Below are 144,179 nucleotides of genomic sequence, written 5' to 3' on the forward strand. Positions count from 1 at the left end.
CTGTAATAGCTATTGAATATTAGTCATCCATCTTAAGATCCACAAAATTTAAAATAAACAAAATGACTAGTCTCTCTTAAAACATACAAACATACAAAACAGAATTTATAATGTGCACATTCTCTCAAAATGCCATGATAACTGCTTAACAATGATGTGTCTGTATGCATTGATTTTAAGTGACTTATTTCTCCAATTTTAATTATGTTTAAGAATTAATTTCAGCTTGAATAAAGTTTAATTCATTTCTATCAATTTCAAGAGCGGAAAAATGCTGTAAATATAAAATAGATCATACATATTCAAAGTGATTCTATGCATTTTCAGAAACAGCACTTTGGCAATGTCTTTTAAAACAATGCTGATTGCTTCAGGGAAAAAAAAAAGGTCACTACTTGGTTTCAGTAATGGCTTATTATTCTGTTTTTTCCTTTTCTTTTAGGCTGTCATTGTGCCATAGTGAGCTTGTTGCAATAGTACAAAGGGACACTGACATTAAAAGCATCCATTAAAGCGCTGTTTAGCTTTTTCCCGAAATTCCTTCGGAAATAGTGTTCTGATTTTTTGTTGATCTTTATGACCCTGAACAGTACCCTGTTGAACACTTAATGCTTATGTATGTTTTCTATATATCTTTGTATGTGTTTTCCTAATGGAAAACAAAGGCAACACAACTGAAGTTCCCTTAAATTATAATAAATAAAGTTATCTGACGTGATTGCTTTTCAGTTATAGGTTTTATCTTTTTTGCTGTTATTGCAATGTTGCTCCTTGTGTCAGAGGTAATTTATTTTTGTAATTTTCTTTCATGGGTCTTTATTTTCACTGTCTTTATTTTTCTTAATAGATCTGCTATGTAGTTCTTCATATAAAAATATACCACCATGTTAGAAACCTGTATGTCAGAGCAAGAGAGCTATAATCAGTAAATTATCTTTATTTCATATTTTACTCCCCTTCTGTCTTCTGCTGTATGCTACCAAAAAGCAAACAGGGATGCATAATTTATAAATTAATCCAGAAATGAATGTCCACAGGACTTCAAAGAAATTGTTTCATTTCACATCATTAAAAAATATATATTACACAAGGGTCCCCTTACCAGGAGATGCAAATTGCAAAAATATCTCCATAATAGAATGTTGAGATATTATGTTAACAAAAAGTATTTTCCATTATTGAGTGTTTAATATTGAAAAGAGTTTAACATTGCTCGAACTAATAGAGTTGGAGTTGCTACTGATCCCTTGGGCACAGTTGCAGTAATCATGAAGTGAAGAAGGTGAAACAGCAATCATTCTCCTGAGGTGCAGGATGTTAGAATTTATGAGTAATTAGAGGCTGTACTTAAGGTACAATACACTTATAAATATCCCCCAGATTCATTTAGTTCTTAATCAACTCTTGTTTTTAGGTATTTAAAATAAAAATTAAACAGAACTAGATACATAAACTTTATTATTGTAACATTCCTACATAGACAATTCAGCCTTTGTCAAGGGATCATTCGGATATTGTTTAATAATGATGGCTTTGTAATTTACAGTAACAACTTTGATATGTGGATCTACACTCAGTTGTCAGATGGCAGTACTGATATAGTTGCCACATTTCATATTTAAAAAAACATGTTCAGTGGAGAAACAGTGTTGACATAATAAAAATGTCAACAAAATGTCAGCATTGAACAGGCTCCACTTGACTCAGCTAACACAAAGAAAGGGGTGAAGAAAAACTATTAAACTCTTCATATTTGCATTAAATTAACACTGGGGGTAACATTCCTATTTCATTATTCCCTACCTAATTTTCAAAATTACAAAACCACTGTAACATGCAGATGAAAAGCCTAACCTTTTTGATGTTAATGTATTATTTATCCACATTTTCTATGTGCTATTGTGTTTTAAGCTTACTAGCCATTTAGCACTCTACAATTAATCCATCAAAAACCAGATGCCCCAAAAGCACCACTTTTCTGAATTAACTCAGGTCGATTATCCTGATAAACCTTCCTTTACCATAATGAAGGAGAAAAAAAACCTTAGAAATTGTCTTGCTAGATTTTCCTCCATCCTGACAGGTCCAAATAATGTTTTCTGCTGTCTGCAACAAAAACAGGATAGGAGAAAAAGCATGCTCCAGCTGCATAGTCCATTGACTTAAAGTCTTAATGCACTCATTCTGGACAGAACTCCAGGATTTGAATAAGGTTTGGGAAAGTCCGGGTGACCACTGGGGTAGCTCAGGCATTAAGAACGAAAAGGCTACTTGTGGACCATGTCTGTATGCAGACTGTCAGATTTCATGATGTTTCATCTTTCTTTCCTGTCTGTTTTGTTTCCCATTCTGTCTCTCTGTTTCTGGTCCTGAGCTTTCTCCACCAGCTCAGCATCGCATTACTTGTCACCTCTGACTGTATAGTAATTGACAGGTTTCTAGTCAAAGAGTGTCACTTAATTAGACAAACACCACTATTTGCTCCATTGTTTGCACTAAGGTGGCAGGACGATCTTAAAATGAAAGGGGAAGTGGACAGAAAACACAAAAAAAGAAAAAAAAACATTGATCAAAATACTCTGATCAACAGTGAAGAAAGGAAATCTAAATGCGCTGGCATTATTAGAGATAGAAAACAGCTCTACAATATCCTTGGATTTTTATGGAAGTTATTGAAGAGAATGGCAGGAAAACAGAAATGTGCTTTAATGGTAATTGCAAATAACATTATATGTGTCACTCAAGTAGATTCCAAGCCTCTGCCCTGCTGCTGTCACGTCATGACAGTAGCTACAAAAAAAACTACACTATTGTCTTGGCTATAATAGTGTATTTGCACAATTTGCTTACTTTGGGTTTTTACTAAGCAATGTGAAAACATTAGTAACTCACTGATGGAATTTTTTGAGAAACATTACTTTCCGATAGACATTTGTGACTGCCTCATGACTGAACAACAATGGCTTATGAAGAATTAGGAGAAAAATGGACTTGGTATACATCTGAATATTTGTGAGGTTTGCATAACTGCAGATCATTTAAAACAGCACTTCAGTGTTCCTAAATGTACAGTCATTAGCAAATTACTGTGTACAAGCTAACCCTGAGGGACACATGTTGTCACTTGCTTTTAAATGTACACAACATCTCTAGCTGTATCACTCTCTAACTCTGGAGACCTGTTGTTTTCTTTGCTGAAATGTATGAAAAATGACTCTGATAAACAGGGAAAGATCTGAATGTGCATTATTAGAGATCAAAACAGCTTTACAATATGCTTGGATTCTGATTGAAGTTATTGAAGGGTTTACCAGGAAAATATAAATGTGCTTTAAAAGTGAGTGCAAATAACATTTCTAATTATTTGGCAGTTATTCTATAATTTACTATGTGTATCAGATTCATGTCCTCATTAATGCCTCCATAAATTCAGTTTTGCTTACATTTACAGACACCATTGCTGAGCCCTGGTTTGACAGTTTCAACTCCAAACAAGACAATTGTGATATTGCTGCATTAATATTCCATGTGTACTTAAAATTGAAATGTGATGAGAATTAAGCAGTCTGTAAATGTGGCATAATTATCTGTGGAATCATAACAAACTGGTTTTCTCCAGTTTTGGCATGCTTTATAATATGTCCGTTGTGTACTTTGTTGCAATGTGCTTGTTTCCCTAGACCCTGGGTAAGGTTCACCCAACCTGACTGTGATACACTCGAGTCACAGTGTATACAGTGTAGAGTGATACACTTTAATTGAGAGTTGAATAAAGCAAAAACTTACCTCAATCTTGAGAGCTGATTAGGCTCTGAGGATATGAGCCTGTTGAACGTAAAGCCTGGTGACAGTAAAGAAAAAATAAAAATTTGTTTGAAGGGAGCAATATGCCCTCTTATCAAGAGAATAACACTCAAGGTATGTAGGAGGCTGGACTTAGTCAGTCTGTCTTTTGCCACATGAAATGTTCACAGCCAGCAATTTCTAACCTGGCAAGACATTACTTACAGACACCATGCTTCAAAATCAGGCCATAGTCCAGGAGACTATGAGTCACAACACCTCACCATGATTGACACATTATCATGCTCAGGTTTTGTGATCGTTTTCACACTGCAAGTTCAACTGCATCAGAAATGACAGGCAGCAACAAGTGATAGATAACAACCTGACTGCATAGCGTTATAATGATCAAGACCTGGGACCTCACTTGCTGCTCTTCCTGAGGGCTCATCTCGATGTGACAGCATTCCAGCAAGACAACTCACATCCTCATGTTACTTGTGTTATATCAGCTTGTTTGCAAGATGACAATTTGATGATTAAGTTGTTGATGCCCGACTAACCAGACTCGAGGCCCATTAAAAATTTGTGAAATGAGCTGGGATAATGTGTGGAAACAAGTCCTCAGATACCAGTGAATAGGCATTTTCTTGTCCTGGAAAAATGTGACAAAATCCTACAAGACATAATTTGCAACATGATGCAAAGCATGTGTTGAAGATGTATAGTGTACAGTATCTTATTTCCAGCAGTGGCAAGACACATTACGAGCATATCATTTTCACAGTAAATCTCCTGTTGATTAACCCCATTGATGACAAATATTAATTAGCTTAATGCATTTAACTATATTATGTTTGTTCAAAAAAGTCAGTGGACCTGCTATAAAATGAATTTTGTCATTCTCTCTGTTGCATTTTTTACAGTTACAAATGGGGCACATACAGTAGTACTGTATATATCATACCAACCATTTTCAATCCATTCTTGGTCTGCCTGTCCTGGTGAAAGCTGTACAGTATATAATATATGGATGTATAGAATTTACAGCATACAGTATATGAATTTTGCAAATATTAATATAGATTAGTTTTAGCATTTAATTGAATTTGAAAACGAATAATGCTTCTAAATCTGCTTCACATACATTAAGTTATATATACAGTAAGATTAAAATTTAGATTATTGTTCTGTCCTTATTAGGATTTATGAATGGGAACAGATAAAAAAGTATCTAAACTGACTTCTACAATAATTCTACTGCCTCTATACAAAGTCACCGTTAACAAAGTGAGCACACTGTATATGCAATGCCTTCTCAGAGTTTTTCAGACTTTTCCTATACCATTTTACCAATTTGTAAAACTACAAAAAGATGCAGTTTTAAATTTTTAAATGTTTTTCATAACCTGAATGCTCAAACTGTTAAGGGTGAAATAAGTGACAGTAAATATCAGTAAAAACAAAAGAGATAAAACAATTAAATATATTGATTGTTTAATTATTCAGACCATTAAGCTCAGAATTTGATGGAAGCACCTTTTGCAGCAGTAGCAAGTCTTTTTGGGTAAGACTAACATTTCAGCAATTTTGTATGTTGCTTTAATGCAATCTTTAAATATTCTTCTTGGCAGTATTGCTCAAGCTCACTCAAGTTGTTTGGGGATTGCTTATAGACAGTGGTTTTAAGTCTCTCCAAAGATCCTCAATACGATTCAAGTCTGGACTCTGACTGGGCCACTCAAGCACAGTTAATTTTTTGTCTGATTTGGGTCTAAACCAGGTTTTCATGTAAGATTTTCCAGTGCTTTGCTTCATTTGTGTTCTCGACAATCATAACAAGCTACCCAGTCCCTGGCGGAATCAGAGTTATAAAATAATGCTGCCACCACTAGGCTTGACAGTAATGATGGTGTTGTCTGAGTGATGCAGTGTGTTGGGTTTGCATCAGATGAAAAACTTTGAATTTAGACCAAGAAGTTCCAATTTTGTCTTTCAATATTTTGGTGCGTGTTTGCAGTATCAGCTTGACTAAGTGTTGACCAGCTTTTCAGCAACAACATAGGAAGTAGAATATTTCTGAGGTGGAAGAATGATGTTTTTCAATATGTTGCTCATGTGCTCAAACTTCAAGCCTGAATATCACCAACAGGTTTTTCAGTTTAGATTGAAATTCACGTACAGTGCCATCCACAGACAGGGTTACTGCATTGGCTTTACTTAGTTGGTGGGGCATGCCAAGAAGCATTGCCACAGTATAAATGTAGGAAATTTTGAGTCATCCATTTTTGTGTCAGAGATGCCCATTAGACAGAGTAGAGATACCCACTGCATTGTCAGGTTTAGTATGATCACAGATTTTAATATCGTCAGCATAGAAATGATCATTTAGACCATGAGATCTTAATAGCTGACCAGTTGGAAATATGTAAATGCTGAATAGTAGGGGGCCCAGTATCAAGCCCTGAGGAACACTAGATTTAACGAGCCCAATGTCAGAACTGAAACCACCAAGAGAGATGGTGATCAATAAGATAAGACTTGAACCAGTTAAGATCAAGGCCAGAAACACCAAACACAGTGTCAAGACAAGAAAGTAAGATATCATGGTTAACCGTGTCAAAAGCGGCACTGAGGTCAAGGAGAATAGATAGAAGGAGAACCAGAATCAGAAGCCATAACAAGATTATAAGTCACTTCAGTGCCATGTAGTTGTCTGAAACCAGATTGGAGGGGCTCAAAGAGGTTGTTCGCAATGAGGTCGTTTTTTAACTAAAATGTAACAGCAATTTCCAAAATGTTTGTAACAAAGGGTAGGTTGGATATAGGGCAAACATTGTTTAGATTGTCCAGAGCTGTATTTGGGGTTTTTTGGCACAGGGATAACTGCAGCTGTTTTAAAAGCCATTGCTGTTTGGTGTAATTTAGGTTTAGAACAGCAAAGGATTTAAATACAGTACTTCTGCAATCATGACTTCCATTTGACTTCTTTCTTTTTTGCTTTAAATGTAGGTGGTGTATAACAAAATACTAATTGCTACTTCAAAGTGTCAGGAATACAAGCTTTAAAGCACCAAAATGGGAAAACTGTGCAAGGGACTGAATACTTTTGCAAGGCAGTTTATACACACACACATCTCTACAGATATCTCCTGAACCAAGCCAAGAGCTTCATGAATCATTAATCAGGCATTCATTTATGTATTATTGCAAGCCCAGTCATTCCATTTTTTACTCAAGTGCCAAGCAATGACAGGTCAGTGAGCTTGCTGCAGTGCAGATTACAAAAGAATAATGCAAGGAGGAGCAATGAAGGATCTCTCCTGTGACAGATCACAAGGCCATCTGTCATTGGGCCATACAAAAGTCTGCATCCAAACTTCTTTTAGGCCCTTTTATTTTGTAAATGGAAAAAAAGATCAGATAATCTGGTTATTTTGCTGACAAGATTTATTATTCCTAGAGGTAAAATAGGTTCCTGTTTGCATATCTGATATAAACTTCCATTATATACCTAAAATAATAATAATGATTTTAAAACTGATTATTATTATAGTTATTAGTTTTAAATGATATGTTATTTTTTATATATTACATGTACTATTGTTTGAAGGAGTTAGGAGAAATAAGCTTCGACATTTTGTGAATATCATTTTCAAACAACAGAACACATTACACCTTGAATATGATATGTACATGTAAGAGTACTGTGAAATAGTAAAAATCTTATTAGATTTAACATCTTTCTACATTTCACAGCATTTGAAATTTACACAAATTGAAAAAACTGTTACTATATCTTTTTAGCAAATTCACTGAAGATAGTTTCCATCGTTTGAAGATTGCTATTGTTTTCACAAAAATGTTGCCAGTGTAAAGTGCTTTTCTTGGGATTAAAAGAAAAGAAAAGCAGAATACTTACTATAAGTAGAGAGACATTTTCATTATGTACTGTATGTGATATCAAAAAAGGGAAGTCAGGCCCCTCTGAAATGACATTTAATTGCAATTAAAATATTTGTTGTTATTACCAGATGTGTTTATTGGTTTGCTGTTATTACATTATTGTAACTGTACTGCTATTATGCACAAGTAGTGCAGTTTCACTACTTCACAGTACAGTTTCAATGTAATCATACAAGTTCAAAAACTGTATTAGTATTATACTGTAGTTTTAGAAGTACTGTTTCTTATAAAAGATCTAGATTAAGTCCCTTTTGATGGTGTGTTAGAATTACAGTAGATAATACTCAAATTATGTACAAATAATACCAATATTTCTAAATTTTATGAAAAAATATTTTTATCTATGTGCCATTTCATTACATTACATATTTACATTAAGGGTCCATGTTCGTTTATGGGACTTGTGTTAGTTTTTGTTATTAATGGAAAATGCTTGTAGTTAAAGCTATTCTCTGAGGGTTGTGGCACTTGGGGTTCACCTGTAGAGTATGGTTTGTGTTGTCTGAGCTTATTCAGCTCTCTTCATGTTATGGAGAGAGGACAGCCCAACTGTCATGTGAAATTCTTATTTAGGCTGACTAGAAAGTCTGTGTGCATTCTCTGTTTGTGTCCTTACATTCAGTATTTAAATATATGTTCATGCTACATGTCTCCTTGTCCTAAAAGCTACATTTACAGTATACCTGGTTTATAAAATGCACACTGACATGTTGGAGTCTTAGAGCAGTGTGGGTAAAGGTATGCTGGTGTCTTTTTCTCCTGATCTCTCTGGAGCCTCCGTAATAAAGTTATTTCAAAACTGCACTTTGACTTCTTGCATCCCGATACACCTCTCCAGGCAGCAAAATAAAAAACAAAGTTATCTCCATCCATCAATCATTCCATTTTTAACCACTTATTCCAATTCACAGATGTGGGGAAACCGGAGCCATTCCATTCCAGTGCCCAAACAGACACAAAAACACTCACACTGGGTCCAGTTTTCCCATTTTTCCCAGTAAAGTCATTTAACCTGCCAGTGTTTCTTTGGACTGTGGAAGAAAACCGACGCACCCAGAGAAAACCCACACGAACATGGAGAGAACATTAAAATGTCATACAGATAGCAGTCCAGGGCCAGATTTGAACCCAAGGGCCACAGCACTGCAAGGCAGCACTGATAACCACCATGCAACTGTGTCACCCACAAACCTACCTCCTGTCACATAATTCAAGTCTTGGGTTATAAGTGACAAATGAGAAACACTAATAAGCTCCCCTTGTTGGCAACATGAGCCCTAAGACTCTTTCTTAATGTAATTTGCTTTGTGAGACTGAATGAAGTAATTAAATAGGTTTTTCAAAGGTTGTGAAATGCCATGGTGGTTCGTTGATTCCTGATGTGTTATTAATTAAGGAAAAAGAAACTTGTCTGTGTCTTGACTTACAATATGTTATATCTGATAGCATATAAAAGGTTCTGTAAATACGTCATTTTTTCACTCACCCCCTGCCTTCTAATTTATATTGTTCTCAAGGGAGATACTAGAAAAACTAATTTCCTTGCTTTGCTTCAGCATAAAAAATGTACTTAGCACTGGGAATTATTTTTGTTGTTTCATATTCCTCTCCTGAACTATGTATTCCTGTGTTATAGGGTTCCTTTGTGTTCCTCTGCTTTCTTGTATATCCTCTTATACTGTAAACACAGTATAAAGTTAGCATTATAACACTATGTTTTGTATTGCTGTGCTATTAAAAGATATGTAATAGTAATATACCTGTACTGTATATTGTAAGAATGTACAGTACGATGCAATATACAATACTGTAATCCATTGAAGTACATCTAAAATAAGTTTTCCTCAGGCTTCTCCATTTTTAATGTCAAATGTTATCTTCATAAAATGGATATTATGGCTCACATTAATGAGAAGTCTTTTCTTATTAATTTCTGGTACCATAAACCTGTTTTACAATTTGAATATGCATTGTGCTAATAGTGGTGATTGTAGGTAAAAACATGACTGACCACATCCTTGTAATGCTCCAGTGCTTCAGCGCATACTGTAGCAGGCAATCCAATAACATGCTTGTAGAACCCAGAGCTTGACCGCCATCATATTTTGTCAACGGTTCAAGGTCTCATGCTGAAACCATTGGAGTGAAAGTGATGTATTGCAGGTTATCGCTTCTCTTCTGCGGTGTAATTCATTAGCCTGTCAGCTGAAGGTTTAATGTTTTATGCCACAATCATTTTGCTAAATGCACCAATTATTTTAATTTCTAATGCCCGCAAATTCAATTCAATACAGATATATGATTTGAATACAATGATTATTCATCATCATCTCCGTCATAAGTCAGAATTGTTCATGTTTTTCATGGAAAGAACAGGGGTCAGCAATAATATTTTAAATCCTATTGAAGTAATTATCTCGCAGTGTCACTTTATTTAATTTAAAAAAATAAAAATCAATTAATGGCTAGAACAAAATCATTGTTGTAAGTAGCTGTGGCTTTGGTTTGTGAAGAAAATAAAAAAGTATGCCTCATGAATTTAGAATTAATATTCAGCAAATGTACCACCAGTATTCAAAGTTGTACGTATACTGTAATGCAAGTTAGGGCATTAGCATTTTAATGTTTACATAAGACATATGTTTTGCTGAACCATTGAATGTGAAATATTTATTTTTCTTCCAGGGATTTTGTAAATTGTTTGGGGATTTTAGGATCTTGGGAAACGGCAATAAGCTATTCCTTTCCAATTAATCTTTTTTTCAATGGCCGCCTAGAGTTACCATGCTGATAGCATTCCATGTCTATTCAACCATTATTTAAACAATGGAAAGATGTTACAATGGTTATGGCGGATTAGTGTACAACAGTTCTTTTCTCAATAGTCTTAGTACATATACAGTAGAATTCAAATTAGACTTTCTGTCTAGGGTGAGAGGAGTCATATGTTCTCAGTCCAACCTTGAGTCCTTTACTTTTGAGAAAGGCTGGGTGTTTCCACAACCTTCACCAGAACAAGTAATTTTCTGCTAATGGATGAATAATTTACATTATAAGCCTTAAAAGCTTTCTTTGACTGTTTCCATTTAACATTCGTCTACATCATAAGTTATTTTAAAATGACAAACTGTACTGTACTATACATGTACAGTAATACAAATATAAGTGATGTCAATAAATGTATTATGGATGTTAAGTGTGTAAAATCATACAAACAGAATAGTACATGAATACAGTGCATTTACTGTACTAACTGTTAGTCAAGTAGAATAAAGTTGAAGTGTTTTCCATGAATGTTTCAAGGACAGTGCAGTTATTCACTTTGCATGCCACTGAACTAATAAGATTCTATCCCACATTCTCAGGAGAGGGCTGCTTGGCTTTATAGTGATATACTTGTCCTATTGCATTTTAACTCAAACATTTTTAAATGTTTCTATACACACAGGAGTACTATAGCCTAGATATTTTTGATATCCATCCACCTTAAAGCACTCAATTTTCCTTCAACTCCTGAAAATCTATGAAAGTGTGGTTTGCTTCACCAACAGGCTGTTTGCATGGATCCTGTTAAGACAACAACTTAATGAAGAGGTTTCGTTCAAAACACATTTTGTTAAAAATAAATTTCAGTTCAGGGTAATTTTCAGAGTTACACCCCACAATACTGGCCAGTGAGATGCGTGACTCAACAGCTATGGAGTCAGACAGAACTCTGCCAAAAGCAAGAAACCAGCCAGAAAGGAGCTTCTTCTCTAGAGATATACAGTACCTAGTTACTGTAAATGCTTACATCCTGTCTGAATAAATTGGATGATAGAACCCACCAGCCTAATCTTTATATTGTCACCCTGCCAGAGCATGCCAAGTGCCATGATCCTATTACCCTTGTACCAATGGGTATCCTTGCTGGCCACCACCAGGCTCACTAAAGTCACAAAGGTGCTTAGGATTTATGATGGTGCCTGAGCCAAGGGACATATTCTCATATTCAGACCTCTTCACTATATTGATTGACTGTATATTGCCGTTCTTCCCAGATTTTCACAGTGCGTGAAGAAATATTTTCACCATATTGGAGTGTATGTGCCTTCTGTAGTCTGTTCAACATAGAACATGAAGCAGGCAGAATAATTCAAACACACATTGTTTTATTGCTAGGCATTGGTTGTAGCTTTATTTTCTGTAACTATTCTTTCCTTTCTGGGTAGTCCTGCTGTCGCCACATGTGTTGGGAATTCTTTGCAAAACTAGATGATTCAGTGGAAACAGCAAATACATGAGTTGTTAAGGTATTCTGGTGGTTGTGGAAGCTATTATGTTTTATTTTACTGTAATTCATGAGGTACTGTTTTATGCTATAAATCATAACACACCAGTGCTATGGGACTGCCCTGCTCAAGTGCGTTATTTTCGGCTAGTGGGAGTGTGTTTTCCACCTTGGTTCATAACCATGGAAACTACTGTTTTTTTATTGCTATCAGTCTGTTTCCATTATAGGCTCCACCACTTCTTATCGGTTTGCTGTTTATCTATGGAATATGTCTGCATCCTTTTAGCCTGCCTCTCATTGAGGTGTTTTGTGTTACTAATTTGAAGTCCCAAGGGGAGATGTGTGTTTTGGATGAATTCAAATGACAACCTGTATTGTTATCTCTTGAAACATGTACTTCTTGAATTCAATCTGTGACATGCCCTACTCTCAGCCAAAGTGGTCAAAGGGATCTGTACACATAAAAACACACAAGACCAATGAAGTGAAGTCCAGAAACATTGTAGACTTTTTAATTTTTTTTCAAAATCCCCAAATATTGTAAATATTTGTCTTTTGTCTTTGTCTCCTAATGTCAAAGTAAGTAGTCAAAATATATGATAAAGCCTGGGGAGGGGGTTCTGCAGGACAGCATGATTGAAAGGCAGATTAGTAAGTCTGTGTGAAACGCTGCGTAAAAACTTCTAAAATTCAGGAAAAAAATTGTCTTTGTCAAAATATTATTTCTTCTGTTGTTGATGTTTTGCTTATTACATGATAGTTCTCTTCTTATATTACATTTATAAATAAGTCAGTGAAGCTGTTAATTAACACTATAACAAGTCCAGAATGATCGTCTCTAGAAAATGTGAAATTACATACCGAAACCGCAAGGTGAAAATGCATAATTAAGAAAACATATATATGATTTCACATCTACATCTAGTGTGATTCTTAGTTTTCTCAGGATCTGATGCTGGTAGTCTGAATTCTATCTCTTTTTCCTCTTTGCAACTGCTAGTTGAGACAATGGCAAATCTGTACATGTCTACAGGAATCAAATGAACCATGATAATAATATACAGTATCTGAAACACTACTGAGTGTTATTTAGCAGTGGGTTAAGTTTATTTTTTTGTTTTAATTGGGCTTATTTAATTCTTTTAAGTTCTTAACCAATGTACTGTTACAGTTAACCCCATTGTAGTATTATACAAAAAGACAACCTTTTCCCAAATTGTTTATATTTTATATTGTAATTTCAGTTTATAATCAATTTATAATTTTATTATCATTTGGCAGGGTAATACATAAAAGAACATTGGCTCTTTTTTCTGAATTCTCTGAAAAAAGCCAATTTGGAAGCTAATGTGAAAATTACTGTTGTAAACCTTTTATTTATTTTAACAACACAAAAAGAGAAACATTTAGGAAGATTTGTTGTGTTTTTAGAACAAATTCAGCTACAAGTTTGAGAACATACAGCTAATGTATTCATCAACAGATTAACAACGGTGTCTCAGGTCAATGTCGCTTTAAAGCTAGAAAATATTGCTGCCTATTTGAGAATTATAAGAAACTTCTTGTGACAGTTGAAATATGACAGTTGAAATATAAAGGAATTTTAAGTAAAATGACTCACAAATATGTCTGTTCAGAAAAATGTAATAACAGGATAATAGTTAAATCTGGCAACTGTGATTCCCAATTGGTTCAATTAGGTCTGACAGTGAAACCATCAGTTGTAATTTCTTTTGTTATAGTCAGCTTTTGGGCCTTTCAGTGTCCTCACAGTGAAATGGGAATAATCAAAGTCAATAATTTGTTGGCTTAAAGAGCGGTGCCACGGCATGTTTCAATTGGCTTACTATTGCAATAACATTTTCAGGATGTTTTATATACCCTCTACGAAAATCCTGTCCCTACCTTCCTTTGGCATTAACCCTATGCTTTGGAGATTTTTTTTTCATTTGTAACATATCTTCAAGCAACTGCTAGTTGATATCCAAATAAAAGATGAGAGGAACTATGGTGGTGTGTTCACAGTGGACCCAATTGTTTTCTTTTTCTCTGCCATTGTCCTTTGGATTTTGGAATGAGGGAAAATGGAAATTTGGCTCTTTTTCAAGGCTGCTCAGCTCTCAGAAAGTCTCACAACAGATTTGGCAGCCTGTAGAGAAGCCAACAGATGTGATGGGCAAGCCCAGAGCAGCACTGAAATCCACTAGAGTGCTTTAGAGAGGGGAGAGCGTACCTCTGCCTGAGTTACGAGTCTCAATCCCTGCTCTGGCTTGTCAGCCTGGGATAGAGTCGTAGGCTAGAGATGAGGTGGTGTTCTGGATCTTAATAAGTCACTAATCAGTAGAAGGGCTAAGGGAATGGAGGAGGTGGGAACATTCTGTTCCTGGGGAAATTGCTGAGAAGAGCAGGATAAATGATGAAAATGTTTGTATTTACATTAACATCAGTCAGAATGGTTTGGCAGCATAAGTTAATTCAGCTGACCCCCGGATGTAACTGATCCTCAAAATATGTGCATGGTGAAGGAAGAAAATTAAAAATATTAAAGTAGACACACAGAATAGAATTCAGACTTCAGAATATGGTACTGTATACAGTACACACCTACCTCTTTAGGTTACAGTAATGTAGAAATGTGTTTTTTATACTGTACAGTATACAGTATACAGAATATATATATTTGTATACAAACTAAATGTATTTTTATTTGTCTGATGCTCTTATTTGCATACAGCTTGGTATTTTACTGGAACACTTAAGCAGAATTAAGGAGAATTACAGTACCCTTACTAATGCTCCCCAAATAAATAAAAATATTTTGACAAAGAACCAAGGCTTTCTTTTATCATTTAAAAATGAGTGGACTGCCCTAACCTCAAAGGGGCTTCCTTAGACTTAAACAGTAAGATATATAAAACCACACCCTCTAACCCAAGACCACACAACAGTAGGGTTCCAGGTGTCTGAGTAGCACTGACACTGCACTATCCTGTGCTCTATGGAATAGATTTACTGGAATCCTTCCTGACTTGGTTGGATGAGATCCTGGGACTTTTATTAGGTTTTAGGTTCCTGTGGTCAGGATTCTGAACTGTCATAAAGGGTTCTGGGTTTAAACACCAGGTACAGTATACAGTATAACATATAAGCAAATAGAGGAATAAGTCCAGAAATTAATATCATTATCACATGCCCCTCATAAAATACAGAAGGAAAGTGCAAAAGTAAAAAGTGAAGAATATTATTTGATTACAAATGCAGGATATTGCTGCATATCTGAAATAACAGTGTTTTGGAGTTATATGAAGAGAGTAGTTAATCATCATTGTCAATAGGATAGGCATGAGGTACTTGCTCATTAGTCAAGTACAGTAAGTAACTCCTTTCCATCTTTGAGGATTTAGTAAAGGCTATATTTTAGATATGTTCCTGTCAGTCAGGAAATGTCTCTCTAAAGGTTATTCAAATGTTCCTGTTCCAGACAAGTGCTTTGCAGGTTTTTAATAAAAAGAAGCCTGGCATTATTTGTGAGAGCCAGAAATACGGTAACACACTTTTCTTAAATGAGATACAGTAATCTGAAATTCCCTTGTCCAAAACAGTTTCCAAAAAGCACTTAAATATATTTTTTTGAATGAAAATTTTTGCAAATTTGGTTCCTTAAAATTTAGCGCTTGTACAATTAAGAAAACACAATTCTTTAAATGTAAAGTATCATTTATTGATAAAGGGTGATTAAAATTTAGAATCTTTTTATTTAGATCTGCCTGTATAAAAAATATATCAAAGTCTTGTTAAAATTAAAAATATATCTGTGCTTTGTAATAATTTTGTACTGCAATACTTTATTTGACATTAAGCAAAGTCATATACAGTACTTGTATAATCTTCATAAAAACATTTAACATTGATGTGTGTAAATAAAAAATACTAATAATCAACAGGATATATGTTGATTATTATTATGATGTACAAAACCATTGCATGTTTAGGAATTATGAGGTTTATGAGCATTATGGTATGCTTTCATTGTTTTGCTTCTAACACAATGTTTGATGAATAATTAAAAAATCTTTTTTTTTGTTTCCACTGTCAAATACCGAATTGTTTTGAAGAAAAAGGCATTCTGTAAAGGGATATTGTATTACATTTTAATCATTGTTGCTTTGCCTAATCAATTGAATAATAAAACTCATAATTTATTTACATCTTAATCATTATATTAACTGTTCTTAACCATTTCCTTTACAAACTTATACCTCTGCTTGTACTTTAATATTGGATTCCTTAATGTATGTCATGTGCTTTGGGGCTGCTATACTGTACAGTTCTGAATAATTCCTTTAAAATGGAAAAACTAACCAATTTGAACAGCACAGTAAGATATCATATATTTGTAAAGCTTTAAAGTGGAAGTTTATTGTTAAATTTTCAAAACTGCAAAAGCCTAAACAATTGCTTTCGGGAATATCAATTCCCCTTTAAAGGTTTTCAGACCCTTCATACAGTGCCTCATTTTAAGAAATTACAAAAGGACTCATATACATTTTTTTATATTTCATTCAAAACCTGAAAGCTTAAAATGAAGACTTCGAAGGGCACGATAAGTTACAATAAATGTCAGCAAAAACAAATGAGAAAAAAATAAAATATACTGTATTTATTTTATAATAATTCAGTGAACTCAATAGTTGTTGGAAGCACCTTTGGCAGAAATTATCCCGGCAAGTCATTTTGTTTACGTCTCTACTGCCTTTGCACACTGACTTGGTACAGATTTTGCCCAATCTTCAGATTTTCTCAACTTCTCTCAAGCTGCCTGAGGATCGGTTATGGACAGCAGTTTCCAAAACTTTCCTCAGATCCTCAAATTGATTCAAGATGGGACTTTGACTAAGCCACTCAACAACATTCACCTTCATATTGATAAACCTTTGCAGTGTAGCTTATGTCCATTGTTATGTCCATGGTGAAATTTGTCCTAGTTTTACTAGGTCGGACATATATTTGCCAGTACTTTCTGATAAGAAGCAGAATTCTAACAAAATCCAGCCACTGCCATGCATGACAGTAGGGATGTTGTGCACTGATTGGTGCAAAATGTTAGGTTTGTTTGAGATGTAATATTTTAGACCAAAAACAAATTTGTCTTGTCTGACCACACAGCCTTTTTGCACGTTTGCAGCATCACTTAAGTGTTTTATTGCAGATTCCATGCAGGATTTGAGATGAGTTTTCAATCTGCCATACAGGCCAGCTGTGTGGAGTGACTGGAATATTGTTAATGTGATGCACATTTTCTCCCATCCCAGCCGCTGACCTCTGTAACTCTTATTTACCATTCACGTCATAGTTACATCCTTAACCATTTTCCTCCTTGACTGGCTGATCAGTCTGGATGTGCAGCCTGATCTAGGCAGTGTCTGGGTGCCTTTCACTTCTTAATGATCAATGTGTTCAGGCTCAAAGAGATATTAAGGGTCCTCCTCATTACACCTTTCCCTGACCTGTGCCTTTATACAACTTTATCCCTGAGTTGTTTTGAAAGCTCCTTGGTTTTCATGTTTGCAACTTTGAAACCATGTCAGTCAGTATTATTGCACATACCAGTAGATAGAAGCCACTCAACTGCTGTAATTGTGTGACTCATTAAGGTAACTTTGTGCACCTAAATTAATTTAGGTTTGCCACAGGAAAAGGTTTGAATATTTATGCAATCATGACTTTTTCATTTTTCTTTCGTATTGAATTCTACCTTTTTTGTTGGTTTTTTTTTTGCTGTGAATGTGTGGAGTAGGTTGTGTATATAACAAATATTAATTGCTATTTCCGGCTGTTAAGACTGCAAGTGTTAAAGTAACAAATTTTGAAAACTGCGTAAAGATCAGAATACGTTTGGCAAAACACTGTATATATTTAAACATCATTAATAGTCTTTTTTACATTTCAATCTTGTTATGTTACACCATTCGTTCTAAAGTAAGAAATGTTGTTTGCTTAAAAAGACGTTTTAAGGGCTCAGTGTGCTTGTTTCAACCTTTTAAGTTATTGTTGGGGGACTGTATGGCTGTCATGTTATCTGTTTATTTCATTGTAACTCTGTTTCTGCAGTCAACAAAGTGCCCTGTAAACAAGATGCAGCATCCCAGTGGGCCTCCCTGTTTAACATGTTCAAAGCAAGAGAAGTACAAAACAGAATTTCATTTGACAGAGTGCTCTATTGCATTCAGCTGAAATCTATGGTATGTGATGTTATAGTAGGATAATGATGCAGGCTGATTTGGATGAAGAGCTTTCTCGCTAGAAAAAACCCATGAGTGTACACATTTTCAGATTTATGGAACGGGTGCTTATAACGTTGGCTGGCCTATTCAAAGCACTGAATAATGAGAAATGTTCACTGTGGAGAGATGGAAAGTGGTATACGTACAACTGGGACTTAGGAGAATGTGTCTCCATGGATAACAAGTGGTACCAAGTCTAGGCGTGCTGGTGATTCATTTCCAGTGGGATGCACTGCACACTCTGATGCACTTAAATGATATACCATCCGGTGTGTACAGTCATTGTCCATGGGATTGCTTTCTCTGTGGTCCCATTAATGTGGGTGCGAAATTTCTATGGTTCATAGTTTTATTATAGAATTTTGTGAGTATGCCAATTACTGTAACTGCACAATACATGGATGTACAGTATACTACATCTCAATGTTAATTATCTGCATAGATAATCAAGCTGCATGTCCTGTGTAACTAGAAGATAGAATCCTTCATTCAACCTTCAAACATTATTACCAAACACTTTTGAAATTGATGTAGTTATTTCTGATAGAATGTTTTTTTCTAATCTGCATTATTTATGTCCAGAGTGTGGTATACTCCATTGCAGTCATAGTGAATAACTAATAAAAATGCTAATTTACAATCGAGCAGTAATTGTTAATTTGTTGTTGTGTCTACTGTTTTTTCAGTCTGGAGTTCACTGGAGACATACTGTATACAGTAGATTAGTACAGAAAGAATTATTAATTTACTGTTTATTTTGTTTGCGTTAGCTTCCTCTCAGAGTTTTTACAAACATGCCATTTTTGTGAAGTACTGTAGGTCCTTGAAAAATACATTAGGATTTTTCTCTAGGCCTGAGGAATAAGAAAGAGCATATAAAGAGCAAAACTGAAAAATGTGTCATTGCCCCGAAAGCTTGAATATACACTTATTCACTAAGTGTAGCTTTTAGCTTACCTAATTGATAACAAAAAAGATGCTGTAGGATGTCTTAAAGTCTCAGTAGCAAAACATCAGTTAGACTTGACTCCAGTTGCTGGGATGTGTGACTCATGCTTCTAGGAACAGCTGAAAGAAAGGAGGATAAATCTCTTTCACAGCCTATAATAAGAGATGACTTGCAGAATGTGAGCATTTAAGATATATAGATGTACATTTCTTTCTAAGGTTGAGCTCCAAGAAGGCTTAAATTAATACTGAGTGAAAAAAAAAAATCAGATTTGTAAGATGATGAAATGTTATGGAATATCAAAGCTCATATGATAATGCATGTTGCAATTCTCTGGGTTTTTCGACACACATTCCATGAGAAAAATCAAGAGCTGATGTTTAATCATTTTGGATGCCCATAACACCCACAGGCTTATGGTCCTACTCATGCATCATCTAAAGCATGGAAAGATATATGAAGCAAAGGGGTACAGTCTGAGGTATGTCATTAACAATCAATCCTTTGCACTTCCTTGCTCATCATTTGAATCTAAGTACAGGAATATTTCTGTTGTCAGGTTTTCAATATTAACTTTATTTTGTGGCTTTTTTGAGAGATGTGTTTATGCTGATAATATAAATGTTGATAGTGAAAAGAAACAGAAATTCAATAAACAGAGAAAATAATATAGTATGTTGTATTAATATATAAGAATTTCTGCTTTGCTTATGTTTCATTCAATGCTTTATTTTCAGTTTTGAATTAAATAGAGAGTCAATTTTGTACTGGTTTCCAAAGTGAAAAATCTTAGTGTATTTTCTGCTTGGACAAGATTCAAGGAAAATTAAGTACTTTCATTTTAAACTGACACCAAAGGTCAGTACCCTGTTTCTACTCTTAGAGGTCTCACTACATCTTTAGCATGAATAAACAACCTTACTCGACCTTGCTTTATACATAATCTTCAAAAAGGACGCTTCTCTTTGGTGCTTGCCACAACACAATCAAGCTGTAACCTTTTGTCATCGGGCACATTGTCCTTTCTGAATGCTGGAATGCACATGTTTGGCAAGTGTAAATGATAATTATGTAGTGGAATCACAGCAACTGCATGAAAAAATGTAAATACCAACTCCTGAGGGAAGATGGTCTTTTGAGTCATTGATTCATGTAGGTGACTTCTGCACATTAAAATGCACCACTATGTGCTCAGTGTGCTTTTTATTTTTTGTAAGAAAGACTGCATTTTACATTACCTCATCCTGTTTTTAGGAATGCTTATCAACTCACAATGTCTAATTAAACAGCTTAGTTTGATTTCAGGCCTTGGTTATTGGTGTTTGCATCTTTTGGGGAAACACATTGACTTGGAGCATTGCCTTTCTAACTTTAACATCTTTGGGTTTTTTATTAATCATGATATCCATTATCATTAGTAGTCTGTCAGTCTGAATCTTATGGATTAATGTTGAGATTTCCTCACTGTGAATCACCCTCATAGCTTGTTTGATTGGTAAAAAGGGCAAAATTAATACGATTTGTTTAAAAAGTTAAAAGTTTTCTACAGATTTAATTACCATGTATTTCCTGCTAAATAATACCACATGTCAAAGGGAATTGTGTATCTGTCAGTTAAAAACAGAACATAGAGTTTGCGTTAACTTTAGTCTTTCACTGTGATAAATGGCTTCATTCTAATTAACAGATAAGTTTTTTCCTCTCACAGATCTACATTAGCAGCCTGACAGGTGCCAGTGAGCTATTGACAGGGTTTATTGTGTGTGTCAATGTCCACAGCCTGGATAGTTGTGGTGTATTTAACCCATGTCTAAATTACCGAGGTCATTATTGGCTCAGACTACTGTGCAGTAAATAGAATTAATGTCAAAGATGCCACCACAAAAGAAGAAAGTAGATTAATAAAAAGAAGAAAAATAAAGAATACTGTAGATGAATGAAGAAACACAGCTGCTTCCTGGAATGGGTGGGAGGGAAGGTCTTGGTACTAAATCAATACAGCCCACATTTAGCTATTTAGGGGCCAATAAGGAATGCCAACATCTGTCTGAAATGTGACACAAATAAGTCAATATCTTTTGCTTTTTAGTAGCCTGGTTGCAGATTGATTGCACCTGACTAGGATTCTATATGTGCTGTTTATAAGCACAAAGGATTGAGAATGTTCACCCACTCATTAGAAAATAATTCTTACCCACACATCTGGGACCATGAAATTTGGAAATAAATCATTTTATATGATGGAAATAAGCATATTGAAAAAACTCGTCTTAGTTTTATTTTTATTCAAGTGTTTAGAAACATCAATAGTATGATATTTGTGTGTTGAATTGAATCCTAGCAACAGTGTCTAATTACACTTTATTGGGTATTTAAGAAAAGGGGCATATGTTAAAGGATTAATTACTTTGTTTTTCATATAGAATGACTTGAGAAGATTTCTGTGGCCTAGTTATCAGCTGTGCAGCTGGTGACATTCAGGAACTCTTGCATTTGATCTTTTCAGAGAGAAAGTGGAATTCTAATGCTTAATATATACATTTGTTCAACTCATTATATTTGAATCATAAAGCTGCAAATAAATAACACGCAACAACCAGAATGATAGTGGTTTATTTATATGGTATAAAAAGGGCAGCAATTTCTCTAGAAGGTGGTTATATAGCTACAGTATTTAATTATATTTTATTACTTATCTCAAAAAAGAAATAAGGTTTGAGGATGTCATTGAAAAGGAAAACACTTTAATTTGCAATTGATTTTTAAAGTATTTCAATGAAGTATTAAGCTTATCTAGAAACCCTTGAAACCCTTTTCGTTTATTCAAAGGGACTGTAAATAACTACAAATTATGAAACAATATTAGTTTTCTGTATTCAGATATTATCATGATACCTGATTATGAGAGTTGGAGGCCAAGATTAGCAATAACATTTAGAAAAAGGCTTTAATGATATAACAACAATGTAATCCCAAAAGAACTACACATAAGTCAAACTGCATTTAAACCGCATATTAGAAAGAGGTAAAAAGAAATATGAAAGATCATTCTAGCTAATAGGTTCTTTTACTAAGACGAATGCAAATTACGTATAGTACTTATTCCAATGACTTACTTTGAATCATGGGAATTAAAATTTTTTAGACAGTCTGTTTCACAAAGTGAGGAAGAACTATCTAAACCAGAGGTGCACAGATCCAGTCCTTCAGGTCTATAAACTAGCAAGTTTTCTAGGGTTCTTCAAATCATCAGCAGCCAATTGTACAACTGGTCAAGTTAAACTAATGATTAGCCCAGTTAGATCATACCGAAAACCCATAGACACTGCAGCCCTCCTGGACTGCACTATGTACCACAGCTCAAAATAAACATCCTTATAATCATGCTTAAAGTCAAAGTTAGTAGTTTATTATCTTTAGAAATTTAATAACAAAATGAGTGTGCATTCCCATAAATCACAACAAGTGTTCTTACTACACTACACTATAATGCTTAAAGTTTGTCCTTGTAGAATACATATATGTAGTGAAAGTTACTGTAGCTACAGTATGTTGCTCTGATGAGCTTCAGTTTTGACACACTCAAAATTATAAAAAATATTCAGCTTCATTGTCCAGAGCTAATTAATATTTTTCCCATAATTGATGGATTGATGCATTTTGCAAACTAGCAAATTCAAAATATTACACACCTTAGTCTAGCAGCATTTTGACATTTCATATCATTCTTGTGAAAATAAAAAACATCTCCATTTCAAGCTTTCCTTTCAAAAGATTTCTGGCTTTGATAGTCTCAATACACTGTTAAGATGGTCAAATAACTTCAAATAAAACCCTCATTATTGCATAATAGAAGCAATGCTACAAAGGCAATATACTGCCATCTTGTGTGACAATACATGTATCTACTCAGTCCACTGAATTACAATACTGTCTAGAGAGCTGTTATCCTGTTTCTTATGTTGAATATTGGGGAAAGAACAACAATTTGAATAAAAACATTTATTCTGCCAAAAAGGAATCAATTTCACATGCCATTATAAAGTGTTTTAAAGTGATTGTTAAACTAAATGAAAATTCTGATTATTAAAGCATAGAAACTTCAGAATACAAATTTGTAAGATGTAGGAAAAAAACATATAAAATGTTTCATTGTAAGTGTGAAAAACAAATTACAGAAAATAGAACACATAATAATATATGGTTCTTCTACTACATGGTCAAACAGAAATACAGCACTAGGAATCCTAATGTCTCTTGTGCAGTTATCCTGATTAAGTAGTAGTGACAGTGATGTTCTCAATCAAAATCTTAACAGCTAGCATACATTTTAGGAAGATTGCAATTACAGTAATGCATTTTTCCTTCGGTAGAATATTTACATGAATTGCATCACAGAGATAGAGAAATATGATTTTATGATGCACTATATTCCTGCACCATTTGTATTTGTAAGTCAATATATTGTATGAGCTAATTTCTCAGTATTTCATTGGATAATTTTAATAAACTGTGAATTAATCCCCCATGAGCAACTACGGAATCAGGTTTAGTATGCAGGTTAAGGGTGTTGATATTTTTCTCTGGTGTTCTTTAACTCATTAAAAGAGACCCTAATGACTTTAATGAGTTTAGAAGTATATCTCATTAACTGAACTTGGTGATTATTAGTTATGCAAACATTGTGGCAGCTACAGACAGAGCTGTTGAAGGTGTGACATGATGGTGGAGAAGCTGTTTGAAAACAATGATCACTGTAAAAGAAAAAAAAAAGCTGTTTGTAAACAGTAAAGGAGACTATTATAAAAAAAGACTTCAGAATTTATTTCATAAAAATTGTTCCTACAGAGCCATCCCTGGAGCAATGAACCTGTTGCAATGGTGAAGGCAGTCATTTATATTTAATCAATCAGTTTGATGTATTGTTAGAGTCCAGAGAGATCCGATCGATGAGTCCTGACTTCCCACAATGCTATACTCCTTGACAATTGCGGCTAAAACAGTTGGTGGCAACAGGAGGGGCTCCATCAAAAGGTCACAATCTGAGAATAGCAGCAGGACACCTTTAAAGTTTCTCTGAAATAGGTTATAGAAAATAAAGGATCTGTATTTATAAACCATACAGACAGCATATGAATGCTTTTGTCCGTGTGATGGAAAACATATTATATTTTTTTCAAATTGACTAAATAAAGAATAGTGCCAACGTGGAAAGAATTATGTAAACTTAAAAAGTATTAATAATATTCATGAAGTCATATATAATCCAGAGCTCTTTCAGGCCCATTAGATTTACTTTTTGGGGGTTCATGAACATGCTAAACATTTCATTGGCAAGTGTTATTGAGACTATTAGTAATGCTTGCATGTAATAATTGATTTAGTTAAATAACTCAAAAATATTAGGTTATTTCCATCAATGTTACTCAATCAAAGAAACTGTATAACTCAGTATATGACATGCTATGGCACCTCTGCAGTATTTTGGAAAAAAATATATGTAGTGTACTGCAATTGGCAGCAATGGGCTTATACTGTTGTTAAATATCAAAAGCATTCTGCCAAAAATATTCCAGAAGGTTTTTCTGTTTTCTAGAGATGCCCTTTTCACTCTTTTCAGGTTTTAAGCTGATTCCTCATATTGCTCTGCATCCTTTGTAGTTCCAGGACAATGTAAGATAAGATCGTGGTGTGATACTTCATCACATGATTTAATGCCATCTTAAGAACATAAGAGAGGTTACAGATGAAAGGAAGCCATGCTGCCCATCTAGCTTATTTGGATGCTCATAGCTAATTAATCTGAGTATTTTATCCAGCTGTTTCTTGAAAGAGGCAAAGATATCATCTTCAACACCATGGCTCTGTCTGGACCCATGACTCTTTGTATAAAAAGTACTGTATAATAATAATAATAAACTTGATTTTATATAGCACCTTTAAAGGTGGCTTCTCAAAGTGCTATACAGAATGACAACAGCAACAACAACAATTAAAAATAAACAAAAAATACACAAGATATACACAATGAGAATACGCAGAGGAGACATTAGATGGTGGTACTAAATACAGTAGGAGCAGAGGGGTAAAGAACTGAACCAGTTAAGTAAAGGCTCTTCTAAAGAAGAAGGTTTTGAGTCTGGATTTGAAGGAGTTTAGAAAAGGTGACTCTCTGATATCCTTGGGGAGAGAGTTCCAGAGCTTAGGGTTCCAGAGCTTAGAGCTTAGAAAGTAAGATGTCATGGTTAACAGTGTCGAAAGCAGCACTGAAATCAAGAAGAATGAAGAAAAAAGTCCCTCCTGGTTCTCAATTTTCAGTGCAGATCTCTGTATTTCTACTTGTGTACTCTGGTTTGTGTTGTGACTGTCATTGTTGATTTTGAAGTGGTCAGTGATAACTTTGTCAGTGTCCTTAAGGATTGTGAATATCTGCATCACAGTCTTCTTTGTCCAAGAATATAAAGTTTAATTTTTTTAACCTATCTGTGTAGGCACTCATTAAAGACTGGGAATGTATATGATCCATTGTATTGCATACAGTTTTATCTGTGTATGTAGAGATATCTGTCACTTTCCAGTCTCACAAAAGGATGAGTAATTAATGCAAATCTGTATGTATTTATGATGGTTTTGAGAGAGTTGCATTGTTTGTGTTTGGCCTAGTAACACAATAAATTTAGCTTTGAAGAGCTGGGGCGAGGTGCACCCTGTAAACTCAAGGGCTGTTGGTTACTGTGAAGAAACACTAAAATTCTGTGAAGCTCTTTGCCCAGCAGCCTAGAAACTATCCCCGGGGATCTTGATTTCCGCATGATCAGCTGTCCCCTGGAGGGGATGTTCTGACACAACTTCTTGCCCACCATTTCTGCAAACCATTTCCCCAATCAGCCTTGCTGTGTGCAATCTCTGCAGTATTCTACACTGCCTTTGGATGTTTAAGAATCTCCTATCCCACTGGGGTCTTTGCAAGAACCTGCTGTAGGAACAAAGTGAACTAAATAGCTATAGGCAATGTTCCCTTGATGGACAAAGTACTGACAGCTCTGTCACATTTCGGAAGCATGTCTTGGTTTAACTCTGCCAGGAAACTGCACTCTGTCAGTCTAGCAGCATAACTAAGCAGCAAAGTGTAAATTAACCTTCTGCATTGCGTGGACATCACCATTAACATTTCACTAATTGTTTTAGCTGCACTTTGATTAATAACCTCAACACCTGGTTATGCTGATAATCCTAAGGCACATCTTGCATACCAATCTATGTTTTTTTAATTCTTTTGGGGAACAAAAAAAGATGCCATGAAAAGCAGTCTGGTACTGCTTGCAGAAACAGTCAATAAAGGTCAGGAAAGCTAAACTCTTCACTGGTGCTGTAAACCACTCACTGTAGTCTGTGCCGTTTAACTTACTGTAGATTGTGAGGCTCGTATCTGTTTTGATGATTTCAGCGTTCCTGCTGTCATCTTTTCAGAGTGCCTTTTAATATTTACAAAAAGTATACAGGGGGGAAAAGTGTTTTCTTACAGTCACTGCATGTCTTACTGATAGTTGGTCTTTAAGGAAAAAAAGATTTTCAAATTGCCTCATTGCTGAGAATTTAGTTTCATCTGCCTGGTGAGACTTGTTTGTTGCAAAGAATGGTTGTCCAATTAAATATCCCTCCATGGGCTATTGGTGGGATCCCCAAGCCCGTATGGGAATGAATGCTTCAACTTTAATCAGCCAGAAAGAATTCTTTTAGATTTTTTTACAGTAGAGTATACCAATGCTGTAGGAGATCATAGAATACCATGGTGATATAGTGTCATATAACAGTGAAAAAATAAAAAGCTTCTTATTCTAAGCAAGCTGTGCAAGATAATGAATAGTCCTTCAAATTTAAGAAACTAAGAAAAGTGGTTTGGAAACAAATATACGAGTGTAACCTGTTTTTGTGCCTGTTTATACCAGTGAGTATATTCCAAATTCAATTATCAGAAGGGCTTTCTAGACATGATGTTGCAATTTAATTGATATTTTAACATATATCAAGCACCTTTTCAATGTGATAACCAATAGGATATTTCTTGTCAAAAAGAAAGCAAGGCTCAAAATGCAGATTTCTATATATATATTAATGGAAGTAAACGTAATTTGGAAGTAAATATACTGTATAGGTCAATACATGATAGGACTGATAGAAAGACTGATAAAATCTTGATCAGTGGAAATGAGAATAACATCTCCCTTGTAGTACTGTATAATAAAGATTATGCTGTAATTCATTTTGGTACGTTTTGTTAATTCAGATTATTTCAGCATTAGGCATTTATCGCCATATAAAAGCTTATATTCTTCAGAACGCAACAGAAAAATCCTTCGAGCTAACATCAAGTGGAAGCGGTGAAAAGAAATATCAAAGAATTACAGCTACTGCTGCAACATTTCTTTCTCAAGGACTTTCTTCCCATGTGTGCATAGGGAAATCTAGACCATTTTCATATTCTGAACAAACACACACCAGATAATCATGTTCCTAAATGAGCCCAGTTGTGTGCCTCCTGCTCACCTTATTATTATAAGAAGGTTTCTCTTCTGTGAATAAGCCTCTCTGACAACTGTAACAGCTTGTATCAAGGTGTTGACCTCAGTCACACATTCTCCTGCTTGCTTTCATTCTTCTCTTTGTCTCACAAGCCAAGCTATCATGAGCTGATCCAAAGCACCTGATAACAATGTCTTTTATCAGGGGGTTACGAGCACAAAGGGGCCTTCACATTGATCAAGTGCAGGAACAGCGTTGATGATTCTACCGCAGCCCGCTGGTGTTATCATGAAATTGCCACAGGTTAAACCTGCTGTGAGTGAAAAATAGGGATGTTCAATATTGCATTATTTTAATGTATGGTGTTCTAAAATAGAATAATGTTTTATGGTTCAGAAACAGTGTCTTTCAAGCTCACATTTAATTAGTTGCTTGCGGATATGATGAATAAATAATTGGTAGACAGACATACCTGTCTTGTTCTTTAAACTGATAAGAATTTATAATGTTCTAACACCATTGTAATTACCAGTAAATTAATCCTGTGGACTGCTACTGTATACATTGACCACAACATTCACACATCCAAAACCTTAAAAGAAACAATAAAGCAAAAATGGGATTAGTGAATAAATCAATAAATGTAAGGAAAACTTATATAAATGTATAGTTACCACATTTTTCATTTTCTTCCATTACCACATTTATAATGTTTTCCTTGCTTTGCTTAATACTGCCATCTAGTAACAACTTCTGTCTTTGTTTGCACGCTTCATTGCAGCAGTCTGTTATGTGTGCTTGAGGTGAAAAGAATAGCAAAGGAGAAAATGCAGCTTAATTCTTTGCATGCACTTTACTGATACTCTCAAATTCCATTCACACACTGGTTTTTCCATAAAGCTCCTCTCCCTTGCAAGGATCAGCTTTCTGCATCTTTAGCTGACAGCAGCATGAGCCCACTGTCATTACCCAGCTCTCAGCAATGATGTTCAGCGTAGCAATACAACAAATCCTGTCTCATTTGATCCAAAACAGATGATGCCGAACTCTCTCTCTCTCTCTCTCTCTCTCTCTGTGCTTTATCTGCATGAAATTGAGGTTTACATTTAGGGTGTCGAGGAGAAAGTACACTTCTATGCAAAATGGATGGAAAGCATTCGGATTAGACAATGAAGATAGTAGTCCTCCAGAAAACAGATTAGTGATGAGTCTAAAACAGATCCTTCTGTTTTTAATTAATAGAGCAGGTTAAACTCCTGACATAACAAAATACAAAGCTTTCACATTAAAAGAGAGAAAGCCAAAAGCTTAATAGTGCAGATAACCTTTCTCTTCAGTGGTGGCTGACCCTGCTGTAGAAGAGAAATTTGCCGTGCCGTCAACACTGCTGATGAGGTGCCTTTGACATAAATTAAAGCTAAGCAATAAATTGGAATCCCAGAGTAACAGAGGGATTGACAATGAATGAAAACTGTCTTGTACACTGGGATTCAGACAAACATCAAATCAAGATTCCCCATAATCTCTTTTCTTGATGATGTCACTGGTCTTACACATTGACCTTAACTGGATAGGTTTAAAAAACATTTTATATGGGTGCATTGGCTGTTTTGGCCTTTGTGTATTAAGGGAATGAAAACACTTCAAGTGAAACGCATTCGTTTATGTGTTTTTGAAACATTCATTTGGACATTCAAGTGAACATTATCTTTTTATATGCACTAACGGTCTAACTAACATTTTTATTTTGAATGTTGAACTGTTACAGATTATGTTTATCTCACAACATCATAAAAATGATAAATTACTATAGTTTTTATCAAATATTTTTCTACTTATTATTTATAGCAATACTCAATACTGTAGTATGTGCAGTCTTTAGACATAGGTGAAGAAATGTGTATTATAGATAGATATTATTTATCTTTTTTGCATCCATGAAGTCACCAGAGGTTTTATTCAAATGGATGGCACATCATTACAATGCTCAGATGTATAAAATGAACATAACGGAGAGGGAATTGTTGCATTCCTAGGAGTACACAGGAGGCTAAATTGAGGATAAATTGAGGATATTTTGAGGATATTTTGTGAATGTTGTTTTATCCCTTAGGGTACTTTTATTTGATTTTACTATACCTTCTAGGATACAATTCTATATCTTTGATAATTATTCTTCTCAGGAGAAGTGTCCAGTTTGTTCTGAATCATGTCTTAGAAATAATATAGCGTTACAATAGATATCAAAAACAAAACGCCTTTCAGATTTGTAATGTGTGTTGAGAGCATGTAGTCTCAATGAATTATGGGAACAAATTAATTTTGTCCTCTTGCTGTTTCACAGCACTGGAAGAGGGCGGAATCATCTATAGACATTTCTAATTCCACCTGTTATGTATATAAAGTCAAAGTCAGCAGCCAAGGACACTTGTTTCACCCTTATTAGTACTCGTCAGTGTGACATAGCTTACTTTGACCACAAAAACAGCCTAATGCATTGTATCTTGCAAGGAACATCTTTCAAATTTATAGCGATTGTTAAGAGAACACACTTAACACAGACAATAAATCTGAAAGGTTTTTATTGTAAGATAAATATACACATATAAACTGGGTGATTCTACTGTCAGTGCAGCTGCAACTAATAAACATAATCTGTAAACAGAATGTTATTAAAGATATCTATTTGTTTTTAGTTCACTCCACAGCATAGCTTGTGATAGCACATCAACTCTTGCATCTCAATTTGGTGACAGTTGTTGCATGTAATAATAGCAGGTAGTGTTGTTATTGCCGCCTCTGTGCTTTGATATTCTGTTTACTGAAGGCTCTGTATAAAATTGAGTGTGAAGCATGCTGTCAGTGTCATAAATGACTGTTGTTCCAATAGCTGTCTCTGTCTCGATTATGAAGGTTCAGAAACTGAAAACTCCACAAGCACAATGAACCAGCTGTTGTTCCCATGTCACAGGGCCTTTTTGTTTTACCTGCACAGTTCTACATAGCTGTCACATTGAGTAATTGAAGTTACTCTGCATAAAAAACAGCTTTTCATTTGAGTGTCATTAAAGTGTTTTCTGACATTTCAGGTACTAAATCTATAAAGGTTGTTTAGATTAAGACCTTTAGTTCTGTTAAAAGTCTTTACTGAACTGGTAGAGTCCCCAATTACATTTTGATATTAACTCAAGTAGTACAGCATTTGACTGTTTTTAAAAAAAGTATTCATATTCTCAACATGCATAAAGCTATCAGGTTTTAGTTTCCTACAATATATTAATGTCAAACTCTAGTATACCGAAGGTAATGAATAGTTAGAAATGGTTCTGTATTATGATTTAACATAATACGGTCACACTGACTTTAACATTTTTATTCAATTTATTTGTTCTTTCTTTAGCCTCAAATAAAATTTTCAAAATTATTGCTGAAAAAAATAAAAACAAGCTTCTGTGCCCATCTTCTTCAGCTTCTGATGTTGTTATCCACAGGTAATTCATTGAAATATCTGTTTTAAGTTTTTTTAGCGTTTAATGTACTGTAATTTATTTATCCTTGGTGACACCTTCTACAAAGATAGGAATGTAATGGGATCTGCTCCTCCTCAGTTAAAGTCTGCTTGTGTTTGCATCCATCCACCTATCCATTCAACCATCCATCCATTTTCAATCTTCTTGTCCCAGTAGAGGTCGTGGCCTGCTTGTGTGTAACTGTGTAAATTAAAAGGCCTGACAAGAAACAATTTTTCTTAGAGAAGATTAACAAGACAATCTTTAAAGCTTTTTGCTCAAGAGCAACATTTGCTCTACTTTTTTTTTCAAATTCTGAAACTATATTGAAGAGGAAAAAAGCATTTTACTAGTCTTTTCTATACCTGTTATCTTTCACAGTACTTATACTGTACCTACAGTATAACTTTTCACATTTACTTTGAGAAAATTGGGAACACATTTTACTCTAGAGCTGAAAGCCTTGAAAATCACCCTGTAAGCACTTCACAACTGCAGCATAAACCTAGACAATCATTTGATAAGTGGACTGAAATTAGTTTCCTAATGTACTCTGGAAGAATTATGCCTTTTTTCACTTGAATATAAAAATACTGTTTTATTTTCTTTTCATGGATTTTAATAAATTGTGTTGTACAAAGTATTTTGATTAAAATTTTCAAGTGTCAATCACCTTAAAAAGTATATTTTAAACTCAAATATGATTCTTGCAGTTTGTTTTCAAACATAGTGCGCCCTCTGGTGGAAATAATAGTAATGTCTAATATATAGAATAATAGACATTTCTTGCATTTGTGCGGTATGTTTAAAATGTTTTTTTTTTCAATTTAGTTGTCTGTAGTCTCACAAATTGTACTATATGTATAAAGTAAACAGTCAATTGACCAGATTAGTACAGGTATAGTATCAAACATAAACATGGCATATTCATATTTCCTTCTGTAAATTATTGGTGACCCTTAATTGTCTCGTTCTTCCAGTTCAATGTGAAACATCTTGAACCTTTACAAACCAATAAATCTCTGAGAAGTCAAGGTTTCTCAGAAATCAAGTGCAAGCTTTGTAATGCACTGAAAGACCTGGACATGCTTTTGGCATTAAATTGATTAATTTAAAGATGTCGAAAGGGGAAGTATTTAGATTGCCTCAGGCTTTTAAAGCAATACATTACGACAATTCCAGAATCATGAAATTCTGCAGAGTAACCTTGGAATAAAGGGCTAGTACAGATTAAAAGTCATGCACAAGGAAAACTACATAATCCTTTACTATTATTCTACTAGTTGTAACAGTCCAAGGTCATGTTGTGTAGCAAGTGAGTCTATTGGGACAAGGATTGTAATCAATTCTTACACTTAAAAGCAGACTGGCCCGAATTGCCTGCTCATGGGAAGATAGATGAATGTATATTGTTACAAACATGAAGATCTATAATATCTGTAGTCAAGGAAAAATGTTTGTATTAATGGGTTTTAACAGGATTATTGAAATAGAGTGATACCTTTGAGTATTACATTTTATAGCAGTAGCGGTGGTATGCAAGAGCTGACACCACCAAGGAAGGTATTTCTTTCTCTTTTTAGTGTTCTAACACTAAACACTTAATCATAAAGGCAATTCCAGATACAGAGAAAGAACAAGGACTGCATACAGTAAAGCTTTTATTGATAAAATTAATTAAAATTAATGTTGATACTTTGAGGACAACTTGGAAAACTTGAAACTTTGAAAATCTTTAAGAGGTTCATTTATACTGTAAATAACCTCTGAGGAGGAGCTGCTCTGATGCCTTGACTATGAAAATAATCTTAGGCAGTTTAGGCTCCCATAAGGTTCCTGTAACTGTGAAAGCTATAGAATTAATCTTCCAAGGTTAGTGTAAGAAAGTATCTGTTCAAATACAGGTTTTAAGCACTGATGAACACAATATTCATTTTGTGTTTCATGTCTTGAGTATTAAGCATCCTTAACTAAAAAAACAGATTTATTGTCATGGTTAAATACCTCTGCATTGTAGCTGTACAGCTACTGCTTCACCTCCAGTGTATCACAATGTGTTTACATACAGTACCACATATACAGTACAGCAGTACATATGTAAGCATATCTGATGATCTCATCAAAAACTGGTTCTCTCAGTCATATTTTAAAGTTGACAAGGGCAAAAAATGTTTAGATTATGTATGTAGAGTATATGTGTTTGTATGTGTTGGATTAGAATAAATTATTATAAAATAAAATCAGTCAGATTATCCTGTAAAATAGTAGATGAAACTACAGTAGAATGCCAAAGAAATAGGGTCTGTTTCATATAATTTAAAGTGGGACATCAGGCAGTTTCTATATTCTGTTTTGAACAGATTAGTTATAATCTAAGGTGAAGCTACAATATTTTATATACTATATATCATCCTTATGTATTAATCTGAAGTCTAAGTAAAATCTGATGGTTACTTTTTTAGAAAGCTTTCCTTCAAATGTCATCTTTCCCAAAAGCTGCTTGGTTTTACCTATAAGAAACATCATTAAAGTATCATTGGTATGTACTGTACTTTATAGTGGCATTCTGTTTACAATGTCTTGCAAAATTTTTCAGATCCCACCTGGTATCTCATTTTACAAAATTACAAAATGATGCACATTTTTTGATTGTATAAGTATTCTGACCCAAATTTACATTATGGTAGAATGACATTTGGCAGAAATTACAGCTGCACCTCTTTTTGAGTAATTCTGCACATCGGTTTGGTACAATTCTTGTATATGCTTTTACTAAAACTATCAAGTTGTTTCGGGAAGGACAGCAGTTTTTAAGCAGTTTTTAAGCCTTTCCACAGAATCACTTATATACAGTACATTGAATTTAAATTTAAGCAGAAAAAATAGAGACATCTATTGCTAGCTAGATCAATTCAGTTGACTTACCCTCCCTGAGAAAAGATGATGATTTGTTGTGTATGTCACTTCATATGATCCATTACTGCAGTCTTTTGGCAATCATGCGTACTGTATTTAGCAGACCTTATTATAATCTTAAGCTCTTTTGAGCTATGCAGTTCACCAAAGAATAGAGCAAACTATCAGTCAAGTACCTAAGTTCTATAAAACCTACTTCAAAATATGTCCTATTTATTCACTCTGTACAAAGTGTTTCACAATATTAAACTCCCACTTTATTTCCTGGAGACATTTCATTAACTTGAATGGAATGGTATAGGTAATTGTAGAATTCTGAATCTATCATCTCAAATAAATTTACCAAACTGCAAAAAAATAAGGAATACTATTTGTAGTATTGGAATATACAATTCCAGTAAAATGACATGTGAAATAAGGTCAGGTGGGGTAGGAACATTTAACTTCAACAGTTTCTCTTTTAGACTTTAGTTGAGTCTGAAATCATTAACTACAGTATGTACAGTATATGGATGGCTACCTACTATAAAGTCTTGGCATAATTTTCCAGCATTAGTCACTTGATGTTTAGAATTAAACTTAGGGGATATTATTTCTTACATGATGGTGCTAACTATAAATTCTAGTTCCTTGTTGTTGTTTTTTATTTTCTTGTCTTCTTTTATTTTTATAGAACACACTTGTCATCTGTCAAATACAGAATATATTTAAATCTATTGAACTCCTTAACATTCAAAAATACCCCAGAGACTATTAAAGTGCATTTAGTGTAACACAAATCATCATGAAGATTGAGGTAGAGACAAGAGGTTAACGCTACCAATCAGGTTTACAAAGTTTGAAGGTTTTTGGAGCCAGTGTTTCTAGAGAATCTGTGGCACACTAAAAACCCAATTCTGTCAAACAAATTTTCCACAGACTTGTAAATCACCCTCTAATCATAACATAAAGGCAGACAGAGCAGCTGTCTCTTGCTTTGATATGATAATCTAAAGATCTACCCTAGTGAAAACTACTATCAAAAGTGCTACAGTTGAGGTATATTTACAATAGAAGACAGGGGAAATTGTACTTGGCAGTTACTTTTCTCCAGTCATGTAGCATGTATGTCATTATTGATCCTCTTCTAAAAAGTACCTCAGCTGAAACTGCTGCTGTAGAGCATTCAAGGTCTGTGCACTGAACAAACTAGTGAAAACCCTGAACTGAGTTCAGAACATTGTTCTCTTTTTAATACATATACAGTTTTAAGATACTGTTAAGATTCCCACAAATGGCTACAGCTTTGTAAAAAACACTGACTGGACTGTGATACAAAAGAGTATGTAGAGCTCTGAGAGCTCTTGAAAAAGGTAATTTGTGGCAGATTCACATGTTCACATTCATATGTAATGAGCACTCCAAAGACTATTGTCTTGTTGCTCATATGTAAATGGATAGAAATGTTATTTCTGGAGAGGGTGACCTCCAATTTGTCAGAGTTGCAGAATCAACTGCATGCCATTGTAACCATTTTATGAAAATTACACAAAATAGCTCAATCGGTAAACATACAATATGATGGTGGGATTGAGCTCAGATCATGTCAGTAGCAGACTGTGAAGGAAGGGATTCCCCAAGCAGCAAAGCATGACTGGTTGAGGAGTAGGGTGGGATTAGCTAGCCAGGGCTCTCTCGACTTTCAGCGACACAGTGATCCCTGCAGCCTCTCAGGTGCTTGCAGGCATGCTTGTGTTGCCATTAGTGAGATCCATGTCTCTTCACCAATCAGTACTAAACCTCCAGCTATGTTGTCTGGGACAAATGAAAAGATAAGATGCTCAGAGGTTGTTGGGTTAGAGGAAAGTGTCTACATTCCTCAATCGTCCTTGTGAGCAGCCACAGGGTTCATAGCTGGGAGCTGACGAGTAAAAAACATTGTTTTGAGTGTGGGTCTCAAAATTTAGGCATGTTTAATTTTTTTTCCCTTTAGTCTTTGCTGACGTTTACTGTAACATTTACCCTTAAAAGTCTTAATTGAAGCACTCAGGTTTTGAATAAAATATTAAGTTAAAAGAGGCACTGTATATGCATCATTTTGCAGTTTCGCAGAATGGGACATGATAAGAAGGGTCTGAATATGTTTGCAATGCTTTGTTATTTATATTTTGTAACTGAAGAATTTTGCAATTGATGACTGTATGGATTTCTGGTTTGTGTAAGTTGTTTTCTGATAACAGAAAAAGACTAAAGTGGCAAATTAAAAAAAAACAAAGGTAGGTTTTACATGTAAATGCATTGAAATGTCTAAGAACATATGAATAATTCAAGGCTATAAGATTTTAGTATGTTTTAGACATTTTATAATTTGTTAAATTATATGAGCTGCAGCACATGAACATAAAAAAACAAAAATGATTTGAAAAAGTTACACACCTCAATATCAATAGGGAGAGTCAAGTGTGTATATAGATAATGTACAGGGGACACAGAGGCAATAAAAATAGAGCTACTCGACATTCAGTGATCATAGTATGAAAGCTGATCCTCCTAGTTAATGCAAAGCAATTATAAATGGCACTGCATGCATGACATGAGATATAAATTGCACAAAACATTAAGAACAAAATCACAGGAACATCACAGGACACAATTACTTTACTTCTCCAGCCCCCACTATAAACCCGAGAAAATCTTTGGAAATACATTTCTATTTATAATTGAGTATGTCAGTAATGCTTCTCTAGGGGTAAATTTAAGCTTTTATTAAGTATAAAGAGAGCTTCTATATCAGGCAGTGCACATATTGGATAAAGCAAGAAAAACAGATTACAACACATTATCAGTCACCTCAAGCAAGGCACAGGAAATAGAGCAAGACTGAATGATGTGAGAAATGTTGAAATATTATTTTATTATAAAACTTTTAAAAATATTTAAATATTACACTTATATTGTGCTATTTTACATCATTAGGACACTATTACCCATGAAATATAGTACTGCATGTACCCCCCCACAGGCAATTAATCCTCGAAGAGCCTTTGAACACATTAATAAATTATTGTTTTTTTCTCTCTTTACAATCACAAGGGGATAAAAAACAATATACAACACACAATTATCTCACAATGACAAAGTCTACAAAACAAGGGGAAAAAAATCCAAGAACGCCTGCTTTCAATTATTGTTCCCCCTTGGAAAAAATGAAGATTAATTTGGCTGAAGAAAGAGATACTACTGTTTTTAACTACTTGCTCTAAGACTGTAGTGCTGTGCTGGCTCATATTCTTTTACATTGTGATCTTTATAGCAGCCCAAGCCCAGCTCACCAGTAAATGAAGCTGTGGTATTGGGTGGAATAGAAGGTACAGTATATGGCCATTAAGGAGACTCCCCAGAAAATTACAGTTGGATACAGTTGCTGGTTTGGAATGTCCTTGGAGTCTGCTTTTTCCTATCTCACTCCCTCTCCAAATTTGTGTGGGTTGAAAAAAATCGAATATTCAAAACTAGGCAAAGCTTGAGCCCTGATCTCTTTCTTAGTGAAATTAGAAATTCCTCCTGAGTTGGTTTATACTGTAACTTTTGCGCAGATGTGGTAAGGTTGTAACTCAAGTAGCATCTGTCCTTTTTCTAGGGAATCTAGGGTTGTGCACAACAAACAGATGGTATTCCAAATGCTGAACACAAACGATAAATCGAGGGTGTTCTAGGTCCCAGGCTATGATGGATGGTTGTGTTGCTTTATGTACCTGAACTCAATGTTTATCATAATAATCCAGTCAGCCAGAACATGTATCAGCACTAAAAAATGTATCGGTGAATTATTGCAGGAAAAAAGACAAAGTGGAACTGCACTACACAAATACCACTTCTCTTTTATTCTATCATATTGTGTATTTGTATTTAAATGCATATTTTTTTCTTCAAAATGTTTTGTAATACCCCTTGCTATTAACAAATTAAGCACCAGCAATGAATTAAGTGGAAGTAAATCCACTTCTGCTTTGTAAACAATCAATTTTGAAAAATTGAATTAAGGTAACAATTTGTTGAAAAACGTCTATGTAAAAAACACGCAAGTTAAAAACACACAAGTATTCCAAGAGATACTATTTGGTATCTAATGTGAAATGATACACCAAGTATTTACATGCAAAATGTAATAAAGAAAAATGGTTGACTGGATTATAAACATGTACAGTATTATTCTCTTTAAAGTTCTCAGAATGGCTTTAAACCAATATTTCCCCTGTTAAGTTGTAATTCACACCACAGTGTATTTACATTATACGAGGGATATACTCTACCATACATCATTTCCAGTTTTAAAAATCAGGTGACCAACGATGTTTAATCTAAAATTAAGGAAGAAAATTGTTTGGCATTTTACATTTAAGACTACATCCCATTGGGAAATTTTTATGTGGTTCCTACTTTGCAGTCATCAAGTACTTCAGGACAAACTACTGTATGTGCTTCAGTTTATTCTGCACTGTGTTCCCAAATCTAATTTGGACCTTCAAATGTCCTCCACAACTCTCCTTCTTGGTGCAGGTGCTTTCTTTTTTCCCATAATTCCACAGTAAATCAAAATTGGACTTGAAAACAGTATTGTTTGTAACAGTAAATCACAAACACAAAGCTACCGCTGTTTTCTGGAACATGACTTGCAGCACTGCTGTCCATAGAACTTGTGATTGCAGACTCCATGCTGGGGTACCAAATGACACCAGCTGAAGAAGTCCACACAAGTCAAATCATCTGAGAAAACAAAAAAAAGGTTTTAGATGTTTCTTAAAATCTTTTTATGTAATTTAAAGCGGTTATGTTTTTATTTAAACTAAATTCGAATAACTGTGTCAGCAGTTACCCACAGTTCTCACAGTAACTTTCATCTGTTTTAGACAAAAACATTTTTAGGCTTTCCTTTAGAAAACCGCATCCCATTTTGAAGCTGTTAGCTAAAGTTGTTATATCTCATTTAAAATCAGCAGAAATGTAAAAGGAAATCGATTCCTGTATACATAAGAACCCTATTTTCAATAAAGCCCCTACCTTTGTGGGCAGGTGCAGGGCAGAAATGAGTGTTGCAAGCCCTGGAGGTGATGGGTCTTTGATGGGGCAGACAACCCGCTGCTGGTCTTCCTTGTCGGAGACACTGGATACTACGTGTCTGCACCCCCCCTCCACAGGAGACTGAACACTGTGTATGAGCACAGATGGTTTAGACTTAATACTACCACAACATACGCCAGCAGCATGCGATTCACTTCTCACAGACATACTGAGGTCTTTTGGCACGGACATTTACAAGAGGCAAGCTTAAAAATATGAAAAAAGTCTCAGTGGACTCCAGACAGCAGCTTAATGTCATACCTGTTGCCAAGGGGAAGAATACCATCCTGACACCACAGCACCAGCAATTCCCCCAGTAGGAGGTCTTGGCTCTGGGCAGGTGCCTTTGTTACAGGCTTGCTGCAGCTCCACAATGGGTTTCTTTAAATTCCGACATCTTCTTTGAGGGAATACAGTGTATGTACCTTGAAGGTCTTTTTCACTGCACCTCAGTTCTCTGTTCTGTATACCTAATCCACATGACGCAGAGCACTGATATAAATGAAAGCAGGACATCAAAGTGTTATTTATGATACTTGTAACATAAAACCCTATTTTCACTGAAGCAAAAACCACTGTAGCTCACATTAGGATTGCTTGGGTAAAAAAAAAATCCTAACTTGTTCTCCGAAATAGCAATTTCAACACTAGGCTAGTTCTTCAGCATAAATTAACATTTGCTTTAAGTCTTTAACTTAAAATTCGTTGGAATACAATTTCAGATTTGATCTCTATCATTTAAAAGTTCCACAGCTAGGTTTTATTTTTTCTGTTATTTTTCAGTATTTAACTTGATGATTTGGGGGTGTCTATCATTTTTGTGGCAGTACCTCACTCCATGGTGATGTCACCCACTGTAGCCTGTCATTCTTGGGGCACCTCCTCAGAACACAAGTCTCCTGGGACTTTGGCTTTTCATGTAGCTTACACATGGTGTCTGGCAGGATGATAGGTTTGGCTGATGGATCTGTGCTCCTGCAGTAAACGTTGCGCTTCTTAAGTCCTCTCCCGCAGGTCTTGGAACACTATAAAAACACAGACCCAGTTCCCCTCAACTCTTTTTGAACTAAGAGTGCCTTGTAAATTAAAAACACAAGAGAAAAACATATAGCTGGGCAATCTTTTTGTCAGTATTGACTGACATTTACTTTAGAAACCACTTTTTTACAACAAGCAGGACTTTTTTGGCAAAATGGAATACTTTTTTATCCTCAATTGCTACACCTGGTATAGATCTGGATTTCTTAGAAACTTCGATGCGACACATTTTTTAATGAACTCCTGGAAATGGAATGTGTCAGAATTACAGATTTACCCATTTTTCCACTATTTTTTTCTTTTTATTTCTGGCCTTCTCTCATATAAGGGAGGACAGGGCACAGTTCCTTTTCCAGCTGTTCCTTTCAGCAATTAATAGTATGAGACAATTTTGTTTTCTGTTTTAGCATTGTATTTGCTTTCTACGGAATTTGCAGTTGCTGAGGATGTGTGTGAAGATGTGCCTGTAAATTGGGAAAAATGCACAATGAAAAAAGATCTGAAAAACAAGTATAGGAAGGAAGGCAGACACTATAGGTAGGCAGGCATGCACAGTAGGGTTTTAGACATAAGTTTTACACAGAAAGGTAAAAGCTCAGATTTCCCACTACATTAGTAAATATTTACTGCAAAGATATTTGTTTTCAGTTTCATGAACTGGTGCTGGTGATGTTTAAAACGACTAATTAAAAACATGTTGCTTAGAAAGAATTTCAGCCACACACTGTATAGTACAGTACTGTATGTCATGCTCTTTCATATCACTTTTTTTTCTCAAACTAATACAGCTGCCATTGGCTGGACATTCAAGTATTTAAAGCCAACTGTTAAGTCATGTTTTTTTGAGAGCATATGTCTTTGGCTGCTGACAGATGAACCTTATAAACTATCCAAATGGAGATCCCTGTCACCAGTGATGAAGATTAATAGCTCTGTCACACTGTGGAGGGCCTCACAAGACTCATATTGGGGAGTTATGGTATAAATCTAGAAAACAAAGAAGACATTTTCTAAAAATATACCATTGCTGAAACTCATACAGTACTATAAAATGAACACAATGGTAGTGTTTCCTGGAATGTAGTGTCTTCATTAGTCACTCAGCATCTGAGATCCATTACATTCCCAGAAGCTCAAGTTATAAAGTACAAGTTTTTATTTCACGCATTCATAAATTAAAGCCATTTGAAAAAAATGTTTGATTCTGAATCACAACAATGTTATGGTATTTTCTACATTCAAAATAACAGATTCTAAAATGCATATTTTCTGGGCTATAAATGCATGTGCTGTTTATGAACCGAAGTTTGATTAGTTGTTTCTCTATTTCATTTAAATACAAGTAAAAATGGAGCATGGCTGATCTTGACATTCTGCATGCATCCTCCAGATGGCAGTCCAACTGTTCTTAGGTTATGTCATCCCAGCAGTATTCAGCATGCTTGTTTTAAAAGCAATACACAGTACTGTACTTCTACCGAATCAATATTTCTAAACTGTCCTACACCTAAACAATTTCTGATAACGTGCATGAACCCAGTAACATTGAATGCAAAAGGCCAATGACAAAATCAGAAATGCATAAAAGGGAAAGAATACATAGCACATTGTCTACCTGTGTCCAGGCCCCTGTATTCCACTCGGGTTGGCAGGCCTGAGTGTTACAAGCCTGTATTTGCGCTGGGGTCTTAACAGGACATAGTGAGTGCACCACCACCTCCTCTCGTTGGAAAGTAACTTTGCGGAGACACTGGACGGGTCGAAACTGCTCTCCACCTCCACAGGTCCTGCTGCACTCACCCCAGTCCCCTGTGGACCAGCTGCATGGGACATGCAATATTTCATTATGTCTCACATGACAAAGTAAAACCACAGTGACTCACATTGGGGGCGATTGTTAATAATAGGAGATGCTAATAAATACCATACAATATGAAGGTCGTATGAATAAAATACCCTTTATAATGTATTAATAGAGTAAAAAATGGGATAATAGCCATCATGTTCTGTAGATTAATTGGTGGTTCGTAACAAAATCCTTTGGGCTACACAAACATAATTTTTGTAACTGTGTATAACATCATTACTAGCATGTCACTGGTGGAGTGGAGACAAACACTAAAGTGTCATCCATTTACTCTTGATTTTCAGTTCTGTATCTGAATATCTTAAAATATAATTATCCATTTAATATTATTATCATTTGTTGCTACTGCCTGAATTCAAATCTTTCACAAGTTCACAAGTTATATTAAAGGTTTAAGAAAGTGTGGCATAAACAGTTACTGGGTGAATGAAAATATGCAGTAGGCATAAATTAGGCTTGCAATCTTTAATTCCATTCATAAAGCACTCTAAAAGGAAGATATAGAATCAGTGGTCAGCTTTCCTCTGATATGTCCATTATTTTAGCTCTGAACATTATTTTCAGAAGTGTTTTTTGAAATGCAGAATACAAGATTGCACAGTCCACCATCTTTTTTCTTTCACAAGTAACATTTCTGTGAAGGCTTAAAGGTTTAGCACCCCCAATAAATACATAACCTGCCTCATTTTTGCTGAATTGAACCTAAGAAAACAGACAAAACTTGTCATTTTAATAACTGTAAATATTTACCTTCTACCTCTCTATGTCATGTGCTACTTCATACAATATACTAAAAGGAAATTGGTACTGTACATTACATTTATTAAACTTCTTAGCCTTCATATTTTAAATTGACTTTTCAAAGGGCTAGCAAAGTGTGGTACACAAGCAATGCACACATTTAAAGGACCCAGATGTCATAGGAAGATTGCACCACTTATAAATTTCAATTTTGCAGACGGCCCCTTAGCATTAAAGATAGCTGTGGCATTTAGTATCTGGGAGATACATAACCTGAGATAAAAGTGGAACTAAATAGAGTTTGTTTAGGCAGGACAATTATTTAAATCAGCATTCAGACAATAGCGTGGCTATATGTGTAGACATCAGAAACTGCAAAATTAGGTTGTAACTGTGTCCCGTGGCACATTTATAAATGGATTACTACCTTAGTCTCTTGCTGTCCTTTTCAGGACTGAAATATAATTGGGTATTTGGATTTCATTTTGTTCAAATCAGTTAACAAATTCGAGGGAAATGCAAAACTGTAATTTGGGGAAAACAGGATTATGTGAGCCTTACTGTATACACCAGGATCAAATAAACCAGTACAGCTGATGTAAGCAATGCAAAGTTTATTTTTTTCTTCGTGACATAAATAAAAAGATGAAATTGGAAAGGCTTCACTGCAAACCAATTTTGGTTATGCCATAATTTGTATTTCTACAATCTCTCAATAACTGGAATGAAATTTTCAAGCCACAAAAGTGAAAAGAAGAATTTAAAACATAATGGAAACTCACGCACTTTTTTCTTTTCTCATGTTTTGCAAAGCAACGAAAAACATCTCTCTTTAACCCCATTAAATTTCAAGCCGTGTCATTTCATGTTCAGATAACTTCAGGATGATTATCGAAAGGTTTGCAACAATTACATGTCAACTTGAACTCTTAGAATGGTAATTTTTCCAATTTATATTTTATACACAACATTTCTTGTGTACTTTCATAAGGTAAGTGACTACTATACAGATACAATGCGATTAGGTAGATTTCAAATGTAGTGGAGAACCACAGGCACAGGCAATGGTAAACCATTTAAACATTTGCATTTATCTTTGATGACATTTTCAAATTGCAGATACATCTAGCTTTTTCCCTGTGGTGTTTGATCTCCAATGGTCCACGATACACAGAAGCCTACTGCTCTTAAAAGCAAAAGATCACAGTGTCTGGCCAGAGCAGACCTCCAGATTCCTGGCTGGCTAGACTGATCTGGCCTCAAGGGGATTTTGATTATTTCACTATAATAAAACATGGATAGACCTGTCAGCATTATAGATATTTGCTGGAAAGATAAGCTTTTTTTGAGTATGTGCCACTGCTTTCTTGTGTCCTTCTACAGATTTCTTGTTTCCCCCAAACTCAATTTTTATCACTCATAATTTCAAAGAGAAACACTTCGATAATTTTAAACTGTGGTTCAAAAGAAACAGACATTTTTAGTTAAATACCTGATTTACACCATTTTTTCTCTTGAGACTACACTAAAGTATTGTTTAGTAATGATGATTACTCTTTATTCCTACGTTATAATATAGGATGGAGCACAATTCTTAATCTTTAAGGGGTACACTGATATATTGGCTGAATTAGTTGGAAGATACTGTATGCATCATGCATTTTTAACAAATGTCTCAGAAACATCCCAGTTTAAATATATAGGGCTCAGGCTATAATATACCAGGAAAATATAGATTTAAACAAGTGTTTTGTCGTTCTATGAAAAACTGTGATAGAATGTATGTGTAATTAAAATAGCTTAGCTCTAGAATTTATTTCCTTTATTGTATATTATTAATGTGCATGTTATTATTTCAACCCATTATAAATACAATTAGATATTTTACATGAAGACATATGGAGTTGATTTCCTGTTCACTTAAAATTCTCACAAGTAACCATGGATATCCAAGCAGACACAACAAAAAGGGGTTGAAAGAGAAACGACTCCAAAGAGAAAGCTATTTGTCGGCTCTCTGTCAGTATTGTGGGCTTAGAATGTATGACGCTTACTTTTCATCTATTCAGTTGAAACTACGGTATTTATTCAATTAATCATGAAGTAATCCTTACGGAATCAAATTAATTGCAGTCAGATCACAACTAACCATAAATTGCTGTTACGGGTACTTATTTATTTAACTTCACCAATTTTGTATTTAGCCCCATTCATCTGCATTACTTTTCCAGAAAGTCACATTAGCTTTCCTGCTATGTTTGTTCCATCATTTTTTTAAAAACTAGACCCAGCTCTCCAAACAACATTGGCAAGAAAGACCTAACAAACCATGTAAAAGCCATCACTCTTTTCACAAAGTTTCTCTGAAGGCAATGCTGTTGGAACTTCACTACTATGAAGACGCTGCTATCACAATGGGTAAGTGGTGAGACTGATTCTCCGACATTAGGGAGTTATGGTTTGAGAGCCTGCCAGCTCTCACTCATCTTAGACATTTAGGTTCACTACCATGAACATGCAGGCTGGCTGACTGATGTCTGGAAGCTATGTTAATCCTGTCTGGATAAGAAAAATGCCTGTAGCAGAGACCTGATTCATCCACTGAGTCTGTTAGGTCTCTTTGGAGAGACCTTTGCCCGTGCCCAGAGCAAGATGCACATAGAAAAAACATGAAAAATACATCCAGCATAATTGGAATGAAACAAAAGATGATTTAACATAAAAAACAATTATACTGTATGCAAACCTATAATTTCACTGCCTTCTTAGTCACTGATCCAGTTTAACAACTTTGTAAACATTTTTTGCCATTTGAATGACAGAATAAATCGAATGACTAGATCCTAGTTTCAGCAGGTTTAGCAGTGGACAAGGTTGGAAGTTGTGTAATGTACTGTGATGAAAATACATTGCATTCTCTGGAACTTATGATTCTGTAAAAGAGAATTATATCTTTCTGCTTCCTGTGGCTGAAATTGAACCAGAAGGTGTAGCGGAGTAAAGAAGCATTTGGATTCTGAGGTAATATTTTCAATATAAATGTACAGTGGCTTTTTAATGTGGAAACAACTTGAGCTGTGTAATATGCTTGTATACATGTACAGTATAATGTATAATATTGATTCATGGGAAGCAGAAGATGTAGTATTGTTAATGCGAAACTTCATGTAGAGAAGATAACCTCATAAACTTAACTTGCACTAAAGTGTCTTGGTGATTTTATATATCTTAAAATCATGTTCAAAGGTTAACAATGCTTTTTTGAATATGTCATGTACTGCTTCATAATTAATGTGCCCCCCCATATGTGTGTGTCCCTGTGATGGGCTCGTGTCCCATGCAGTGTATATAACGCCTCATGTCCACTGTCGACCTTTGTGAGCCCCTGGGTCGTTGCAAGCCAATATTGAACTAAATGGTTATTGAAAACGGGGGATGTACTGCTTCAAAAAAGAAGAAAGCTATAACTTACTATGCTGGGCATGGATGGGTGTTGCACATAGTTGATCTAATCAAAGGTCTTGACTGTGGATTGCAGAAAGAAGAGTTGACCTGTATGCGATGATCTTGTAAACAAATTGCTTTTGTTGAAATTCGACCTAAAAAACAAACATTATTTAAGTTTCTCCAAAATGTGTAAACATATAGTATGATGCTCATTAATATTATAAGAAAGATAAAAAATAATTTGACAGTGATAGAATCTTTTTCTACAACACAGAAAATGTTCTAGGAAATAATATCTATACTGTATATGCTTGTATCATAATTATCAGTAAAGGAATATGAAAAAGGACTAACCTAAAAAATTAACATACAGTAACATTTATTTTGGTCCTACGAGCATTTTAAGAATGGTTCATTTTCATCCAGTGAGAGAATTCACTTAAAAATCTAACAACTGAAAAGAAAGGGATGAAACAGACAGAAGATGGAGTCTGTTTACACTTCTTTTACAGCATTACCATTACCCAGTTAACGGAATCAATGACACATGGAAGTTTTTGATTAAGTTTCCCAAGAGGAGCATATATTGCTCTTTAAGTTTGCACAAAGGTGCTTTGAATAGCTTCAACCCTGTGGCTATATTTTTTTGTACACAAAGGATTCTTTTTTTGCCATTGGGAATGTTCCTCACCTCCAGCACACGAGGCTGAGCAATCTGATCTGATGGCCACCCAGGTGTAATTGTGTTTCTTTGTGGTGGTCTCACTGTTGTTTAGGTGCTTGGGTAGAGTGTATTCCCAAGTGATGCCAGGGTTTTTGCCTTGGAGAAGAATCTGAAAAAGGTTCATGAACAAAGAAACCATAAAGCAAGCTTTCTTGTCACCAATCTGCAGTTTTCTATCAGCAGGCAGTGATCATTATTTGTAGCCTTTATCTGCTGTGCTTTGAAAATTATGAGAGCATCAACAACTGAAGACTGAAGTCCCTATAACTGGCACTTTGAAAGACTGTCAGATGAAAAGTCAATAGATGTTAACCATAGAGTCAAGTTTATGCAATACATATAACACATTAAGGAGAAACATAAGTGAGATACTGTGGCAGAAGCAAGTCAAAGAGAGGTGAAGAGACTTTTAAGGAGTAATAACAGGTTCACACTGAGGTTTACTTTTATTCAGCAGGGAAAAGCTTTATGACTGAATATCTCTTAATCTATTTTAGAGTTCTGTCAAAGGAAAGACAACTTTCTGACCACAATGCAAACTTAAATCTTACTGCACTACATGTGTGCTTTGGTTGGAATAAAGTAAGAATGCTTTTCCGGAATGAAATGGACTGTTGTTCTGTACAAAATATCTCTTGGCCTTTGGTAGCATTATTTTTTTGCTGAGGTATTCCAGTAAAAAAAAATAGATCAATAGCAGCTTCCAAAATCATCCTGAGATGTGCAGTAGAGGCCATAAAAAGCAAGGGATCAAATTAAAAAAAGTGACGGTGATTAAGTAATTACAAATCTCCAAATCAGAAGTTATAAAAACAGTAATTCATGTTCAGCAAATGTTTTTAGCCACAATTTGTTATTCTAATGACCTGATTCCTCATTAAACAAATCATTTCAAACCAAATTTGGAATATTATAATTTATTTTTGTCTTCAGTATATGCTATAAAATTGCTATTGCCAATGGATTTTACACAATTTAATGTAGATTATGAATATATTCCATACTTACACAGTATTAACTTTTTTAAATCCAAAGAATGTTCACAGATTTAATTTCAGCTGATAAGGGAAGATTGAGCTTGCTTGGAGACTTACTTTAGTTTTTAACCTGCTTGGCCACAGGTTGTCTGACCCCCAAGTCAGATGAGTCAGAGGGTGATGAAGATAGGGTTAGTAGCTGCTGAGCAGAATATGCAAGGAAAGGAAAGACTGTTGACTTTTAATTATATGGAGAAGGGTGCAGGAGATTGCTTGAATGGGAAGCTATGTCTTCCACCAGAACTTTTGTTGTACAATCTATATAATAGAATTTTAACAGAAATGCAATGGAAAGTCTAATGAGGCAGTCACCAAAAACACAGCATTAGTGTTGCAAAAAACATTATTTTGCATGAGACTTAAATCTACTCAGACAGTCATAGTACTGTCATTATTAATATATTTATCAGTTTTCTGAGTTTTAAGCATTTGTTGTGATTATCAGAGCATTTTTACTTGTTTCATTATGGTTTTAAGAACTGGCTATTGTATAATTTAACATTTTATACTGTACTACATCTCACAATGGCAACAAAGTTTCTCAACTGAACTGGAGATCAATGACTTCACTATACAATACAGAATAAGATTCCATTCATAATTAGATTTTTTTTTGTATTTATATTCACAACATGCATGCCGTACACTGAATAAACATATTTTTTATTCTCTACTACTACTGAGTTAAACAAATGCAACCATTGAAATGTATCTGGTGCTAATTCTAACCTGGACAACACCTAAAAATATATCATACAAAGGCCCAGGCAAAATCACAACATCAAATCACCAACCAACTGCAAAATGCAAAGCTCAAATATTGGATTTCCTTTGTTTAGAAGACAAGATGTTTCCTGGTCAACAATAAGATATTGGGTTTGCAATTTTCAATTGAGGAGTGTGTCAAAGTCTTGATTTAGTCCATTTGGAAAAGTCCACTCTAATTTGAATCCATACTCTTAGAAGCTTTACGATAAATGTGAAGTAGTTGCAGTATAATATCAACAAATCATAAAGATTACACAGCAATAGGCGTTATAGGAGGTAAACATAATCTGGTGTCAGAAGTCATAAGGTCTTTGCAATACAATCGAAAAATGGCAAGCAATAAAATTGACAAATATTTGTTCCATTGCTTCCCAGTCTGCTATACTGGACAAATTCCAACAGTTCAAGCTAGCCAGCGATTCCATCTAAATTTACAGCTGGCAGAAAGCATTATGGACACTTCCAGATCCTTGAGCAGGAGTGTTTTATGTCTACCTTGAACACACCAACCACCTGACTTCAGACACAACACTCGGGCAGTCCTGACCACAGGCATACAGCTGTAAAATTTACAACCTCTTAAGTTGCAATAACCACTGCAGTTGGAATCTGACAGATATTCCCATGTAAAAGACTGCACAGCTTTTTCTCAGAGCACAAAAGTTGGGTAAAACTTTCTCCTGAGTAAATAATCCCTCTTTTCACTCCTAATTATCTTTTCAAAAGAAGATAATAAATCCAACAAAACAGATGTCACTTTCCTTCCCTGTTTCCTGCTAGTTGACCCATATCTCTGGTGCTTGTCTTAACCCAATAACAATTATGCTGAAAGAATTCAATACACTTGAAAAGTCTGTATTTCATATTTAGCTCAGAACTCACCAATCACATTGTTCTCCATTTTGTATTTTATTCTTTTCTAACCAGATACCTCAGCTGTTTATGCCACTATTAAAACTCATCACAAAACAATATACAATATAGGTGCAATATATAGGTACAGTATATATACAATAGTCTCAAACAAAACTTAAATACAAAGTGGTTTAGTTTTCATTTTATCTAAAATGACAAGCTTTGTAACAAGATTGTAAGATACTGTGGATTATAATTAATGAATTTAATGCACTATATTTTGTATAGAATACTCTTCGAGATTTACCTCTTCTTACAAGACACATCTATTAACACTGAATACTTAACCCTGGTGTAATGAAGGCAGTATTATAAATTATCCTAAGCATTTTAACAGGGTACTAAAAGCAGTAAGGTCTACTAAACATCATAAATGGTCATGAAACCTACAGTATATACAGTATGTACAGACTTCAAAGCCTCAAAGCATTGTCTTCAAATTTGCAACAAAAATAATGATATATGACATTCCAGGGATTTCATTTTGGTATTTTAACTCTACAGGGATTTTAAAGCTTTTAAGAGATCTTTCATTTTGTGATGTACTCTATATAGAACATAAATCTACAAACAGATGCTAAAATGTACTGTATTTATAAACAATGCCTGGGAACAACAACATGGCAATGTTTACAATACAATCTTCATCAAACAGAAAATTAATCTATTCAATTTCATCACCAAAGTTATGAAAGCACTTTACATATAGCAAGGGACCCACCTCATCAACCACTGAAATGCAGCACCTCACTGGGTGACATGTGGCAGCTTTTATGCGCTAGGATCCTCACTACACAGCAGTTAAATTATCAATGTTAGAGATATTGTTACACTATTTGATTTAAGGGGGGACTTTAGGAAGGCCAGTCTAAACTCCAGAGCAGAATTTACCCAGAACAGTGGAACCTACACCCCTACACTTTCTAAAAATGCCATGACATCTTTCATGGTCAAGTGATCAGTACCAGTACTGTACATCTCGATCAAAGAATGGCACTTTCTGCTATAGCACCAATTCCCTGAACACAATAGTGGTGCACTACCTTAATTGTATATTCTGCTAATCACACCAAGAGCTGATATAACTTTCTTGTTAACTTCACTTTAGATTATTTTACTTTTATTCTTTTTTGTTCTTTTGGAAATAAGAACAATCTTCTCCAGTTAGAACTGATGGCTATATTGCCCACAGTTTGTTTTTATTTTTACTGGACATTTTAAAAGAGTGGGCCATTGTAACCTATGTGTATATCAAATAAGAATAACGTTTGTAATTAATCCTGGAATTCCAAAAGTCTTTATTGTGTCTATACAAACCTACAGCACTACATCAACTCTCATCAGCCCCCATGACAATTTCCTAGAGATAAAAAAAGTTCAATAAATTGTCCTACATGAAAAAAATGGAAGTAGGAATTTGAAAAGAGATTACCAGTACAAGTACAAGTCAGATGGCCATTAGTAATACTGTATTTTGGAATCTTTGAATCTCTGTATCCAGATTTCAGCAAGGTAAAATAACTGATATTAAATGCAGATATAAAAAACATGCTACATATGTTCTATATATTAATCTGAATGTAAGGTGAGAATAGATATAACAGCATATTAAAATCTAATGGATGTACTTTAAACAGAAAGCACTTCAAAGGATAACTAGAATAGAACGGTTATGCCATCAAGGAACCTATTGTTTTAATTGTTGTGCTATACTGTTGTGCTAACTGAACCTATTGTTTTAATTGTTGTGCTATATAAGTGGCGTACTTCAAGCTCTAAATTGCATTTATTTTCCTGTCATGTCTAGTCCTGATGAAATACTCACCCAGCTGAAATCCGTGACTGATGAAAGAACTCCTGATGTAGTAGGACTGGACTACAATTAAACCTGAATAGTAGCGATACTCCATACAATTCTTCATGGCTTTTTAAACTAAGTGAGAGAATTTTCCTGTCAGTGCTCATTCAGTAACGGACATCAGTGTTGCAATGAACAGAAGAAATCTTACTTCAAAGACCAGCGTCTCATTAGTTGGACCCATCGCATACAGGCTTTCCGGTCGGTTAAAAGAGCGTTGATAGTCAAACACAGTCCCGGCAAAATGGAACTTTCCTGGCCAATCAACTGTCCAGTCCCCTGTCAGATAGTATTTCTTCTTCAAATTGTGGACTGCCAGATAGCTGGTGGAGATTTCCATCTCATGCACTCGGATATTGTGGGCCCCTGCTGGAATGGTAACCATTTGATAATACCCTGAACACAGAAATTGATAAAGAAAGGAAAGGCAAGTTATTTAGTTGTTTTGCTCTCCTTTGCTGCTTCTGAAAAAAATAACTACAGTACTGCCTTTACTTTCAGTACGGTTCTGAAGCCCTTACCTTTTGCATGTCCTACTGTATGGCCTTTTACAATACAGCTAAATGCAAATATTGATACTTTATATTTAGTTTGCCAGTAAATTATTTAATAGCTTAGATACTGCTTTAACTACACACTTACAGGGCTGTAGTGTATGCACATATTTCAGAGCCATTATTTTAAACTTCGTGTTTTCTTTAAAAAATGTCTAAAGCTTCATTCATTCATGTGCCATAGGAAATACCTTCCTTGGTTTAACACCATGCATGAAGTCTAAATGCAAGCATGTGTCTGGATTAAGAGGTAAAGGGACTGATCCCCTGGAAGTTTCTCTTGGCTTACAGACCTAAGTATGAAATAAGCTCTCCTGAGAAGAACAACGATCCAATGGCATCTGCTACTGAGTTCACTCAAGCTTGTCATGTTGTAACAGCTCCATAAAATTAAAGCCAAAAACTAATCTACCCAGCTGTTCTGGGTTTAGTATGTAGGTAATGTGCAAAAAAAAGTGTTTTATGTTTTACCTGAAATATATATATATATGTCATAATGTTGCCAAAGCCAAAGTCAGAGCATGTATAGTACCTTGGTTAAAATAACAACGCTGATTGCAAAAAAACAAATGCTGGAAAGTTAGAATGCTTAGACATGCTTCAGGAATATCATGCTAAAGGCTCTTTACTTGGAAAAGTGAATTTGAAAAAAAAAATCGAAGTATATTTTGCTTTGAGTAAATTAATCTTTCTAACTATATATGAGGCTAAATAGGGATCACTGAAAACTCATAAGCGTCATTCTGTTAAGAATTGATATACTGTAATTTTATGAAGCAGAAATTCTGAATCATCAAGTGTTCAGAACTGTTGCTTCAAATCATTATTCCTTGCCCTTCTGCCTATAATAAATCAAAGTAGATTGGAAGGTGTTAAAGAAAATTGAACAAGGCATTTAGGATTTCTGGATAAAATGTGCAAATATTTTAACCAACAACTTCTAGATGAGTGGTTGTTTTCAACAATTAGTCCAAGCACCAGTGCCTGTGTATAGTGGCAACTTCAACAGTTGGTGTACTAACAGATTACAAAATAAACTGTATACATATTTTTAACAGGAGATAAAAATGACACACATTTTAGATTTAATTCATGTAGAAAGAGTGGAATTTCAAATCACTGAGCATGTAGTTTACATTCTGTTCATTCATTGCAGGTCTGCTCCTTGTATTAAATTTAAAATAGTTTTCAATTAAAATCCATGTGAGTACAGACCATCAAGTTAAACACTCAGTATTTCAAAGCAAGTACCACTGGATCATTTTTTAGATCTAATTTGAGGAAATATAGCACTGGGGAGGGATATGATGAGCACTGTAATGAAAGGAAAAGGGCTGAAGGGAAGGTGTTCAGCCTTCAACAGAAAATATTATGTCACATATACAAAGTATGGATTTATTCCAAATAGTGCAGAGGAATGCCCCAAAGCTCAGTATTGTGCGTGGTTTGTAAGTCTAAGCAATGATGCCATGAAACTTTCCACAGTGATTTGTCATTTTGAGATCAAACACCAAAACCTGAAAGCGAAGCCAGTGGAATTTTTTTAAAGGAAGTGAAAAGAAGTCTCAATAAAAAATACTGTGAATTGAAAAATAAAGTGAGTTGTTAGCTCAATTAAGCTTAAAAAGCATTATATACTTTTGGCCTACAATAGGTGAAAACTCAATAATGTCTTCAATAACAGATGCATTACATTTAGTCTTGGATGATACAGCTTGCAAGACAGCTCGTATTCTTTTGTCAAACAGTAGTCTTGTGAAGAATTAAGTGATAATACACAAGATGTTGAATACTATTAGACTTAAAGAGTGAAACCATCAGGCTGGTTTGCTAATTACAGTTACCTGTAGATGAACTGACTTCTTTTTATAGTATTTTTTGTTGTTTATGTCCTTTTTCATATACTGTATGTAACATGTATGTGATGGGACAAGGACTTCCAGAGTCATGTCATGTAAGTGCTCAAAAAAAACACATGGCTTCTTCAAAGTGAGGCACAGACAGCCCGGAATGTCTCTAGAGCTTTATGTTGTCTTCATTATAATTGTTAAAATTGTGAATTCTGGGGAAATAAATGCAATTAATCCTTGAATCTTTGCTGCTATGTGCATAGAAATGTACTTTCACATGATAAAGTGCAGCATCTATCCTTTAATAAAGTAACAAGTGTATGAAACAAGACATGAACCTGAAGTCTCCATGTCTAAAAAAAAATATCCTGTGAGGAATACATTCACAATGGCTCACCAAACTTTTTGATCACATCCATTACCTAAATCTATCAACTCCCTCAGCATTTGAGAAGTGTGCCCTAAAGCAGAGCACTCTCCATCAACTCTGACACACACTATATAGCTATAATCCTGCTCACTTCATGACAAAGGTTTCTTCTAAACTGTCACATTTTAACATTGTGTATTATACTGTATGTACAAAAAAGGATGAGTTTTAGCTTATTCAACATACTGTAAATAAACCCCAGTGTGAGAACATTCATTGAATTTCAAACTTACAAGTACAAATCTGACAATAAACAATAGACAAAAATGTTTTTTATTTTATAAAAAAGCAAAATGAATGTTAGGATATATAGTTAAAAGTTCAAGGCATGTTATGCTAACATTCGATTTAGAATATTATGCATAATTATGACCACCATGTTGCAGTCATGATATTGCTGCTGTGAAATCAGTCCAGGAAAGAGTGACCAGATACATTCCTGGGCTTAAAGGAATGTTCTACTCTGACAGACTAAACGAACTTTAAGTCTTGAACAGACAAGACTACGAGGTGAGCTGATTCAAGTTATTTAGGATCTTCAAAGACTTTAACAATGGATTTCTTGAAACAAAACAAAACCCTGAGGAAGTGAGAAATACAGGAAAGTGATTTTAAAACTGAGAATAGGAGGCCTGTTTTACAAAAAGGATTGTGGGAGTCTGGAACCCCACAATCCTTGGCTTCTTTCAAAAACTGCTATAAGAGATGCTTGGACCAATTAACTTCTAGCAACCAAATTAACTAAATGGACCAAATTGTCTCATCTCATTTGTAACCATTCCTATTAAAGTATTACCTCTAAGAACTTGTAGCTCAGTTAACATCTGAAGAATTCAGTAAACTAATTCTGACATAGAATTAAAATAAATTCTGAAGATTCAGAGTAAATAATCTTAAGTACATACCATTAGATCTGTGCTGCTGGAGGTGCTGTCCCTTAAAAAATGTGCAGGTAGAGTTATCCCCATTACACACACCACAGGCATCCAGAACAGACTCTGAACCCAGAACATGGTCACACCCAACTGGCTAAAGCAAGGACACAAAATTTTCCAATGAATTTCTGAATGGGAACTCAGAACAATATATGCAGTTCAACAACTAAAAATAGAATTGAATCTAGTTAGATAACCAGCCATGTTCCTGAACCTGGTACCTTTGCTTCTTTTCTATACAGTATGTCAATTATTTGACATACAGTATGGCTCCATGGCTTACTTTAGTTTGAAATGTTTCTCATATTCTTATGTTACGCTACTCATATTCTCTAGAATATCCTGTAACACCAACAACAGATATTAGATACATTCAATATACTGCAACTGCAATTCTACACAATGCAGAAGCACAAAACTCCTTTAGTGTCAATCAACACAATTACACAACATGGTTCCCTCAATGTGGTTTGTGAAGGGGTTTACTCTACCTCACAGATGCCATCAATACACACATCCCCTGTGTGATCAGAACATTTGGTGCCATCCTTCACTTTACTTGACATTGCAAAGAAGAAATCAAAGTCCTCGGCTATGCAGTATAGTTTGCAGATGTCTTCCGCTACAAACAGATAAACAAACATTTCTGGAATTAAAAATGGTTACCTGCCTTTCAGTACATGTGTATTTCAAGTACTGTAGGCAGCTGCGTTAGCATGTGTTGGCTGCAAAGGACCAAGTAAAGGTTTATTCCATGCTGAAAAGAGAAGTAAAGAAACACAACCTTTCGGCTGTAGAGCCTTCTTTGGGTGTTTCTTTTCTTATCTTTCCAGCATGAAATAAACTTTTATTTGTTCCTTTTCAGTACATGTGTACAGTTGTGTTTGTGTGAGAAGTACTGTATATAACTGTTAAATATTACTGTTTAAAGGACATTATGTGCTTCCTGTGTTTCTAGACATAGACTGAAGCCCTTGATCTATTTTAAGCCGTTCAGCTCACATTAGTGGTAGACAACACTTGTATATGGCAAATAAATGAAGTGGAGAGGAATGCTATTAATTGTGCTTATCATGACTGTTTTTAACCGTTTTAAATGTTAGCTTTTTTTAAATGTATTACTTTGTTTAGCAATACTCCTGGCAATATACAGTAATACAGAATGCTTAAATCTATTTTTTTCTAATATAGAACACAAAACCTCATTAATAACACAGAGATTCATGTTAATGAAAATTATAATGAAAAAAGACAGTCCATTTAAACTCTCAAATTCTCAAGATGTAATGCACTACTTTGAAAGTTTCTCCTAAGCTCAAAGATTAAAGATATGATTGAAGATCATATCTTTTTAAAAATAAAATCAGGAAGCTTTCTTCTACGTTTGCCTGAACAGCAATGCATGACTGCTTTTAGAATATAAGAAATGCAGGTACAATTCTGATGCAAAGAACTGGTAAAACTATTCTGTACTAAATGCTTATTTCTATCACTAAAAAGAACTTGTTCATGCACAGACATGATGTTATTTCCTAAAACATAGCATATGCATGTATGGTAATGTTTTGCAATAAGAACAGCTATCAGGAGTCTGTGCCTTAAATGTAAGACAGAAAATCCTGTTTTAATCTGATTTCAGTGCTTAAGAATACAGTTGCTCAAGGATAAGTATTTTTACTTTCTGAAGCCTCACTTTACCCTGGAGTAACTCTGAATCACTGCCAAGCTAAGATGAGGAACACATATAATGACAGAGTAGATAGATATGTACTTCAGATAGATATAATAAAATTAGTTTTCATCTTCCCTGTGGTTGTATTTACTTGATTTTTTCTCCAGTATTATTAGACTTTTATTAAACTAACACAGCTAACACTGAATGGTTTGTATTTCAGGTATTGATACTACAGTATATATATCTATTTCCACCAAGTCTGCTGTAACTATCATGACAGCAAACCAAGAACATAATTTTTGCCCTAGAGCATCCTAATGACCTTTTAACTTCCATGCTGGAGATACAGGCTGCCACATGTTTTAAACCTCTCTGTTCAGCATAGCTTGTTCTCCTAAGAAGTTTAAAGTTTTAGAATATAAGGCTAAATTCTGAAGTAGAAAACAATCATTTAGGCACCTGTGTGTAATATGATGTGGAATGATTTTTGTGTAAAAAGAAGACTTGAATAGTCAAGAACCATTAAACCATACAAAGTAAAACTAAAAAAACATACCAATACAAGCATATGAATTAACAAAATGTAAATATAAATATATAATATGAACAACTGCAATTCTAACATCAAGCATCATTAGGAATACAAAATGATAATGGCTCGCAAACTGTGAACTGTTATTTGCTGTAAAATCCAGAAATAAGCAGCCTGGGCATTAGAAAAGCCCGTCCTGTGACTATCACCATTTAAAGTGCAGTATTTTGTCTGCCTCTAGATGTTAATTGAAAGCAAAGTTATGTGTACAAAAGGTGCAATTATTGCAATCCTATTACAATCCTCAGCTGTCCACTGAGAAAATCTACAAAATCTATACAGTGAAAAACTGTGAAAATTGCATGTTGTTTACAATATACAATATACAGCATTTCAGTAGCATCCCTAAGCATTATATTATTAACAGTCTTTTACTGCAGTGTTTCCTTGTGTCATTGTTTAATTTAATTGATTATGATAATAGCAGTTAACTGTTTCCATTTTGACACGTGCTTACAACATTGAAATATATATAAAATCTTTGCTTTACCTTCCACTTTTGTATAAGGTTTCCATTTGTAGTACCAGCCCCTGAAGGGTTTGCTGTTGTATTCAGCACACTGCTGTGCCCGGAAGTCTACACTGTTGGGCTGGCAGGCGTTGGTATTACACAGTTGGTATAAACGACTGGAACCTTGGCAGAACTTCCCACTGTACTGTGGCCTAGGGGCAAATTAGGTCATTTAACAAATATTCAGAAAAAAAAAAACTATATGCAGACATTTCTGTTTATTAGTATTGTGTACTATTTAATAAATGCTTGAGGGAAATATAGATGAAATCCTGGCTGTAGTTCTTATAGGACTATAATACATCATGAATGTTATTATATTAAGATCACATGCATATGAATACAGGATCTTTACATTGCTAGGTGGTGTGTCATTGGTTATGTTACAGCAGGCAATGTCTTATCAAGTGTCTATAAATCAAAATTCTAAAAAAATAATAATAGTCTTTAAAATCCATACCAAAACTCCCCAGTTTTTATAGGAGTTTCCTTAATACACAGTGTCTTGAAAAATATGCAGGTCCTCTCTCCAACATCAGATTTTGTGAAATTACAAATGGATACAAGCTTTTTTTATTTAAAACCTGAATGTTCAAAGTTAAGACTTCCAAGGGTAAGATAATTTACACTCAGCAAAAACTAAAGTGAAAACATGTTGAACAACAACTGAAACATGTTGATTATATAAGTATTCTAACTTTGTAACAAGGGAGCCTGTCTCTTTAGGTTTATGCCAAGGAGCTGTTTTTATATATTCCAAGAGTCTTTTCTGTTCCCTTCATGTTCTCCAAATCACTGTGATATTCCCCTATCCCTACAGTGTTGTTTTACTTTGGAGATTCATGTTTTGCTCTCCAAGTGTTCAAACTCCAGTTTGAATACGAGTGAGAATTAAAGATGGCAGCCAATAACATTTTAGTTGTAAAATGGCTGAAACAGCAACAAAATGTCTGTTGACATTAAGGATAAGTCTTACTGGGAAATCATAGATGAAAAGCACACATTCCGTTAGAACTTACTTTATCTGCCTAATTGCAATATGCTCTATCTTAATTTTCTAAAATGAAACTGGAAGTTATGTGGATTACAAATAGTAACTTAATAAGTATATGTTGTCAAAGTTTTTTTGTGATTTCTTCATGTTTATGGAAAATACAGAAGCTGTTCCTTTAAGGGAGAATGGCCTTTTGGGATAGGCCTGTAGAATATAAGGGTTTGGAAATGCCCAAGTTTCTGACCTCTTGTATAATGGTTGGATATTGAAGGATCTCCTAGGTAATGCTTCTGAAACTGTTCATTTTTTATTTTTGTGAAAACAAAATATTCTAATAAAATCTGGAGTACAGTATGCATGTACAGTATGCAGTCCCAGCTGATGAGAAGCATCCCATTAGCATGATGCTACCACCACCATGCTTGACAGTAGGGATGATGGTTACTAGATGATGCATTGTATTTGGTTTGCATCGCACACAAGTCCAGAAACTTCAGATTTTGACTTGTCTGAACACAAAGGTTTTAATCACACATTTGCAGTATCACTTATACACTTTATTGCAGATTCTACAGTATGTGGGATTTACAAACCTGCCATACAGGCTAGTTTTGTACAGTGTTGTAGACATTGTTGACTGATGCCATATGCCATATACAGTACTGTAGATCTGTACTTCTTTTAAAGCTGTCACTGGCTTCACAGTGGCATCTCTCACCAGTTTCCTCTTTGCCCTGCTGCTCAGTTTGAAAGAATGGCCTGATCTAGGCAATATCTGGCTGGTACAATACACCTTTCTTGATGAATAAACAGTAGTCTGTGTTCACAGGGATATTCAGAGACTTCAAATTTTTGCACCCTTCCTGATCTGTGCTTTTCAATGACTTTATCCCATACTTGCTTTGAAAGCGGTTTAGTATCCTTGGTTGAATCTTTTCTTGAACTTCAGTACCTGTCCATCGAACCTTACAGAGATAGACATTTTTTTTTATTCTGAAATCATTAGAACCACTTTTACTGCACACAGTCAGAGGCCAGTCAGATAAATTTTGTGGCTTAAGAAGGTACTTTAGTGCACCAAAATAATTTGGTTGCCAACAACACCTTGAAATCAAAGGGTTGGAAAACATTTAATTATTATAGTTCAGGTGGGGTCCATTTAATTATTATGACTTTTCCATTTTCCTTTTTATATTAATTACCTGTTTACTTCTTTCAGTTTTTTTTGGTTTGAATGTGTGGAGCATATTTTGTATTACAAATATTAATTGCTACTTCAAAGTGACATAATTGTAATTCTTAAAGCAACAAAATGTGAAAAGGTCTGAATGCTGTATATACAGTACATTAAAATGTTGGACATACTTCCTCAGTGAAGCCTCACAGCTACAGAAAAATCATTCACTGGATTCAAGCCAACCTTCTCAAGAGGCAATATTGTAGCAACTAATACATTATTATAATATATATTTATTTAAGGCCACTCATAAAGAGATCTTTTTTTCTCTTTAGAAATGCTTAGTGGCTTGTTAGTTTAAGAACATTAAGAACATTTGACTGTTTTGGCTATCACCTAAAATCTGGTACTAAAAAGTTGTTCACATTGTGCTGTTCCCAGAGATCTGAGGTAGGATCACAGTCTCATCCAATTACTGATTATGCATTAAGACATATGGGCCCATATGTTAAAGTACTTTACTACATGGCCTCAGCAGTGGTGCAGTACATAGTCATCAGTCATTGGTTATCTGCTCATTTATACCACATTTAAAAGAATAACATAGGGCATCAATGACAGTTCACACCAGGTCTGCACAGCTTAATAAATTTGCCATTTATCAAGTGTACCACAAAAAAGCAACCGCAAATGTTTGTTCCAAATTCTATATATTTCTCTAATCAGTCTCAACAGCAAATAACTTCAAAACCTATGTGCTACACGGATGTTTTATAATGATTCAGCCTTCAGTCACCAGACACCACTCAATTTAAAAATAAACTCTGAATGAACAAAGCAAATGCATTTATTGTCAGATCAGTGCTGCATATCATTGACAACAATAATACGCAAAGGAACAAGTAATAGGTTTATTCCATGCTGAAAAAATCACACCTGAAGAAGGCTCCACGGCCGAAACGTTGTGTTTTCTTTCTTCTTTTTTTCAACATGGAATAAACCTATTACTTGTTCCTTTGCAGCCTATGCATGCTGACACAGCTACCCACCTGAACAGTAATACGCTACTGTTTAAGTAATATGTTAGTGTAGATGTATGGAAAAAAATGCTTATTTATTTTTGTCTCTAAATACCATTTTTTAAACATCCAAGGTTTCACCATTATTAAAACATTATAGGAGTCAAGAGGATCACAAATTTGTTCCTTGACAACATCCACATAACACATGCCTAAACATGTGTTATGCATGCCTAAACAAGTTGCAAATATCTGATTTTGTTCCCACAATAGGTTATATACTGAACAGTTATTCCAGCAAAAATAATGGATTATGTACTGATATTCACAGAAATCTATTCTATATGAGAGAACTTGCAGCGTATACTCATGCCTTCAGGGTTTCTGAGAGAGAACTGATATACATCACCATTATCACTGGTATTCAAATAATCAGTGAGCTGTCTGGACAGAAATGTTTAGATTGGAAATTTAAAATCTGAAGGAAAAAAGTCGGCTCATATCTTTACGTCTGCATCTGAAAAGACTGTTACAAAAACGGGACTACAGTATACTGTAGTATATCAATTCCTTTTCAATCCAGAAAGTGTAAGATGAACAATCATGAGATTGAAACGTACTCTAATGCCACAATTCTTCTTTCACTAGTCAGTGAACAAATGGTTTACAAACTGATGGATACACTGTTAATTTGCGATATTAAAATGCATTTTATGAATTCTTCTAATTGACCTACAGAAAACATGACTGAGCAATGATTCTTTGTACTCCTCTATAAAATACATACGACTTTTTTACTTTTCCATGATCTTTCCATACACAAAAATACAGGCGTCAATTCACAGAAGAAAACCGTTGTATTGTGTATGTTTTTTCAGTTCTTTAAAATATTTTTATTTAGATCCTAGTTTTACCTAGGATCACAGAACCAAGACCATTATTTTCGAGAAAGCCATATTATCTGAACTACACCACATTGTGAGTCCCTTGAGCTTGAAGTCAAAGTTTTTCCAGCTTTGTTTAAACTTCAGTTTGAAGCCGCAGCCATCAAGACATTACCCAGTCACCCCAAGGCTGTTGTTGTGAAACATGTAGATTTACTGGCCAACTATAAAGAAAGAAACTAGGTACTAACAGTTAACAGTTAATTGTAAGGATGTTTAACTATATTATGTTCAACACAGGCACCTGCAACAACCATTGTAAAACAGTATCAACCAGTAATTCCACTAAACAACTGACACTGAGAAGGAAGTGCTTTAACATACAGGCTGCTCTCAAGTGAATTTTCTTTGACATACATGTTTTATCATTTTGTACTGCAAATACTGCATGTGTTTTAATTTAAATACAGTCAATGCATGCTGGTAGTGCATATATATCTGGTAGCTTATATATTACATTTTAATGTGTATTTATTGTTATAAGTTTCTTATATAGAGTAATGGAGTTATGCCATTTCCGAGGATAATGGATTCAGTCGTTATTACAGTTTTATTCAATAGTACAGGTTTAAATTGGGTAAAATTACCATTTTTCTCTACCAAAACCAAGTCTTTGGTTTGTAGCGTACTAGAAGTATTAGTGTCTTCTAGTCCAATGCATTTATGGAAGACAACATATCTGATTAAATGAATATTTACATCAACATGAGCAGCAATAACTTACTTCGGGCTGTTGCAAAACCTTTCTCTATACGTGACTCCACCTCCACAAGTCCGGGAGCAGTCCGACCACTCGGACCATGATGACCACTGTCCATGTACAGCCTTAGGTCCAACATCCCCATACTTTACACATTGACCACTCCGACACCACTACAAGAAAGCACAAATCAGTGTCTGCTGCTCAAACTTAATTCTCCACTCTGCTGGAACTCTGGTAGAACAGGAAACTTTCTCAGCTGTGATTTCTAGTGAGTGATGTTTGTTGTCCTTACCTTGAAGGTGATGGAATTCTTACCTAAACAACATAAAAATGCCTCAAAAATACTGGAAAATGTAAAGGACTGACAAATCTTCCAAAAGTTCTGGAATACAATATAGATATACAGTATAATAAATGAATTATATACAGTATGTCAAATACAAAATGCAGTGTGACCAGGACTGAATCTTCCAAAAAGTGTTTTGTATTGGAAACACACACTTAGGGCCCAGCATGAGACATGCCTTACAGTTATCTGAAACATGTCCATCCAGGTCACACTCACTGATATCTTTATCAGACGTCGGACTCACCATATTTTGTCCACACATAGTTCCTTCTGCTGCTGGCATGAACTTTGTCTCGCACCTATGCCCTGTTCTGTGGCACCACAGTGATTTACAGATGTCCTGAAAAGGAAAATACTGACTTTTAGTCCAGTATCTAGCCCCAACAAATTAATACTGACACATTCCTACACAGTGTTATGATTATTATGTTAGTGAAACAAAATTAGTCATAAAGATAAAGAAAACAACAGTGTAGTGCTTTAGGAATTGGCAACTGAATTTTAATGTTAGCTTTAATTTAAAGAGGAACTATGTTTAATAAACTCAAAAGAAAGGCTTCAAGCCATGATGTGGATGTGTGCCATTCTGGCTTTGAGCCCGATTGCATCTGGCAAACAAAGTCAGTTTTGAAAGCTGGTCCCACTGAGCATTAATCTAACAGTGGAGTCTGTTTGGTTTGTGCACTGAGTCCATAAGAATGCATGGCTAATTAGCCCTCTTCTACTGCACTATGCAGTCTGAATCTCAACACAAACTGCTGCTGTGAGATAGCTGAAATCCCTTTAATTAAGATGTTGAGCCGCTCACGTTGTAGCTCAAATCACAAAGGCTAAAGCTTCATGTTTGGAGACAAAAGCATGGAGGTATACAAAGGACTATGTTATACTATAAGGCTAATCCTGAATTCGGACCTGGTGGATGTTTTGTTTTCCCAAGCCTGTGTTCCTTCAGTCTAATGATTATTCATAAGGGATTTGCATATTAATGAAGGCATAGCTGCAACAGGTGTGGAGGTGTCACTGATCTTTCTAGTTTTTGTTTTAATGTGCTCTATATAACTAATTTTTCTGCAGTAAGCTTGTAGAGATCAAAAGCCTTACACCAGTGCCTTCAGCTCATTTGATAAAGCTTATTCTGTAAAATGATGAGTAGAAGTGCCAAAACTGTATTGTGCTTCACAAAGCTAATTAGACTAAGGTAATATTTCATTACATTAAACCATGCCATCCTTTAATTATTTTTTCTTTTTCTTAGCATAACAGCCAGCCTTTCTTTTGTAATGTTTTCTGATTGCTTAGCTTCATTTAGTTATGATCTCCCTGCACTGTTATTTATTGTGAAAGGATTGGGAAAATACTATCCAGAATTACCAAACAATTCAATCACGTACCTTTATAAAGTCCAGACTACAGAGCTTTGCCTTTGAGCCAAACTGCCATTTGCACTGAGTATCAGCATCGTACAACTGTCCAGGGAGTTTGTCTGGGAATTTATATTGTCCAATTTGCTTTGGTTCATCAACAAGACAAGAAGCTTGAGCTGTACTGTGAAAAAACACACTGCATCATTAAAACAGAAATTTACAGAGTGGATAACACTTACAACAAACTAGCATTTACTACAATTTAAGAAACGTTAAATTAAAAAAAAGAAGTGTCTAAATGTTATGGTTTGGGTATACAGTACCTCAGGAACCTGTTGAGATACTGCCGACTGCAAGCAGACCAAGAAAAGACTCCATTGTTTCCAGCTAGTGTTGGAGACATGATGTTTCCCTCAGCCTTCTTACATGGATTCCCTTCACCATCATGAATCATACCAAAACTGCAAATATTGTGAATAAGAGAACTTGAATTAACAGATGTAATAAGAAAGTGAAGAAAGCATTTCTGTCTAGCCACAAGAACAGATAACTACTGTACATCTATATGATTACTGTCAAGTACTGTATTTTAATCTAAATAATGAAGACGCAATATACAGTAGTTTAGCACTGTCTCGTATAGTTATTCTTTGCCTCACTTGGAAGTAAAGATAACAGCATAAATGATTGATCTATAGTATATACAAAACAAAAACCAACAGTATGTTAAAAAACCCAAACCTTATTCTTATTCTAAATGCTAAAATCCAGATTTCCATTCTAAATATTCATAATCAAATGGTTCATTTCATTCCACATTATTTAGCACACAATAGTTTAGTTATTTCTCTAGACAAATAGTCTTGTGTGGGTGAGAATTTCTAAGTAAATGTATGAACAGGATCTTAAATATTTAAACTGTTCCTCTTATCTCAATAACAAAGTGTAATTAAAAATACATTGCCTGTAGCTGTTTATATTGGTTACAGACATTTTCATTGAGTAGATGAAGCAATCAAAGATGCCCGATGTTCCTACTCACATTCATATTATTCTGTTCCAAGAAAACTTGTGTTTTCTTGGAACCAACAGGTCATGAATTTTAAAACTAGTGCCTATGGGAGGAAACCCACATGAACACGGTAAGAACTCTACTCAGATAGTACTGTGGGAATTAAACCCAGAACCTCAGCACTGTGGGGCTACCACTGCACCAATGTGCCGCCAAACCATTCTATGTTGCTTCTATGAAAATGGCATTCATGGAAGGCTTGCAAGGAAGAAGCGTCTGTTGAGAGTGACCCACAAAAAGAAGCAACTTGAATTTGGCGGGCTACTGTACATCTGAATGACAACTGGAACCATAAGATCAGACAGAACAAAAATCGAGCCTTAGACATGTTCAGCAGCACTATATTTGAAATAAAAAAAGTGAAGCCTTCTTATATTGAGAAAACACTCACATACACTGTGAAATATAATGTGGCATCTATTATGATTTGGGATTGTTTAGCATCAAAATGTCCTGGAACCCTTTTTAAAATATGGGGAAGGGTAAAACCAGGCCAAACACCTGGTTTCCTCAGCCAAGAAACCCGAGCCTTGTCAAAAATGGGCATACCAGCATGACAATAATTGAAAACATACATCCAAATCAACAAAGAAATGGTTCTGCACACAATATAAATGTTGTTGACTACCTATCTTAACCTCCAGACCTCAGTCTATTCAATCATTTGCAGTTCAAACTTATGAAGGCAATCAAAACAAAACACAAAGGATCTGAAGGACCTAGAACTTTTTTTCTTGTAGGAATGACCACAAATCCCCCTCAGAAGTGACAGAATCACAATGAATACAGCAGGAAGTGCTTTATCAGTGTAAACCATAACAGAGGAGGATTTAAAAAACACCAACTACAGGGGTGTGAATAATTATGACCATTGGGTTTTATGGACTTAAATTATGACAAATATCTGGTCTGTGTGATGATATTGTAGCATGATCATTTTAGAAGCACATATTATCCAATCCATAAATAGTTCAGTAATTTCAGTACCTATTTCATTGGAGATAGAAATCGGGGGCGGTGCAGTGACTCAGTGGATAAGGATCTGCGCCTGTGGCTGGAAGGTCGCCAGTTCTTATCCTGCGGCCGGCAGAGGAATCCTACTCTGTTGGGCCCCTGAGCAAGGCCCTTAACCCCAACTGCTCCAGGGGTATAACCCCAAGCTTCTCTCCCTGTCTGTGTGTCTCAAAGAGAGCAAGTTGGGGTATGCAAAAAGACCCCAAAAAATTCCTCGTACAAGAAATTGTATATGGCCAATAAAGTGATCTGATCTGATAGAGGTAAGGAATGATTCAATCTGAAGGGCATTTACTGTACATGTGGATTAATTGACTTCCCTACACATGGCTACACATTTGATGTACTGTAGGTCATGTAGTATGGACATGTCCAACCTACAAGGATTTGAACTGGGTATTTCTGAACAGAACACCAAATAGACCATGACGTTCTGTAGACTGAATCTGGTGAATTCCACTAGTTTGGTGGAAGGGCTCATAAGCACTTACTGTATTTCAGCCTGTCATGCTTCAGGATACATTTGATCTTTAAAATGACACCTTAACACATTATTGTTAATATACTGTAGTTCCTACAAATGCATGTCAAATGCACCTCATCAATGTGTCTGTAGTCTGGTTTTGTACTAGCAGGCTTAAAGTCTGCTGCTGTCGTGCTAAAGTTAAAAAAATGGGCCTAGACCTTCAAGTATTTAACTACTAATATCCTACTTCCAACTTGCCTTTTCTCACAAAAACTGAAAAAGACAGTGGTAGTCAATGATATCTTGTTATGCTATCTTATTGATGACTTCTGGCTCTGGGTCACATAATATTCTTCTCCTTCTGAATTTCGATACTTTGATACTATCAATCAGAATCCTGTTGGAGCACAACAAAACCTACGGCTAACTAGAACATCCCTTCATTGTTTAACTCCTAATTGGCTAACATAAGTCAACTATGACAGTTTAAGATCTGATATTGCCCTGCTTATAGTGTCCCATAAGGTTGTGTACTTGGAGCTTTACTATTTATAATATATCATCATAAGCTTGGTTTGTACTTTTATGCAAGACATTTACATTTTGAAGACATTTACTTGCAGACCAAGTCAGATTTTACTACTGAGATTTCTGAACTACTGCATATCTGATCTATTAAGGTATAGATGCAACAAAGATGTAACACAGCTTCTTAAGCAAAACTATGTTAAGTTTGAGGTTATGTCACATAAGGTTCCCAACATCAGCTTTGCAAAGTTGGTGACTTCAGTGTTGTTTTTTTTCCATCTGTGTAAAATTACATAAAGACTCTGTTTATGTGATACAGAAACATTGATAAATGTCTTCGTTTCATCTAGATTAGACTACTGTAATGCCTTATTTACTGGTTTATTTACTAAAGATTTAAATCAGGCTTCACCAAGTCCAGAAACAGTGTGCAGTTTGTGTGCTAACTAAAACTGCTTTGCATCCACATATTGTATAACTCCGGTCCTCTGTAATTTGTACTGGCACTCTGTGAAACATAAGAGTGGACTTTTCGTCCATGTATAAGGTACCGAATTGTCTAGCTTCAGGTTATCCAAAGTACATAGTCAACACTGTTATTGTGTCAATGATGAGGAATACTTAACAATGAATCCATTAGATTTAAATATGATGGATTAGGTACATCATCTAATTTTGGTTGCACAGCAGTGCAATTTTCATTTCTAATACAGAATTTCCATTTCTGTCACCAAATATGGGGACAATCAAATACAACAACAAATTAATAAACAGTATAAGCATACTTGTGGCCTGATTCATGAGCAATGGTGAAAGCCAATCCCAGTCCTGTGTCTTCATTTATAGTGCAACTTCGGTATTTACTGCACATCCCACTTATAGGTGCAAAACCTTACAAAAGAACACATATTATTAATGTTGCTTTCATTACCATTGTTTATGTTATTTTTATGTCCTAGCTAAGCAGAAAAAAATGACATAAAATGCAAATAAAATAAGTGTACCACTACAATAAGTTCAAAATAAATTAATAAAATGACAATAAAGCTAGCACAAACAGGAAGAGAAACATAACTGCCTTGCAAATACAAAATGAAACAGTATAGAGAGGTCTGGATACAGAGCAGTAATGTAAACCAGATATGTATACTGCCTATTCCTTGTTCCTTTGCAGACTACGCATGCTGACGCAGCTACCCACCTGAACTACTGTATCATGCCTATATGAATACATGCAATTAGCAAGTTACAAGTTTGAGATTGTTAGTGCGGAAATGTGTTAGTGAACGATGTAGTTCATACCAGAGAAACCACAGGAGCTATAATAACAATAATACGCTTTATTTTGTATAGCACCTATAATGGCTTCGCAAAGAACTTTACAGAATGACAACAACAATAAAAAAATACATGCATGATGAGAATACACAAAGAGAGGAGACAGTAGATGAAGGTACTGAATACAGTAGGAGTAGAGAACAAAACCAGTTAAGTAAAAGCTCTTCTAAAGAAGAAGGTTTTGAGTCTGAATTATCTATATAAGCCAATGAGTCCTGATTGAGTTCCAACAGGTGGTCAAGGAATGTGGATAGCCATTCTACAGCTGAGGGACAAGAACTGGCAGTGGATTTGGGAGAATGGTGAGTAGGTATAGAAAGTCTGGGGGAAAAGGAGTGGAGAGGGTGTTACAGCTATAAGAAGACTGACAGGAGCAGAGTGGAGACAACAGTGAGACAACAATAGAGAAGAATTCGAGTTTTGAAAGTCATCTGTCCAGCATTAGGGAGTTACTGGAAAGTCTGGAGTAATGAAGAAGTTTGAGGGAAGCAAGAAAGAGCAAAGAAAGGGGAATTCTGGTTGATATAAAATGGGCATATTGCTTCGACAGGGAGGCTGATCAAGGGGCAGGTACAATAGTCTAGGTAGTAGAACATCAGAGCATCTCCATTAGGAGCTGTACAGAACAGTTATTAAGAAATGGTCAGACTCTGCACATGAGAAGAAGTGACAAAACTGAGTCAATAGAAATATGTTGGGAGGGATCAAAAATGATATGGGGGTTCTTGATATTAGTGAGTGATAGACAGTCACGAAGAAGATAAGTGGAAAAGAGATGGAGTCATCTAAAGAAGAAAAAAGGAGGTCAGATTTTAAAATAATCCTAAAAGAGTGAAAGGTCATACATACAGTACAAAAGTCAGGCTCATTGTCTTACTATTAGAAGAGACAATGACAGTTAAATAATTCCCTTTATTGTGACTAAACTTATTACTCACAAAAAGCCAAATACAATCACCGAAAACCAATAGAAGTACTAAATATTGTTGGAATAAAATGTTCTGGTTCAATGTCTAATTAAATGTTAGATTAAGAGGTACAACTTTGATAGTAGTTATGGGTGCTTACCCAATGTGTCACAGGGCTCATTCTTCCAAGAGCAGATATCTAGTCCTGTGAGCAGCACAGCGTGATCGTGACGCTTTCCAGTCTTTCCAATCAGACCAGACTGCCACTGGCAAAAGCTGTTCAATGACTGATCAGCATGGTGGTTTACTGTTAATCCCATCTACACATTTTGAACACAAAACAATTTCCATTACATCCAAAGCAAAAGGTTAAAGTATATGGCTGTCAATTAAAATACTAATTATTTTTTAATTAAGCAATTAATTTAATTAATGTTGCTAACTAAAACAAAAAAAATGTAAATGATTATTAAACTAATCCTATGAAAAAATATTTTTTGAAAATACAATTCAAGCACATGTTCTCAGTAGTCTAGCAGCTCTACTGAACAGAATGAACAGCAGAAAACATTAATTTAAATGCAACCTACTGGGTCTTGTTCTAGCAGAAGAAGACTCACAACCACAATGTTTATGTCAGTCCCAATGGTGCCATCTTTAAAGAGACTGGATACCTAAAAAAGGAAACTGGACATTATTCTCTTGGACATAATAGCTCTACTGTACAGTATGTATAAGCTACAGCAGTTTTGCAGCCGACAGTTGCTGACATTCATGATAATTCTATTTTACCATGTCCTACAGCCCAATGCTATAGGACTCACCATGTTCATGACTGTCAGGATGTACGTGGTGACATTTTCTTTGCCATGCTTCTCCAACATTTTCCGGTCAGCCACCACCAGGGTTTCCACATTGAGGCTGTTAGAGTTGATAGGGGAGCGTTTGAACCTTCCTTGTTGCTCGTACTCATCATCCGCTATGTGGAGGTTCTCTGCGGGAGGCTTAGGAGTGTCTGCAAAAGAAGCAGAAGAGGTGTGCTTCATGGAAACAGATGAAAAAATATATTGCTAATTTCCGGAACAATCCCAGATAAGAGTGCATCGGCTGTTGAAAGAATAGGAAATATTCACAATCATTCACCAGATGAAGTGCTTCCTTTGGCTCTTTATTGTGTCCTCTCATTTAAAAAAACGTTAATGTTCTTTTTCCTGGACACAGTTTCTGATCTAAACAATGCTAAAACCGTAAAAGTTATCAGAACCTGCACCTCAAAACTAGGTATCATGGCAGAACAGCTCATTACCTACATAACAGACTAAATTAGTTCAATTTAATGAATTATTTAATCTTCTGTATTAAAATCAAGGTAAGGAAAAAGTAAAGTTCCCTTACATACATTTCTTGCGCCGTCCACAGAAATGCTGCTTCTGATGTTTCTTGTGCTGGTAGTCTCTCTTGTACAGGTTATAGGGATGAAGATAATGGCTTACAGCATCCTTAGAGCTGTATATCTTGCTGTGATGTACTCTGTGTTCAGCAGAGCGTTTGTACAACACATGAGGGTGATGGCCCATGGGGACTGTATAGTTATGCTGAATTGCAAGATGTGGAGGTAAGGGCATAATGAAGAATTCATCATCCTGTGTTCTTATCAAACCTGACTAGTAAACAGAGGAAAAAAAATTGCAAGTCTTCAAAAGAAACAATCAATTTTACATCACTCCCTATCTCAGAGTTATGAGGAAACAGATCAATATCTTATAATGTATCTCGATAAAAAATATTACAATACAGTGGCATATGTATTTAAAGTATAGAGAGATCTGAAGTACAGTGCATGCAGCAATTTTAAACAAGCTGAACTGTGGAAACAAGAATCTCAACATTTAAAAAGCTGTTAGGAGGTTGTGTCTGTAAACACTGGACATGAATACAATATATGTACACACAGGAAGTATTCTTAAATGTACAATAGTATTAAGTTCAAACAAGCAGAACAATGGAATCGATTCATGACCATTCCTAAGCTCAAGATGAAAGTGTAAAAAGTAAGCTCCAGACATTATTTTCATTCCTTCAAAGTTAAAACGCATAAAACGGAAAGACCTATAGTCATTTTAAATTTGTTCTTCAATTTAGAACTCCTTCTTTAAAGACGCTCTGAGTACAGACCTGTTAAGGACAACTTGAAAATGTTTTTTAAAAGAACAAGGAAATTCAACCACCTATGAAAACACAATTTACCCTACAGTTATTAATCATCCAACCATACAGCATGTTATCCGAGCATCTGTTAAAATGACTATATCGATTTGATTAGCAAACAGAGCAGATACAGTATACAGCTGTATCTGCTTACACTTGCCTGTTATAGAAGGGTTTTTGTGTTTTAAATACTATCTCAGGGGATCTGTATCTGAGAAAATGTAAACCATGCTGACTGAAAGGAACCAATATTGTTTTTCATCAGTCTAAGAACCCGTCACTAATGTACACAGGGTTTTTAATCCCTAAAGTATTTTTTTTTTGTTTTTGCAAGTTAAAACGTATCAGCATCAGAAGGGCAAGTCAAGAGCTTCATTCAGCTGTGATAAATGAAGACTGAGGTTAGAAGTTATGCAGCAGAATAAAATCTATAACTGTTGAACAGACACACATGGGGACATAGCCATAGTAAGAATCCAAGATTTTATTCAATCATATTAGATCATGAAATAATACTGGGTTGTAGTGCAAACACCTTATTAATTTAAACAAAAGGTGTAAAAAAAGATACACGTCCAGGGTGTATCTTGCCTTGCATAGGGGGATAGGCTCTGACTCCCCTGCAGCCGTGTGCTGGATAAAGAAAATGGATGGACGAATAAAACTACCCTTTACAATGAAAATTCACTATCCTTATGCTAGGAAATTTGCAGGCTATAAAAGGGTTAAAGTTAATTAAGCCTTATAACAAGTGGCTCTGTTTAATAGTATATTTAATACACAGTACCCTGTGAATCAAAGACAGAAGTATTTAGTCAGCTTTATAAAACTGCCAGGACTTTTTACAGTTCTGGAAGCAATAAATTGCCATTTTTGCTTTGCCTCTGTTGTATGTTGTCTTATTATGATAATGAATGGCAATGGCATGTTCCAGCTGGCACTGCTACAGTACTGTACCAAACTGCTGTGTTGAAAATATTCATTCTTTCACAGGAAATCTTGGAAAAACAATTAAAATACAGATTTTGATTTATTTATTTTTAATCTGGTATGCAATGAGAATCATTTTATTTGTGGTAATGGTGTTTCTGTAAAATTTATAATGGCTTTTCATGGTTAAAGCCAAGCAAGTTTTCAAGTATGTTGATAGAGAATCAACAAGATTTTACATGCTACAGAAAGAAAAGTTTGGCTAATTTATAAAGGGAATTTGAGGCTCAAGGGTACTGTTTTTTGTCACTTGATAGAGCATTAAGGGAACAAATGTATACAACTAGATAATTGTATGTTTACTTTAAATACCTTAAATAATAAACTCAGCATATAATACTTAAATTATCTGTTCCATTCCCTGTAAAAGAGCATATGATAAAGACATGCATGACTACTACAGATAATTATTTTCTAATGAAGAAAGATACAGTACTTGTATACTGTATCTATGCCAGTGCTTTATCTAGTATAGGAATTAGATCACAACTACAAAGTCTCAGTAGCTAATGTATTTAATTATACATCACAAGCATATATAAGCCATAAGTACATATTAAAAACAAGGTTTTAAAGTTAGCAATTTTTTAGAATGGTAAACATGTACATCAATGAAAGGTCAAAGTAACTAATACTAAACCTTGTCCTGGAGCACTAACCAACTATACTGTATGAGTTACTGTACCATGCAAACACTTTCTTGAAACACACTGTATAATAGTTGGAGGTTATGAAACAAAAACAGATAGGAAACTACCAGGTAGAACATTTAACCAATAACAATTATTTATATTGTTGATCAGTGACAAAGAAACTCCAAATGGTAAACATCATTTATTGTTTATAACTATTGGCCTACTCTGGGACTTCATTTAAAGCCACAAAAAATTGTGTCCAATTTTTCACACTCCATTAGTCACTAAGTTTACTAAGTTTACGTAATCTGCCTAGTTTTTCAGCAAGCATTTCATTTATTTGTTTTTTAAAGTCATCAGTGAAATTCTTCACACTTACAAATTCACCGACTTGTAGATGATAAAGTAAACAGACAAAAGAGTCAAGGAAAATTACGGGTAAACAGGTTGTTGTGAAAACATGTTCTGCGATGGCTGCCTCCCACCAGAGATGTCTTTCCTCACATCTGACAGTATTAATTTTAATGCAATGTCTCAAATGAAATTAGAATTGCCTGATCAATATTAATGAAAATCAAGTAACAGTAGTGCTGTAAATCAAGTAATACTGTACGTCTTAAAGCACTTCAGAATGACCCCATGACAAAACTTCAAGAAACTAATGTTACAGTACATTTAAACAATGATGGCAGAAATCTGATGTAAAGTCTCACAGGGACCATTAGCAATAGCTCCTTCTTAAGGAGACTTTTTAAGGATAATCAAAATTACAGACATTTTAAGAGGAAGCTCTTAAAAATAACATAAAACTACTTCACTGAGATTTAGACAATAGCAAAACCTGACTGTTTATATGTATGCGTCAGATTAATGGATATAGCTAGATGAATTGTTTCAATGCATTATGATAAATTATTCATATACTTTATAAGAATCTTAGATATTTCCCAAGCACACCAATTTAGATATAAAAATGCTCATATTAAAAAGCTTTACAAATTTAGCAAATCAGTGCTTTACATTCTCTGTGCAGTTTAATAAGTTTAATAAGTGTTATTTTATCACATTGTCACAGTAAAGATCTGAAGTAAAACTTAACACTTCTAAGTACAAAACTATACGGTATATGATATAATGGTGTAACTAGAACACACCTTTCTTTACTGGAAATTTGGATTTACTGGATTTGAACAATGTTTTCTTTCTTCTCATTTTCAGTACTTAAATAATTTTGGTTCGAAAGATTAAAAAGGTGAGATATTATTGCATTTCTTTATTGCATCTCAATCTGGTACCTTATACTAATAGGTTTCTGTTAACTTTACTATTGACATACTTTGTAATTATAAAGATCAATAATAGAGAATACTTCCTTTTATGACAATAAATATGTCTCACTATGACTGTGGTTCCTTATTATTACCATAATCTAATTACAGAGGAGAGATTATTCCTGTCATTTAATGACTAAGGCACTTTTATAGTCCACAAATGAATCCAGCGTTGTTCTATATGCATTGCAATACCTGGGGCTGGTGTCCACATTTTTCACATTCTTGTAATCTTCCTGTTTAATTTTCTTTCATGTGGTTTAATTTCTATAGCTAGTCATCTGTTTTTGAAAATTGAAAATTAATATATGTTGGTAGGGTATTTTACCTTAATCAAAACGTCACTTGACTAAGTTCTTACATTTATCTGTTTTCTATTGTTTTTGAAACCTCCTTACTTATCCTATTTCATTTTTTTAACAATTCTTTTATTTATTTAACACCCCAACCTCATGGGAAACACAGAAGCAATTACAGAACAAAATAAACGTACACATCTTTCAGAGATACACAATGTACAATATAGTGTTTTAGCCAAAAACAAAGCAAAAAGAAAGAACAAGGAAAAACGGAGGAGAAAAATACTTGGACATGAAATATCACATCATCTGAGCTACTTTATTAATAGCAGTGTCCCAAGTTACCAATGTAGTAATGGAGACTGAGTGTAGCCAATTTGTCGACCTTTCTAAAAGCAGAATATCGTGTAAATATCTTAAGAAAACACAAGAAAAAAAACAGCAGGCTCTTTTACATGCTCTTTTTACTATCCAACTCCTTAGAATAGCCTTCTTCACTGCAGTCATCCCTGATATAAAACTCAGCTGTCGGGAATTGTTGGAGAGTCACTGCACATCGAAGAGTCACAGAACTTCTGGGGTTGGGGAACAATACAGTAGTTCCTAATGTGTAGCTTAATACAGAACCTACTGTACATATTTCCAAAACACATGACATACACCCATGTGTATATACTGTAAGTCTCCATTACTCCAGAATTACAGAGCTGACAGGTAGCATCTGTCGATAACCTCATCAAAATTCTCCTCAGTGAAGTAGCAGAGGACCGGTAAATAAACCTAACTGGCTAACATGGTATGTCTTTTGATAACATTACCCCAGTCTGGTGTATGGCTGCAGGTAATCAACTGTCCATTCCAAACTGATAACTCAGGGAGGGGCATAATTTTGTGAGAAATAAATATATTTTGTATTGCTAAAACAAATCCCATTTTGACACAGGTATTGTTAAACAGATCTATTATTCGATGAAAGAGAAGGGTAATTCCAAGGGAAATCAGGATGAGATTAATTATTTTAAAACATTAAAAAATTTTTTTTCAGTTTTGCTCAGAAATTGTTTAGCTCCAAAGCTAGTGTTTATGAGACCTTTATGCTACCTATTAACAGGAGCAAAATCATCCAGAATGCACTCAAGCTGAGACACAGAAAAGAGAGACACTACATTGTTAGCTATACAAGCTCATATTCTTGATAACCCTAAAACAATTAACTCAGACCTCATTAGCATCTTCCTGTGGTGGCACGGCATGATACTGTAAGTCCAAACATTTCTTACGATATAGTAATCACAGACATTAAGCAACATCCTGAAGGAGCTAACAGTACAACCAAGCCTGCTGTTAACACATTACTCTGTTCCTGAGCACAATTATCACACATGTATTCTATTTGTATCACAGACATACCAAACTTTACTGTAAAATATCTCACAACGGTTCACAGCAGTTAACAGATGTAGGTGCTTTTGTTTGTTAATCATAGGAAATCGATTCCATCTGTGGTGATGTGGCTCTTTTGGATGTTTCAGAAGCCAGGGTATTAGAACAAAACTAAGAAAAAAGGTTTTCCGGACCTAACCCAATAAATATCTTAGTAAGCCTATTTTATTTTGGTATCTACTGTAAGTAATCAATTAAGATTGTTTAGATTAAACTAGTGAAGATTGTTTTGTATCTAACACCACTAATGTGCTCTATAGCATGACGTATCTTTTAGCATTTTTCCCACCCAGCCAGCCTAGAATTAGCAAATGTTTATGTACATCACAGCTCACAGCAACAACTCAAGTACTGTGAGGGATAAACGAGGAAAGGCAGACAGGCCTCTCAAACCTTTCATAACCCAACAGCAAAAATCCAACAGTCGTTCAAGACAAGAGTAAAACACATGGATTGGAAAAGTGCTAGAGTACTACCCATCCATAAAAAGAACTGCATATCTGAAGCAAGCATAAACCATTAAGTCTTGTTTGCAAGTTTCTGATCATAACTAAGCTACAGTAGAAGGTCATTTGTATAGAAATAATGTTCTAGGAGACAGTCAACATTAGAAGGTAATACAGAAGGTTATAGAGGGTAAATCTTAACTAACATGTTAATAGACAAAGAGGAAATGATATGGTGTATTTAGATTTTCAGAAGACTTTTAATAGAGTTTCCCATAAAGGATTAATTCTGAATTCTCTTCTGTAGACACTTGGCAGATAATGTGACTGCAGAAATGGATAAAATTGGTTAATAGAAAACAGAATAAGATAAGGGAAGAATGCATGCTCTGATTGGGTTGATGTAATTTCGAAGAGTACTAAAGTGATGTGTATTAGGAATACAGCTTTTGGTATAGTTTACAGACTATAGTTACCTGAAAAAAGAAGGATTACTAAACACTGTAGAAGCAGCAAATGAAATTCCAAAAGACTTACAATAGAATTCAGGACTCAATAAACGACTGGCCTGTAGCTCTTAATGTGGACCAGTGCAGTGCATTACATTAAGGTAACAAAAATATAAACTACAGTTATAAAATGGGAAAAACTCAGTGTGAAGGGGCTGAGTATAAAAAAGACTTGTTGTATGTTGGTGTTTATGTTGGAACATTATTTACAGCTTGTAAACAATGTGGGGATGTAATAAAAATAAGAATGTTTGGATATACAGTTAATGTATAGAATTTTCTGTATGTCTATATACAATTTATATTTACAGAGAATTTAAAAGATGTTAGTTTACAATAGTAAGTAAGACCTCATTTTAGATTCCTGAATACAGTTTAAAAAAATACTGCAGCTCTGTATTCAGTCCAGAGAAAGAGCAACCAATATAGCACACATTCGACATTAAAGATTCGTCCTCCTCTGAAAGGCTAAAAGAGCAAACAAGAACAATAAGCACCCCATGGCATGATGCAGCCACCACTAGGCTTTGCAGTAGGGTAAAAATGCTTTGCATTTACATCAAAAAGTTTACTTTTTGTATTGTGTGACCACAAAATTGCCTGCCAGATGTCTTCAGTATCATTTCATTGCTATTTCAATAATGACATCTTTGTTGCCACTTGCCCACATAGGCCAGCTTTCGAAGTAGCAGTTGTCTTCACAGTAGCATCGCTAATGTACTTCCAGTTTGCCATTAATGATGATCAGTGATTTGGAAATTTTCTTGTATAAATTGGCTTCCTCTTTCTGTCTCCTGATTTGTGGCATTCAACCATACTCTACCACTTCATCCCTGACTTATTTCAAAAGCTCTTCATCTTCATGGTTAATTTAACATATCACTGTGTGAGTTGTGGCTTGAAATTCAATATCTGAGAGAACTTACAGAGACAGATGCATTTACTCTGACCAAAAGTTAAACTACTTCGAATATATCGAGAAAGCAATGATTACACATATTTTGTGAGTTCTGTCAAACTCATCTTTTGCTTCTGAACTGATTAATGGCCACAGCAAAGGGGTTAAATATGTACAGTGTGTGAGAATCATCTTATTGCCTTAAAAACTCAATTACATATTCTCAGCAATTGTAAGCTTTATTGGTTTTGGGTGGACTGCAGAAATTCTAACTATAAAGTGCTTTTGTCTAGAGTCGTAATAAGATATTCAGACAGCATTAAAAATATGGATTCTTTTAATAGCATACAAAGTGTTGACATTTAAAGTTATTTCTCAAAATAAAATTTTAGTACATCCATCCAATTTCAATTAGTTTCTTCTAATTCTGGGTCATGGGGGAACCAGAGCCTATCTCAGCAAGCAACAGGCACAAGTCAGGGTAAACCCTGGATATGATGCCAGTCTACTGCAGGCAACATGGAGACACAAATACATACACACTCACACCTAAGACCAATTTTCCAAGAAGCCAATTAACCTACCAGTATGTTTTTGGACTGTGGGAGGAAACCGATAGCACCCAGAGGAAACCTGCACAACCACATGGGCAACATAAAAAACATACACAAACAGTAACCAGGCCTGGAATTAAACCCAAGGGCCCAGCACTGTAAGGCAGTGATGCTAACCCCTATACCACCATGTCACCTATTTTAGTACATATATTTAAAATTGTTTCAAAATTGAATTATTTTGGCTTTTTTGTTATGTTTTCATTTTACCGTCAAAGCATAGATGTTCTGTGTCAATGAGAAACTCTTTGAAAGATTGTTACAGACTGAGAGACTCCAAAACAGATAAATGCAAGGCCAAATCCCACAGCAAAATACAGAGGTTTAAACAAGTCAACATTTAAAGTAAGGTATTAGGTAATTCAGCGTGCTTTCTGAACTCAAAGACACCGCTCGTACCCTTTAGACAGCTATTTCTTGATAGTCTTACTTTGCATTTGATGCACCCTTTAGTTATCTCGTTAAAAGTACACTATAATAGTCTCATAGATTAGAAGGTAATGTTTCAAATTATCTGTTGCATGAAAGGAATTTTTCCCTCCTAAAACTCTTAGTCACTTACAGCAATCAGGCCGCCACTAAGCATTATTCAACTCTCCAAAATAATAGGATATACAGTAGTACCATTAGTCATCTAGAGTAAATTTAGCTATATATTAAAATTAGAGATCCACATATCTACTGATGTTTGTATAGAAACCCATATAAATGATACAGACCTTCTGTCTGAAGATGTGCTTGTGTTGATTTCATATTTATAGAATAATTCATAATTACAATAATTTGCAGCTTATAAATCCCCTGTTCATCACCCCTGCTCATCACCTTCTAAAACTGTTATTCTAGTTTGAAATCCTAACTTCTGGCATCAGTACAAATCGAAAAATTGCTCTGCTAAACTGAATGGGAATTTTGTGTTCTTTCTCCTTTCACGAACAAGGTACATTAACACTGCTGTTAACTATCCACCTATCAATTTTTAACTGCTTCTTCCAAATTAGGGTTGCGTAGGAGCCAGGGCCTATCTTGGCAAGCAATGGAGACAAGGCATGGTACACTCTGACTTGGATGGGACACCAGACATGCACATACTCACACCAGGGCCAATTTTCCCTGAAGCCAATTAACCTACCACTATGTTTTTGGACTGTGGGAGAAAACCGGAGCACCTGGAGAAAAACTACACAAACACAGTGGGAACATAGAAGGTGATTCTAAAAATAGAAGATTACAGAAATAACCGAGCAGGATAAGTAATAATTAAAATCAATAATTGTAAATGCCAAAAATATACAAGCAGCTGGTATAATTAGAGGTACATCAGATCTTTGTTCTCTTACACAGCTTTGGAAAAAAGAGTAATATATCAGGCACACTGGGATAAACAAATATTTTTTAATAATAACAGCAACACACCCTAAACAAAACATCATAAAACACACAACATACAAATTAACCTGTTTACAAATGAGGTGTCGCAGAGGCCTACTTTATGTCCTGACCAACCAGAAAAACCCCTGACTGCTTCCAAGTTTGCAAGGATCCTTTATAACACCCACAGGCCAAAAAGAGTTAAACCTGCCTTCTAAACCAAACAGAATACAACCTACAGCTAAATCTCTCTATAAATCAGAATTCTACAAAGTGAATGAGAAAGCTATCTCCTTATTCTTAAAAGAGAGGCTATTTTTAACATAGGGATTCCTTATACAGGAAATCAGTTTCTTATCCAAGTACTTGAATAAGAATCCTGACACTGTCTCTTTTCTGTCCTTGTGTCTTTCTGTCCATCCTCTCTCCTCCGTCTTCCTCATTTTTCCCCATCGTCTATCCTGTGTTGCTGGACAGTTGATAACTCTTAATGTTTTACCAAAAACTTAATTAACCAAGGTAAACCTGTGAAGCTTCCTCAAACTGCAAATATTGACACCAGCTAGATCTTGACCACCCCATCTTTACTATCTGACTAGTGATAGAGACATAGTTGTATTCTGAAATAATGTGAATTACTACTATTGCACACAGAGACCACTCAACTAATTGTGTCACATTTGTTAAGATAATTTTGGGCACATAATTTAGGTGTGCCACAGGAAAGGGATTGAATAATTAAGTAATCATGATTTTTTCCCTTTTTCTTTCATATGATCTTTAATTGGTTTTTTCCCTTGAATTTGCGGAGTAAGGTATCTATATAACAATTATTAATTGTTATGTTAATATATTAATGACTAAAAGCCTTAAAGCCACAAAATGTGATTATTGTGCAAGGGTTTAAATACTTTTGCAAGGCATTGTATTTTTTGCAGATGAAAGAAGACTCAATATTTCTAAATGTTTTTTTTCTTTCTGCTTCTTCATGGATCTAATTTCTATTTGTTCCTCTGTAGTCTGTGTGCCGATGCAGCTGCTCAATCAAACATCTACTGTACTGTTGATGTGGTGCAATGTTTCTTTTCTACTCAAAATATTCTAAGTACAGTATAAATGTGGGCTGTGAACAATTGTTCATTAGCTGCCTTGAGTCCATAAAATATCACTACTACATATAATATATATTATATATAAAATATAAACTACTGTATGCAGCTACTTTTAAGACATCCGTGTATGCCATTATATTCCAGTTTAGCAAGTGTGTTTCCTCTTTGAAGGTCATAGTTATTATAAAGCTCTAAATCATGTCTACATTTAAATGTAGTTTTCATGTGACCACAGAAGAACTTATAATGGCAAGAACTTTCTTTGGTTTTGTCACAATCCACACTGTCAGTTAGCATGATAAAATGTAGAACCATAACTTTTCCAAACTGTAAAAGGAATTTGCCATCTTTCAACCAGGACTTTTTATATGTCTCAACTTAAAAGACTGAAACAACATAGTATAAAACACAGATACTGTATCCACTCAATCAATGTTAAGTCTAGGATCATCTGTGCTTTAGCAGGATTAAAAGAACATGTTCATGATCATAAATCAAGAGAACTCTGCTACCTGGATTAGGTTTAACAAAATGTCAGAAAACCACTTTGTTTTGGTGAGATCTATGTAATAGTATTTCTGTTATCTGACTGGGTTAGGTCTAGCTCCAATTTTATCTATTTTAATTATTTTAGTATCCACTGACTTTTATGATCAAAACCGTTAAATTATGTTTCTACAAACAATATCATAGGCATCTTATAAGCTGTGGAAAATCAGTCTACTTCTGTAGTGACATTTCCAGACTTGTTCAGGTCAGGTTTAAAATTTAATGCCTGTAAGAACCATTTGTCAATATGATAGAGGGGGAATGTGAGTGGGCAGAGGAAACTAGTATCAAAGAATGACAGGAGGATGAAGGAAAGATGTAGCATTGCAAGAGTAGCATTTACTGATGAAATACAGGACACCTGCTGAGAAAAACATTAAGTAGTGACAGGGTACATCTAGTTCAGCTGCTGTTTTGTGATTGAGGTACAAAGACTACTGCTCTATGACCTGATTACTTTGTCAGAGACAGCTGACCATTTCTTTCTCAGTTGCTGCTCTAGACTTCTATGGTATGAGTCATTCCATGTGTCAGTTTCCATGAACATAAGGTAAGAAAGATACCAGTTAGCCTTGGCTGGCAGAAAGTATTTTATAAAACACCTTTTTATACCGCACAGGTCAGTGGCATTTACACGTCAATCCTAGAGTTCTAAGTGCCTCTCTTTATGATTTATGTGGTACAATTGGTTGGCATTAAAAGGACTATGAGGTGTGGTGCACTCTGACAGCAGGAGGGAAAAACACTGTTGAGGGAGGAAGTGACAGCAGGCGGCAGCATCAGGAAATGGTACCTTTTCCAACACTCTAAACACTCCCAAAATGATCAACACAACATTGTGGAGGATAATGGAAAATATCTGTTATCTCCATAATGTAGTGGTCATTATACAATTTAAATTGTAAATAAAATTCTGTACATAAAAACGTATTTATTTTTTATTTTTGATGTTTATTACTTACTTTGACTTTTTTAGTCTTTACTTTGGGCTCTTTGTATCCCTGTTACCACAAACTGTTGGGAATTGCCCTTAGCATTCATCCATAATTTATACTGTAACTGATCGGACTCCATATGTGCCGTGTATTACAAACAGAAAGAATGGAAGTACAGTATATTCTAAAAGTCATAGAAAGGAATTCTGTTTCCTATTAACCGACCATTCAGACAAGTATACAGTAGATATCTCAAAACCTACAGTCCTGTTTGGGCTTTCAGCTGATTTTTAGAAAAACTGAATTGAGCACCAGCAGGAATTTGTACAGTATCTGTATTCTGGTTTGTCCTGCAATGCAGGTGGTCACTATGAGCTTAAGCCTTGAAGCTCTGCAGCTGTGAAGTTGTATTAAAGCAGGAAACCAAAGTAGTTGGGCACAGGCTCTGGCCACACCACTGTATGTTTAACTGTATGGCCACAAGAAGAGTATTACTACAGTAGATTATAGGTTGGCAACTTACTCTCCAGGGCTGGTCATTGGCAAAGAGAAAGAGTACAACTTTAAGTTTAATCCTGAAAAAAGGCTACAGGAGTTAACTAGACATTGAAAGTTACACCTTATTTAGCCAATGAAGGGATTTTTTTCATTTTTTGAATAGACATACTATTTTTTACCAATACCATTTGACATTATTGTGCACTTTGTAATAACAATTAAAAGCTCCACTTGTGTTTTTTCTTGAATTGTGAGGTGACCTACACTCTGCCCTTGATGTGAACAATACTGTACATATATTTTTATGAATGGCAGAAAACTAACGGGAAAAATAACTGAGCTTATTCTGTTTTAGCTTTTCTCCCAAACCCAAGTTAAAGGTGGCGTGTCAGAATCATACACAAACAGGCTACCCAAGTTGTTCAATAAGGCAATGAGTGTTAACGTTTTTTCCAATAGGAAGTTCTGCAAGATACCACTGGTCTTTAAGAAAGTATATTAGTACCACCCACCACACATGAATTTCTTAGGGCCTTAATCATAGAATCATTTTGTCAAAGAGCAGAAATATTATGAAACCAGCAACAGCTTACAGCTTATACAGTGAATTGTACATTCTTGTTTAGATTTTGGCAATAATCAAATACATTTTGCTTTATATTCCTATATTAAAGGATTTACTATCCAAAATGTCCTTATAGCAGATGTTTTCAGAAGAGAAAAACATTTACATGCCCAGGACTGAAAAGTGCATGTCTTGACAACAGGTTGTCCATCATCTACCCTGCTAAATAGGAAACTGCAACTGTTTCAGGAGAGAATTCCAGACTTCACATTAGTAACATCAACAAACAAATCCCAAGAGCTGAATAAACACATCTTGCTTGGGCAGCTGAAAGCCAAATGTTCACTGGCAGAAAAGGTTTAAGTGACACACCTCAGCCTTCTGCTCATAGAGAGGCAATCACAAACTCTAACCTGAGAAACACAGCACCAAAATGCAATCATCCAAGACTGATTTTAGATCAGGGGGTTAAATACTTTATAAAATTAATACACATGTGTCTTTAAAACACAACATTAGATAATGTACAACTACTTCAAAGCAAGTGAAAGAGAAAATTATCGACCACAATAATGAAATATGAGCAATTGCATTAAGAAAAAGATGCAAGGTACTTGAAAGAACGTCACCACCTTAAACCTGTGATGTCAAATCAGCTGTGCTCAAAATTGTAATGTCTCAACAACATGCATGCAAAGTAAAACTATCACTTTTTAATTAGAAATGGACCAATTTACAGCACTGGATGTTAGCTGATAACTAGAAATTTACTTTGATAGTTATATGAAATAAAGCAGTTGTTTGGCTTGGAAAATCTGAACAAAAGTCATTTTGGGGCCAGCCTTGTTCCGGATTTCAAAGAATACCATATGCAGATATCAGAAAATTGGTGTTGCCTAAAATCTAAATGTAATTTTGCCATGTGAGCATTTTAAAGTCTTTATCCATTAACCATATGTCATAACAATTATGACATTACAAGTGGCTGTTCTTTACATAATTTCCACTTCTGGAACCATGTAAATCTCATGACATTTTCATTTTCCCTAATTTTAAATGTGATGCTAACTTCTAATTCAAATGTCTATTACAGTATATGCCTAAATACATATCTGAGCAAAATAGGAAATTTCTTAAACATCATAAAATGGACTTCTAAGAAATCCGTGCATTTCTTTTTTAGTATGAAATAAGATAAGAAAGAAATTGGAGAGATTTTCTTACAATAAAGTATAATCAATGTAAAAGGGTTTCAACAAACTAAGCCCTTTTAACCACAATTACCTTCAAACTATATTATCATTAGTGGCTACACTGAGACTGTTTCTGCCTTATCCATTAATTGAGCAATTGATCTGAGACTTTCCAATTTATCACTGAATTTTAAAAAATAATCTTAAGTGATCTGTTATTTGCGCACTTTTAATGTACACTCAGATTATAAAAGGCTAAAAAATAACATTAAGGTAGGGTCAGCAATGTTTTCCATTACTATTGTACAGGAAATTACTTCTACATAATGATCTGTGTCAAGGCCATAAGCAGGGAAACAGCAGATTTAGTGCTACTGGTGTCTTAAAGTGATGCCACTACAAAATCTGTGTCTTTACCCTTCAAGTTACTTGAAGAGAGAAATTTGCATAGTGTTCAACACTGAGATCTCACTTTAAAAGATACTGTACTTATATTTTGACATTGTGATACTAGAACAAACCTAATATTAATGAGATTGTATCATTTGACATCAGATTTGTGAATGAAACAGCATGGGGTGTTGAACAGCTCAGGGTGGTGCATGGCCATATTTGGTTCTCATAGAAGAATGGGTTGCTATTTTAATGAGGACCCTCATGTAAATCAATCTATATAACTAATGCTTATATAAAAGAGAGAAGATAGGACATAAAGTGGTCGGAGTAGGGGCAGAAAATTCACTTGTGCCTCTTCAACAAATGGGCTCAGCAGAGAGAAGAATTTAAAAGACATGGCTATGACTTTGTGCTGCTGAGCATAAACTAGCTGAGGGCTTGGGAAAGGTCATGGGCATGTTTATCATGACTGGACATGCTGGTCCACGCTTAGGAATCTCATAAAGGGTAATCAAACCGTTCAATGTTTAACAATACTGTGTAACCCAGTAGGTTATCTAATGAGATAATTAATGAGGTAAAAACTGGTGTCTCATTCTGTGAACCAGAATCTTTTGTTTTTAAACAAAATGAAAAGGTAAAATCATTGCAACCAACTAGCAATTCAAATATACCACCCAGTGACCCTCTAACATCCTAAAGTTGTGACCTAGAGGTAATCCAGTTTCCATGCTGATTTATTCGAGATCAAGCTTTTTAAGAAGGCTCCTAATACTGATTAATGGCAGATTGACTGTGATCTTAAGCTAACGGATTTCAATACTTAACTGAACAAGCCCCTTGTGACCCCCCCCACCAACTACAAAACTGTTGAACAAACTACAAGACGGCCTGTTCATACTCTTTTAAATTTGCAAAACTAACACAGAAATTCAGCAACATCAGATAGGTGTTTCGTCTGTCCTAATTTTCAAACAGATAAGACTTTAGAATGTCCACTAACATAGGGAAACACAAATTACCACCCATTTAGGTCTAGTCATGAATTGTCAAATTCCCTCCATTTATTATACCTCTGGTTCTGTATAATGGATTAAAGAGCTCTTGAGATATTCTTCAATTCTATGTGTGAATGGTATAAACCAAACTCTGACAATAGCTTCAAAGCATATCCTAGGAGCGCTGCTGCCATCAACAAAAAAGTGCTTTTAATTAAAAATTAACATTTGTGAAGAACAAATGGACAATTATCTTCAAGTGTCCAAGTAACTGCATAGGCTCATAAGCCCCCATTTGCATTTAATCCAAAGCTTCTTGTGAATAAAGATGCCAAGTGGGGATAAACAGGCCAGGGTAGGGCAGTGTTTACTTTTATTTTCTCCTGTTTCACTCACTGTAAGTGACATTGGGCGAGATTCTTGAGCGAGATTGAGTGTGTGTACATTCAACATACAGCAGACAACTGAATGGCCAAGTCCTCTAGGTCATCCAAAAAAAAAAATAGATCAAAGAGCTCTTCCAGTCTATTCAAATGCAATTGCTTCCCAATCACATTGTGGTGTTCTGTAGTTTTAAAGAATGGGTCACTGCTGTTTTATTGTGAAGAAGCTACCACTAATGAAAGGGACAATAAAAAGATTAGTGCTGCCAACCATGCAGGAGAAACATCACTTTTGGTTTAATTGCAGTGAACAAGGCAGATAGGGAAGCAGGACAAACAGCAGACAAAAGAAGAGGGTGCAAAGAAGGAGATAGAGGCTATTCGCAAGGTATGCTTCATCACAGTATAATGTACAAGGTGGGCATATGACTTGTGTGACTCGAACTTTAACCACAGCTTCAGAAATATTTACAAAGAGCTGTGTATCCTGTTTCTACTCATGCATCTTAGTTTCACAGATTTGGGATTTTTTTTTTGGTAGAACACTGACTTAGGACGCTATATCCTGGAAGCCCCTAATTTCACATATCACACAGCGGTGTCAAGCATTTCACAGATGGCAGCACAGATTTCAAAAGGGGACAAAAACACATGTATGACCGGGTACAGGCTTTAGCGTTCTTGCACAAAAATTAAAACCAAGGAGTACTACAAGAAATAAAAAAACGGTGTATCATCAAATAAACAGGGTGGCTGAGGATTTTGCCTACCATGGAAGTCTTCCATTTATGGAAGAGTGAGAACAACAAAGAGACATTGTAGCCAGGAAATTTTGTTATAAAAATATTTAAGGTAACTATAATTCGGCATCAAAGGTTAGCTCTCCTAAAACACAAGCAGAGAACGTTTTGGAAAACTAAGGACTGGAAGCTTCAAAAGGATAATACTGTTTTAATAAGAGTGCTGGTGGTTGAGTGGGAGTGATTGAATGCACATGTGGTACCTTAAAACACACTCTCTTGTAGAGCTTCGTATTGGCTTCAGTATAACTCTTATTTCTAAAGAAACGTAAGTGTCATCATGGCCGAAGACATCACCAACCACAACCAGCTAAGAGAAAACTTACCAGGCCTGTACACGTTGATATGGCTGCTGAAGAAGCACTGTGATTCCTGATAAATCCCTGATAAAAACAATTGCTGAAAGTAGGCTCTTGTAGTGTAGTGCCTTCTTTGCTGACTGTCTGTACTGTGAAGCCATCTGCTAACACATTGGAGGGTCTTAAGTCTAAGTGCACCTCTGTTCCAAATGCTGACAGCTTGTAGTGTACCGAGTCCTTCTCAGACTGCAAAGATCTCCTCTTTCTGCTGTTCTCCAAAATATCGTGAGAGATGTACCGTCCCATGGAGTCTACTTCTATAGGTGTCACAAAAACATAATCTGAAATGAAATATACAGTATATGCAGAACTTCATTACCTAATAATTCAAATTACACTAATAGTGTAAAAGTTTAGTATTTGCTATTTTCCGTTTGTGTAGGTCCCCTATCATATAAGTATTGACACAGTATTACATGGGGTTCATTATATATTGAATCTTTCAAAACTTACATGACAGACGATCAGTCGATAAAAACAGAAAAATGAAAAGCCATGCGAAATAAAGCATGTTATATACGGTTTATCTGTCTCATTATTAATAAAGTACTACTAGTAGTTTCAGTTGTATTCTATACTTAAGCAACTTTAATCGAATCGATTTTCGTAGCAAGTCAGTAAGTACAGTATTCGTTGGGGACGAGGTTTTCAATATTAAGCCTTTAACTCATAAATTAAGTCCAGTTTAAAAAAATATTTAAATTATACCAGCATAATTAATATTCCAAACCTCTTTGATTACACACGCCCTCTTACTTCATCATTGCAAATCCAGAAGAGGAATAGCTAAGTGCAAAGTTAAAACCTGAACTCTCACTTGTTCCGTCACTGATAAATCAAACTGTCAGCTGGTTCGCTAAACCTGATTTGCAGCGGGCGCCAGCTACTGCTTTTACAGGGAATCCCTTCAGTCGATGCGTTTGACCACCGCAGACACAGGATTGAGGGTCAGTGCCATATGCTCCGTATCACCTGGTGAAATAGTGTCTTATAACTACACACTTAAGTTAATTATTATTAAGTAATACATAATATTTTCACATTTTGTTTTCAATATTGTCAAATGCCTTGGGGATAAACCTTAGGGATTGTTTCCCTGTCGGTAGCGGAGTTATCGGTATTTTCTAAATTGTTTAATAATTTTGTTTTTATTATGCATTTTTACAATAGTAGCTTAAAGTTTTTTTTTTTAAAAATATCCTCTTGTAATACAATACGCTAGCTACATCCCTGCCTGCACCCTCGTGCTGCTGAAAACGTTTAGCAATAAAATAAGCAAAAGTACTAACCATGATCCAGTCCACTGCTCTCACTGCTTAAAGCTGCTGTTTCAGAAGAGACAGAAAAGGAGCAACAAATCTGCAATATCTGCAAAACAGCACACAGGGATTTGTGAAGACACGACATTTCACTCATTTCCAAATATTATTTGAAAAACAAAGATATGTAAATCTACGAAATGACAAAAAAAAGAATAAAAGACACAGAAATAAAGATCTAAAATGAATTGGTCACCTGCCTTCATAACATTCCCAAACCACAGGGTTGACAAAAACTTCACTGAACTGCAGCTTACTATTGGAATATGCAAAGTCCATATCAACAGGAAAAGGCAATCCATTTTTGTCATGCATGCACGTCTTCTGTTACCTTCGCCTTGAAAAATGCAAAAATAACCCTCGACAGCGCTGAAAGCAAAATCTGGACATTTTACTTGTTTTGCCTTTGCTTGTTTCTTACTTGAAGACGTTTGAATCCATTGGATTTAATTGCAAGAAAAGTGCTGTGTTACACACTGCTGCATCAGGTAGCAGGGCTACTGAGCTGCAGTTTGCTCTGCTACTACTGAAAAGTGACAGTCGGCTCGTGCTCATGCTGTTCAGCAGCAGTAACCCTCTCTGAAGGACCAATCAGCGCCAACCATTCCCGGAGAGGTGTACTGGAAATTCATTAAATGCAACCCTCAGCGGAAACATCATGAATTTCCTGATGAAAACTTCTCGGAGCATCATTGTTTAAAACGGGTATTTCAGTCTCTCAGATTGTACGTACAAATGTGTCTTTGACAAGCAGTAATATATGGAGCGATTTAAAAGGTACACGTCTTTAGCACATGGTGTTGAATTTCAGTGTATACTCAAATTGATCTCAAAAACGATTGGTTTCATACAAAATGGAAGTACAGTATAACTAATTTGTTGATTATAAAGGGTGAATATGAATTGCATATTTCTCAGCACTATTCAAAACTTTTTCTACCTTCAGGATTAAGTACGTCTTAATTTTAAAATAGTGTCAAAAGGCAATGGAATGGCAATGGTATTCCATGCATAGCAAATAAATTGAAATAGCATCCATAAATACAGTATATGCGCACAACAACCAAGACACGTCACATTGTGTAACAGCATTAAGGTGGATGATAGAGAGATTATCAATTTTAAATGTATTAAGTAAACAGTTACCTTTAGTATAGCCCCAGGCTTCTATTTACAGCCTGGATACAAGGAAAGCTGTTACTTAGCTGCTCTGGAGAACCTGTTTGAAAACTAAGTATAGCTGCAAAGAGTATCAGTGCCAGTTAATGGTTCTGCAGCATCTCACTCCACACTTAACCATTTCACTGCTAGTGTGTCTTTCTTATTTCATTTTAATTACAGGTGTTGAAAACTGTGAGCCGCAAGGACATCAATCCTTCCTTTGTAATTGCATGGCATTTTTTTACTTTGTGAAAATGTCTGCAATTGCAACATTTTCCACAAAGGGTCTTTTTAAAATACAATTTTAATGGATTAACACTACATTTTCATGCTGAATTAGTGCAATAATGGTGTTAAACATTACACTAAGAGAATGTGTTTTAGAGCTCTTGCATTCACATTCAGTATCATAAAAATGGAACCTTACCTTGTTTACCACATAGGAGATGTACCTCAATAAAATCCAAAATGCCCTGACGTCATGTTTAATTACCCCTCATTTCCCAAGAACAAAAGTAAAATAAATGCAAATTTTATTCAGTTAATTTGATACATTTCTGCTCTTTGATAAACACATTGCTATAAAGACTGACACTAACCACTTTAAATCTGATGGAATTATTCATTTGATTGTGAGGAATATAGATTGTATTGTTTTAAATGTCATTATACAATATTCCTCTTGTAAAGTGAGTTTCACCATCCCCCCACGCACAGATCCTTTCCATCTAACCCCATCTCTCATTGGGTGAAAGGCGAAGCATTTTAAAGCAGCAGCCATCTATGCCCTGTCAGTCACAACAGGTTTCACATTGAAATGCATTGATTTTCCCATGAAGTTCAAATTCCATGGAAAAAATGGCAGACCAATTGTATACTTCTCCACTCCGATATACACATACACTTATTAATTTCCAAGTGTTTTTTATCCTGGATTCAAGAAATATAACTCAGCATTTTCATGTTTTAAAGGCAAGACCCTTGATACCCAGGTGTAAAATAATGATTTAATAGCCAGTTAGTCTCTCTTTCTATAAAACTACAGCAAAGCAATTCATTTTTTTATTGTAAAACTGAAATCAAGGTAAAGCAGCACTGATGAAAGGAACTTTATAAATGACAAATTGTGATAATCTGGAACATTGCTGAGGTGGACTATCTATATCGAGTTAATATTTAAATGTACTCTAGAAAGCAAGCAAACGTGTAATTGTATGTCAACAATTAGTTACATTTTACCTTCACCCAGTCTTTTCAACTCTTCAGGTTACTGTCTACTATCCTGTTTCCCCACATCACTTCACCCTCTAGGGATATACTGTACTTTGCTTAATATGAGATCTACATACTGTGATGCCAAAATTAAATCTAGAGTATCTCCTAATAAATCAGGAAACATTTATCTATGTAGATAAGCATATGGTCATTGATTTTATTATTTAAGACCCAGAAGGATAGAAAACCTCGTAGTTTTGAAAGTTGGTAGCTCAGCATTCTGTGCCCAATTCTGTATTTCAACAAGCTCCATAAATTTGAAACAGATTTCACCTTTTATTTACCTTTCAGATAAAGCATTTCAGAACGTTTTCAATACTTAACATTTGTCCTGTCAGAATGTTGTTTTTAAGTTAGTGTCTCGTTAAGTCTAATGCAGTAAGGTTATTCATCTGATGGGTAATTCAGTAAATACAATATTACTTAACATTTACATTCAGGTACAGTTGAAATAGAACTGCCGTAAGTGCTCTCTTGAAAATCAGCTACTGGTACTGTAAGTAGAATTGTAGAATAATAAACTACATTTTTTACTGTTGCTTCCATTGCCTTTTGAAAGTCAAGCAATGTACTGTAGATGTGCATGTACACAGAGATTAAAATAAATGGAATATTACAGAAATTGTCAAAGGTAAGAAAACATACGTCACAATGGATACAATATTGGCTCATTTTGTTGCATTCCAAGTGTTTTCCAAGTGTAAACTGCAGTATGTAAGGTAGCTGATCGGGATTTTGTGTCTGTGGTCTTTTCTATCTCACCCTGGACTTTATTTTTTAATTAAATATATTTTGCTGTTGTTTTGTTTTATTCTACATTTTTTCTTTAATTTGTGTGCTTTAGTAGTTATTTTTTCTGAGGCATGTCAAGTGTAAATCATTTTTGCCAGTTTTAAGTCATGGTTCTCTGTATCTGCAACTAATTTATGGTTGTTGTTTCCTTGTAATTTTATTTCTAGTTGTATCTATAAGGTCTTGGTCATGGATTTTTTTTGGTTTCTGCAATTTTTAGTAGATTATTTTGGGCATCCAGACATTTTTGAGACATATGTTTAGCGGTTGCCACAGTGGCATATATGTCTTTGTCTTTAAGAACGACAAAGTTTCTAGATCTGTTTAAAAATATTTAGATGAAGTTGTTCTTATCAATTAAACCCTCGAATGAAAGCATCAGGGACAACAAGCATACATTTTTTATACTGTAGTGCCGAAATCGTCTTCTATTGCAGCTTCTTTGATTAAAAACCTACTGTATTATTCACATAAAAAAGTGAATGATATTTAAAATATTTATGCTTCCAAACAAAACAGAAGTAAAGAATCTTGGAAACTCAAAGTTTGTGCAATTCAGAGTATGAAATTTTGTCCCTAGAGAATGTTCTAAAGGGCAAGATGCATCATCTGCAAATACATCAAATTCTGCACAAAAAACAGGGGACCTTAATCATCAGTTGACATTCTCCAGACCTTTATATGAACATTCAAAGGATTAGTTTATCTGTACAATTGCTACCAAATATACTGTACATTGGAGAAACCAAAAGATGTTTAGATTACCACTTATCGAAACTTATAGGAAACATTCACAATATTAGCAGATTACTGCAACTTGCCTGTCACTTTAATAGTGGTAATCAGTGTTATGAGTCAGTGTTCTGGAGCACGTCTCACACAAAGAAAAGGAAAAAGAACTGATCTTCAAACTAAAGGCTTTGGAACCTCTCCAAATTAACATTGTGACATTATAACATCATTCGCAGACATTTTACATAAGTCTACTCCATCACTGTGTACAGACCCATGACTACTGTCCCACTGTTACATTTCTTTCTGAATAGTGCTTTCTCAAAATGACTTTTTGACCAAAATGCCCTGAAACATATTCATATTGTGTACTAAATAAAAGCTTCCTTTACTTTTTCAGTAATTTGATTGTAGCTCTATAAACTTACTCTAAAGAAAATAAGATCAGATTCCTTAAGGTACCACAAAAGAAGAAATACTTACAAATTGCATTATATAAGAGAAAACATTTTGCTGGATAATTATACTTAATGTTACTAAATGGAGGTGAAGTGAAATGGCAGAACTTCCATTAAAGTGGCTTTAAAAAATGCTATCTCTCTTGCTGAAATATCACCTACTTTAAACCTCCTTGTTTAGGAATCTGTACTAGAAAGAACGTGAAACTTGGCAAAGCAATAAACAAATGACTTCTAAGAGGTCAACAGTGTGAAGTTTCTTTAAGGATTTGCTTATTACTTCCTCAGTGTTCTCATTTATACAACCTAGATCAGAGAAGTGTGGTTTTGAAACAGACACAAACATCTGTAACCATAAGAAGGTGTTGTCAATTAATGAAAAACTATATTGTGGGGATTATAAAATGGGTTTTCTTAGCCTGGCCCTCATCCTGAGAATAATACAAGAGCCAGGCTATTTTGTCAGGTTTTGAAGAAATTGGCTTAAGAACATACAGTACTGTATAAAAGTATCTGCATATAGTAGATGTACATACAAGGGCAATTTTTGTAAGCATATTAATTATGTTTCATACATAATACAAATACAGTTCCTTGAAAAGTATTCACATCCTCACTAACTTAACATTTGATGAATTATAAGTAATATATGTTTTTCAAATGAGAAACTTTATTCAAAACTGTAATGCTCAAGTGACACACTGTTACACAGTATGTGAAGGAAGCTTGTTGTCAGCAAAACCTACAACGAAGATATACTATTTGAAATTTATTCACCCACCTAATTTAATACCTGGTGTGAAAATCTTTGACAGCAATTGCAGCTGTCAACATTTTCAGGATACTCTGCCAGCTTTGCACAGTGGAGTGGTAGAATTTTATCCATTCTTACTGGCAAAATTACTTCAGTTCTGACAAGTTCATTGAGGATTGTTGATAGACCGCACTCATCAGGCCTTGTCTTAAATTTCTATTGAAATCAAGTCAGTACCTTGACCTTGCCACTCAAGAACATTCATTCTCTTCCTGTCAGACCCACTTCAACAAGACTTTGGCCTTGTACTTCATGTCTTTGTGCATCTGAAATGTGGATCTATGACCCAGTTTTTAAATTCCTGGGTGACTCAAGCAAGATTCCCTTAAAGGTTTCTGTTATTTTTTGCATCATCTTTTTTCCTCCAGTCTCAACCAACTTCCCAATATTTTCTAATGAGAAGCTGCCACCATCATGTGTGACAATTGGGGTGGTGCTGGCTGAATGATGTGCCGTGTTGGACCAGCACCAGATGCAGCACTTAGATAAAAAAGTTTATCAGCTGACAATAAAACCTTGACACATGTCTGTTGTACATCTCATATGAACAATTTTTTTTTCAGAAAAGGGTTCTTTTTTGCCCTACTATTACTTTGAATCTCACAAATAGACCTTTGTAAATCTTTCAATCACTGTTGGCTTCACAGTGGTATTCCCAGCCAGTTTCGTACTTACCCAAGTTGATCAGTTTGCAAAGGTGGCCTGATCTATGTACTGTCTAGATGTACAATGCACAGCCATCCATTTTCTAACCACTTTAACCAATTCAGGGTCACAGGGGAGCTGGTGCCTATCCCGGCAAGCAACAGGCACAAAGCAAGATGCACCCTGGACCCACAGACATACCAGGGCCAGTTTTCCCAAAAGCCAATTAACCTTCCAGTATGTCTTTGGACTGTTGGAGGCAACCAAAGCCCCCAGAGAAACCCCTTTCCAGGGGAATGAATAGCTTTGAAAGGCATAGTGTATACTAATAAAAATATTAGTATTCTAGTAAAACTACCAGAAATTTTATACTGTTGTGCATTTTTTTTGGCGTGAGCTTATATAGGATCAAAAACCTATTTTAATTTGTGCCTTTGAAAGTCAAAGCTTATACTGTACAGACGAAATAATGGTTCCACACCATAAGCAATATTCAACTAAACAACCCTTTTTATATATGTACAGTATTGGATATAATGATTTAAGTTAATACATATTTAAATAATTAGATAATAATCTGAAAGAAAAAAGTAGGTATACAATGCAACTAACACATTCTAATAGTTCTTGCATAAAAATGATGGATTACCTAATCCAGTTTTTGAGAGTACTGATATCAGAAGCCATGATAAGCTTAAACTTTCTATGCTCCTCTTGTTGAAATATCCTTCCCAGGAACCACAGTGTCAGAACTTTAAAACACAACAATGGAAGTGCTTTTTCTTATGTAGTTCGAGAGGCAGTGTATGACCCTCTGATGTGACTCTGACAACCAATGACATTGTTGAATGCCAATATAATGTTGAATTAGGTGCCATTTAATTTTTATATAAATGTTATTATTGTGTAATCCCTGATGTGAGTCTGCCTATAATTGTTTCCAGTTTACTTTACCAGGGCTGGCTGTATTCATTTATATACTGTATTTGCTTATCAAAAAGGACAATGCAGCTCAATTTTATAATTGCAAAGGACTTTCTGAGAAAATGATTGGAGATCAGAAAATACACACGTGTGCATTAAACAATTTCTTTGGATCTGATAAGACTACAGCTAATCACACACACATTTTCTTCTTAATCCAGGATCAAATCCTCCTGGTATGGACTGTTAGCCTGCTAAGCACATGTGCAAGTAGTGCAGAGAATACAAAATGTTCTGCTGTTATTAAGAAAAGAACCAGATCAAATTTTCACAGATGCACATGAAAACAAGTCAAAGTGAAACATGCAAGATTTGATGATACACATTTGCAGATTTATTTTTCCGCAATGAAGCACATTTACATTTAACAGGATGTGGGCGTTGCCTGTTCATTTAGATCATAATTACACAACATGGCATGCTCTGGGTATCATGTCAGAACACCTTAAGTAAAGTATCAGAAGAAAAAACTTTCACCTTAATTAATTCAAATTGCAGTTTACTGTACATCTAAAATCTATTGAGGTGTGATGTGTAGGAGTGCTATCTCATAGAAATACAGTGCAGCATATATTTTCCTGTGGCGTTTCACATTTGCAAACAAATTGTAATTCAAATAAGGTAAGCTGCTCTGCAAAGCCATCTGGAGCCTTAAATTTAAACCTATGGACAAAACGTAGTTTGATAAGTTCTTTGTTCCGTGTTCTAATCTCTGTGCAAACGTTTTTAAAGTTGCTAAGAAAAAGATAGAAAAATATTCAAGTCACCTTTTCCAGGTATCAAGATTAATGAACAAGTGAGAACAGTGAGAAGTGCTTTCTCAGACACATTCCTTTTCTGAGCTCCTTAATCACAGTTTAGACAATATTATTTGGCCTGAGTCCAACCCATCTGAGAATCCTTGTTAAGAAGCTGAAACAGAGCTGAACTAGAGCACACCAAGAAGAACTGCCTCAAAAACTCTACCTGAAAATGCACTGTTGGTGGCCCTCAGGCCACTTGAATGGAATCCAGCAGAGGCACCTGGCTCTTCTCTGGACAACTGCCAACACTGTAGTTTGACTTTTTCAAAATTTCTACATCTCAACTTAGATTTAGTTTATTGTTGCAGTCTATTGCTCTTCCTTTATGCTAAATCTCCTGTTGGTGATATTTACAGTACACAAAAGAACTTTTCTTTGTCCTTAAAGGTTTTTTCTACTTTTCTTTATCTGTAGATATTTTATTATTGACCTGAGGCAAAAACAGCACATTGTTTTCTGTTCTATTGTGAAGCAGGTCAACGAAGGACTGTCCTCTTAAAGATATGTCCATGCTCCTGTCTAATGTTTTTACCCCTTTTGTAACCAAATTATGACAGGGGACTCTGACATGGGAATAGTAGACTCAAGCTTTTGTTTGTAAGTGGTGATACCGTTTAAAACTATCCTTCAGCACATGTCGAATGTGGAATTTTTCAAGCCATGGTCCTCATAACAGTGAAAAATGAATGTGCATAAGACTGCAATAGTTTAAACATTCTGTGAAAAGGGTGTAATTTGCACTGAATCTGTGTAATCTTCTATTATAAATGTTTTCTACTGACACTGGAGGGCACAAACTTTGCTTAAAGGGTGGGTGAGGTACATGAAATATAAACATACACAAAAATGTTGCTTTGTATTATATTGTATGAATTAATAAAAAAACAAATCCAGTCCCTTACTTTTTTCCAATCAATAAAATAGCCAGCTAGGGTGTACTTAAGCCATGTATCATGCCTTCAAAACAAAACAAATATGTTAATAATAAAATCTACCCACAGCTAAACTTATCTTTTTCTAAACATTTACACCCTATCATTTCATCTTATGTATCATACAGTCTTCCTATTTTGTAACTAACAACTCAGGAAGTCCTGGAATCAATAGTTTAACATTTCAGCTGAGTCCATATCACTCATGCTGATCCCTCCCCTTGGACACATAACTACTGTTCTCTAAGGCACCTTTGATAATTTTTGTACACTCCTGATCGTGAATAATACTGCCAGATTTAAACTAGCCTTCCTCCTCAACCAATCTGTAACCTTCTCCCAAGACACTCCATAATCAGACTCTCTCATAATACTCAATTTATTATGCAGCTTCATAATCCTATCCCCCACTTCCAAAAATACAATGGTCAAAATTAATATTCTGCAAGAAAACTGCAGTTTGGAACTCCTTCTCACAAAACTTTCAATCCTGGGAATTTGCTTAAAGGATAATTTACAAACATTAAGTAATTCTTAAAAAAACAATTCTGCAACCTTTTCGCATACTGTAAATGGTTATTCAGAACTGTAGATTTGTAAGTTTTCTTTATTTACATCTCTCATGATACCCTTAGTCTTCTCTTCTTTCCCCTACTTTTAATTCTTTCCTTTTATCTCCCCTGAACCTTATATTCTTTGCTTAATATCTGGTTTGTCACTTCTGACTCTTGGCCCTCACTTGAATTTTTTTCTCCATCGCACATATTCTTTGTATCTCCTCTGCACCTATGCTCGAGGACAGAAACATTCTGTAAACCAGCTCCTTGGCTGATTTTGCCCAAAAAGTGTATGTCTAAATTGCTTCTAACATTGACTAAACCTTAATCTCTTATTGTTTTTATTGTATAAATTAATGACTGCTTCTGTGTAAGGGCAGCATAGTGGCAAAGTGGTTAGCACTGCTGCTTTGCAGCTCTGGGGCCCTGGTTTCAATTCTGGACCTGTGATGCTCTCTGTGGTGTGATCTGTTGAGTGTCTGTCTGTGTGAGCCCCGTGATGGACTGGCGTCCCATGCAGGATGTACCCAGCCTTGTGAAATAGGCTCAATCCTCCATGACCCTGAATTGGATCAAGCATGTCAAACACTGAAGCAATGTTGCATTGCATGTACTGTACTAAAAGTTGTCAGGCTTCACAAGTTATTGCTCGTGTACGTTATATAATCAAACAGAATTTTCAAAAATTTGAAAACCTTTCTACTTCCATTCTATGAGTGTAAGCTATGCATGTTATTGTAATATTTAACCTGTCTACCTTGTTTTATGCACTCACACCACAGGAAAAAACAAACTATGAGCTTCAGAAACATGGCTGGGTAACATTTTTTTATGTCTCTCACAACCATTTGCACAACATGATAAAAAAAAATAAACCATGCAACATGAATTTCCTCAAATATACCTTATTCATCTCTAAAACCAACCTTTAATATTACAAAGTTCAATCTACATTACCCCTAATTATCCATCAGCCAACACTATTTTGGTAAACCAATGTGCATGAAGAAAACGCATATCATAGCAAATGCTTTATTTAGCAGTCTGGGGTTTTGGGTTAATTCCAACTCATACAGTACATTGTATATCCAGTCATACAGAAATCTCTAGATATTTATAAAAAAATTAAAGAAATTTTTAAAAGGGCTCATACTACAAACATTCAGTAAAAGCATCTGTGAATTCAAATCGAGTAAAACTTATCTTTAGAATTGCCTGTTCTCACAGAATTACCACAAAAGAATTACTTGGGAGAAAAAGAACTATTTTCATTAAAAAAACTAGATATGGTTTAAGATGTTATAACTGTAGTTGTGTAATGTTTTTTTTAATTACAGCAGATGCTGTGTAAAATGAAAAATAACTTTTTTTTACCTACATATCTGGATAAAAAAGATATGGCACATATACATATAATTTAAAATAAGCATTTTCTCTGTAAAGACAAAACTTTACACCACTACATCCTCCTTGAAATAATAAAATAATTGGAACATAAAATATTGTGAAAGCTTTTTTTTAAATCCTAATTCATAATTTTTCTTCCCCTGAAAAAGAGAATGATTACTGTGGTAATTTAGCCACTAAACTGGCTTGTGTTCATTTTGATTGGGCTTTAAAAATCATATTGAATATCATTTATTATTTGGTTAGTCACATAATTCCATTACCAGTTCCAGACTTAATAATAGATAAAAATATAAACAAATCAAAGAATAAATGGTTGGATGTTAAGATTAGTAATTCACAAAACTAAAATGCTATCGTTACTTTGTCTCTTATAATTACATATAATTTTGAATCATGGAGACATGATTCATTGGGAGGAATTCATAAAAGCTTGATTATAATGTTATAAGTATCAGTGGGGAAAAAATAGTTTTATTTTCCACTATTAAATATTACAGGGGGAAGTGGTGGTGATACGTCAAAGTATTTTTCCTTTCTATACAGTATGTTGTGCATACAGGCAGGTTATGCCACATGTTATTTTTACATATTGTAATATGCAGTGTTTTGCAAAAGTATTCAGACCCTTGCACAGTTTTTACAATGTATTGCTTTAAATTTTGCAGTCAAGATACTCTGTAGCAATTAATATTTGTTATCAGACATAAAGAACTAAATAGATAACTAATCTGACTGAAAAATGGAAAGGTTATGATTACATAAGTAAAGTATTCAAACCCTTAGCACTGGCGAAGCTACTGTAAATCTGTGGCCTCTGTCGGCATGCAATAAATAGTAGCTCTCATGATTTCAGAATAAAAATATTTACAGTATCTCAGTGAGGTTCCTTGATCAAGTAGTGAATTCCAACACCAACCACAAAGACAAAGGTACTTTCAAAGAAAGTCAGGGATAAAGTAATTGAAAAGCACAGATCAGGAGATGGATCTCAAATACAGTATATTGAAGTCTCTGAATAGCCCTGTAAGCACAGTCAACTTAATCATCAGAAAAGGTGTATTACACAGCCCAGACACTATCTAAATTAGCCTGTCCAAAGTAAGCAACTGAACAATAAGGAAAATGAGAGGGGTCCATCTCTATCTCATATCAGTTTGCAATAAAATACCTCAGTGATCCTGCAAAAATGTAGCAAAAGGTTTTGTGATCAGATGAGACCAAATTGAAACTTTATGGTCTAAATGCCAAATGTTATGTTTGATGTAGACCAAACACAGCACATATACAAGAGTCAACACCATCCCTATATTCAAACTTGATGGTGGCAGCATCATGCTATGTGGATGCTACTTCTCAGATGGGACTGGAAAGCTTGTTAGGAAAATAAGATGGAGTAAACCAAAGGCAAATATTACAATGAAGTCTGTTTCAGTCTGCTAAATACTTAAAACTATGATGAAATTTCACTTTACAGCAGGACAATGACCTAAGCAGTCCAAAGCTACACTGAAGTGCATTAAAAATAAGAAAGTGTCTGTCTCTAAGTGGCCCTATCAAAGTCCTGATTGAAATCCTATTGAGAATCTGTGAAAAGATTTACAACCATAAGCAATCACCAAGCGCCTTGAGAGAGCTTTAGCAAAAACTTCCAAGACGAATCAGCAAAAGTTGTAACTTACCAAGATGGTTTGCAAAGTGCCTTGCCAAAAATAGAAGCAACTGTAATTGCTGCCAAAATGCTTCCACCAAAAGAGTTCTCAAGTCCAAATCTAGTTTTTACTGACATCTGCTGTAACTTATCTTACCCTTAAAACTCTTCAAAATCTTAGAACATTTAGATTTTGATTAAAGTATGCAGTTTAAGAACTTTGTAGTCATTATTTTGTATTCATCTTTACATTTTCACTCTAATGGAGCTAGCTCCACTGTGAAGCCCATTAATTCTGAAGTACCTGAAAGATTTTTTGAGGCTGATATTGTTTCACATTTCTATGTGTTGACGATGTTATTTGCAAACTATTTTACTGTACAAACATTTTAATTTCCATTTCCACACTGTTGACACTTAAGCTTACTTCTCTTTCAGAGGAACCACTAGACTCACATCTTAAACTGTAGAGGTAACCATTTTTTTTCTGACCTAATTCAGTTAAAATAAACAGGAGCGTTGCCATCTCTGAGACTCATTTATAGCCATGAGAACCATAAGGTTACATGTAGCCCGTTTTCTTCAAAAATTGAGTGAATCATTGAGTGAGTCTCAACTGAAATCAGTTGTAAGGAATCTAGTGGGCTTGATGAATCTTTACTGAAATGTAATCAAGATGTTGAGGTACTCCTTAAAGCTTTCTACTTCCATCTAACAAATATAGCTAAACTAAAAAACATATTGATGACAAATCATTAGCAGCATGCTTTACATGCTGAAGCTTGATCGTATCTAGAGGACTCCCTACAGTATACTCGTGGTCTTTCTTTATCTTCCTTCTTTTTGGAACTTTACCAAATTCTTATCAGAGTGCATTCCATTGGTTTTTAAAATTCAACACAGTATGTTTGTGATTTGACTTTGTATGAACAAATCAGGTTCGAACTTTGTATGAACAAAATGACCCCCCCCCCAAAAATCAATTAAAAGCAAGGTCAAATACAGTATATATATTCAATTTGGTAGGCTATTGTTTCAACGCAATGCAATTTAAACAGAAACTGCCTAAATTAAGAACTGTGAATTATTTGTCCCTACATAAATAAGGCAGATTTATAGAGCTTACAGTAATACTGCTGCAGTTAGAAAGACAAAGATCAATGCACACTTGTGCTTTTTCTGTCCACATGTTACAATGTTAGTCTAAGTCTAATGTTTTTGAAGTGGCAATTTTCATCATATGCATTGTCATTCACATGTATTGTTCTAGTATAATAATCACCCACTCTTCAGACGTTTGGTTCATCCAAAACTGAGCAACAGAGAAATACAAGATGATCTTCTTTAAAGGAGACTCCCTTGTGGTGTTAACCACTCCAACATGTGCTTTCAATGGAAGTAGTGGCCGCTAGTCTAATCAATATCTTCTGGCATAATTAGAGACTGGTCTGGAAAAAAAATATACTTCTTTCGTGTATCCTGTGGTCTATAAGAGAGATGCCTTTGCACCAGGGCAGTACCACTTTCTAAAACAAGATGCTTGGTCTGAGATTTTTTTTTCAAATGTGTCTGTGAACAACAGACACATCTCATCTTTGTAGAGTGACAGGCTGCAGTGTTTCCTTTGCTTCCAAAAATAAGGAAAAAGTATAGCTTCCTTTCTCACAAGATTTACTTTGGTTATAGTTACGGGTCAAATAAATAGTTGGTAAGCACAGTTACATTATAGTATTGCCTTGTGTAGTTTGTATACTTGGATTATGGTATTTCCAGAACAGATGGGTTTACAGATAATGGGTTGTTGGTATTGTTTACTTGTTTACTTTTAATAAGTAGGTATCAGAAAGTAGTGCATTTCTATGAACATAACTAACATGCGAACACATCTGGCAACCCTGCCAAAGAAGCTGTGGCATGTGCATGCAGTTTTGTATGTTGATACAAAATCACCAAGTGCTCTGTTCTTTGTGAATATGCTTTTTTCCTTACTGTCAAAATGATGAATGTCATTTTGGATTGAACTTAAATTTCAGCTTCATAACATTTAAACATATTAGCTTTGTCTAAATAAAACAATTCCAAAGTAAACATGTTTTGAAGTGAAATTCAGTGTTATTAACAAAACTTTGGTCATGGAGTATTGCTGTTTGAGCTGATACAGCTTTTCACAAATAATCAGAAATAAAGATTCTTTGAAGGGCACCACAGCAGTGTGACAGCCTTATTGCCTAACAATGTTTGAGACCTACAGTAGGTTGGATTCTGAAGTGTGGTGCCCTCGATGTGCAGTTATATCCTTTGTTCCCATGGGTTTGAACCAGATGATCCTGATGTTCTGCCACAGACAACAGGCAATGGACTGTCATTCTCTTTTAGTTGAAAATTTATTACTAATACCTAATAGTAAATTGTAAATAATTTATAAAATTGTAAATAATAATAACCCCTGAGATTTACATTATGTTCTTGCACATTCATCCCATTCTAGTAGTTTAGTCATTTTCATTTTATTTGCAAATATGTCTCAGTATTTTTATAACTTAACAGAATGTACAAATTTGGAATTAGGGTATTTTGTAACATGAAACCTCCATCTTCCAACTCATATAATGTATTTTTGTTTATATTTATTCTTGTAGGTAGGAGGAATGTTTTTGTAGGGAACAAAACAAAAAATAATTCATTCTTCTTCTTTACATGTTACGTACAAACAACATATTAACATATTAAAGGAAATGTGCACTTAAATTGTACACCCAACAACCATCAGAAAACATCTTATTCCCAGTACAGGTCACCGAAACCCTAAACAAAGACTGTCCAGGAAGCAATGGGCACCATGCAGGACTACATCCTAGTCTGGAAGGCTGTCCATTGCAGGGCACATACACATGAAGAGACAAACACATGAAGGGAAGACATGACACTTCAAAGAGAAGTATAGCATTCACACACTTTATCTATAGGTGCATTGGAGAATTAATAAAACACTGCAATTTGCAGAAGTCATACTTTAATGAAGTGAAGATGCCACAAAAAGCTGGTAAGACCTTTGTCAGAGCATTCTGTTTTCAAAGATTTCATATTCAAAAATTAGTTTATTGACAAGATAAACTCAGCACTTTTCCTGCATCAGGACATACAAAAAAAGTGATGGAAAATACATAAAAGTATAATGATTGTCATATCTTTTTACATAACATGAAGTATGAACATAAATATTTTGAATTTACTCATTGCTAGCAGGTATACAGGTGAAACCCCTTTCAAGTGTGAAGACAAGGTGAGCATCAAAAATAGAAGAGGGTGCCCCTGTACCCTCGTGTCTCCACACGGTTTGGTGCAGACACTGGGGCTGTCCATACATAATATGGACGATTATCAGTACCCCCTGCCACTAATTAACAGGCAGTTATCTAGTTAGCTACTGTGATATTTAAGTCCTGACTGCAGCCTTGCTCAGTGTTCTGTCACTGGGTTTTCTCCAGTCTCGGTTCACACTGCGATGCACTATGCTTTGCTTTCACCTTGTCTAGCTTGTTGTGCTTTGTTTCCCAACCGAGTTGCCAGATCCTCCATGGCTTGTTGTCTTCATGACTATCCAGCTACATACCTCACCTGCCTGAGGGACTGTTTTGGATACTCCTTTCGATTCTGCTGCAAATTTTATTTCTTCCATTCCCTGCTTATCTCCACCTGTTTTCCTCGTCTCGCTGTACACCAGCCTGCGCCTGGATTCCAGTTCCTGCCTTGGAATCATCGCACTCTCACAGACTGCTGTCATATTACAGTAATGGCACCTGCCTGAAATTTGTACCAACCCATCATTATGACTTTCCTTGGATAAACATTCCTTCCATTCTTCCTGCCTTTACCACGTAATACATTTTTTTAATTTTGTTGTCAGTTTCCTCCTTAAAGTGAACAATATTTTAGACTCAGAAAATTCTATAATTGTGTGGATAAAAGGTTATGATAAGATTAAAATGATTACTTAATTAAAACTGTAATTAAAACAATTTTTGTCTTGGTACAAGAAAGGCAAGCATAATAACTAAGTTTTTCTGAACATTGTTCACATACAAGATGTGTAGAATTCTGCGCTTTAAAATTGTTCGTGTAGTGAGGCCAACGAAAAGGTGTACAGCTATTGTAAAAATACATTTGAAATGCCAAATCTCATGTTTTACTGCTGGTACAAGAAGAATGGTGTGTTATCACTAGTGTTTTGGACTCTTTCTCTCCAATGGAGTATTCCTTCCAAATGCCCCTGGCGTGGAAACAGGGCCGCTTTGTAGCATTGCTTATGTACTGAAAAGATCATCATGTGTACCTCTAGAGGAATGGTTACAGCAGCTCAGCCGGTTGAATAGGCTTTAAATGGATCAAGAACTAGCTAAAGCATTCTCGTGAAGGACAGAGAGCCTTACTATTGATTTGTGTGGGTTTTGAGTCATGACGGGCACACTGAGAATACACAGTGGATGTCTGCAGGTGTCCTTTGAACAGAGTAAATATTCAGTGGCCTTTCTGCCTGTTTCTCTGGTTCACAGTTTCATCGGTGTTTTCCTTAGCTGTGTTTTCTTAGACAATGCTGTGTAAAAATTGTCTGCAGAAACCTCAAATTAAATACTGAAAAAGGATTCTCATAGCACAGTGTGTATCACCCAGTTTGTTCCAACTGGAATTTTTTTTTGGAAGCCGAAACTTCCCCATGAGAATCAGTTTTCATTTCCCCATATCTACTGTACCCTGTTTAGTCAAAGTTGAGATATGTCTTTCAATTGCTTTTGTTATTTTCATCTGCTGTCTTTACAAGAAACAAATTTAAACATAATAGCTTTAAAATCAATAATTTGTCTCAGGGTGTTCTTTTTTATATCCAATAATGAAGAAAGCATGGAACTACAGAAATAATTTGTTAAACACTTTTGTCCTCTGGCTTGAGCTAAAAGATTGGCCTTTTGTGTACTTTCAGTGGTTTAACAAAAATGTTCTGTAAATATATACAATATGTTGAAAGGGAGTTTCTTGCTTACTTGAATCACTTTTGTTTCTTTTTTATTTTTTCTTGTCATGAAAGCTGGTTAGCCGGTTTGTAAATAGATATATTTCATCACATGCATATTTTGGAAGGTGGGAGCAATTATTTTGGGTTTCAATTAAAAGTATACTGCTGTTACTATGTACTACCTCATATAGAAGAGGATTTTTTAACCAAAGGTAGAAGTGTTAATACTTTTAATTCAGTATCAATTTTGAGCTTAGCATTATATAACAAATTTCCTTAGTTTAATAAATAAGTTTTACTTATTTAGTTACTTAGAATTTAGTTCACACAAAAATTTGGATCTTGTAAATGTGAGTGGCTTTAAAGGAACAATGCTTGCATGTAATCTGAAGTACAGTATAAAAGAGAAACCATCTGATACACCAATACAGTTAACACCAAAACACAAATGACTTAAACCTTCATCGATCGTATCACCAGTTTACATCAACATAGTTATATTACATATACCACACCTGCTTTTAGAATTGATACTTAATTGATTGTTGTTAAAAGGATATATTTTATTTTTTTGCTACAACCAATTGATATACAGTAAACTTCAATGGTGTGACATTCTTACAATTATTTACAGTAGTTCAGGTGGGTAGCTGCATCAGCATGCGTAGATTGAAGAACAAGTAATAGGTTTATTCCATGCTGAAAAGAGAAGAGAGAAAACACAACGTTTCGGCTGTGAAGCCTTCTTCAGGTGTGACCATTATTTACAGTAGATGTCTTTCCTGATCCTTTGCTACTGAACCTATTAATGTAATATCAAATATCTTTACTTGCTCATAAGGATCCCCAAATGATTTTAACCGAATTGGTCATTTTCCAAAAATTATGGAGGGCAATTTAGAGTAGTTTACAAATGTAAACACGTGACTGAAAGTGCAGGAGCAAAACCCACCTGTTCTTTCTGAATGTTATAGGATGAGACAATGCCCTTCAGCATAGATGAAATGATTTAATTATAAAGTCATTACATTCCAAAATATACACATGTTCAAAAAAAAATTCAAGACAACAGCAGCATATTAATCTGTATACATTAAAACAATGTTTTCTGAAAGGATGGTCATATTCTGTGATACAGTACATTTGATCCTTTAAGGAAGATCATTTATCTTATGCCTCCAAAATAACAGTTTATATTTACACATAATTTAAACCTGCTCTGCAGAATGCAAATATTCAGAGACCAAACTCAGATTTTAAAAAAAATAGGAATCCTATGTAGTAAGCAATGAAATGTAAAATCATTTTAATATTGTATTTATAGGTTTATAGACCTTTTAATGCCTTCATAAAAAAAAAAACACTCCAAAATACAATAAAATATACATCTAAAACTTACTTCTAAATACAATAAAATGAAATTCAAAGTACACCCAAACATATTGTAACAGACTAGTTTATTATTCTTAATTTAGAACTTTCCTTATTTCTTGCTAGAACAATTTCTAGCAAATATTTAATGTTCAGTACTGGACTCAAACAATAAACTTAAAAAGAGTAACTTAAAGAGACAGCAAATAACAGCAAACACTGCTTAGATTAAAGTTTGCTATGTTTATAGAAATAACAATTTCTGTTGAAGTGAAATGTATTTGCACTGCTTTGTCTTAACTTCCCTTAGAAGCAATAGCAAACATTTGCCTGAGCTTAACCACCATGGTCACCTTCTGTTTCATCCATATCATATGACAAGTAAATTCAATTTGTTCAGGAAGCTCCAACACTCCACTTGGTTGTTTTTATATGTGTACAATTCAAGATTTAATCTTTAAAATTTCAATTTTAAAAGTTTAAAAACTTAGTGCTGTAGAAGAAGCATACAATACATTGTACTTAATTCAGATATGCATGAATTGACACAGATGTGTGCAAGAGGTCGTTCACTTAATTTAAGAACAGTTTGTGCAAGGTGGAATTTTTGAATAAATAATTAAGGAAATAGGTAAAAAATAATCTGAAACAAAAGTAAAAATAAGAAATAAAAATAAAATCTCCACATATTTCTATTTCTAAATAGCTATCAAATATTGATAGCTATTTGAAGACCTGCTTTTGTGATTTGGGTCTCCTACAATTTAATACGTTCAGTGAACTTGCTACTACTTGTTTTGTGATGAGGTTTGGACTTTACAAATAATCCCACATGTTGAAATAAACAGTGCTTTCAGAAGTGGTTGTAGTTAAATATTCAACTCTCCTTAGTGCAGTAGGTGTGATTTGCTTTGAAAACATGAGGAGACATGTCTTCCCAAGCTCATGAGCGTTGAAATAATAAACTAAACCAAACACACTTTGGAGATCCTTCCATATAAATGCTGTACTGTCAATTATATTTAATTTTGGTAAGGTTTTAAGGCTTTAAAAAATTTTATGTAATTTTGTCACCATCCAGACAATGATAGTTTATGACCTCATTGGAGGGCACCTTATTGTGAATGAAAAGTGTTATCTCATTTGGTCCTTAGAGTAAATATGAACTGAGAACAAAGCAGTTTAGTGTTATCACATGAAGCTTCTTACCTTTCACTAGGTATTTTGTAGCTTGACAAAAGATGTGTACAATGGTGAATTTAGGTTAAGTATTATTATGAAAGACCAAGCTCTGACTTACAAATACAAAGGTTTGTTGTGCTTTAAAATGAATGAAAATAAAATATAACTGCATTGTACTTCAAATTAATGCATTTTAGAGAAAAAAATGATGAAAAATCTGAGAGAGATCTTTTTTTACTAAAGTAAATGTAAGGGGATATTAAATTACTGGTTATGCATTTAAACCTTTAACACCCCAGGCAATGTATAATGTTACACATGTACAGTATACACTACCATTCTATATTATGATACTTTATTCACTTTATTTCCCAAAATGGTTCCAGGAATTCTAGATTTATTGCCATTATTTTCTTAATTTGTGATGTCAGTCATACCCCAAATTACATAAAGCATCATTTTAATTAGCGAATTCTATTCATGTCATGCCTTGGCACTATTTAATGTGTTGGATATTCGGTACCTGATTGAAATAATGCATCTTATAAAAACTAGAATTATTTAATGGTCAGCACTGCAAGTCAGCATTTTCCTTCTTCTGTACATCTAAATAGTTACTACATTGCAAGTATAAGGTTTGTTTACAAAACATAACATGACCTGATCCTGGATTCTTGTATAAAGAATCAAATCTATTTGCTATTTAATGTTAGACTTCAAGAAACAGAATATAAATCAGTATTCCCAAATACAACAGTCTATATTTTACCACAGTAACTGTTTGTAATTAGAAAGATGTTATTTGATCAACATCTGATGACAAAGGTAGGATAAGTAAAAGAATATCCCTGCCTTGTGCCCTGTGATTCTGAATCTGGCTCCATGTTGCCACAAACCACGCTAGGAATAATAAGCAGCTTTCTAATAATGGATGAATAGTTCGATCAAAAAATGGTTAATGTTAAAAAGACAATATAATATAATGTATTTCATTCAAGCTATTCAACAACATATTTAGAGATAGCAAAAACTGAAATGGATTTCTAAAAACTTTGTATCTATACATTTTTTTCTATTCTTATGCTTTAACAGTTTGAGTGTAATATTGCTAAATGTAATATCTATGTACTGTAGTTTAGGAGTTCTGGACTGTAAAGATAATTGCACCTGTTTGTCTTCCAACGTTGCATGAAGTACAGTAACACTACATTAAAACTCATTCATTAAGATACTTTCAGGCCAAGTATCTCATGGCACTCTTGAGTTTATGCCCTACTTTATGAGTGACTGAAAACCAACAGCAATGTGTGGTTGCACCAGTGGGTTTTTTGGGAAGTATCAACAGAAACCACAGCAGGATCTCAGTCTAAGTCCATGACAGCAGTGCTTGATTTGTAAGATTCTTTCTGGTTTGCTCTCAGGATGTCTGAGCTTGATTTATTTAGTTATATTCTTGCGAGTTATGATAACACTAGATAGGATGTTCTATGAGCTCATTCATATAGCAGAACATCTATCATCGCAATCTTTAAAATAGTATTTGGGAGTACAAAATACATATCTAACAGAATATTGCTCATTTTAAAATGGTAGGAGTGTCTTACCTTTTAAGTTTTCTTATCAAATTAGCATCAATAACCATGACTAGAATGTCATTTTCTATTAGTGCACAATTCCTCATGTTAAGACACTGTTAATCAGCATTGTATACATCATTGGTAAATCAAACTTTAGATCTTAGTATCTTTAATTAATGTTTACCTAAATAAATGCTTTTTTCAATAAATAAATGTAATGAACTGGAAATACAATTTTGACTTCATTAACCCATTTAACATTCATTTGAACTTATGGAATATGAAAAGTTACCTTAAAGCAAGCATAAGTCTAAATGAAATTTAATACCCTGGTATAAATGCATAAGAAGGTACAGTAGTTGTTTTTTAGTACGGTTATTTTTCTTGTTATCCTTTAAATCGTTCATTTATTAAACATTTATTGAAGGTAACAAGGCATAATTTAATGTTAATTTTATTTGCAACTCTATAACAAATTAACACTTTAGCAAGGCAAAATTGAGGGTTCCTGTATTTCTTGTATTATTTCTTTGATGTTTTTTTCAGATTCCCTTTAATGTTTTTTTGTAGTCTGAATCTTTAATTGCTTCATGCAAACATATCTGCTGATAGCACCACACTAAATGAGACCCACAGCCACCATTACCCCACACAACACCCTCTTTGAGACAGATAATGGTCTGTTTCTATATTTGTACTGCCATACATAAATTCCAATTACGATTTTGGCATCCAAAGTCGTTTACAGTTTTATATCTCAATAGGAGGCATTGTTAGTATTATAGTAAGTGAAAGTAACACAATAGAAAAAAGGAGAAAAGCTTCCTTCATACAAATATGTACAAAAAGTTAAAAAAAAGGAAAAAAATGTTTAAGATTTTTTTTAAATAATGAATAGCTGGTTGAAGTGAATTATCACATTTCTATCTACACAGTCATGTCACATTATTTTGGCATCCAGTTAAGGCAGTTATCATGTCTGGTTTTCTGTTTTATCAACTGCACAAAGAAACTATACTGTGTAACAAAATTTTAAAGAAAACATTTACACAGGGGTGACTTTTGAATGTTGAAAGATCTTATAAATCAGATTTCAATAAAAGGTTGCTAGATAGACATTTCGAAGTGCAAACTTAAAAGAAAATAAGATTATTATATTACAGTGCAAGAATACATCTGATTTTTTCCCTTGTATTTCTGTCACAAGTATTTTAATGTGAATAAAAATGTATGCTTTTGATTAATAGTTTATATTTTCTACAGCAATCATCTGGGAAGCTTTGATGAATATTATTAGACTTATAAAGAATACCTGACAGGGATTACTGAAAGTAATTTGGATTCATGCCATGTAAGAGGATAAGCAAAATCTGTTTTGGGAGCTAGTGTCAGTCACTGACACAATTGAAGTAGAACACAGATATGGGTACCACAAACCAGAACTTAAGCCTATTTGTAAAACCACACAAAAATTAAAAGAAATCCTGTTTTTCTTAGCTGTTTTATTAATATACCTTTTTATAACTCTTAACATTTTAAGAATATAATATAGAAAACTAGATTCGTATATTTCCTAAATGGATATATTTAGAAAGTGGAAAGTGTATATTTCCACTAAAAACTACCGCCCTTGTCACCACACACTACTAACCCTTTGTCCTACTTTTTATTTAATATAAACCAGTTGTTTAAGCAAGACATGAGGTATGAAGGAGATATAATTTAAAATTTGTCTGGTCTGAAAGTCTGACCCTCCGACTGAGAATGCACACTTTACAATATATTTTCTAAAATGTCTTGTTTTTACTGGAGAACAGTAGCTAACCTTTGAATGGCAAAAACAAAAAATATCTGGCAATCTGCTATAGCAGGAGTAATGCTGAAACTGCAATACACATTCTCTAAAAGAGAAAGCAATGCTCAGATTTTTTTTTTGATTTTCAGTCTGGATATAGCAAAGAGCTTCCATTGTGGAACCACTTTGCGTTTCAAGAAATGCTTACGTCTCTTAAGCCCTAACCCAATGTTATTTGGCAAACCACAAATACCTTTAAAGAATGACTAAGTAAATTATCAAAGCGTATTTTTCTAATTGCTCACAGCCCAATATTCTCATGTTGATTTTACCAAAATCATCATGTAATTTAACCCACTGTTTTGCTATTTCTTAACAATTTGTTAGTATTTGTGTCATTTAAGAGTTGTTGTGTTGTCATGAAAGACTATTTTCCTTTTCAATTTACATTTAACTAAGATATTAATTTTATGTTATAGTACATATAGATATAATAACGCAGATCAGACTTTATGGAAATCATACAGCCTACACTCTATTCTCACAATTATATTCCCATCTGACAGTGCCATATATCAGAATTTCTGTCCTTAACTTCCTGCATGTCAATTGGCATAAATATTCAATTAATTTAATACAAATGTGTTGCTTTCTATGTGGTTTTTGCCTTTGTAGTAGAGATTTTATTCTGAAATTACAGAATCATTCCTTTTTTAATTTTCTGTTCTGTGGGCCATATTCTGCATAGAATGCTTACAAAAGCATTGCTTGAAATGTGTGCTTTGCTACCACACGTTTAAAAAAGAGGAATGAATATCTTGGTATGAGTCACTTCATAGCAAATTGAATAATGAAAGCTGTAAGAGCCAGATTTCCATATTCCACAACAACGTGCCAACATGAAGCTATCACCCATGAGGAAGCAGTTCTACTGCTGATGACAGCCTAGTGCTGCCACATGGCATAGGCTTTTAGCCCAGAGGCATGGCAGTCATTCTGCTCTCTTTACTGAATCCCACAGCGACATGATAATTCTTAGGCTTATGGTTATGAATGTGTGCAGGATCAGCAGGAATGGAGAGTGGTCAGTGTGAAAATGTTTTTGAAGTCATTTTGGATGTTGAAATTATAGCATTCAATAAGTTGCACAGTAAACATTTGTTGTAAAAATAAATCAAAAACACCAGAGAAATCTCAGTATAAATAGCTTTGGTTCAAGATATTTTGATTCCAGATGAAGTGTTTCTTTCAGAAATTCTGACTTAATTTGTGGGATTGGTTCAATTACTTTAGGATGTATTGATTATTTGTTTTTTTATTATTTATTTTAGTTTTCTGAGGTTGCACAAGTTGTTTATTTGAGAGATAAATACATTTTCACAAAACAGGTAAACACAGAAATATTCATCCAAACATATTTTTTATACAACACTTTTTTTTTGTCTTAGCAATGAATACAAGTGCTTAAAATGATCACTTTTATTCATTGCCAAGAAGACCACTTTTGTATACATTTATGGAAATGTTGCCTTGAACTCAAGCTACTTGAGAAGGAGAACAAGGCTTGAGGCATTTGATTTCATCAAAAGTAATGAAAAAATAACAGATTTAACATAATATTTTAAATTATTGTGCATTGTTTAAATACTGTTTGTGTATTCTCTTATCATTGGAATAAATTCTTTCTGAGATTTAACTCCAAAGCAACTAGCAACTGAATACATAAAAGAATATATCAATATTTACCAATATACAGGAATGGAACAGAAACGAAATAATATGGATAATATTGTTATATGCAAATATATTTTAGCTCTTTTTGAAGTATAAAATCTGGGGCAGTATTTAAGCAGCAATTACAATGATATTGAGTTGATTTCATAGGGATTTTGTGACTGGAGAACCATATACTGTACTGAACTGTTCGGCTGTATTAAATGTATCCATCAAAACATTCCATGAACTCTTTTCATTAATGGAAAGAAAAGAGAAAACAGAATTCTAATCCAATGCAAGTCACATCAAGCCTTAAGACGTTTGTATAACACAAGGAGCAATGAACTAAATATGATATGTATATCTTTAAAAACTAGTTGGGGGTACAAACTGAGGTCACAATTAGGTCATTCTCCAGTGTGAATCTGTTGCTTATTAATGACTCAGTGAACAAGGGAGTGTACATTAACGGATTAAAGGCATCACTTTCTTAAAAAAGGAAAGACTGCATGCATAAGCAAAATATTTTTAAACCACCATAAATGCAGGAGTGCTAGACAGCATAATGATGGGAAAAAAAATGACTTCTTACCCGGTGACTTTAAAGTCTTTGAAGATCTGTTCCGGTCAGCATCTAAATTCTGGCTGAGGGGTGTTAAGCGGAGCTACATCACCATAGCTCCCTCACTATAAGCTAGGAGGCCACTGCTGATCCATGCAGCCCAGCAACCACTGACCATTGTCTGAGGTCAGTGCCTGGAAACTTGCTTCATCTTTTAGGCTCCAAGGTCTCACAATAGAGCAACATGAACCCGTGACCTTTTAACATAGGAGGACAGCACACTAGATTATTGTATTGTAGATTTCCAAGTTTTGCTTTTAAACTGAAGTTATAAGCAACAAGCACTTTGAATAACTGACATGGAATAGCAGTGCAACAATTCCAAAGTTTCCTTCATGAAGTAGCCACAAGAACTGTGAGATCATGTATGGTAGCTGTTCCCCATTTGAAGTTTTGAAGAGGTTGTTCAGTGTGCTGTCATGCAGGGCCAAGTTCGCTTTCTTTAACTGGACAGCAGGAAAGAGACTCCCATATATGCCTCTAGATTAACAGGGTAATGTTAACTGTGAACCTTTGTATTCATCATTCATTTTCTGTATTTGTGATGTTGAACCATTACATTGTTTCTAAACCTATTGTCCCAATTAAACAAAAATTAAGAATAGACATCAGCCAACTTGCGTTTAAAGCACACAAACAATTTTTAGACAACAGGTTGTTGACCAGTGTTTTTCTCTTATTCTTTTTATGATTACATGCACAACATTGCTACAGGATCAGCTATCACTTCTCAATTCCTGACCTCCCTGACTACAATTTAATCTATATTTTGCTGAATTAAGGGACACAAGGACAAATAGTATATGTGGATACATGAAAATGTGAAGTATTTATTTTCATTTTAAAACAATACAAAATAAATACAAACCTTGACCTGAATTATGATATAATAAAACTTTCCATTAAAAGCATTTGAATAAATTTCACTCTTAAAATTTGAAATACAAAATACACAGGACAATTGTGTATATTTCATAGGAAAGAACAAGTCATTTTAATTAGCTGTGAAAGTAAAAGGATGTTTATTGAATAGAATAAACCCAATCTTTTGAAACATAGAAGTTTACAAAATGGTGAGTTGTATGATGAAACAAGTCTTAACTAGGCCCCAAACCTTGAATTTAAATAAAATGTCTGCTTATTGACAGATTAGCTCAGATCCTTTTATATACAGCTGAAGCCATAAGATAGATAATGTCAAACAAAGAACACTGACATAAGCAAAGTGTATATTACACTGAACATCACAGTTTAGGTGGGTTATAATTAAAAAGAAAACATTTAAGGAAGGTAATTACAAGTGATCTTCACCTTTCACTGTTAAAAAATTCCCTCATACAATAACTGTTTCTTTTGCTTGCTTTGATCTTTAGTACTTGCTTAGGGTGATACATATAGAATAGAATAGAATCAAGTTTGGTAATTAGTAATGAAACAGACTACAGTCTTCTGTCACAGATAGCGTATTGTAGTAATACAATTTGTCAAATTTGTATTTTAAGTAGCATCTTAACATTTTATTTTATTTTAATAAAGATGCCTGTATCAATTTTGATGGGTGTGTATTTATGTTTTGGAACAAATACTCATATCTGTTCATTTTTACATGCTCACATACAACAGCAGTCTGCTTTCCTTAAAAATCTACCCAAGTCACGTTTAATTTTTCTGCAGACATTTCAAGCATAAATCAAATTAATGTGGGCTAAATAGAAAAAAAATATGTTTAAGTAGATATAAAATTCATTCATTTAAAGAATGCAGACAATTTGTTCCCTGTTGAAACATGTACATTGTAAAAAGATACATTGAAAATAAAATTAAAAAATGTATCCTTTCACACTGTAGACATTTATCAAAAAATTGTTAAAAACTTATTTTAAATTTGAAAATTTTGAATGGAAAATGAATGTGCTAACAGGACAATGATCTGAACAACATGTTTCCAGTTGGTGTTGAAATATAATCCACCAGAAAATACTGTATCTCGCTTAAACATGGCCTGTTGGAATATAGCCCATGAGGTCAAAAGCCCACTACAATATCCAGGTTTATTTTTCCGTTAGGCCATATTATGGTGAACTATTTACCTCTCCCCACAACCCTAGTCTACAGCCAAATAGTTAAATGTCTTTCAAGTTTGTATTTTAAAATAATGACAAATAGTCTTTGAAAGGGTAGTGTTGTACAGTACATATTAAAATGAATAGATATATAGAAAATTATTACTATATTTATATAAAACTAATCTGTTCATTGAAATTTATATTCTGCTTAATCTTGCTCAAAGAACTAAGGGAAACAGATAATCAGAAGATAATCAGAGTCTAAATAATTCAGATCTATAATTTTTACACTATTAATAGCTTACAGTATTTTTTAAATAAAAATGATGTGTTTTACAGGGGTTTTCTTCATCACTTTCTCTATCTATGGAGATTAAAAATACTGGTAAAGTTAAAGCGTGTGTTAATTTGATTATCTGTCATTTATAGAAGCATTAGTTCCACTTGGTCTCTTTAACAGAACCTTTTCTAATGAGACAAGTTAAAGAGTATGACGTTTTGTGTGTGTGCTTCTAATACTAGTAATCATAATGTACGGTACTTACAGTATGTCTTCAAAATACAGTTATTTCTACTACTAGTGTAATAATCAGAAAAGAGTCTTAAACGCCTTTGGGAAAATTCAAATTTTTAGTTTAAAACATTTTGATGATTGGAAAGGATATGCTGAAATAATGAGAAACTAATTTGAGTCCGTCAAGAACAGAAAGTACATCAAAAAATGTTTTGGATTTCCTCTGATTTGTTTTTTTATTGTGTGCAATTAGAGCATTTCTATGGAAACAGAAATAAAAGCAAACAGAAACCAGAAACAGAATATTTGCAATTAAAAATATGTCCTAATTAACTGTTGGTTTTACAACAACATATCATGGAAAACATTGGGTTGACTAGAACCCACTTAAATGGAACTAGAGATTAAGAGTTTAGAAATGACTTTCAGAAACAACTTATTCTAAGCACTGTGTCGGCAAGATAAAAATCTAATTACTTCATTCTGCCCTCTGTCTACTATGAGTTATTATAAATTTTGCAAGGGTGACATTTGTTTCTGAATGATCTGTTACAATGGCAATTGTTATTTCTGATTTGCGTAGGCACTTTGAAAAAGTTCCAAGAAAAAGGAAACATTTGCAGTTGTCCACTGTCTGGTTCTGGACTGATAGAAGTCCAGGGTAGGCTCTTGTCTGCAATTTTCCGCCCTGATTAGTTACAAAGAACTGCAATTTTGTCTGGATATGTGCATTGGTTTGACTGTCTAGGCATCATTTGAGTTTAATTTTAAATAAATCATGTTATGTATACTGTGTATGAGACACATGAAACCATTTTGAACAGACTAAATATTTACATACAGTAATTGAAATGTTATTTATTGCTTATCCTAGCTATATTTTAAACATGGATAATGTAAGAAAATAAATTCTGACAAGGCCACACTGAGGACATATGTCATGCATCTTTTGAAGATCGACATTCGCCAAGTACTTTAACTAATGAATTATTTTTATTGTAAAAGTAAATATTATTTGCATTTCATTATATTAAATAATGCTGCTTTTATTACTTTTTTTCATTCTCTCCAGTACTGTATATACAGTACACATTGTATATTTTATCATGCACAATTATTTATATTATACTTTAATCTGTAATAATGCAAATAGAGAATACTTTCAAATGTTTCAACAATGATTTTCAGTTTATTGAAATGGTAAAATAAAAAGTATGTGCACATTTGCACAAGTAAAGAATAGATAGATTCCATATCAGAATCTACACATCACTGAACCAGAGCTGATCCTGGTTTCTGTAGTGTTAAGTGTACTATAGAACATATGACCATGGATGAGATACCACTGCTTTAAAACAATCACTTAAAAACATTAATATTGTATAATGCAAATTTTTAACATGACATAAAATATATGTTATCTATTTTGCAACGGTCAGAATTTACACAACGTAATATATTTAATTTAAATTTGACCTTCTGGCACAGTGACACAGAAAATGTGGCAAAACAGTTATAGATGCAACTCCTATATAACCTAGATATAAATTGTTTCCATATGTGAATTCCATCTAAGCATGTAAAGATAACCATGTGACAAATAATCCCAAAGCTTGTAGGAAACTCATAGAACTGGGTAACATAACATTTCATAGCTGACGTCCTTGGATAATAGGTACAATATTCAAATTGAACATGAGAACATGAACACTGTTCAGATAATATTTCTCTAAACAACTAAATCTCAGTCTTGGTTCACCAATACCTTCTTTGAGTAAAAGAGTTAACAATTAGCCATGGACTGTTATAATACAGTAAATCAAGCAAATTACAGAAAAGGTCATTTGTATAATATGAACAAGAACAAAAATGATCACCTAATTGTAGTAAGTCCACAGAACACATATTTAAATATGTCTTGTTTTTTGTGTTTGGCAATAAAAATGCTTTCTCCCTTCTTAATCATGTGAGCATATTGTTACAGTGAGGGAGTGGCAGGTGGCTTTGAGAGAAGGCCATCTATTATTAAGGAGAAAAGCTGGGTAAAACGGGATAAACCTGGGCCAATTGAATAACTGGCACCCAGAGAGTGAGATTCTGCATGAGGGAGAGGAGCAGATTGGATAGGCTCTCAAGGTCACATTTAAGTCCCTCACAGTCAGCATCAAAAATATTTAAAATCTAGAGGGTCAGATGTAGTGGTGTAGTGTTTTGAACTGCTGCCTCACAAACAGAAGGGTCTGGGCTAAGGGTTCCTTTCAGTACAGTGATAGCAGGCTTTTCCTGGTATCCTTTGTAATTTACAACCTCGACAAAGCAGGCAGTTTAGGATAAGGGATTACAGAAGTAAAATGCCTCACAGCTAAATCTGAGTACAATGCATCTTGTGACATTTGTGACATGTTACAATTGTTAAAAATGGCATCTTACCCTTGCCAAATATTTATCTATAGAGACATGTCTACCTTGAACTTATCTTCATTTAATGGACGTATAATTTGGAATTTTATTTAAATTGTGAAAATAACCATATAATCTGTTTTAAAATGCTTGTTACAGTAACTGACAATTGAAATTGCATTCTGAAAATTGCAGAATCTCAAGTGTAGTCTGCTGAGTATACAGTATTATGAGAACACCTTGAAGTTAAGAACAGAATACCTGCTGATGGAAATACAAACTATACATCGAGAGGTGTCAGTATCAATCTGTATTCTATAACTTATAATATTAAATCAACTAAAACTATTAGTTAAATATAAGAAATAGTAGGGATTAGAAAACAAGGACCTAGAAAATAAACTCTAAAGAAAATTAATAATGTCCTTTATACAATATACAGTATAAGTGTCTAACATAGATGTTTGAGCAATCAGTTCCTTTAAAAAGTGAATAATTGAAAGTCGCTGTTAATTTTTATTACTTTGTATGGGATAGTCTTTCCTAGATAACAAATTCCCCCTGACATTAATAAAGCTTGATTTGAAATTGAAACATTGAAACAATGATTCTAATATCGTAATTATTGAAAATAAGAACTCAAATATGGACATTTGTGAAAAACGAAAATTTCACTAATTTCAATATTTGAGTATGTGCAATCGTAGGCGACAGTATAGCATACTTGATTAAAAAGTCATTCTGTTTTTTGGGAATTTGTACAACCGTGTTAAGGAGGATTGCTTTGCAGTACATACATGTATTCTGATCATAATGGTCTGTGGCACTTAAAGGTGTCATTGACTTTGATACCATTTGTTGAAAATAGAACTAGCATGCACTGTTCATGAAATATGTGCTTAGTAATTTTTTTAAAATAAAGCAAAAGACAGACACAGTAAATCAATCACTAACTGCTATTTTGCTTTGTGGGTTTGGCACACTGTTGGAGAAAAAAATGATTTACATGGGATGAAAATCCCACAGGGAATTGATTTGAGAAAAAATGCATCCGTTATGGAGGGAAAAATGTTTCTCTGGCTGAATGATGGATTTCAGCAACAGATCTAATTTGAATCCAACAACATAGGTGATAGAAAACATCTCTGCTGGACAGAGTTATACTGAACTATACTGAAGTTCGGTTAAGGCTCACGATTATCTGTTAATTTTTTAAAAAATGTCTTTAAGCTCCTCAAATCACAGGCTTTTACTGATTTATATTTAGTTTATTTCTGTTAGAAGCACACAGTCAGGAATTACAGATCTTTCACCTTCATTTAGAGGTATGCAGTATGTTTTATTAAAACGTAGCAAGACAATATAGTCCTTACCATATCATTTATCAATATTTTTCAAATAAAGAAACATATGAAAGGTAAGAAACGAGGATACCATCTAGCTCACCTACATCGTACGGTTGCTTATATAGTAACTGCATAAAAATCTCATCGAGCTGTTTCTTGAAAGAAGATAGGCTATCCTCTGTAACAACATGGCTTGGTTGTCCACATCCCATCACTTCCTTGTTTCTAAATATCTAATTGTGTTGATTTTGTCTTTGCTTGAAGGATTTGGAATATTTGAGTATATCTTGTAGTCGTTGATATTTAAGACATAAAAGCTTTAGGTTTAAACTCTTTTAGCCTTGCAGAGAATAATTTCTGTAAGTACATATCTACTGTAGCTGTTCTTCTTTGGACTGATTCCAGAGCAGCAATCTGTTTTTTGTAACTTTTAGACCAAAACTGTACAGAACAGTTTAAATGAGGTCTTGAGTATATTGTAAGATCTTAACATAATATCCCCTAATTTAAATTCTGAACTCTTAGCAAACTGTTTGTCTTTTTATTGCTTTCTCTTCTTTGTCTAGAACAGTGGTTCCCAGCCCTAGTCCTTGGAGGACATCTGTGTCTTCTGGTTTTTGTTTAAGTTTTCTGTTCCAGTCATATTTTTAAATCTGCCTTTAGCTCTCAAATAGCTGTGTGGGATTTGTAATTGGTATCAGCCCAGTACCAGTTTCAGACCTCCCCTGATTTAAGAGTTAGCTGATCTGTGACCAACTGGATCTCAGAAGAAGGAAAAAAATCACTTATTGTGGGAATTGGTTGACGCACTATCTTTCCCACCTGTGTCAGATCATTTCAAATTTCTAATCTGTTGAGAGCTGTTTATACAGAAACGAGGGAACCAAACTGTAGAGAGTAGTTCAGCTGGTTTCTACTGATGTACTGGTGTCACAATTAATAGAAACCATCAAGATCAATACTGTTTATTCCAGACCTTTACAGAAACCAGCAGACACCATCATTTTTACAGAGATAAGTTACATACTATTGATTATCATCAGACACTAGATGTCAACTGATTAGCAGTTTAAACCAGATTATATCAGTAAATACCAGTTCAAACCATGAGAAAACAGTTTCTCCTTTCTAATGGAACCAGTTGTAATTCTACTAGGAAATGCTTACTAACATGTTGAAAAGAAGTAGCATAAAGCTCTACAAACTGAACTTGTTGGAACAATATATCTGAAAGAGGCAATTCTTGAAACCAGGTAAACAAAAAGTTTTAAAGACCTCATTTAGCTGCAGTCATTGAGAGCTCAGTAAGAACAAAAATCAGAAAACACAAAGATCCCCTAAGACCAAGGTTAGGAACCACTGGTCTAGAAGATGTAAATGATATCCTAACATAAAAATATAAGTAATGATTAAGGGCATTATGATCAATTCCATTTGTTAAAAACTGTAAATGTGTCCCAGAAATCTCCGACAATAGTAGATTACTGCACAATATTTGAATATTGTTTCATATAACTTATAATACTGTAGCACTGTAAACAATAAAGAATGACAGAATCTTATCCATCCATTTTCTAAAATATAAACCCCATAAATTCTAACAACATGCCCTGTAGAATTCAGATTTGGATTTAGGACAGTTCAAATAGCTGAATTGTGATGCTTATTGCATTTGAAGATGTGTGTGATAAGGATACCTATCATATTATTACAATGATCCAGCATGAAGTAAATAATTTTAAGCACTGCGCTTGGAAATAATTTGTAATGATATCAAAAAGTAGTGCAGTTTGATTTTCTTGTCTTTATTATCTAGAGCACAGTTACCAAATGCTGGTGTTTCTCTGTCATTGGTCAAGCTGGGCTTTAAACATCCTCAATCAGCTTATTATTGACTTACTTGGACCAGTACTGTATAACAATTTCCCTCAGCTATTCAAGTGAAGGTGCTTTAAAAGAGATCTGCAGACACACCAAACAAGGATTTCAGATGCCCCGATTTAAACTTATAGCTCTCGGACACTGTTTTGTCTATAAGGGATAGGAAAATCTAAATAAAAAATAATTATTTCATCAAATCAAAGTGGTAAGGCTTTCAAATGCTCAATTGACATTAATGGATGCTTCCTTTCAGTGAGGAGTACTGAACAAGTATTAACTTCCAGAAATGCATTAGTTTTTGGTTTTGGTGTTAATGTATCATTGTTGCCACACGGCACTTGGGTCCTGGGTTCAATTCCTGGGGTGCTATCTGCATGGAGTTTGAAAGTTCTCTTTGCGTTCATGCGAATTTCCTGTCATAGTCCAAAGACATACTCGTATGTTACAATGATTGGCTTCTGGAAAAATTGGCCCCGGTTTTGAGTGTGTGCAAGTCTGTGTCTGTGTGTGCTCTGCAATGGACATACATCCCATCCAGGGTATATCCTGCCTTCTGCCTGCTACTGGAATAATTGGTTTGAAAATGGATGGATGAATACAGCCATTATGCAAACATATATAAACCTATGGTAGTGAATATTTTCAACAGCAAAATGGAACAAAGTAGAAATAAGAACAATATTAAACACAGCTTGATTGTCTTTAGTGAATTTGAGCTCCCAGATTCAAGTACAATGTTCGGTTAAATGTATTGTGTGTTGTGTTATGTCTTACCAGCCCTTAAAGCAAATTTCCCATCTGGTACAATAAAAGGAAGTAAGTTATAATGACTTAAATGACTGATGTTTTTGAACATACACACACAGCTTAAATTACATTGAATTTACAGTCACCACAAGTAAGAGACAATCTGAATTGTAGTATTGTTTGATGTAGAGTAAATTTAATACAATGAATGGCATACTGAGATTGAAATCCTATCAATTGTAAGAAAAAAAAATCAGTCTGTCAAGACTTCTTTTTATTTAGGAAATCCCCTCTTCTCACCCAAGCCTTTCTTCACTTATAAATTCTTAACATAAACAATGTTTTCACTGCTTTCCTGTGATCTGTTGCCAAGGATCCAGATGTGTGTCAAGATCATATATTGTGAATTGATGCCTCTTCTTTGTGCTCACGTGAATAGCTCATCTTCTCATTAGCAGAATGTCATATTAAAAGAGATTAGGAAGTTGTCAGGATACTTCACCAACAAAAGAGAGAAACCGAATGTTCTCACTGGATTTCCATTTTTTTCTTATAAATTACCTTAAAGATTATGCTTACTGGTTATTAAACATATAAACTAGTACATAAATGTAGTAGTACAACATCTGTGTTGCTCATTTGGATTACACTTTGAAAATGTAATCTTTATATCTGCATTCTTGAAAAACAATATTTAAAAGTACTGTAGCTGATGTTTTTTGTCATCATTTCTCCTTTTATTTTGAGCTGTCATGCATTAGAGAAATATAAAGCATGTTACTCCCTGTTCTGAGGCTTCTAAACCACTGGTATTCTTCTGAATGTATTGCATATATTCAGTAGTCTGCCTTATAATGCCAAATTGAGTTGAGCTTTGAATGTCAAATTTACCTTTGATCTGCTCAGGTAAGGTTGTAACTTCCAGACCTTACCTCCTTCACCCCCCACATCTTTGTCAAAGACCTACAGTATGGCTTGTTATAGGTTTTCCAAGGTTTGTATGGCCTTACATTAAAAAAAAAAGAACAACTGACATTTCAGGATCATTTAAGAATGTGATTGATCACATTTTTCATTTATTAAGATATGAACAACTAAAATGGCCACTTTTCTTTCCTAATCTTTCTTACGTCAATATTATTTCCATATCCAAACTACTAGATCAGAATACAAATGCACACAAAAAAGTAACTTATTTTTTTAAGTTCTAAATTTCTATTCAGTTATCTCACTCATATACAGTATGTGAAGAAAATGAGAATTTTGTTTTCCCAGGATTTATAAATCAGATTTCAGATAACAAAGGGCAATTTCCAAATTACTGTAAGCTAATGTGTGTACTGTAGACTTGTACACTGGGGAATATATCAGCAAATATATATGTGGCAACATTTGTGTTAAAGCACAAATGCTTCTATTTAGTATCATGGCTTGGAAATACAGTCCTTGTTTATCTATTTGCCACAAAGGCATTGAACCCTTGAAAGCATGGTACTTAAAGATCCCCCTGCAAATTACTGGCTTGTAAAGGGAGGGGAATAAGGTTTGGTGAAATACCAAAATGCATATAATGATGTTTTACATTTTGAAAATAATAAATAAATTCTTAGTCTGAGGGATTTATTTTTGGAATCCTCTCATAACACAAGGATATTACCAACTTTTAGAACATAGAATCACTGCTCTTGGGGTTTAGAATTGAGCTTACAGAATTACAATATAATTTTAAATTGTATTGCCGTGGCAGTAGTCTTCAATAGTCAGAGACTAAAGACAAAAATAAATTTTATTGCAACATATTTCAGTAAGTTTTTTTGGTTTTTATGAGAAAAACTATTATTTTAAAAACATAAACATAGGTTTTAAATTGTAAATATGTAGCTACTATGTACATTGTATACTGCTGGCATACTGTATAGCATTAATTTTGGGGGAATAAATATCATCCCTATTTAGTCATTTCGAATTCAGATATTTTTACATAATACGTGTTTGTCAAATTGTTGAAAAAATAACTCTTGTGTACAATCATAAATATATTTCAGAAGTGTAAGAAAAGTGTGAATTATGATATTTTGCTTTGCAAGACCTGAAGGATGTTCCAATGATTAGCCAGAGAGTTAAGTTAAAGTAAAAATGTTTTGCCTTGCAATGTCACAATAATGATTTATTTTGCTGGGAGTTCCTCTTAAGCTGACTGGGGGAACCTTTCATTCTTTGAGAGATAAATTAGTCATGGTTTAAAGATAAAACCATAGCCTAGTCTTTGGTGGCAAAAACTTGGGGTAGTCATCAGTTTTCTAGACCTGTCTTGTTTGATCTCTGTTCTGGTTTAATCTGAAAAAAAAAAACAATACAGTAGATAGGATTCATTCTGACTATTCATGAGATGTTTAGAAATTTTCATATCCTTTTTATGAGAAGTATTTTTATAAACAAATTAAAAAAAACATCAAAGTGGATGCTAAGCACTTTGTTTCCTGATGCAGTCCAAACATATATAACATACCAACATTATACCTTTGATGAAAGACTTATGTGAAATAGAATCTTCGATCATCCTTTTCAGTCCTGTTCTAGAAAGTTCTTTATCAATAGAATCTTGGCAACTACTGCATTTGTTAATTAAACCAAATCAGTTTAATCCATTATGGAGTTGTGGAGTTAAATATATTTCATTACACAGGACTTGTCTTGTTTACCTACTTCACTACAATATGTAAACGTTTATGTATTTCAGCAAATTCATTATGTTTAAATATTAGATACTGAAAATATATGATTGTGCAAGCCTCAGACAAATTATGACAAGGAGGACATGGCTGTAATTATTTTTAAAATATTCAGTTATAATGCCTTCCACCCAACCAGCCAATCTCTTAACAATTGTAAAATGTATTACTTTTAATTGTTTAAAAATAAGCTGTAGGCTTTTGTACTGTACATTCTTCACAACCGATATGTTCTCATCAAGACAAAAGAGAAAGACATTATTGAAAAACTTTTAAATTGGAACAGCACTGCTACAGTATTTTTATATTTTGGGATTAGAAATAATCAGCATTGATAAGTTAATTTCAAACCACAAAAAAGACAAATGTACACAGTAACTTGTAAAAGCTCTAATTTACATACAAAATAGACATACATTTTCAGGCATATACAGAACCATATTCTGCAGTTCAGAACTTAAGGCAACAAAACTTCCAGTGATCTGAAACTATTACATCTCTTTAATCCAATAAAAATATTGCTCTCGACTTTAAGATGGTTTTGCTGACAAATACTACTTACTTGTTAACTCTGTTGAAATACTTCTGCAGTGAGATGTCTGCTGCACAACCTTTATTTATTTGCTTGTACATTTAATTAAATTAGTCATTACAGTGACTAGTGAGCAGTAAGGACCGCATCGCATCACAATTCGTAGGGACTCTCACTCTCGCCTATGTTGAGACCAGGGGTTTGCGACAACATCGGCAACTTATAGTACATTCACAATGTGAAAAGTGACAGTTGACATACAGTATGACATATGACACTTTATTAATTGACCCCTTTTTAGAAGATTTCAGCAAAAGAAAAGGGACAGATGAGCAGTAAGTTCTAAAAACAGACAAATTAAATAATTCTGGAAATGAAGAGAGCACATTAAAAGCAAAACAGAATTTTTGAAGAAAGGAGAGTGAACTTGAGACAATACCTCAATTTCTTTTGATCAGAGGAGGTGCACTAACACTAAATGCAAAACCTATGTACGTCAATTCAGCTTATACTTTGTGGTTTAGGGTAATATGTATGGTAAGTTAGAACTATATATACACCTACAGCTGAAAAAATACTGACTCTTCAAATAATGTATACTATAGCTCCTATGTGCATGATGTAACCCCGTATTGGTAGCAACCATCAGTACCGAAAACACAGAAACAGATTGAACTGATGAAAAAAATGCTATGGTTCTGTTGTAATCTTATTTAGCAGAAAACTGCTGGGTGTGGTTTTCAAAGAATGAAATTGTATATCAGAGGAGAAAGCTGAGCTGGCTTTATGTGATTTGTTGACAAGTTTTACCACTTTAAAGAGTTTTCAGAACACAGCCTATATGTAATGAAATTATAAAAATCCTTTCAAGGCATATTGTATGTTTTTTTATTTTTAAAATGGTTATCCTAATTTCAATGAAGTATTCATGATTGATAACTGTGAAAAACAGTACCAATAACATAGTTTTTCAACATTTATTTCTCTGAGAGCAAAAAAGCAGTACAGAATACTACTGTTATCACAATGATAGAACAGTGAGAGATTTGCAATATAAAAATCAATATTATATCATAATTAACACAGTGCTTTATAACTACTTTATTTGAGTGAATTGAAACACTAGCATACAGAACTGATGTCTATAGTAGAGGGTACTTTCAAATGTTCTAGTCACAAGTCTCTACAGTTCATATCTACTAAAATTTAGATACTGTCACACTTAAAACTGCTGTCAGTTTAAAGACCTCATGTGTGATGATGAATTCATCTAATGATTTTAAGGTTTCATTATCACATAAGGCCATAGAGTGTGGCCAGTGGTCATCTCATTCTCCCAGTTGTTCTAAGACATTCAACAGTGGTTATCTGGGACATTTACCATTCCTTAAGGCTGTGTCATTCCTGTCCTCCACTTTTTGTTTGCTGTTTTACAAGATAACATAATCATACAGTCACTCTCAGGCTTTTCAGATTATAATGGTATCTTTTATGCTTAAAAGTTATCTAACTAAGAGGTAGTAGTTTATTCCTACAATTTACAGATTGTTTAGTGTTGCTAATCATGTCCTGAGGTCTGTTAACTTTGCTTTCAAAGTAGTTGTTTTATCAGCAACATGTGACTCCTACTATATGTGATAAAGCTCAGTAAAGTTGTAATATTCCACAAGCTAATTCCTATGTAATACAATTAAAAGAAGTATGCAATCACATATATATTGTATTTGTGTTCATTTATGGATTTGTTTGCTGTATTTATTCCAGAACACTAGATTTTATCAATAGGTATTGTGACTGCATGTTGTACTGTATCTCTAAACCAGGTGTAGAGTTAATGTGTAGAGATGTGTAGAATCAATATGAAAAGGGTCTATTCATCAAGAAAATACTCTTTCAAACTCAATGAATACAACAGACAAAAAGGTAACAATGAAACTGCAGATGATAGAAAATACAGAGCACGGTGCTCATCACTTCCGCCTTGTGGAAGCTTTTGAGTACAGCAGTCCTAAGTCTGACAGTAAGTATGTTATGATTTGCTGTTGCCTATACTTTTGTTTTTGTGTATTATATTGGGAATTAGACAATTAACTGTTTTAGCTTTGTGGTTTATAAATCCTGATTTTGTTATCAGAAAAAAGGCAGCTAAAATTAAAATGCAGATATCCCCTTCAATAAATTACTGAATATATAGTTCAGAGAGACATTTGTAACATTTCAGAGGGTAGATTCAAAACATGTTCTACTCTGAATGGAAAATGAGCTTCAAAGAGAATAGATTTGTAACAGGAAGAGTCATGCTGAAGCTTGATGTCTATATGATATTTGGCAAATAAGTCCTAAGATTCTTTCTGTAATACCTGGTCTGAAGGGGGAGTTTAAAATCATAAGACATAGCCAAGAACAAGCTCTGCATTTTGCATTAGCCATTTCTGTTCTTACATGTCCACAGTCAAACCGAGCTGTGGTACAATGATGATGAAATTATTGCCAGCAACAGGTGTTTGGGAAATAAAAAATAAAGGTGTTGTAATGTTATGCCAGCACTTAAAGAAATTATTGGCATGTATTCGGTGCATATGTCATATATGATTGCCTAACATTAGATATATAAAGAAAAATATGAGACTCAATATTGATACTTCTAGAGTTGTTCTTTTGATTTCATGATGAAAGAACAGAGGAAAGAGAAGGACATTTCCAAAGGTTCTAGACATATTATATGGCATTACCTTTACTTTGGCTTTTCTTCCTCCACTAACGAGCCCTGTCGGGCTGAGAAAGCTTTCTTCATTTCCTCCTGCTGTTTTCCATCACTCACACAACAGGACACTGAGACAACAGTCAGCAACATCCTTTTCTTTTGGCACACATGTGCTGAAAAGATTACTAACATTTTGTTCTTCTTAGTGATGCATTAAGCTGTCATGGTTTGAAGGATTAGCAGCACTGAATGATAAGACCCCCTCCCTGTCCATGCCATATGTTGAAAATATAGGTGGGTACATAGATATTGGTAGGGTGGGGGTGTTATCCCTGCAATATCTCTGCAGTTTCTAACTGTAAAATGTAGTAGTAGTTCTACTTTAATTTGCTTTCTGAGTTTGCCTATGGTGAGCTAAAGAAAAGGTTACCCTTTTGTTTTTTAGATTTTTTGTCCTAACCAGAATAAAAACTGTAACACCAACCTTTTAACCAACCGTTTCAAATTAAATACAAAACAAAACGTTCACCCTCTCTACCTCCACCACCAGAGTTCTCAATCATAAACCCACATATTAAAATCAATTACAGGAGCTTCTTGCAATAAAGGCCTTGACCATAACAGCAGCAGCACTCTTAGCTTTCAATATCCCCCTACTGGCACTATGGGTCCAAGCAGTGACGCAAGCATGTATTGCAGAACAAAGATGTAAGCATGAAAAGAAAGAGGAGCCTGGATGTTCATATCATGGTTGAAATTCATGGAACAATATGTGCTACAATGTGAACTTCTTTGTAACTTCAATGTGGGAAAAAAGGTCTGTGAAAAATTTGATTATGGCAAATTGGGGAATCATTGTGCTATGGTTTCTGTAATGTTTTCTTATTTAAATCATAATTAAGTGTGTAATTATGAAGCACTCAAGTACTAGAATTCTTATCTTGAAAGTCTGTGTGGTGTGACCAGACTTTTCTTCTAGGGGAATTAAAAAATACAGTAGAGTTAAGGTTAAAACATAGACTCTATGAGCAAATTATTATTATTATTATTATTATTATTATTATTATTATTATTAAAGATGAAGATGAACATCCCTGACAACAATTGTTTGATTCAGAAAATTGGTAAGAATATGTGTCTCCTGACAGCAGTACTAGTGAGTTGCAAATTTTAACCATACTATAATACCGGATCCCAAGATGATATAAGCAAGAGCTGACTATAGATTTTCCTAGTTATGCCAATCAAAAAGCCTTCTCGGTATTTAATATTATCAGTTATGAATATAATGTTGCAAGGTGGCAAATGTTATCAGAGGCCAGATGCACTTTATAAAAGCTGCTCTGATTGTGTCATTTGGTCATAAAACTGGTATGAAAGGACCTCAGGATACAGCTTGGTGTGTGATTCAATAAGAAAAATTAAAAAATAGTTCACAGAAAGTATGAGATCTTTATCTTTTTTTCAATATTATAGATATAACAAAGCAGTATTCACATTTCTCTAAAAAAGCCATTCTCAAAGAGGGTTATTAATAACAGGAGATTTGGCTTTTGTCAGTGCAGTGATTTAGGCATCTCCAGTGCAGTCCCTTCTGCAAGAGAAAGACCAGACAAGTAAAGACAAGGTACACTGTTGAACTGTATAGTTTTGAGAAAACAAAATGCTAAATTTGTAGTTTGTCCTTGCTGAATTTCACAGTAATGTCCACTCTGCTTGTTTCCAGCAATTCAAATAATATTTTATTTATTCTGTCTATATCTAAGTATATGATTTATTAAGTATATTTTACATATATGTTTTTATAATTAGAATTAGGGTGTAATTCTTTTTTAAAAGGTTCATTTCCAAAGCAGTGGCCTCAGAAAGGTTGCTGAGTATGCTCTGGAAAAGCTGAGGCAAATTCTGAAATCTTTTACAAAGCTGTTGCTAAATCCTATATACTACTGTACATACTATATACTACTTCTAAAGATGTTGAATGAGCCATGGTTAAAATCAAGAATTTCGTTTAATTTATTTTAAAACTGTCTGAAAAGTCTAGTTTTCTAATATCTTCTTATCCAAACATCTTCTTGAAACAAATGAGATTTTATCAATTAAATCTAAAAAAATTGGATCATGATCTGATATTAACTTGGGTAGTATCTCTGAATTGTGCACTACAGAAAACACGGGAAAGTAAAAAAATGTTCTCAACTCTAAATATCTGGCTGGAAAAAGGACTATCTTTGAGATAAATATGCATAGTATGTCTACAACAAAATCACATATACTGTGCAATATCTCAGTGCTTCAGAAGCCAACAAGGATTTGGACAGGGGGTTAAGGAGTCTGTAAACAAATTGCAACAAAGTTATTTTTCTGTGTTAGTTTTCAAATATGCGAATCTCTCTAGATTATCACCCCTTCCCCAATACAGATAATGGAGAATGTCTTTAAAATTCTATGATTACAGCTCCCTTTCTTCTGATTTTTAAGAGGAGAAGAGGAGGCAGCTACAGTACATAATAATACTTTTTTTTAATACTTTTGCCTAAATATGTTCCAGGAATAAATAAAAACATTGGTCCTGCATATCAGAAACCAAATTTATTGTTCAGGTCTTGAATAAGTAATGTATGATCAGATAAGCCCATTCTATTCAAGTAAGAGCCATTGATTGCTAGAGTAGAGTGACCATTTTACCCAAATCAGGACAATCAAGTTTGTAGAGAAGTTCCTGATGGGATTAGCCTTTTCTGTGTCCCTGCCATCTCATACAGGCCAGGCTCAAAATGTAATAAAAATTAATTGTAGGGCAGAAAAGGGAGTTGGTAGCAGGAGCTTTGCCCCCAGTCTATAGTATGGTCATATAACCTTCTATCAAAATATTTAGCTCTTAATATTTCAAGATTCGATCAAGCATTCATGCTACCCTCAGAAGGGAAGGGTGCAAACACCTACTACACAAAAGAACACGTACCTGTATGTATTCAACTCCATTCCCTTACAGCACTTCATAACAGCTTTCGACCAGTGCCCATCAATGCACCGCTGGATGTTTCTAAACATCAACAGGGTGTGTTTCATTCTTCATAGAATTCTCTCTAAGAAAAGGATTCTAAGGCATTGTTCTTTGTAGGGGTTGTCTTCCTGGGACATTGGAGAACTAAGGCTAACAAAAATAAATATATCCCACTTTAACTGTCTTTATGAAAGATGATGCATTTTTTTTTCAAAATGGCAAACATTTGGCTTCGCTGGTTTGAAGACACACACAATGTAAACAGCAGACAGAGGGAAAAAACATTCATTCAGACAGTGAATGTAAAAATAGAAAGAATAAAACACTGCAAATAATTATGGAAAAATCCAAATAACATTCCACTTTATGGTTTCCTGTCATATAAGGTATTATTTTCATTGTTGTCACACACACAATGCAATCCATAATAACAATGGTATTTCAGACACACAGAATGGAAACTTGGTGATTATTAATAGTTGGTTTTCTTTTTGTGTTTATTTGTGGGTATCTCTTCAAGAGACCATAAATGAACAACAGACAATACAGTGAGTAACAGTTTTATCCAGTTACAAGGCATCATATGGAAAACAGAACTTGTATAATAAATTACAAGAAGGACCAAAATTATGGCACATTCTACATGACTCATCTGAAATGATTTGACAGTTTCATAGAAATAGTATTTCTTGCAGCGTTTCTTCAAATCTTTATAGGTAAAGCAAAACAGTCCTGTATTGAAGGTTGTCTACAAAATGTTTTGGCAAAGGTGAATGACATCAGTCTTGCTATGGACGTACAATAAGAGATTGAAAAGATCGGGTTACTTTCTTTGTAACTTTCATAGTTACTTTCATTGACTGCAAAAAGGTGGCTGATTGTATTTGCATGTGTTCATAAAAAACAAGAATATGTTTGTGATAATAAATATGTTTTATTAAAAAGTCATAAAGTAAACCTTTTCATACGTATGTGTGAACACTATATGGGATATATTTAAAAAAAAATCAGAAACACAAAAAAGGAAAGACTGTAATGTATAGATTGCGTGCATATGGACTTAAACATCATAAGCATGGTCAAAATCAAGGTTTATTATATAATGTTTTGTCTGGTTTCCCATTCAATGCTTTTGAGTTTGTAAATGGCCTTCCTACTGTATATATTTCTATAACTGTTATGGACATGACATTGAAAGGCAGTGCTGGAATTCAGTGCTTGAAGGAATAAAACAGAATGCTGATGATTAATGTATAAAAGATGCAAAAGTGTAGATTTTGTACCCTAGTTTCTTTCATCTAAATTGCATTCTGTGAACCACCATTTCATTGTATGATCTACAGTGCCTGTACACAACAAAAAAAACACATCTTCAGAAAAAGATTCAGGGAATAAATTTAGGCATTTTAATATCTTAATCTGGGACTCTGCGGTGTTGTTTTCCTTTTGCACACAAAGCCTGAGAGAAGGTGATGAAAAAAGTGTGAAGAAACAGTAGAGTGAATAATGTGCAAATATATGTTTTGGATAAACTTTTCAGAATTAGTGAGGAGCATCTGTTGTCATTCTGCAGAGCTCACGTTGCAACAAGTCTGATGTTGATGCAGTTATGCGTTTAATGTTTCATCCCAGTGCAACAAAGATTTAATATCCAAATATATTAGCAACCCAGTATTTATATTAAATGTTGCCACAACATTTTCACACATGACCAGATGTATTACTAAAAAAAGTGCCAAGTATAACATTAAACATCAAAATTAAGTAGTTCCAATCTGTTGAAGTGAGGCTTTATCTTTTAAGGGTTGATGTCTTTTAATGGGTGAGTAAGTTACCTTAATCGGTTGTAATTTTTACTCTTGAGATCTGTGTGCAAAGGTTGCTCTAAATTGCCCATAATATGCTGACCTTAACAAATACTAGTTCCCATTTGAAATGAGTTCACTTCAGCCCAAGAGAGTAAACTTCTCATCCAAGAGACTGGGGTTTCTACAGATTTTTGATTAGGTTTTGATTTGGTGATGTTTATCAACAGTGTCAGTTTCATTTAGATCTGTAATTATTTTCTCTCAACACTAGTATAAAATGGTATTTTCATGTGATTTCTATTCTTGCTAAAAATTAAAATTATTAATTACAGGGAATGTACAGTACACTATAAAGTCTGTCAGGTCATTTTTCTCATTCAATTTTAAAATTACTCTCATTTAGACATAAGCTTACCTTTCTATGTTGAAATTGTAGCATAAATCTGTATTCTCAATCCCATGCACTTAATACGAACACCAGTAAGCCAGTAATTTCAATATGCAAAGTGAATATTTCTTACAAAAATTCAATTATCAGAGTTACTTACCTTCATCTACTAAATTAGTCTAAGATGGTATCTTCATCTTTTAAATAAGGACATAACTGGATGCTTCTTAGTGATTATAAGAGATGTGCAGTGTATGATACTGTACCTACTTTGTTTTCAAAAACTTGTTTCAAGTAATGAGATATGTAAAGTGATCAATGAGAGCTGTATGTGTCCTCTGTTCAACACTGAATGTGCTGTGCGGAATGATGGACATTCACAGGGAGAAAAGGCAAAAGGCTGTACAGCGCATATTTCGGAGGAAGCTGTGTGTGTGTTGTTCTCATTCCCTTACCTGGTTTCAGATTTGGGGTGTGAATGCTCTGTGCCAAGTATCAAGCAATACAATGGTTCAGGGAGGATAGTCAGTGACAGGCAATACAGAATAGTATATACACGTACAGTACATGTCAGTTTTCAAAAAGTCATTACACCACAAAATGACTAAATAGAACATTAGATTAGTACTGTACATTAGATGATTGGTAAACTTGCACACAGCTATAGCAAATGGAAAGGAAGGATTTTAAAGGCTGCTTCTACCAATCAATCCCGGTTTTTAAATTCACCCGCTCCTCTCCAGACTCCAGTTCACTTCCTGGCTCTGTCCAACATGGGGAGGTGGCAGCTTACTGGCCACCTGCCCAGGGATTTATACTGGCAGGGATACCTTAAAGGACCGGATCTAGGGCCAATCATACAATGTAAAAACATAATGCACAGCAGCATCTACTTGTGTGTGTTAAAATGTATTTTGAACATTTTTATAGCTCCTACTACTTGGATCAGTTACATACAGTAGAACAAATGAATAATGGAGCTATCTTAAGGGTGTTGATGTGTTCTGTTTTCATTAAGTAGTATGATCCATTTCTAAATCTCTGGAAAGTTTATTATATAAACAGATTTAATGTCATCCTCATTACGGCATTGCCAACTTTCAAGGGAAAAAGTCTTTGGGGCCATATTGTTTCATTTCAATTTCAGTCTTTCAGCACAAATATAAAATGTATTAGCTTCTGTCACAGGTCCAGATGGCCCCCACAAAAGCTTACTTTTGTGGAGGATTTTGTACAGAATCCTTGTTAGAACAGGAACAAACAGTGAATTGCTAAGTAAATTAAGCACTGGAAGAGAAAATAAACTTTGTCTTGCAAACCTGCTTATGGGAAAGCATTACAAAGGAGTTTATTTGCTAAGGGCATTCATGTTAATTTCATTTAACACTCTGATTCAATAAAGAAATACAATACCTTGTATTCTTTATAAGTATATATAAAGAAAATAAAATACTTTATGCTAGAAAAAAATTTTAGAAAAAAAATTCTAAACAATACAAATGTTTTGCAATAGCCTAGGATTTCAGTGATTAATTTCATTTATAGTGAAGTTGAGGTTTCACCTGGGTGAAGACCCACTTCCTTATTTTCACTATTTATTTCCAGTAAGGTACTTCAGATACATGTGAAGAAGTTCTTTTTAGTTTTAGTTACAGGTACAGTATATACATTTATCAGAAGTACTTTCTTTGGAAAATTCTGAGCACTTTTAGAACAATTTATTTTAAATCTACAACTTTTCACAAAAAGGTATAATAAGTGTAAGGAGTCAAGTAATTTTAACATTTCATATTTTAAACATTTCTCAGCAGAAATATTGTCCTTCACAGTGCAGATTGATTGGTGAACATAAAAAGGGCTATAAACATAGTTTTCTGTCATTTGTAGCAATGCAGAATTTTTCTAGTTAAACTATATCAGTTAACCATTGGTACTGTAAATGTTTGGTGGACAAAGGAGAGACAAAAAGATAAATGAGTATTTATCAGTATATGGTTTTAATGACACAGCATGGGGAGGAGAAATCTAGTTTGGACAATTTCCAAAATCCAGCAATATCTGAAGGCAGTTAGCTCAAGCAGTAAAACCAAAAGAATTTATTCTTAATCCGAAGAGCACTTAGGGACTAATTGAAATTAGTTTTTGTGGCTTCAGACATGTTGCCAGTGCACAGGGATGCGTAGTAGGAATTATTTTGGAGTAAATAGGTACTGTATTACATAAAGCAAATTCATTGAATAGGATCTTTTTGCATAGGATATTATAAGATGAAATAAAAGATAAATGTAAAAGAAATAGGATTGTGAAACATGATTATTTCCATTGATATTGAAAGAATTGGATGAATGGGTTCTTGCATTTTAGCTTATTGTATTGCTTTTTGTATCTAAAAACCAGGTACAAATTATTGATACAGTAATGCTGATCCAGTTCATTGTATGTCACTTTGTAAATTAATAAGGATTTAACTTTATTTTCTAACCTAAAAAAGTCATATGTATGGGTTACAGATTGAATGGTTAAAGGAATAACAGAAGACTAAAAGAAGACTAAATATCTGATAATTTAATTCCATATGACATGTAAAAGTTTGCAATGTATCTGGGGAAAACCCTGCCCAAAGCCACTTTCATAGTACAATACATAAAAGAAAACACACAAACCTAAAAATTAATGCCTTATCTACCACCAAAATAATACATAAATTACTGATAAACCAGCTTTCCAAATCTGTGTCAGAGATGTTGCCAAAGCATTGCCTTCCTTATGAATCACATTGCTACCTCTCATCGTTTCCAGTGTAATTATTGTATGAAAGTTAATATTGTCTATAGTTAAACAGTACTCCTGTTGATCATACATTTAACAAAGCTACTTCAGAAAGTACCTGTGTGAATATACTTCTAAAAACTATCTGGTTCATTCACACTAAGTACATACTGAAATTCTAAACTATAGTCATACAGAAAATTAAATACCTCACATTCAATTTCACTGTTCTATTTAGTACATACTCATAATAAGAGAGCACATTTCAGCCTTCCTTATTTAGTCTAGATTTTTTTCTCTGTAATGGAGAAATTTTGCAATTGATCCTGCTTTGTAAATGTGGATAACATGAACTTTGGATTCCTTTTTGGTTTTGTGAAATATATACTGTGAGCTGTTGTGCTGAGGATATGAAATAAATAATTTTGTTTTTCAATTGGACAAAATGCCAGATATAGTATATAGGTTCCATGACCCTTTTTCTTTTCAACTTGTCATTTTTAATCTGTTTCAAAAAGCAATATAAAAGCAATGATTTATCACTGTACCTTTTACCCAAGACAACAGTGGCAATTTATTAACTTTGAGACCACACTATAATTTCTAATTTTCTTTTTTTTATTAAAGTCTTGAAACAACTTTTGCTGAAAACAAACCTTGTACAATCCCGGATTACACACTTAACAACGATATTGACTGCAAGACTCATGATGAAAGTGATAAACAAGTTTTCAGTGTGATATATTTTTGTTTAAAAATGGGTACATAATTTTATTTTTGATGTAGTTATGAAAGTGTGCATTTTTAACAGTTCAAAAGACTTTGCCAAATTATGAACAACTAATGTTGTGTGTCTGAAGATTTTTCTTTCTTAATTAAAAAACAGCATACTGAGAATCAAAATAAATGTCTATTTATGTAATTTTTAAATAAAATACACAGGTCTTTGATATTGATTATATTTTGCTGGTGTTGTCTGGATTTATTAATTGTTCATGACTAAATATTTATACACTCAAAGAGACTCAAAGAGAAATAATTGGCCCTATTAGTTGGACAGAGATGATGAGGTATTTAAACCTGTTGAATGTCAATTCTGATGAAAATCAAGACAAAATCAGAATATATAGGAATTAAACAGAACACAGGAATGAAATTGTAGTAGTGTGTTGGAGGCTCAACTAAATCACATCAGGTTGACTTGTAGTTGACCTGTTATACTGTAGTACTGTATATTGTAATATAACGTGCACATTTGCTGAGTTTAGTGATTCTCTACCCAGTGTTGGTCAGATTTTCTTAGAGTATGTGGTAATATCAAAGCAAACTGACCTAGAAATAACAGATACAAAATTCAAGTACAATTAAGTCCAATGAGATCCACAATAGTCAACTCTAGGAGCTTGAAAATACCAATTTTAAAGAATTCTATTACAGCATATAATTGTTTCAAAATGGTTGGGTTTGTCTGCTCTTTTGTGCTGCAATGAGTTCCAGGTTGTGACAGACAAAAGTCAAAGAAACAAAAGAAATAATAGATGATAATCATATCATGTTTTGATTTCACCAATTTGCTGAAAATAGCATGCATTTTGTGGAACAAACTGCTAAGGCATTAAAGATAATTTTTCAGTTCAAATGAGATAATAAAACTTAATTGTTAAACAAGGAGCTTGCAGCTGCTTGAAAATGTTACAGTGATTTTTTTTTCAGTTAGATACCAATTAGATATTGAGATCACTGAGAATTATAAATAGCATTTATCATACCTGTCAATGCAGAATGAATACAATCAATTGTCTCACATCCAGTAGTATTGCATTAGATGCCTCCAAGCAAATACTTTCAAATATTAAACTATAATGCCAAGGTATATGTCACAAACTGCTATAAAAGAACTATTTGTCTTCTTTAGTGGAACTTACATCCATCCATTTTCTTTTTTTTCCTGTTGATGGGTGAGGCAGAAGTGTGTTTTGTTACAATTTATTGCACAGGGAAGAACAAAACAAGAGGAACTGCCTAGGCAAAGATCTATGTTAATATTCTAAATGTATCCTAAATTCATTAATAGGGAATTGTATGTAACAGCACACAATATCTTCCATCTGTGTATAATGGAATTGTAATAGGGACAAAGATGGAAGTGGAAACATGAATATCACAAATATAAATAAGCATCTTTCTTGGGTTTTTTTTCATAGTTACTAATAACAAATGCAATGTTCTTTGTTATTATACTTTATTAAGACAAAATTAAAACAAAACTAAACTGCCATTTTAAGGAAGAATGATGCCGCTATTACTGTGTCTTGTCTCTTAAGCACAGCATTACCCTTTAAACTTAATTAAAAATAAGGGATGGGATTTGGCATATTATAAGAATGTATGGGATCTTTATTAGCTGCACAAGAAGAAATACAGTATTTGCATTAATGTGATGAGTCTAATTTGCATTTGAAGTCTTAGAGCCAGATTGCTGCTGTTCTTGTTTTCGAGAAGCCGGATACTGACTGATGGAGGTAAAAGGCCTTACATTATATGATGTAATTCATCTTGCAGCTGTTTTTTTTAACCATGAAATGTTCCTTTCACATGGCAGTCAAATTATCCACAGCATTTTTTTTTCTTTTTTGAAATATGTTACTTTTGGAGTCTAGTGATGCACAAGGGACAAATCCTGTAAAGTAAAACTCCCTTCTGCAGCCAATCATAGAGAGGTGAACATGAAACAGGCATTAGGATCTCAATGCAAAGCAGCTGGTGAACGAGTAGTGTTTCAGCTCCTGGCTGTGATGTTAAGAGATGAATGACAACAATAAGATTATGATTAGCATGTTGACTGGGCTGGTTTGAATTTGATGATTTGACTTATTATGTGACCTACAAATAGAGAATAAGGATTTCAGTGAAAGACTGATGAAATGTTTGCTGGAACAGGTGGTGCAAAAAGTCTATACTACTGTGACTTTATGGAACCACAAAATTAGAGGCAGAATTTTACTCACAAATCCACTCATTTCCTTGTTATTTTAATATTGTAATTATGCAAAACTTTCAACATTATTATTCTGAATATTTTAAAGTTGAGTTCCAAACCTCTAAAATTCAGAATTTTCCACCCAGAAGGAAAAGTAAAGTTCACATTAAAATAATTAAGAGGCTATTGATTTGAAATGATGTAGAATTTGTATTTAAAGCCAAGATGGATGACAGAATTTCCTGTGTATATCATCGACTTTTGACAGTTGGGTTTTCTCATGCAGATGTTTCTCTTTTGTTTAAAGAAACTTTTAGTTTTTGATCTGCTTTTTTGTGAATCCCTCATACACAAGGTCCTACGCTCTACTGTACTGTACCTGTCTGTTAGGTCAGTGTCAAATCTTACATTGAACCAATCAGGCTTTTCTTTAATATCCCTTAAGGATACTTACAAAAAAATATTTTACAATAAAAAATGCACTCATATAATTGCTTTCATGAACATTACAATGAAGATTGGGGTGTATCTCCCAGGCCAGTATTCCCACTACAGCAAACCCATTGTCTCTTTTCCAACTTTCTGTCATGACTCACCATGAACTGTAAAACAATTCTGGGTGAAATGATCCCTCACTGTGGCATTGTTAGAAAACAAAAGAGGGTTCATCTTTTTAAATCAAACATCCTTGAAGAGGTTTTTATATGCATAGAAGAATAACCATCTCTAAGATGAGGTATTGAGATAGCTTCCTATCCAAGATTATTTTTGGCATTCAATAAAAAGAACTATTCAGAAAAATACCTTTAAATAACCAAAACAGGTGAATGCCCCTGGATTTTTTTTTCTGAAGAACTTTTGTTGGAACATTGAAGATCAGGAACATGTAGTTAGCAAAAATTCCTCTTCTTAAGCTTTGAGGATGTATAGGATGAATTGTGTAGGCAATCATTTCTTTGAGGAAAATCTGGTCTTTGTCATTATTAAATAGTAGAGGTTAGAGGTAAATACTGGTTAAGATGTACATTTTGTAAAAAACATATTTACCATTACTTTTTATTGTTATCACCTGTACATTGTTACGCATTCCACACGCTCTCCCAAATGCTCCTAGAACATCAAAGCCACGCCCTTACCTGCCAGCACGATTCTTCTGATGCCTAGATTCCCCCCGAACCCATCATTCCACCTACCAAGATTCTCACAGCCGTATGATGGGACATCAAGGATCAGGTGAGACGAGCTCTTCAAGGTCTCACAGTTCCCCCCAATGGCCCCTTGACAAACTATTCGTTCCCAACTCCATCTGGTCTGCGGTTCTTCGATGGGGTCATGATTCTTGATTCGCAGGTCAACCGGGCACAAGACAATCCATTGAGCTCATCTCCAGGGGTTTCTGGTGGCCTTCGCTGAAGACCGATGTGACGGAATACGTTTGGGCCTGCATCACCTGTACCAGAGTCAAGACTCTCCGGCAGAAGAAGGCAAGTCTCTTACAACCCCTTCCAGTTCCTACATGCCCATGGTCTCATCTTTCCGTCGACTTCTCACGGATCTCCCTAAAAGCCAGGGTAAGACCACCATCATGGTTGTAATTGACTGATTTTCGAAGGCCACAAATAATCTTTCCTATTCATTCTCTTCCAACCACACGGGTTGACCTTTTTGTGCTCCACGTGTTACGACTTCACGGCATCCCGAAGGACATAGTTTCTGACAGAGAACCTCAATTTATATCCAGATTCTGGAGGGCGTTCTGGGGGCCACGGGGGCTTCCTCATTCACCACTGGATATCACCCAGAAGCTAACCGCCAGGCCGAGAGGATAAACCAGGATCTATTGACCTTCTTGAGAGCGTATGTTTCCACAACTCAAGATGACTGAGTCTCCCTCTTTTCATGGGCTGAGTGTGCCCATAACTCCCTCTACACTTCTTCCACCAATATGTCCCCCTTTCTTTGTTCACTCGGATATCAACCCTCACTTTTCCCTGACACCATCCCTGACACTGACGTCCCTGCGGTCATGATGTACTTCTCCTCCCTCCAGAAACCTTGGAAAAGAGCTAGAACAGCATTCTTAGGAACTGTCAACAGACAAAAGAATCTCCACCAATAAACACCAACGACCCTTTCCGAGGCATCGATCCGAGGACAGTTTATGTGGTTATCTACTGTTGTAACAGACAAATAAATTCTGGATCCCGAGATGAAGTTAAACAGATGAGTTTTATTGCATGCAAGGAACAATAAAACCGAGGTATTGTTCCAAGTACCGATACAAAACTTCCAGTTTATATAGCCCTTTTCTGCCGCTTCTAAGGTAGCTCATTACTATGGTAATGGGGGGAGGTTACGGTGTTCGGCCAGTTCACAGACTTTGGTCACTCTTAATGGTCAGTGTTAGGTTTACTTCCCTGGGGGGTTTCCTAGCTGGCATCTGGAATCCTTATCAGTTATCCCCCTTTCCTGCCATAACTGTAGCCTGTTACTTGGAAATCCAGTTCTCATGCAGAAAGGACTCAGTTAACCCTTTCTTCACATCTTGTATCATTCTTCACTACTAAGAACATCCCTTTCCAATAACCTTCCCACAAATTGGGCCCTCGCTTCATTGGTCCTTTCCAATCACACCGCATCACACCTGTCTCTTACCATCTCACACTCCCTCCTTCCCTTAAGATTCATCCTACCTTCCATGCTTCCCTTTTGAAAACTTACCACAAGTCCTCCCTTTCTAAGCCACAACCACTTCCACCTCCTCCCCGACTTATTGATGGATCACCTACTTAAACTGTGAACAGGATCTTGGACACTCGGTGGCATGGAGGCTCCCATCAATTCCTTG

General features: G+C 34.6%; 1 protein-coding gene across 1 annotated transcript; it reads right to left on the reverse strand.

The window, feature by feature from the left end:
• Positions 1–38,830: 38,830 nt before the first annotated feature.
• adamts18 (ADAM metallopeptidase with thrombospondin type 1 motif, 18) lies at positions 38,831–90,284 on the reverse strand. Its single transcript, XM_088938894.1, has 23 exons — positions 90,173–90,284; positions 89,943–90,021; positions 88,621–88,934; positions 71,521–71,785; positions 70,946–71,136; positions 70,712–70,795; positions 70,282–70,441; positions 68,661–68,766; positions 65,119–65,256; positions 64,823–64,976; positions 63,676–63,771; positions 63,104–63,252; positions 58,225–58,397; positions 55,959–56,089; positions 55,438–55,561; positions 51,850–52,094; positions 47,088–47,229; positions 46,422–46,548; positions 41,957–42,161; positions 40,134–40,328; positions 39,565–39,795; positions 39,244–39,391; positions 38,831–38,949 (listed from the first exon to the last, which is right to left on the reverse strand). The coding sequence occupies exons 1-23, from the start codon at positions 90,281–90,283 to the stop codon at positions 38,831–38,833; spliced, it is 3,687 nt and encodes a 1,228-aa protein (XP_088795020.1). The 5' UTR covers position 90,284.
• Between the last annotated feature and the right edge of the window lie 53,895 nt (positions 90,285–144,179).

The sequence above is a fragment of the Atractosteus spatula genome, chromosome 21 (assembly GCF_055471065.1).
Source record: "Atractosteus spatula isolate fAtrSpa1 chromosome 21, fAtrSpa1.hap1, whole genome shotgun sequence".
Classification (NCBI taxonomy): Eukaryota; Metazoa; Chordata; class Actinopteri; order Semionotiformes; family Lepisosteidae; genus Atractosteus; species Atractosteus spatula.

Coding starts and splice junctions, on each gene's coding strand:
- adamts18 (XM_088938894.1), bottom strand. CDS start 90,283: ATGACAAAAATGGATTGCCTTTTCCTGTTGATATGGACTTTGCATATT. Junction 70,442..70,711: donor TTCTGCTAGAACAAGACCCA/GTAGGTTGCATT, acceptor CAAAATGTGTAG/ATGGGATTAACAGTAAACCA. Junction 46,549..47,087: donor CTCAGCCTCGTGTGCTGGAG/GTGAGGAACATT, acceptor TTTGTTTTTTAG/GTCGAATTTCAACAAAAGCA.